Genomic DNA, 128,984 nt, shown 5'->3' with positions numbered 1-128,984 from the left:
ATTTTATAAGGCACTCTGGGGAAATGTTTACCGTTGTTACCTCTCTGTCATGTGGACGAGAACGGATGGATGTTTGGTACGGGGAAACATATCTCTGATCTGTGTTAACATCACACATTCTGGAATGTCACATAACTTTGTGTGAACTGTTATCCAAACACTTTCCTCGTCAATGTTAATGCGATTTGATGTTTATTGCAAGGAGAAATTGATGACAAAGCCCGCCATTACGTTAAACCAGGCGTGTATTTACTTTGGCATTGGATTTTAATTCTGCAGTATTGTGCTATACACTATCTAACTTTTTTTTACTTGATCCTGAAATGATGTTGGATGACCTCCATTAACATGCACGTGAGCTGAACCCTGCTATCGCGCAGCATGCGATCTAGCAAGAAAATTTGCATGCACCGTATATCCGAAAAACTAAAAATTATTTTGCGTAAAGTTTGCCGCAGTACCAGTATTTTCGTTCAAGTGCTAAGGAGAAAATAATGTTTACATTTATGTTTCTTTGGTATAGCATTTACACTCCTGTGTACTGGAAACAAGCTTCATAAAAACACTGGGAAAGATTGAGCAAATTTCGTTTGTGTTTTACATATTTAAAGCAGGACTAGATATCCACTACCGACCCAATGAACAGCTGGCACTACGCCTATAGTTATCATTGTTTTTCTTATCGTATTGGATATGATATCAACATAGTTTAGAATATAGATATAAAACATTAAACTTCCGTGTGTGAGACATGCAATTCTTCGGTAGAATATGTGAGATATGGAAATTAAAGATCTGTGCAAAACCACACTGAAAACGAAACCCACTCTGAATTGGATTAAGAGACAGCTTCGTCCCTGTTAGAGAAAAAAATAAGTCTTTTAGAAATAGATGAAAATGAAACGTGATATTTTACAAGATGACCCTGATGCTATCGAAGTATTATCGACACAGACATTTACTTTGGAAACACCAAATAACAATGTACACTCAAACGAAAATCTCATCGGGAAATCGTCTGCGAAAGGTGATCACCGGAAGTTAGTTGCCCGGATGGTAGCAATTGTATCGGGCCTGTTTATCATCCTGAGTTGTGTGTTGGTGGGGATCTCATTCAGTATGTCAAAGGATATTGACGAAATGGGTAAGATAAGACTATACCTACCGTAACAGCAATACTGGAGGTAGACTTTGCATTTATTTCATTTGTTTTTGGATATGTCGACACGTCACACTACAATGCAAAATTTTAGATTGCGATAGATTAAAACATCTAGCTGTAAAAAATGATGCTACAAGATAACATTTACGAAATGTTCATTTACCATGTATATATTCACAACCAATTGTAAGTGCGTTACCTTCTTGCCAGTCTATATTCTCACTTCTCAGTTTGAAGTGATAGTCTAAAATTCTGGACTTTGTCATTTATTGACACTGCAGTTAACGGTGTTGTTGTAGGGTGTAAGTCCGTGACCTTATGATTGGGCGTGTAAACTTGAGACCTTGTCGTTCAGTGTGTAAGCCTGTGACCTTTTTGTTGAGTATGTTATTATATGACCTTGATGTTGAGTATGTTAGAATATAACCTTGATGTTGAGTATGTTAGAATATGACCTTGATGTTGAGTATGTTAGTATATGACCTTGGTGTTGAGTATGTTAGAATATGACCTTGGTGTTGAGTATGTTAGTATATGACCTTGATGTTGAGTATGTTAGTATATGACCTTGATGTTGAGTATGTTAGTATATGACCTTGGTGTTGAGTTTGTTATTATATGACCTTGTTGTTGAGTATGTTAGTATATGACCTTGTCGTTGAGTATGTTAGAATATGACCTTGGTGTTGAGTATGTTAGTATATGACCTTGTCGTTGAGTATGTTAGAATATGACCTTGGTGTTGAGTATGTTAGTATATGACCTTGGTGTTGAGTATGTTAGTTTATGACCTTGTCGTTGAGTATGTTAGTATATGACCTTGATGTTGAGTATGTTAGAATATGACCTTGGTGTTGAGTATGTTAGTATATGACCTTTATGTTGAGTATGTTAGTATATGACCTTGTCGTTGAGTATGTTAGAATATGACCTTGGTTTTAAGTATGTTAGTATATGACCTTGCCGTTGAGTATGTTAGAATATGACCTTGGTGTTGAGTATGTTAGAATATGACCTTGGTGTTGAGTGTGTTAGTATATGACCTTGGTGTTGAGTATGTTAGTATATGACCTCGTTGTTGGGTACACTAGTCGCATTGTGTTTCTAGACTGACCAACACTAGTCACCTCCATACTGATTGTGTTTGTCTTGTGTTGGATTTTGTTGTTACATTTTTGACTCTGTAGTTAAGCGTTTGAAATCATGTTAAGTCTTTATTCGTTACAGTTGTTCTATAGAAGTACCTACACGAAAAGCTGTTAATTCATCATTCAGCTAAACGATGATTTAGTATAAGGGAGCTGGTATACGTCAGCAATTGTCGGTATACTTGTTTCAAAAGAGTCCAAATTGACACGCACAACGTTGGTGGTATTTCTAAAATATCATATTCATAAAATGTACAGAAATAGTTTAAAGTTCAAAATGTGAGATGTGTGATATAGACAGTTAACTGATAGGAAAGTGTTACTTATCATCTCGTGCAGTATACGTGTATCTTTATGATCCAAACAACCTGCTACAAACTTTACTCCCTGAAGATAACGTTATTTTAGCCCTGCCTTCAGAATCGGGCATTTATAAATATCTAAATCTATATCAAGCTATAGGATACTATAGGCTGAGGTTTCATCTCTTTGATGATGTGAATTGAGGTTCCTTCCAATTAACTGATATATTTTAACCAATAAATCAATCGATTTTGCTGTTTATTATTCCCTCGACATCCGGTTTTGTGGGTTTCCCTGAATCTTTCACTTTGCTATCGGTACATTTATCTCCTGTTAATATCAACAAATAATCCAGAGATACCTCAGCTATACACCTTTGATGAAAGTTGTCGAATTTTGGATATTTGGAAACTTGCCAAAGAATATGGCTTGAAACAATTCAGAGTACTTTGTTTCTAGATAAATAAAAACTCACATTAACATATAACATATCAAAATGTAAACGTTTCTTTATGTAAACGTTCACGCCAAGAAAACGGGTCATTTGGTTTCTAGCACCAGTTTAACAGGATTATGTGTTTACAGATCCCACGAGTACGCTGCATTGTCATGAAACTTGTAAGTAGTTGATGATTATTTGAGTCTTTGAAAGACGTACTTTTGCCGTATTATCTTTTTTGTCATCTTTAGTTGTTCCCGTCGATTTTTTTTACCAGATCTGGTGTTTACACATTTTGTTGAAACACATTATAGGCCCGAGGATGAGACAGAAAAAGAAACACAGCGATTATAAAATATCTAAAATATCTGTCCCGACACTTGCGCTGAGAATGTCTTTTCTCCCTTCCACTCAACAACACCTCTCTCTCTCTTTTCTCTCTCTCTCTCTCTCTCTCTCTCTCTCTCTCTCTCTCTCTCTCTCTCTCTCTCTCTCTCTCTCTTTTCTCTCTCTCTCTCTCTCTCTCTCTCTCTCTCTCTCTCTCTCTCTCTCTCTCTCTCTCTCTCTCTCTCTCTCTCTCTCTCTCTCTCTCTCTCTCTCTCTCTCTCTCTCTCTCTCTCTCTCTCTCTCTCTCTCTCTCTCTCTCTCTCTCTCTCTCCTCTCTCTCTCTCTCTCTCTCTCTCTCTCTCTCTCTCTCTCTCTCTCTCTCTCTCTCTCTCTCTCTCTCTCTCTCTCTCTCTCTCTCTCTCTCTCTCTCTCTCTCTCTCTCTCTCTCTCTCTCTCTCTCTCTCTCTCTCTCTCTCTCTCTCTCTCTCTCTCTCTCTCTCTCTCTCTCTCTCTCTCTCTCTCTCTCTCTCTCTCTCTCTCTCTCTCTCTCTCTCTCTCTCTCTCTCTCTCTCTCTCTCTCTCTCTCTCTCTCTCTCTCTCTCTCTCTCTCTCTCTCTCTCTCTCTCTCTCTCTCTCTCTCTCTCTCTCTCTCTCTCTAAATTTTGCGCGTAACTTTAATCACATCTACTTACTGAGTTAATTATAATCAGACGGTAATTGAGTACAACAAACAACGAATTGACAATCTAGAAATGGTATAAATAATATTTATCTTTACAAATGTCAACATGTCAACGTCTCCATTTAAGAAGCATTAAGCCAAGAGGATCATTTCAATATAATGTGAACGATCATGAGTAGTCCGTTCTAATTATCACGTGAGCGCGGTATCTTTGAGCTGTTCAGAAAAATCTACATTGTTCGATTTTACATTTGATCGCATTGTATCTTGCCTAGTCGATATAATTAACATACAAACACTTTATTATCTTGAAAAAATCGACTTCTGGTGAGAACTTCTATGAAATAATTATTTCACTTCCAGTTTTTGGTAGCACTGTATATCGATGATCGATTAATTGATTGATTCACTTAATTATTGATTGATTCTAAATTTTGTTGATTATTTAAATAATGACGACAGCTGGTGTCACGTGATATTTGCTGACGTCGACACTGCCAATACATACTTGTTTTTTGTCAAGCAATCACACTGCCAGTTTGTCTCGTCCTGATGCTAACTTCGGAAAGGTTATAACGTGGGCGGGATACCATGGTACTTAACGACGTACATTATAATGCCAACTGACTAATCCCAAATTAACACAAAGGTGGCAACTTCGCATAGAAACAAGAAGAGGATACTCAATATAACGAGTTCTATCTTCCATCATGCACAGAGCAAACAGCTTGTAATATCCCTGAACCCTTAATTGGCTAAACAGTTTACTGTAGCTTGAAGACACTGTGATATGTTTATTTTTTCTCATTACAGTACGGAATTCCAATGAACTTCTACGACGTCATTCCACAATGGGTACGCCGGTGGCCAAGGAACCTCGCATACCGGAATCAAACATTACCGGACGTTCCTCTTGACGAACGCTACAAGTTAGCGTCTAATACGTCATTGTGATACTACATTTACCTAATTATACGTCATCACGACTGTACCTGACGTCATACAAATGGATGACTGAACTACCGACATCAATGGTTGTCGATTTTGACGTACACTTGTTGTTCTGAGAGTCGCAAGTTGATAAAATTAATGAAAATCGAAGCGATAATCATCTATATGTAAAATGACGTGTTGTTGCATACCATATCGTGTTCAGGGTATATGATATAGGACCTAAATGATTGCAAAATCAATGTGGTGATAAAGATAACAGAGTGAAATTGAACGCGACTTTGGTCTTCAAAAGTTATAAGATGGAGAAAAACAAAAACAAAACATTTAAATTTTTTTTCAAACATTTTATAAAATTAACATCATAGACTCGCGTTTATTAACATATCAAAAATGGCTATTATTCGTTCATGGACGTTCTCTATACAATAAATACTGTTGATTCTCTGTTGACGTCCTCTGTATATGACAGACTTGTTTCTCTATTGACGACCTCTGTATATGACAGACTGTTGTTTCTCTATTGGCACCCTCTGTATATGACAGACTGTTGTTTCTCTATTGACACCCTCTGTACTTGACAAACTGTTTTTTCTCTATTGACGTCCTCTGTATATGACAGACTGTTGTTTCTCTATTGACACCCTCTGTACATGACAGACTGTTGTTTCTCTATTGACACCCTCTGTACATGACAGACTGTTGTTTCTCTATTGACGTCCTCTGTATATGACAGACTGTTGTATCTCTAATGACACCCACTGTACATGACAGACTGTTGTTTCTCTATTGACACCCTCTATACATGACAGACTGTTGTTTCTCTATTGACGTCCTCTGTATATGACAGACTATTGACACCCTCTGTACATGACAGACTGTTGTTTCTCTATTGACACCCTCTGTATATGACAGACTGTTGTTTCTCTATTGACGTCCTCCGTACATGACAGACTGTTGTTTCTCTATTGACGTCCTCTGTATATGACAGACTATTGACACCCTCTGTATATGACAGACTGTTGTTTCTGTATTGACGTCCTCCGTACATGACAGACTGTTGTTTCTCTATTGACACCCTCTGTATATGACAGACTATTGACACCCTCTGTACATGACAGACTGTTGTTTCTCTATTGACACCCTCTGTATATGACAGACTGTTGTTTCTCTATTGACGTCCTCCGTACATGACAGACTGTTGTTTCTGTATTGACGTCCTCTGTACATGACAGACTGTTGTTTCTCTATTTACGTCCTCTGTATATGACAGACTATTGAGACCCTCTGTATATGACAGACTGTTGTTTCTGTATTGACGTCCTCCGTACATGACAGACTGTTGTTTCTCTATTGATGTCCTCTGTATATGACAGACTATTGACACCCTCTGTATATGACAGACTGTTGTTTCTCTATTGATGTCCTCTGTACATGACAGACTGTTGTTTCTCTATTGATGTCCTCTGTATATGACAGACTATTGACACCCTCTGTACATGACAGACTGTTGTTTCTCTATTGACACCCTCTGTATATGACAGACTGTTGTTTCTGTATTGACGTCCTCCGTACATGACAGACTGTTGTTTCTCTATTGACGTCCTCTGTACATGACAGACTTGTTTCTCTATTGACACCCTCTGTATATGACAGACTGTTGTTTCTCTATTGACACCCTCTGTACATGACAGACTTGTTTCTCTATTGACACATTCTGTACATGACAGACTGTTGTTTCTCTATTTACGTCCTCTGTATATGACAGACTATTGACACCCTCTGTACATGACAGACTGTTGTTTCTCTATTGACACCCTCTGTATATGACAGACTGTTGTTTCTGTATTGACGTCCTCTGTACATGACAGACTGTTTTTCTCTATTGACACCCTCTATACATGACAGACTGTTGTTTCTCTATTGACGTCCTCTGTATATGACAGACTATTGACACCATCTGTACATGACAGACTGTTGTTTCTCTATTGACACCCTCTGTATATGACAGACTGTTGTTTCTGTATTGACGTCCTCCGTACATGACAGACTGTTGTTTCTCTATTGACGTCCTCTGTATATGACAGACTATTGACACCCTCTGTATATGACAGACTGTTGTTTCTGTATTGACATCCTCCGTACATGACAGACTGTTGTTTCTCTATTGACACCCTCTGTATATGACAGACTATTGACACCCTCTGTACATGACAGACTGTTGTTTCTCTATTGACACCCTCTGTATATGACAGACTGTTGTTTCTCTATTGACGTCCTCTGTACATGACAGACTGTTGTTTCTGTATTGACGTCCTCTGTACATGACAGACTGTTGTTTCTCTATTGACACCCTCTGTATATGACTCACCCTCTGTATATGACAGACTGTTGTTTCTCTAGACACCCTCTGTATATGACAGACTGTTGTTTCTATATTGACGTCCTCCGTACATGACAGACTGTTGTTTCTCTATTGACACCCTCTGTATATGACAGACTATTGACACCCTCTCTATATGACAGACTGTTGTTTCTCTATTGATGTCCTCTGTACATGACAGACTGTTGTTTCTCTATTGATGTCCTCTGTATATGACAGGCTATTGACACCCTCTGTACATGACAGACTGTTGTTTCTCTATTTGATTGACACCCTCTGTATATGACAGACTGTTGTTTCTGTATTGACGTCCTCTGTACATGACAGACTGTTTTTCTCTATTGACACCCTCTCTATATGACAGACTGTTGTTTCTCTATTGACACCCTCTGTACATGACAGACTGTTGTTTCTCTATTGACGTCCTCTGTATATGACAGACTGTTGTTTCTCTATTGACACCCTCTGTATATGACAGACTGTTGTTTCTGTATTTGACGTCCTCCGTACATGACAGACTATTGTTTCTCTAATGACACCCTCTGTATATGACAGACTGTTGTTTCTGTATTGACGTCCTCTGTACATGACAGACTGTTTTTCTCTATTGACACCCTCTCTATATGACAGACTGTTGTTTCTCTATTGACACCCTCTGTACATGACAGACTGTTGTTTCTCTATTGACGTCCTCTGTATATGACAGACTGTTGTTTCTCTATTGACACCCTCTGTATATGACAGACTGTTGTTTCTGTATTTGACGTCCTCCGTACATGACAGACTATTGTTTCTCTAATGACACCCTCTGTATATGACAGACTGTTGTTTCTGTATTGACGTCCTCTGTACATGACATACTGTTTTTCTCTATTGACACCCTCTCTATATGACAGACTGTTGTTTCTCTATTGACACCCTCTGTACATGACAGACTGTTGTTTCTCTATTTACGTCCTCTGTATATGACAGACTATTGTTTCTCTAATGACACCCTCTGTATATGACAGACTGTTGTTTCTCTATTGACACCCTCTGTATATGACAGACTGTTTTTCTCTATTGACGTCCTCTGTACATGACAGACTTGTTTCTCTATTGACACACTCTGTACATGACAGACTGTTGTTTCTCTATTTACGTCCTCTGTATATGACAGACTATTGTTTCTCTAATGACACCCTCTGTATATGACAGACTGTTGTTTCTCTATTGACACCCTCTGTATATGACAGACTGTTGTTTCTGTATTGACGTCCTCTGTATATGACAGACTATTGACACCCTCTGTATATGACAGACTGTTGTTTCTCTATTGACGTCCTCTGTACATGACAGACTTGTTTCTCTATTGACACCCTCTGTACATGACAGACTGTTGTTTCTCTATTTACGTCCTCTGTATATGACAGACTTTTGTTTCTCTATTGACGTCCTCTGTCGACGTCTCCCGTGCATAATCTCTTTTTCCTTCAACTTTCTAACTATATCTAAATAGCCGTGTCGTTTGGTGGAACAACTTCCTTCATTGAGTGATGAATAGCCATCATAATTTGCCTCAAATGATCAACTGTCTCCAATGATTTAGTATAAAATTGTGGTAAACTCTAACGTAACTTTCTGAGCTATTCTGATCATCAGTGTTTCTATCAGAGTAACATCTGCAGGCTTTATATCCCATATTTGGTATTTAAACACATAAATGCCATAATTTTATGAAATATACGTTAAGAAACACACTTTTTGGAACATACAATTACACTATATATTTAAACACGTTTCGTCACATTGGTGTGTTAACTAGTAATCGTTGATGACAAATATGCACTTTGTATTGATGTAAATAAATGTATAATTAAATATGTGTATATATAGATGTAATAATTTCTGTAATCTTCTCACGTTAAAAACAATTGTTATTTAATGCATCGTGAACGGTTTATGTTATTTTGCGTATCGCGAGAGACCGTTATTGTCGTGCATTATTAGAGACTCCTTACTTCGTGCATCATAAGGGACTCTTATTTTCGTGGATCACGTGCTTAATCCGTTTAATTCGCGTTTAGTTAATTAAAAAGGTTTATTTAATCAATGGGTTATCGGTTAGCGCACTGGTAACGCACTTGCTTTTCACCTAGCCGTCCGGGTTCGATTCCCGGAACGGACTTGCCCAACTACGTGGGATTTTCCCCGGGTACTCCGGTTTCCTTCTGCAGTAAGATTCTTCACGGTTGTTGTAAAATAAATAAAGTTTGTATTAAAAGTTAATGAAGAGACGGCTTATTCGTGTTTGGTGAGTAACGTCCGTTTATTTAAGATATTGTAACAGACTACTTACCTGTATTCCGTGTACCGTGAAAAAACGCTAATTTTCACGTGTCGCAGTATTGTGTAATTTCAAATATCGTTAAGACTATTTATTGCGAATACACTAAGAGGTCCTTATTTCTCACTTGTCGCGATAGGTTGCTTATTTAATTCTTGGAGACGGCTTATTCCGTGTACCCTGAGAGGCCCTTATTTTTTCTTATGTCGCGAGAGATTGCTTGTTTTGTTTATATTTTTATCGTGTATCGTGAGAGACGGCTTAATCCGTGTATACAAAGGACCTTCATTTTCGTATGTCGCGAGAGATTAGTTCGTGCATCGTGAATGTATAATAATGTTGATCTTGTGTCTAGTACATGTATATTAATGAGTATATATAGCTATGGAAAATATTAACAACGAGCACATTGAAATTTTAACACAACCATAAGTCGTACGTATCATCAGGTATCATTATATAAGAGGCGGTCTTGTGTGGTTTACCACACTAAAGTGATATTGTAAAGTCTTGTGACTGTGCATGGTTTAACAGCGTGATTTACAATCTTGTATAGAACTTGTTCTGAAATTTATTCAAAATCATTAAACAAATTCAATTTATTTTTTACACCATCCAAAGTTATGCCTGGTGCTTTGTCTTATGCATTTGTTTAATCAGATATGGATTTAAACTTTACTAGCCATTCATGTGAGTATGAACGCTACACGCAGCTGTATTGAACACGTATATTTACTTGTTAAATAAGGAACTATTTGTATAGATAATGAGTTTCTGAACAGCCCGCCGTATATACAGACCTACGTATTCCTGTAGATGATCTCACACCATTAAAATGTACAGGATACAAGAATTAACGTTGCTGCAATTGTGCTCATAGCCCACTGGTATATACATTACTACAAACGGCTTCACATCATTCGAATGTGGAGGCAAACACTTGAATTCACATTAATACAGTTTTACTCATATACAGTCTTGCATTTACAAATTTAATTTGTCAGTTCGTATCAAGTATAAACCGTAACCACGGAAACGGTACACCGGTAAAATCAAGAACTTTTCAAAAGTAGAAAACTGTGTAGGGAACATAATACAAGAACTGCCTTGGTATGTCCTTTATAGCCGTTATCATACACATTTGGAGGCGTATTGCGCGATGATATACTATAAAATACATAACTATTATGACAATCTAAATGACATCAAAAGAATTGTACATAAAATGAAATGATAGAAAATACGATTTAAAACGTTGTTTCTAACTTGTGTCGTATCAGCAACTTCATTTTCACAAGGAGCTGAGAAAGGGACTAATCTATGCTGAAGTGGTTGTGACCTTGGACAAGACACTTTGTCATAATTACTCTGGGTGGCCAGCAACGGGCCTTCCGTATGTTGTTAAGTAAAATCACCACCAGCTATAACATGAAGATCCGGGTCCATCTCAAAATGACCCTGTTGTTCACGCGGTGATAAACTCAGCGAACTAACTTCAATACCCGGAATAGCTGGATGGGTACTATAATAGTGATCCTGGTGTTTCATTTACATGTATATTGGTGTTGCACAATTCAGTATCATTGCTATGATTAATGTTTATATGTAATTAAAGTAGGAATTTATAGACAATAATTTGTTTTTGTTGTTGTTGCTTTCTGTTGGACTAACAAAAAGAGATGTGCTTACCATTTACTTCACTTAGCATACAACATAAAAATTACCTGTAAAAACGAGATGAATCGTTGTCAGTTAAGGACTTAAACTGCAGTGTACAGCGTTTTCAGATATATAACAGCTAGATAGCTGACAAAAACTACATACATGTCACAAGACGGGTCGTTATCAAATACAGCATATAACGGTAGAAAATAAGGTACGTAAGAGGTCAGTCATTTGAAAATACACGACAGAAATCAGCCTCTGTGAATAAAATACAAATGTTCAATTCACATTTATTTTCAAACGATTGATAAGCGTTAATACATGGTATACAATACGCTAACTATAGAATTTGTAAATGATGACACATGCGGACGTAAATAAACATATCGTCAGTCATTGATCCACGGTAGTCTGGTTATGCTCTTTAAAGTGATCACTGACGACGATAAATAATTACACGTTGTGGAACCGCAAGTGTAGTCATGAAGTGTGCTAAAAATATAGATTTGGTACATGTACATCATCGGGATTCTATCAATAGATTAGGTATAGATACACGATTGGGAATTTATTTATAGATTTGGTACAGATACATTAAGATTCTATTTATAGGATTTGGTACAGATACACTATTGGGATTTTATAAATAGACTAGTACAGATACACTTTTGGGATTCTATAAATAGATTTGGTACAGATACACTATTGGGATTTTATAAATAGATTTGGTACAGATACACTTTTGGGATTCTATAAATAGAATTGATACAGAAACCTCAGTGGGGTTATATTATGTATAATTTTGCTGAATTACTGGATTATGGAACAATATATTGGAGGCGAATGAGTAATTAAGTCTAGGACGTGCTTTATTGATGGACTCAATAAAGAGGCAGAAGGATGAGACCAATGGAATCTATGAAAAGATAGAGGGTTGGGCCAAATCAAAGAAGAGGTAGAGGGTGGGATCAATGGAATCAATGAAGAGGTAGATGGGTGGGCCGATGGAATAAAGGAGAGGTTGAGGGGTGGGGTCAGTGGCATCAATGAAGAGGTAGAGGGTTGGGGTCAGTGGAATCAATGAAGAGATAGAGGGGTAGGGTCAGTGGGACCTATGAAGAGATAGTGGGGTGGGGTCAGTGGGATCTATGAAGAGGTAGAGGGGTGGGGTCAGTAGAATCAATGAAGAGGTAGAGGGTTGGGGTCAGTGAAATCAATGAAGAGGAAGAGGGGTGGGGTCAGTAGAATCAATGAAGAGGTAGATGGGTGGGGTCAATCCATCGTTGTGTTATGTATAAATTTTTGTAGCAAATGATGAGAGATAACTCTAATTGCTCTGATTTCTGCATCTGAGTATGTATCAGTGTACTATGTAAAACGTGCTACAAGAATTGTAACACAATGTAGTAAAATAACTACAAGACAAGTGTCGTTTAATCCTTTATTATAAGCCATATGAGCTGTTGGATTTGATGCTTAAATATCAACAACAATAATAACATGAATTTATAAATAGAATGACGAAGATATATATGGGGATGAGATTCTGTATATGGTATTGAGCATGAAAAAGGAAAGATGTCACTTTACCATTTAACCTTGACCAACAAGACTTCATAACCTTGATAATTCCTTGCAGACACAAACATTGACATTATTTCTTTTTAAATAGATGTTTATCAAGGATTCAAATATCATGTTGAGCTGAAATGATTTTGTTCACATGTTCAAACCCTATATGTTGAGCTGAAATGATTTTGTTCACATGTTCAAACCCTATATGTTGAGCTGAAATGATTTTGTTTACATGTTCAAACCCTATAATTTGACATGTCGGTAGCTTCATTAGGTTTTGTACCTTTAACTTAATAGTATATGTACTGACAAGGAATCATCAATGTTATAAAGAGGCTTTAACTCCAAATTTTTCCTTCCCCAAAATATTTCTACCTCTTATGACAAACACCAATTGTTTTGATTATCTAGATAATTGGGGTCTTTCCTACAAATTTGGTACGTCTTGACATAGACATAATTATACTAAAACTTCAAGAGATGAAATTAAAAGAATACTATTTTTAAGACACAAATTTTGCTATAAAATATGTATCAATATAAATAGAATAGACTGTAAGATGTTAGATAATTTAAAATTCTATTAATAATTTAAACACATAGTAATATCATGCCTTCTTTAGATAGGGAAATGGATCAGCAACATCTAAGATAAAATCAGTAATTGTTGTAATAAATCCCAAGGGACCTGGTTCATTGTCCTTTCATAAGTTGTCTTGACAAGATGACTTTGGCAAGTATTTTCCAAGTAGGAAGATAAAAAACCTTACAACAAAGTATGACAGAATTTGGCTAAGAACATATCTGTAAACAATGATGTGTGTATGGTTTATAAAATTTGAAATTATTCCAATGGAGTGCAAAGCCAAACAAGTTCTACTGATACATCCTTTTGTTAATTAAGGATATTGATAAGATATATATTTATATGTGTATATATAGTTATGTTACCCTCTTCCAGCTAAAAATAAAATGAAGTGATTCCATCTAAGACAACCAGGTATAAATACCAATTCTCAAGTATGTCCTATCATTACAATCAGATTTTCATATGTATAGTATAAGGTTCAACAGCCAGAAAGTCTTTGAAATAGAAAAACAAATTATCTTTTAAAAGATCAATGTATAAAAATGTTTGTAGCTTGAACAAAAACATCAATTTGGTTGGTAGGTTGGTTGGTTACAGATTTTCTGCCTCCTGACATTTACTATAAGGTACCTGGCATTGTGTCACCAATATCGAAGGCATTAACAGATTTACAATTTAACAACCACTTTGTTTACCAAAAGTTTTTCTCTTAAAGTTAAGAGCTATAGATTGGGGTTTTTTTGAAGAATGATTAATTTAACAAAAGAAAAATTGAAACTTTAAAATACAATGTAGAGAAATTCAAAAAATTGAAACTACATGCAAACAAAGAAATTCGTTGAAAAATTGTTAAGGAGCCATAGTAGTGGACTTTCAATAACTTGAACTATACAAAAGATTTCTGTAATGGATAAGATGACTTTCATATCACAAGTATAGTGGAAAGAGTTATGTCCCTTCACTACAACACCAACATATATATACATTATATATGTCTATGAAAACTTCCTACATGTATCAGGTAAAAAAATCCTGACTTACAACAGATACGTTAAATCTTTGGATATATATAAATCCTTGTCTGAATTATATAAATAAACAGTGGAGGTTCTCATTCTTGAATATGTAAATCTTAGTAAAATGGTACGCCGGAATAAAAAGTAATCCAACACTCCAGATTAATTTATAAATAACTTTAGTGTATCTTTTTTCTAACCAATTTATAAACTAATGAAATTTGGCAACACTTAACCTGATGGTTGACATTTTGAATCAAAGAATTTACATTTCCATGTTGAACATTTTAAATTTGTAAAATGTGTCTTTAACAAGTAACTTTTTAATTCTTACTTTCTACAGATTGCAATGTTTTAGATACTTTTACCTTCTTACTGATTTTCAACATATAAAATTACATTTTTATAAAAGTACTGTTACAAACTGTTTACACAAAAAACAATATCACATCACATGACATATGTTTAAAAGTTTTTTTTTTTTTTTTTTTTACAAAATAGAGCTCAACTTTTTTTATGATTCATATATTACATCAAGATGTTCATAATATTGAGAGAAAAAAAAATGCACCATTTTTTTTGCTTCTCTTTTGACTTACAATATAGTAATGCATTATAGTAAATTTTGTTTGTTTACACATATACCAAAAATTGATTGAAACAAGTGAGATGAGATGCGTGATGTGATAAACCAAGACTAAAAACAAACTTTAAATGTTCGCAAACCTACATAGAGAAAGAGAAAAAAGGAAAGCCTGAATCCGTTCAAAGTTTTGTAAATAAAATCATAAAGTAAGAAAGTTCTTCTCAAATTATTGTTTAACAGTACACAGTTAAAAACATCTTGCAAGCATTGCTGATAAGCTCAGGTTGAAAATTGTATTACACTTAATTCAATATATCATCTAAAGAAAAAAAAATACCAGAAAGCTTAGTTATTCAACATAGGAGGAAAATTGTATCATACAAAGACACTGCTTATATAAAGTTAAAATTAATCAGAGTGTACAATGCATAATAATAATTATATCATCGGGCAGTAAGCCTTATGCTTGGTAATAAGCTCACTCCTATTTAATGCTGGTCAGAAGAACTACCAATAATGGTATTTTACTGTCCTGTTATAAGTCCTCCTCAGTTTGAGAAAGAGGTAATAATGTATTGGCCCCTTGGGCTTACCACAGGATAAATACAGGTATATCTTTAATTTACGATACATGTATTCAGACTTGTATCATTATAATGCGAAACAAATACGAAGTCTAGAATATTAAGTTATAATATTATAAATCCAGGTAAATCATGGCATCCTTCAAGAAGCGTATTTCTTGAGGAGCACCTATAAAGTGTGAAACGGATTTTCATATTTTGGCATTTTGAGACAATTCACTGTCTGACCTTCTTAATTCATTTCTATGGAAATAGAAGTTGAAGGACTCAATGAATGCGGATTTTCCACAATACCCTGTCTCTCTCAGTCAATATCATATACCCTTCCACAATCACATCAGAAGGGTAATGATTTAGGGTAACTACTCTTAAATATTCAAGAATTGTTGGGTTATGTCCCTTGATAAGTTCTACGAAAGTCTAATTAATGTTATATTTACTTAATTATGGCAAACATTCTTCTTTCTCCATTCATTATATATATAAGTATATTTTTCAAGCTTATAGTGGTGTAGAAGGTTTTTTGATTTAATGATTTGATTAATTTTAGATCTAAATTCCATTTCAGATTAATTAAACATATCCATAATTATTGTTTGGTTTTGTATGAATGTAAACTTATTGCACAACCCAGTAACATTTGATTTTATATTAAAAGTCATTCTTTACTGGATTAATAACTACATCTGTATCACATATCCATGTGTTTTTTTAGAGATACAAAGAAATTTTAAAAAAAAGGGGGGAAGAAAGTAACAATAGTTTATTGGTCCAAAAAAAAAAGTCTTTTAAATCTACTTTTCAATTGGACTTAAAAGAAGAAATTTAAATACTGATAATAACCAGTTAATAAACTGCTGATCTGCTAAACACACCAGCTGTGTCAAATACAGGTTACAATACTTGTATACAAAGAACACACAAATAAATTAGTCAAAGATATAATGAATGGTTTGTTCAATTATAAAATACCACAATGAAGCTAGATGAAGCAATGGCCATGAGAATATCACAATTACCTGGAGAATGAGACATCGGGTATAACAGTGCGAAACAACATCAGTCCATTTACAAAACAAACACACGAAAAATTGTTTCTATCATCATCATAATGATATCAAACAAAGCAAAATACTGGCATGCGAAATATGAAATGGACATGTAAGCGCAAGACAACTTCTGGAGTCTTTAACATGGAAATTTACCAAACAAAAACTTAGCAACACTGAACAAAACAAAAATTCCTGCATAAATGGAATTGATGAAATGTTACATCCATGTCATGTCTTGGTCAAATTAAGGCAAAATTTTGCAGACACTCCAGGATAGCACCACATATGGGTACAGCATATCACCTGGTGTGGTTCCTGGTTACCAGTACATGTGGTCCCTGGTCATTAGGATTTGTCTGTTCATTATCAAATGAATTGGTCCAGTTTCACAAACATCATAAAGAGCTCACAGACATCACCTATCGTCTAACCACATGTGAACCAGATATAGACCCCATTCAGAGTCAGGGTTTATACAGAAATCAATCTCTGAGACTAGGACCATAATAATACTTCACTAATCACCCTTAAGTAGCTAGACCTCTTGGAGAGTATCAGAACATCAGTGACAAGCATGACAAGAAACTCTGTTATCTTGAGGAAAACATGTCCTTCACCTGCACAGGTAAATCTGTCTTGAAGAAAACTTGTCCTACACCTGCACAGGTAAATCTGTCTTGAAGAAAACTTGTCCTACACCTGCACAGGTAAATCTGTCTTGAAGAAAACTTGTCCTACACCTGCACAGGTAAGTCTGTCTTGAAGAAAGCTTGTCATTCACCTGCACAGGTAAGTCTGTCTTGAAGAAAACTTGTCCTACACCTGCACAGGTAAGATTGTCACATGTTTACATCTTGTTAATCGTCTACCCATATGGGTATTAGTGTTCATCAGAACCACATCATTACTATACACAATCAAGACAGATTGAACTGTTCCATACCTCAAACGTTTGGCTGGACATGTGTTAGTTCTTTTACTTAAACTCTCCTTCATTAAATAGGAAAATTGTTGAACATGTCTTTCCTTGACTTTGGCCAGGTGGGCCTCGTTACTGACAGCTGTCAGAACACAACAAAAGAATGATAAACACCACACTCTGGTAAGCTTTCCAGCAGTTACATCCAAAAGTAAGAATATGGTTTGTGTCAACACATTTCATTGTGGTCACAGTAAATATAAAAACTCTGACCAAAGATCTATATTCCACGTGTTTATCTTACCATGATGACGAATGATAAATCCTTATCAATTTCTGATTGCCACTAAATTCCACACCATGTGGCATGAAATGTGTAAGCAAGTGCTTTCCATTTTAGCTCAAAACTTAAATAGAGAGTTTGACTCTCCAACATACTCTTGGGATTCATCACAAAGTGGTATGATAATCACATCTTTATGGTGTTTCAGGTCAAGAACTTTCTCTTCCCATTCTTTTAACATCCAAATGTCCATCTTGTTAACAACTTGTGTCAAACAAGAACCATTCACTTTCAATAAAATATGTTAATGATGTTTCATGAACTTGTTTGTCATGCATTCAAATGTGATTGTGTTTCTCTCCATCTCCAGTCGAAAAAAATATCAGTTCTAAAAAAAATATTGGTTCTGAAATGTGAGGTCAAGATGGCAGGCGCAGATCACCCATTTTCACCTCTTCTCTGTACTCTCATTCACACAAACAACTTCAATTTGAACTATCAGTTGCCACAAATATCTCCACCTCTTTCTGTTGCTGTTTTTGTCGCATGGCAGCACGTTTTTCTGCAAGCATTCGTTTCCTTGCCTCTTCTCTAGCCCGTGCTGCTGCTCTCATCTTCTCTGTCCTTTCTGGAGAGGACTCTGGGGTATCCTTCACCTTCATTGCACGTCTACGTGAACCTGGTTCCAAACAAAAATATTTATCAACACTGTGCTTCTTAACAACAGATTACCATTTAATTTATGTGTGATTATCTCCCTTACATCAGTAAGTCCTTGTAAAGTCTTCACAATATCAGTGGACTTGAAAAAACTATATTATTGCTATTCCATTCTGATAACAAGTGATCTTGGACTTTAAATATGAACATAGATCTGAGTACATGTACTGTATTACCGTTTGAAACATTTACACTTTAGTCTTTTGACACTAAATAATCACTTTAAACAATGATAGACGTGTAAAGTGTTTGAATACTCTCACTGTAAGACTTTTCATATAATGAAAAACAAAATTCAGTTTAACCGTATCTCATAAAGACTGCCTTACATTGTTTCTATCAATAAAAGTCTAAATCTAGAAATTTCAGCTGGAAAGTTCTGTCAGTACCTAGAATGGTAAAACTTACATACGACACTGTCTGGGATACTAGAAGAGGTATCTTGTTACTACTAACTGCCCTTACCTGAAGTACCAAACAGGGTATTTTATTACAAAAGCCCTTGTCTAGGGTACCAGAAGGGGTATCTTTTTACTTAGAACTTACTTGGAGTACAAGAAGGTTGTTTTATTATTATAACATTTACCTGGGGTACCAGAAGGGGTGCTAGCATTGCTCAGGGACAGACTTCCAGACTTTGGACTTGAGTTGACCGAGCTATTCTGTGACTGTTAATGAAAAAAGGAAATGTTAATAAAGAGAATCAGAAATAAGACTGCAGCAGCCACATACTCCAATCCGGCTGTAGCAACCATATAACTAGTCACTTCTCATATTTCTAGGATATCTATTTGATAACAGTTAATGCAGATTGGTTAATATCTCTGAAATATTGACAGAATGTTTTAAATTAAAGAAATCAAGAATTATTCCTTGTCAACATGTGATTTATGTTTTTCAAATTGATCAACAAGATGTCATAATTAGCAATAAAATATTCAATGTTTCTATTGAAACACGAAAGTCTGTTATACACCAAGATAATTGGAAGCATATCTTATATGAGTTTCACATCAACAGCAGTGGAGAAGCTATCACAAAACACTGGATAGCAGGATAACTTCATCAGTAGTAGCTAGATTAAAAATGAATATAAAAAAGTTCTAACAATAGGAGGGACTGCCATAGAGGTATCAATAACGAAACAACAAGACAGATCACGAATGAACTATCACACACCTACACCAGAGGTTGTCTCTTAAATACGAGATGTAAAAACGGCAAAAAAGAACAAATATCATTTAAAGTACATGTCATCATGGTGTCTCCCAAAATAAAACTTAGCCTAATATCATATTCCTCACATTATGAGAATATCTATTGAATACTGCAGAGTGTCCATCCAATAACATTTCCATTATTTAAAACATGAAGAGTGCTGGTTCTGCTGTTTTTCTATTTCAAAACACAAAATTTTAAGTTTTCAAAGAATAAATTTGCAAAAAAATCCTTATTTCTACAATAATCATATAATGCACACTGTCCCTATATAATTACATGGGCATTCAGCTCCTTCCAGCCATTTTGTCTTGATAATTCAATTTCAGCAAACATCCGGTACACACTGTCAATTTGGAGTTTTATCATATCCCAGAATCCCTGGAGGTCCTCCACTTTTAGAAGTTTCCTATCTGCAGATGGCTCCTGTTGAACAAAAAAAAATTGAATTTAACAAAAAATTCACGGTTTGATCTTTAATTGTGATTATCACAGACTCTTTCAGTGTATTGCCAACAAAACAAAGTCCCTCAGTTCAAAACAATCAAATATCATTTACAAAACGAAATAATAAGTAGTGTATAATATTGGGCAAGTGACCAAATCTGAGACAGCAAAACCCTGTTGATGAGTTTATGAAGATATGGCCAGGACAAGGCGACATAAGAACCGTAGGAATGACAGAGTAAACTTCTACCTCTGTGTAATACCTGTATAACACCTTTCACTGGGAGAATACAATTTAGGAATTTATTTTGAATGACTTAAAGAAATTAAATAACTATTATGAAAATGTTCTAGCTTGATCACCTTTTTTTAATGATAAGAAAAGAACAAGGTTTACTGACTATCTTTATTTTGAATTGAGAAATCTGATCTCAATAATATCCTGTTTCAAATTAATACATGTAGGAATTCAGTGAATTAGTATACATTCACTATATGTTCACTACAACACACTTACTATGTGTTCACTACAAAGTTCCTGGAACTGTTTACATTTCTGGTCAACAAGCAGGTTAGCTTTCCCTATGGCTGCCCGGATCTTGCCTCTTACTGAAAATTGAACAGAGGAAAATTAGCATAGGGTTTACTTACATGAACAATGACATCTAAATTTGTAGCATCAATACAGGCGAAACAAATTCTGTTGAATTACAGATACCACTGAGAATTATCAAGTACAGGCTCCTGATAGATTGCAGTCTAATGATAGGATATCATTTAAAAAATACAATGATTAAATTTCAATCTGTCAAGAACACCCATCAGCCTGAGAAACAAATTAAAAAGGTTGACTTTACTTGTAGTACATAGGACAGGGATGTAAACCAGGTTATCAATTTTCTTATTCAAGGTTATTGACATCTAGGCGGAGGTGCTGGACCTCCTATACGACATTTAACTTTTCACCTAAGGATCATTTACATTTTTAAGATCTGTATCATAAAACCTATAGTGTTCATATTAACTTCACATAAGGAAAAGCTATCAGATTCAATGTTAAGTAGCATCATTTTTCATAAAATCACTTAGCTGTGTGAATCCTGTATATAAAATTACAGCTTGGAAAATCACAGATTTTATCACAACAGGATGAAACTGAAAGGTTAACTAGAGAGGTTGAAGTGCATTTTTCCTGGAAAAGATTTCAATGTGACATTTTGATGACAAAACAGTCACCTTCATCAGACATATGACCAGCGTGAAGCATACCAGCACTTAAGTACATAGTGTATGAGATTGTAACTTAACAATCAAATCTTCTACTTGTTGTTTTATAAGAACTTTTATTCTATTGAAAAATGATTTTACATTGTCCTGTAATGAAGCCTGTCCCTTGATTTCAAGTTGCAGGTTAAATGTTTTCCCCCTGGGTTTTCCCTGAGTCAGAGGTGATGTATCAGGCCCCTGATCTTCTCCAGGACTCTAAGCCAGAGGACATGTGTTTACCCCTTGGGTTTTCACCTGACTTTGAGTCAGAGGTGATGTATCAGGCCCCTGATCTTCTCCAGGACTCTAAGCCAGAGGACATGTGTTTTCCCCCTGGGTTTTCCCCTGAGTCAGAGGTGATGTATCAGGCCCCTGATCTTCTCCAGGACTCTAAGCCAGAGGACATGTGTTTGCCCCTTGGGTTTTCCCCTGAGTCAGAGGTGATGTATCAGGCCCCTGATCTTCTCCAGGACTCTAAGCCAGAGGACATGTGTTTACCCCTTGGGTTTTCACTTGACTTTGAGTCAGAGGTGATGTATCAGGCCCCTGATCTTCTCCAGGACTCTAAGCCAGAGGACATGTGTTTACCCCTTGGGTTTTCCCCTGAGTCAGAGGTGATGTATCAGGCCCCTGATCTTCTCCAGGACTCTAAGCCAGAGGACATGTGTTTACCCCTTGGGTTTTTCCCCTGAGTCAGAGGTGATGTATCAGGCCCCTGATCTTCTCCAGGACTCTAAGCCAGAGGACATGTGTTTACCCCTTGGGTTTTTCCCCTGAGTCAGAGGTGATGTATCAGGCCCCTGATCTTCTCCAGGACTCTAAGCCAGAGGACATGTGTTTACCCCTTGGGTTTTCACCTGACTTTGAGTCAGAGGTGATGTATCAGGCCCCTGATCTTCTCCAGGACTCTAAGCCAGAGGACATGTGTTTACCCCTTGGGTTTTCACCTGACTTTGAGTCAGAGGTGATGTATCAGGCCCCTGATCTTCTCCAGGACTCTAAGCCAGAGGACATGTGTTTACCCCTGGGACCTTTCCCTGACTTAAGATCAGAATTTCCAATGACTTTAAGTAAGCTGAGTTTATGTGGAAGTTTGTTTCTTTGATTTTCCTCTGGTGTCAAGTCATGAGTTTGGCCCCTGAACTTCTCCCTGACTTGAAGTAACACCCTGAGCTCCCCAACTCTATGTCAGAAGTAATATGTAAAAAGATAAGGCATTTAAAAAAGAGCTAACTTGTGTATAACATAACATTTAAGAGAAACACTCAAGTACTATATTATGGTAGAGTTATCTCCCATATTTGAACGAACCTCAAACATTGCTGTGATGTGAAGGTTTATCACATCGACAAACCACTATGTTCCGAGATACAAGTATGTATTTCTCAGCAATTTAAAGAAAAATTACCTTTGAATAGAGAACACTTCACAGATGTATACTGATAAGAATTTAAATCCTTGGGCTAGGAAGGACTAAGATACACATGCTTTTATCTCGATTTGTTACTTAATGCCTTTCCTTATTACAAAATGTATATTGAAAATTTATTCTTAAATTTCTGATAATCAAGTTATTATTTATATAAGCCAAACAATATCTTTTTGCTGCTGTTCCTTCTCTTGCTTTGAACTCTGATCTGGGTAAATGGACTCCCTGGGCTTATTACAGGATAACTATGATATTAGTCAGTATTTATAAGGTCTATACACCACTCATTACCTTCCTCTGGAACCTCATCACATTGCAGATCCACCTCCACATGTGCACAGTGGGATGAAAGACTGTTCTTTTCCAATTCTGTCAATCGCAGGAAATATGCCCCATCCTGTAAGTGAAAAAAAATTAAACAAATGTTGAAAAGTAGTAGCAATGCAGATCTACACTATAAGGAATGATACTCAATACTGTAACACACTCTACAGTATAAGGAATGATACTCAGCACTGTAACACACTCTACACTATAAGGAATGATACTCAGTACTGTAACCCACTCTACACTATAAGGAATGATACTCAGCACTGTAACCAACTCTACACTATAAGGAATGATACTCAGTACTGTAACACACTTTACAGTATAAGGAATGATACTCAATACTGTAACACACTCTACACTATAAGGAATGATACTCAGTACTATAACCAACTCTACACTATAAGGAATGATACTCAGCACTGTAACCCACTCAACAATATAAGGAATGATACTCAGTACTGTAACACACTCTACACTATAAGGAATGATACTCAGCACTGTAACCCACTCTACACTATAAGGAATGATACTCAGTACTGTAACCCACTCTACACTATAAGGAATGATACTCATACTGTAACACACTCTACACTATAAGGAATGATACTCAGCACTGTAACCCACTCTACACTATAAGGAATGATACTCAGTACTGTAACACACTTTACACTATAAGGAATGATACTCAATACTCTACACTATAAGTAACTCACACTGTAACACACTCTACACTATAAGGAATGATACTCAGTACTATAACCCACTCTACACTATAAGGAATGATACTCACACTGTAACCCACTCTACACTATAAGGAATGATACTCAGTACTGTAACCCACTCTACACTATAAGGAATGATACTCAGTACTGTAACCCACTCTACACTATAAGGAATGATACTCAGTACTGTAACACACTCTACACTATAAGGAATGATACTCAGTACTATAACCCACTCTACACTATAAGGAATGATACTCAGCACTATAACCCACTCTACACTATAAGGAATGATACTCAGCACTATAACCCACTCTACACTATAAGGAATGATACTCAGTACTATAACCCACTCTACACTATAAGGAATGATACTCAGTACTGTAACCCACTCTACACTATAAGGAATGATACTCAGTATGTACATATACTTCTGTATATGATTTTCAACTTCTAACAGTTGTGCTTTAAAAATGTATACCAGTTTTCAATTTGATTTAACCCATTTGTAGAAGTTTTCATCATTATTCCAAATTAATCAGTACTTAATAAATTCTGATTACAAAAAAAAAAAAAATTTGAAACATATTATGCTATCATCTTTATCAAGGAATAATATAGAGCTAACTGATCATTTCAATGTTGTAGAGGCCATACTGTATAACAACAGTCTATATTACCCTACTAACATATGGTCAGTCAATGCTTTGTTGCCACGGAAAATCAATAATAACCATCACAATAGAGTTTATTGGTACATGACAATGTATACACATGGCTGGAGATGTTGAATTCCATAGAGAAGAATTCCCTAGAGAGGAAGATGAAACAGGAAAAAGCTTTCTGTCAAAATTGATTATACTTGTTACAAACTATACGAATTCTCTACACATGTTGAGGATGCTTTTTATGCCTATCTTTTAATAATGGTCAGAAAATCAATCTATAAACCAAAAAAACGATCTGGAATGTTTAGTATGGATGTATATCATTGTAAAAATACCATCACTGTATAATTTCCTTACAGAATAAACATGTGTTGGTAATTATACACAAAAGCTTAATCATGTAGTCAAAAATCACATGAACTAATATCATTTTCAATTATCAGACATAGCTTTTGATGCAAATGTATTTCAAGTTACAATATATGTATTTGTTTAATATATACAGGCACAGACTTGTGTTTTGTTATTTTATTTATTCATCTGCAAAGAATTAATTTTTATTCTATATGTACATATATGTAAATACCAAAGGTGAGCTGGTGTAAAGGTTATATATCAGATCTAAACTTAAATGACTAAGTCCTGGCGTTTGTGCATTGTCTGATGAAGGTGTGTGAAAACTTCAACATAACAATACCTTTCCTGTTAAAGCCAACATATGTATAGGTATGAAATGGTCAGGTCAAATCACAATCGCAGAAAATCTACTTATGACTCAACCGAAACCTGAAAATTATGGCGATAAAGTATATATACCAGATGAGAATTACTCAAGGAAATTTTAGGTCCAACAATAGTATGTTTCATATTTTATGGTAACAGCACTTACTTGATGTCATATACACTTTTTGATGTGATTGATGAAATTCATCACAAATTTTTAATGATAGCTCACCAGAAACTCTTGAAATGAAAAAACTAATACTAAGTTTCATACACCTACACATACATCACAGTTGATAAAATGGAAATGATGTGAGGATCTTTTCTATAACATGATCAATTATTTTTCGGAATATAGAGAAAAACATGCTTTTTCATGGCATTCCTGATCACCCTGGCTCTTTACTAAAAGTTTCAATAATATGGTATGTCATCATTTCATTATCATGTGTTCATATGGCAATAATATGGACCAGGGGGTGTATATCACAAGGGTATTTGAGTGATGAAAAGTTTCACAATTGATACAACACTGGGATGCACATACTTGAGATTGACTAATGCAAACCCTGTAATTTGAAATTATCTGTAAACACCTGTATCCCAGAACAATGATCACAGTGAACAGAAGGTGTAACATAATATATATGGATAGTGTACTTGTGATTTTCAATTTATATTATAGGGATGGGTTTGTTGTTCTGTTTATAAAAAAACATGTTCAAAGCCAAGCAGAATGATAAAACAACACCCTAGTATATATCATATGGACATGTAATCTGTATGTACAATATACCTACAAAGTATTGGGAGTAAACAAGCATATTAAATCTGTTACACAAAGTCACACGAAAAATGTATACCATTCACATGCACTGCACACAGTCCCCAGATAATATCGTGCGACTTTATCTTACTGAATGTAGACCTGTAATCAACGCCCATTGCTCCCAAAGTGGGCCTCACACTAATTGAATGTACATTGCTGAAACCATTTGAACAATAAATACAGTGAATTCAAATTTTTTCCTGAAGAATACTTGAAAATTGGCTGAAGTGTCAGATCCCTGGTGCTAGAGTTAATTTCCCATACAACTATTTTTGGCTACACATCAAGAAATATAAGTGTGATTGAACTTTACAGTAAGGACTGAGTGGTTGAGCCCGGCTTCTATACATTGTGGTGTTTTGTAGGCGCTGGTCTGAATAATATCTACCTTGCAGGTAAACTAGTAGCTAGTACAATATGGTCGGTGCCAAATGTTCAGGGTCAAACAAATTATTTAAAAAATGGTTGTTTTAATTCCTTTTGTATTATATTACTTTTCCTGCTATCAGATCAGATTCTCTTGTTGTATGAGAATCAGTCCTTTTCAAACTTTTGTTTTATGTAAGGTGACAAATCCAGAAGAAAGGCTGAATATCAGAGTCGGAATGACTATTCTAAAATGTTTAATTATTCAATTTAGTTCAATATTTTACATATTACAAGGAGTTCCCAAACTTTTGAATGTTTGACAGAATTTATGAAGATCTAGGATTTGGCTGCTTGTGTATGATGTAGGTCTGTGGTATACATACAAGACTGATTCAGTTACATAGTTGACATATTTGACCTTATCTGTGAAATGTGTCTAGTAGATCAATGTACCTACAGATAACACAGGGCAGATCAGGCTTCTTGTTATCATGGCTCATGATCAGCCATGTCAGCTTTGAAACACAATATCAGTCAAAAAATGATATTTGTAGTTTGATTCATTTGGGTTGTTTTTTCTTTTTTTCTTTCAGTATGAACATTATATGTAGATTTTGAAATGCAAAATGGTAAGACAACAGTGCATGATTTTAAGCTTGCAAATGCATATAAATCAGTATTGCTTTCATTTCCAGTAATAAAAGTCAGATTAAGCCTTGTTAGATTTCTAATAAAATCGTAAACCTATTGAAATTTTGACGAAAGTAAGAATCTCATGCACTGACTGTACTGATATAAATAAAATAAAACTGTGTTTGTCTTCATGTTAGCTGATGAAAAGGATTTATTTTAGTTACATTTTTCTGAGCATGAAGATGACTAGAAGCCCCTGATAAGTTACTAGTGTTGACAGGTCTGTGATCTCCTATATTGGCCAGCTAGCTGATATAGAAGACTATCTAATACCAAATTTTATGTCATTGACCATCAATATATATTCATAGAAGGACATTTAACACAGACTTCCATACAACAACGCCAACCAATGAACTGATCACCTTCTGTATAGGAGGTAAATTAATTATATATGTACCATGAAAATAGTCTACTGTAACAAAGTTGCTGACCTGTACATACCAGGGGTATTCTGACCTAAATAGCAGAGACATAACAATATAATAATGATTTGAGAGTGATAAATCATTCACAGGCCCTGAATCATTGATGTTATAAACACATCTATAAGGAGGCTTTCTCCTCTTGTCACTGAAAGTAAATCAGCTACACCCACAAGGGAATTACGTATATAGATGTACACACCGGTAGGATACTAAATTATATATTGGTAATTGTGATATATAATAATGTATTTTAGTTATCATTGCTAACATTAATATGCTGATGTATACATTGATTAAGAAAGATACCATCTCTACCTAGAGCTGCATATACCATTATCACGCTAAAGTTAAAAGCGAACTGTTTTTTATGACTCATCATTCTTGGAAAACTAGCCCATATATTTTTTAACTGATACATTGATTGCGAAAAATTTGGCCAATGGCCTCATTTATTTGCGTATCCTTGTGCATTTGAATTGAATCTAAAGCAATTACTCAGCTCAAATGAACTCCTATGGCTATCAAGATGAGAAATTAATTCAATTTGGAAGAGAAAAAAATTTTGATTTTGAAACAATCCAATAACATGGAGCACTGATTTAGAGTTGATCTGCTATTCCTGGCCATGGTTTATGTAATGAACGGAAGCCAGGAAATCACATTTGTCTGATGTCACATTTTTTTCTAAAACTACTGGGCTGTTAGATTCAACCTAAAAAAATCAGCAATAACTGACAGAGAAAGAGACCAAAAGCAAAACACAATGTTTTACCTAAGGCAGGATCCCTTCAATCTGTATGTGATGGACACAGACAGGGCAAAGTCTATAAATAATGCTCTCAGTCTCTTCATGACACAGGTATAACAGTCTCAAATTTTTAGTGAGCTTTAAATAACTCTATAAATAATGAAGATAGTCATACAATGATACTGGATCCTACAGCAGCTGACCTAGTTTGGGAACTGATTTTCATATGACCTACTTACAGAAGTCTGGCATGATATGTCCCATACATGTGTGTTGTCATGTGAGCCTTACCAGTTTGGGGTCTCCAGTTGGATAATTCTCATTTGATAAACCATGTCCATTTTCCATTCCATTGCAATCCCCGTTTGACACCCCATTACACAAATCCTCTCCGTTAGGTAGGTCACCATGGCTACCAAGTGATGATGTCACAGACAGAGGTTGTGGTGAAATTAATCCAAATTCATATCCACGCTCACTACTAGTCCTTCGCCCATCAGGGGAAGTAACTTTTGTCACAGGCATTGTGTCAGGCGACAGCAAGTCTGACCGTGACGAGGACACGCTAGAATATGGGGACCGTTTCTCAATGTCGCGGTAGGATGAGTATTGACTGTATTTACCGTATCCACTCACTGCACAACTCAGTTTTAAATATGAAGGTGATTTAGTACACTCCTGTAAGGGGAGATCACCACTGTCTGCAAGCTTCGGCATGCTGCTGATGTTAAGTCCATTGTCGTGTGTTGGCTCGCTCTGTGTGCGCCGTCCCGACTTTACTGCAGGAATTGCTGGCGTGCTGGCTGCTAGCGGACTTAGGGGTCTTTCTGAGGTCAAGGTCAAGAGATTATCTCCATGGTGTCCTATGTGGCCATCGACTGCATCAGTCGTACTAAGTGATGGTTCACTCACTAAAATGAAATGAAAAAAATATTAAATATTGACTTCACAAGTCCAGGTGGGAGAAATAAGCAAAGATGAAGATAACTGTAAACCAGATCATGGAATGAAGCACTCTTGTCATGCAATGTGCTCACAAACTGAGTATAAACCCACTAAGTCTATTCAACATCAGGAGCCAAGATTTTGGTTAGTAGCAGTCTGTAAGACATACTAGCTCACTATGCCAAATATTTCAGATAACTGTAACTTGAAGGAGAAAAATATGTATCTAACCCTACAGTGAGAAATATCAGAAAATCCAAGACATAAAATTTGATTCAGCCAAGACTAACTATCAACACATAAGTCTCACACTAAGTATACACTGTGTTTATCATAACAGTACTTTATCTGATTTTTTGTCACGACATCCAGTATTGAAACACAAATAAGATTGTCAGCAGAATGAATAATTAAAGTGGCTGCTGATGGAGGTTAATCTCCTTATCATGTTTAATGCTTCATGGTGCAGGTGGCTTCAGTTTTGCTTTCCAAGGCTGTTTTATTTCAGAAGTAACTTGTAGGAATACCTTAACATGTACTTATCTTCCTTGACAACATCTGATGTTGTACTTTTTCAAACAACTTATTACATCAAACAGCTTTAATATCTGGATACATATTTATGCACTATTTTATATTTTTTAACTGTTAAGGTTTTACAGGGTTATATAATTTATACAGCATCAAAAGAAGAGTTCCACTTCTTGGCAGTCTTTTTTTTTTTTTAGTTAATTCTTTCTTTTCATCCTCGAAATTTCAGAGGTTACAGTACAATCACTCACAACCTCTCCACACTTCCTTCTATGATTTGATCAAGACCAATTTTATTTCTGTCATTCTTGATAATGCTGTGTGTTTACAATACAGGGGTACATTTTTGTTATTAAAGACAAGGGATAGCTGTACAGATTTTGTTTATGTTTTCTGATCTGTAGCACCTATAGTGCCAACTATAATATATCCTGAAATGTAATATGTAAGTATTCCCTGATTGGGACTTACATTATTATTGTGTTTTTCTATAGAGATCACTAAAGTTTCAGTTGATCAAATTGCTACCAGCATTATTCCAATACATAGTTAACTTTGATCTGGGATGTTACATAATAAATCAAGATGAGAAGATAGTTGTATAGAGCTATTGAACCATTGATTACACCAGGTGAAGAAACTGGTAATTGTCAGTAAGTGGAGACAATGAGGATGAATTATGAGATGATATTAGGGCTGCAGTAAGTAATGAAGTAACAATGAGAGACACCCTGGCACCAGATCTTGTTTGATCCCAACAATTAACATAACCTGACTTATTTTATCACAACTCTAAAATCATGTAGAGTATGGCATATGTTAGATTTTATGTGTGTGGTGTTCTATCACACCTAGCCATCATCTGTTTGATTCATAAAAAACTGAAAGATCAAACAGATCAAATTCCAACAGGCAAACAGGAATCTGTGCTAATAACTATTGTGAAATACTGCTGATTAATTGATTTACAGATAGAATCACTAATACCTAGGACAGTACTTCTAACAGGTTTAGCTGGTTGCTTCAGGAGACATCCTTGACCAAAATAAAATCAACCCTCCCCATTCAACTTGGATCCACCTCACCCAACCCATCATGTCTGTTTCTCATCAGATACACCTCTTTTTAGCACATGTAAACATCATCCTATCATCTGTATATGTATCAGTCTAAAGTAAAAATATACAAACATACAACAATAATAGACTGACCATCACCCCACAAGTCACGAGTTGGCAGTAGTACAACAGTCCGTCATCATTATAGAGGCTGGATTCCTCCAACAAGCCTAAACATACACAGACCATATAATTAAATTATGAACCAGCATTATTTCTAGGAAGTTTTGCCAACTTTATAATCTCTCCCTTCTCTGTTGATATGATCCCTGTTTCACTCCTAAATGACAGCGGGGTAGTCTGATTTCACAACATGACCTTGAAAATTTGACCTTTTTAATTATAGAAACTGCTTGATGTAGTCAAATCAGAAACAAGAATACTTCTTTGAAAAATTATTTCAATTAGACTTTTTTATGAGATGGTTTAAATTGGAGTATTCTTGAGGAAGAACATACATTAACTGGTATTGAACATAACAGCATTGACCTATATAGCTTGGCTGCAGCTTATGTTTCCCATTATATGTCAGCAAACAACATCAACATCAAACATGACATTTTGATATAGAGCCAGGAATGGAAAAACTCTTGAATGTATGTCACAGCATCAACCATTCCTTCTTACCTTGCGAAGTACATTGTGCTTTTTAATACACCAAAGAGCTGTAAGTTATGTCCCTTTTTACCTATTGCTTCTGTCTAAATAACTTTAATTGCTTGCTCAGAATATTGATGGACAAAGTAAATGAAGACTACAAATGTCACTGCTGGTCAATAAATCTTTCCACAATAACAAATAAGGAAAATACTTTCTTAAAAAGTTTGTTTGCTTATTGCCTAATGTGAACAACCAGGGTCATTTGAAATGACATCTCCTTGTAATATCTGCAGGAGCTACCTCATTTGATATCACAATAGGACAGTCATCTGTCACATAATGTAGTGTTGCTTGGCCTCTCCACAATATGTCTGCTGTTGATCAGGTCAGAGAATTTAATCTTCAGGCATGTTGACACTATGGGATCCATACAAACACGGTACTTAGTCCCATTAATAAAAGATGTTGGGCCCTAAAAATTTCAATGAGCACCACAGGAAAATGAAGAGTCCAGGACTCAAATAAAACAAGTTTGACATTTTTCATATGTATGATAACTTAACATCCATCTTTACCTCTGCATCAATGGTGTAGGGAGGATGTAATCGAGAATAAGAGAAATGATGGACATTTAAAAGGATCACAAATCATCAATTTCAGTTTTTTTTTCATTGAATTTCCCTTAGATTTATGATCCATACTTCACTTAACAAGGGAAAACTACATAGCTTAGTGATAAATAGACCTGTTACAACTATACAAAATGTTAGTACGGCTTATTACAAATAATAAATTATCTACTAAAACAAGGCTTGCACAAAACCTTAACTGAAAACCAATGCCTTAATATGAACCAGTGACAAGTTATCTGTGATCTATTTATAGTGTAAAGATTTTTAACTCGTTGGCATGCTGGTTAGATGGACAGTTAACATGAATGGATACATAATATACCAGAAAAATATCAATATGTAATATTTATCATGACCAGTGAGTCTATTTTAGCATCAATGGATGAAGTTTACCAAATGTATATATATATATATATTGGTGAATCATCTTGTGAGATTTCTGCCACTTACTGTCGTACGCTACAGGGTGAATCATCTACAGCTAATCCTATAATCAATTTCCTGAAAACACACCTTGTAATGAAGCAAACAAACACCCACAGTATCATAATATACACATGCAGTCTAAGCATTATGTGGGGATTACACAAGGAATCTCGTCCATCTAGTAGTACAGTAAAAATGAAAGTTATATAGTCATTATTAGATATTTCTTGGCAAAGAGAAAGTCATGCTCACCAACAACCTCAAAATGTAATAGACGAATCTACAGATATTTCAATTAAATATATATGTAGATAGTGAGATAATGATATATCTAACAATCAGAGTAATCCTGTACACCTATAGGTATTTGTCTGAGCTAATTTCTACTATATTAAGAAAATGTACTAGGTATGTTCTTCACGAAACTTCCCTATAGGATAAATACTTCCGAGTGATATGCTACATTTATAGACCTGTTCATAGACAAAACAGTAAAAAGTGACTGTCTGCCTTTTTTACCCTGACTGTGTTTACAATACTGTCTTATAAAATTTTACAAAAAACTTACCATACTTACTGGTACATAATTTGTACCGGTATATTTCCAGCCAACAGCTCCACATGAGTGCTGGTTCAAATCTAGCAAGGCTTAGAACCACATGTGGTGCTGTACTGTCACACCACAACTATAGTTTACAACAAATACACATGGTAATCACCTTGCTACAGAATGTTATTTTACTGATGGTTTAAGTCTGGAGCATAATTCTCTCTCCTACAGTTTCCATCCTGTATTCACTGTGAAAGCTCATGATGACATAATTAACATTTAAATAGCATGTCTTTGACACTTTTTTCTATCCAAATGCTCCAGTAATGAATACCACACTTGAACCTGTCAAGGTTTTAGTCCACACCAGCATTTAAATTTTCATCACAAAATATCTGTTTTAAAGACATCTCATTAAACATTTAAGACTATGCACACATGTACCTACACATGTGTCAATTACAAATGTACCTAGCTACACACAATGGACAAGTGTACTGGCACTCCATACAAATGTGTACAGTACCATGGTCCAAAGAAACACATATGATGTGTGCTCATTATGATCAGTTGTGTGTGGATCCTGAGAATAAATTCATGGATTCCTCTACCAGATGGAAAAATGGTCATGACAGTTACATCACACTGACACACCAGACACCAGCCACACTTGTGTTGGGTATTATAACCGTCAGAGCAGTATATCTCACACAGCTTTGTAACTTGGGGGTCCTCACACTTATCTTAGGACCCCCAATATAGTTCCTTTATAGTCCCCTTACAACCCATCCACCAGTAGCTCTAGAGCTGGGGAAACCTGCTGCATGTAGACTCCTAGCTCTGCTCGGAGACAAGTTGTGTGGCTGGTTTCTCAGTACACACTACCAGATTCCACTTGTAAATCCATCACCAGACAATTCATGTGCTCTGACGATTTTTTCTCTCATTTTAATCAATAGTGTGCAGTATTTTTTCCCTGGTGACCTAATACAGTGAGTACATCGCAATATCAACATTGATCTGACCATCATTTTTTTCCATCCATTGGGAATTATCTCATCCCCTGAGGAGAGTAATGTCCCCTTATTTAGAATCAGCTGAGAACTTAGGGAGTTGACCAATCTAAGAAAAAATGAGTATAGTCGCTTCAGTCCAATGCAGCATGACAATGGATTACATCCACCGATAAACCTTGCCCTGAGCATAGTCCCAATTGTCAATTTTTCCGAAGAATAATCTCCCCTTTTGCTACACTATCCAAAGTTCCAGAATATATGGATTATCACCTGTTAGGTTGCATAGCTATAGGCCAACACAATACAGACTGAGCTATCACAGCCCCTTAAAAACTGATGGATGGACTGAAATTTTGACATATAAGACTTAGATTGCTGGATCAAATTTCTTTGTGTCCTGAAAAAGTGTACTTAAGAAATCAAATCAGTTTGATTTACGAGCTAATGATACAAAATCATTACATAAAAGCTATTATGGGTTCAAATGAACTAGGTAATTCAGGTACAGGATTGCAAATACAAAAGATCCAAATAAAGCATTAGTGCATTGATAAAATATGTTCTTCATCTTCTCAATATATTAATGTGATTCTCTACGATTAATCTGAATTACCACAAAGTAAGATTACCTCCCTTGGTGTCTGTTCAATATGGAAATAGTTACTGTAACCAAACCTGTATGTAGACAAACACTGGACTCAATACACAACCAGCCATACATCAATACCAGTACTGGTCAACAGGGGCAAACCTTCACAAGTGTTATTGTAAGTAATTGTGACATGTTTACACAGGTTAAATGAGGGTCTCTTGAGAGATCAATCCATCACACATACAAGCACAGCCATATAACCATACTTCTACTTGAATGTATTAAGGTCTAAACTTGTTTTTCTTCAAAACAAACCTGGAGAAAACTTTCAATATCACAACTTACTGTATAAAGTTTCCATTTCTTTAGTTTACAGAAAACTACAGAGTATTCATAATGGACTTGAACATTTTTTGGGCTGTTTTAGAGATCTATCATGGTGACATATAACATCTGGAACAAGAACAGACTTTGTTTTCAGAGACTGGACAAATGAAAAAAGTACAGTAAAGTCTTAGGCTTCAGTTGGTGTGTAAAACATATACTGAGAAAAAGACTTGATGTCAGCGAGGCAGTGATTCTGTTTGCCTAAATCCCCAGGCTATGATATGAATAATCACGAATACATCTTCAAGCATCATCAGGATTTTGATTTCAGATTTTTATATAAAACTGATTGATAAAATAGAAATCTTTCTATCTAACACTGATTGATGAAAGAACAAATATTTAAGACAACTCACACAAAATCCATTAATGCAGACACCTTTGGAGCTTAACCTCACACCACATAAGTAGGAGGTTGCTGAAGGAGCTTGCAAATCAACATTTGGTGCATGCCAAGACAGATAATATGAGATATATTGTATTGACCCCAAATTCCTGTGAATTACCACTGTGAAACAAGTATATGCACTTTCGCAAATGAGATTGGTCCTCTGATAAAATCGTAATTAACGTGGCCAATCAACTACCAATTTGATGCTTTGCCAGGGCATCTGAAGCAGTTATTGTCTGTCGCTATTACAATAGTGCCACCGTGGCCATCAAAGGAAGTTGGGTGGCGACTATGGACATCAAAAGATGTGGCTTTCTAGTTAACAGGGTGGCGGCTATGGACATCAAAAATGTGGCTTTCTAGTTAACAGGGTAAGTTTTTACATTCACATCATTACACTGGTTCTTTTTTTCCATTTAGAAGCCCAGCACTGATAAAAATAATCTTCACAAGTTAAGGTATCAACTATTTCATTCACTTGGAATGATGAAATATATCTCCAAAGTAAGTCTTCCTAATTAAGTTATTTCAATGTAGCAAAACAATTATTATAGAAATTGTCCATGCAATTTGATAAGCCCTTGATTAATAAAACTCCAGTCACCAATTTATTGCTCTCTGAAATATCTAAAATCGAATGAAGTAATTGATCTGAAATGTAGAAGAAAGGGCAACACCTCCATTGGGATCTCCTCATTAATTTGTATTTAAACATGCTGTTCCTGTCCTTTCATTTACTTTGGACTCCTGTGACCTCTATGTGTGTCATGCATGATCAGTATTAAACAGCACAGGAATTCAATTGGTGTTGTCTTCAGACCTTTTTGAGAAGGTATTTCAAACTTTTTTTGTAAATTCAGATGCTAAAACCTGGTGGGATTTCTTTAATTGATTTTCATACCATATACAATAGTAACAACTTCAACATTTCCCAGTGACTTACTGATTTTCTTATACACCAGTACATTACTGAATGATAAAATCCATGATTCTGCCATTCTATGAGCACAAATCAGTAGAGACATTTCATAAACATATTTTCACCTATCAATTTTTAATTTTGTTCTACAACCAAGGCAAATATGGGATGTGTATGAAAATACACAACATGAAATTGTAAAGACCTTGGTTTATATAATTAGGGGGAAATGAATCCTAACCACATTTCCTGGTCTTTGCTTATGAAAAATTACCTAATATTTTGCTCACTTGACTGACATAATAACAATCTGCTACGTAATATGTAATACCGCAGGTATCTGTCTACATAGCACACATATTAGCTAGAGAACAAATTACTCCCAGCTCATGACTTCGTCATCATAGCTATATATCAAAACTTAGAATGTACTACAAAAAATGCATGAAATTAAATACTTTGATCTGAAAGCTCATTGTTATATATTGAATTTTAAAACTACTTTACAGATGATATGTTTCATCAGAGTGCAGACCTCTACACAACACAATGAGACAATTTTCTTACAGACTTTTTGAACACAATACTTTTGTTGTCTCACTTTTCATGACCCAAATTTAAGCCTATTTACAAAATCCTCTTATACAATTGTCCACATAATCATTAATAATAAACAAAGTTTTAGAAAACACAGCTGATTATTATAGTTTTGGAAGTGCATTGAATGTTCAAAGACAAAAATATTAATATGGACTCCTGCATCAACACAGTTCAGAGTAAACTTTCATCAATATCTTTCAACAGATCATGTTTGGGTCAATTACAGTACAAAAATTAATTGAATATGGAAAAAATAAAACATAAGCAGGGGAGGGGGGGGGAATATTATAATCATAATTACTTCTAAAATTTAATGTTTTAATGAAACTCAAACTGATAGGCCTTTAGTAATTACAAGAGATATCAAACCAGATTTAATATAAAACAAGATTTTTGTTTTTACCCATATTTCCACGTAACAAGAAAATTATCACAAAACATAATCTGTGAGAAGGCAAACACAAAATATATTTATTATCTACATTAGGTACCATATGTGATGGCTGACAATCCCTAACAAAAAAATTCCCCACCTCCCACAAAGTCTACATTCCAGCATTGACCCTGTAACTCACACTGACAGCCACCATATACTGCTCCAGTTCCTGTACTCTGTGTTACAGAACTATACAGCTGGTCCTATACAACTTACAAACATGAGTGGCACATATCTTTATTTTAATGAAACTGAAATAAATCTGACCTTTCCAAAACAATGTACTGACTCCTTTACAAACACATTGGTCTCTGATTACATTTTGGAAACAAAGACAAAGCTTAAAACAACATTCTAATTACTTTGAATCTTTGAATTAATTTGATATCATTTAATTTTATCAAAATTTACAAAACAGTTTGAAAATAGTTTGATTCAAAGTGTATATGATAATATTTTGTACACAAGGATTGGATGAACAACTTAATGTTAAATATTGTTTAAACATTAACTAATAAACTACTGCGAAAACTATAATTTCTCATAATTAGTACATGTGATGTTTCCCACTTAACATACTGGTAATAGCAGGACATTGTAATTCACTGGAATACTGACCTGTCACTCTAAATATGAGCTTAAATGTATATCATCTCCTTGTTCCTTGTGTAGTATCTTAAACACAATACACTGTATAAACCTGCCTTATAAGAATGCAGACTGATTGTAAGAGTGGCTACAATCCTGACACCCCCTCATCACCCTGCCTGTGTTGATACAACCTCATCAGCTGGTCAAACCACTAGTACTGCAGCTGCAAAAACATTTTTAGCAGGAGCTACACATCTGAGGAAGATGATGAGATGGGCAGACAGAGGGTAGAGTGCAGTCTTATGAGTGAGCATCAGTGGCATGGAAGGTGGTTACAGACTGAAACAGTCGGGAGATGATGTTGGTCAAGAATGGCCAACAGAGACTTATGTTGGTCAAGGATTTCTAGCAGACTAATGGAGCATAGTTTGGCATTGCTGGAGGAGATTAACGGAGGATTGCTGGACGTTGCTGGAGGATATTAATGGAGGATTGCTGGACATTGTTGGGGGAGATTAATGGAGGATTGCTGGAAATTGCTGGAGGATATTAATGGCGGATTGCTGGACATTGCTGGAGGATATTAATGGAGGATTGCTGGACATTGCTGGATCAGACTAATGGAGGATTGCTGGACGTTCTTTCGGAGTTAAACGGAGGATTGCTGGACATTTCTGGATCAGACTAATGGAGCATCCCATGAGATTCTGGTGGAGTTTTATGGAGAATTGCTGGACTTTACTGACATTACATTGCCAGATGGTACAATGTCTATATGAAACATAAAGCACATTGACAGATATGTTAATAAGGAAAACAAATAATGGACAGTATTTATGTTTATAGGTATGAAACTTAAATTGACAGCTGTGCATAGCCCTCACAGTGAACTCTGTGACATGTAACAGGAAAAAGTCACAAACAGTTTAGTATGATTCATATCATTTCAAACAGCTTGCATATCAAAACCATATGGATTGAAATCTAAATATCTACACAGCCAGGACCATTAGTCATACCGGTATATAAACAAACTTTCTTTAAAGTTATTGAATAATTCAACTTGGCTGTTTAAAGATTCGTCATAGATATCACTAATCTTATATGGGCTAGTAAAGTGTATAACTAATTCACTGTTAGTTTTTCTAAATCAACAGGGAAGTTTTCATGTGTGTCAGATAATATTGCAGTATTGTATCAATCAGCAAGATGTATATTAACATTATGATACTAAAGTTATACTTAATGATTTCTAGCAAACATTTCAGTAAAGCTTTGATTAAATAAGCCTTATTATATTGACACATACACAAAGGATTCCCTGCTCTATAAATAAAGACATTAACATAATGCCCCCTGAAAATTTCATATTTCACCAAAGTATGGGTTTATCCTGCTCAAGTCAATTACCTGAAGACATTTAGTAAAGTAGTAATAGTATTACATATACAGAACAGCAATTTAACCTCTCTGAGGTTGTTCAATGATCCTGGGCATGGTTATTAATGGAATCAGGCTCAATTTCCATGCTTACAACCATCACAATAGGTTACATCACAATAGGTTACATTTATCACTACTAAATTGGCAAAAATATAGTCATGATTTCATCTCTTAGCCTCCCTAATCAAAGTCTTAACTTAAAAATTCATCCCATAGTCCCCTCTTATCAAATTCTGAACTAAACTAAAACAGTCTGCTTGAGAGACATTTTAACACATCATGACAATGAATCAGAACTACATTAATACATGTACCATGTTCATCATTTTTATACTCACAGACCCAATAGAAGCATTTGGGTCTTTTGAATAGTATTGAGAAGTTGTTTGAACAGAAAATGCCAGGCAGAAGGACAAACACTGCACAACAGTAAAAGCCTCTCAATTCAGTGTCATTTGGTCTGGTGAGCTAATAATGACAAGTGATATAAGAGTATCAAGCTGAAGACAGAAGGTCTGACCCTGCAGCTCAAAGTACTAGTGACTTACACTTCACTTCAGCATACATGTATCTGAGTATACAAAGGTCTGGTCCATACAAATAATGGATTGACAAACTAATTACCCCAGGCACATATCTTGCTGGTGTCTTCATTTCTCAGGTGGTACTGTATAATGAGCTAACCTGGACACATGTCTTGCTGGTATCATCACTTCTCAGGTGATGCTGTATATAGAGCTAAGCGGGACATAAATCTTGCTGGTATCATCATTTCTCAGGTGGTACTATATAATCAGGAAGTGTTTGTGTATCCTTGATCAATACACCTGTACAGGAGCTTAGATAGGCATTGTCTACCTGTGTCCAGCATGACTCACACCACCAGGATAAATGACCTTTTTATCTACCTCATCAATACTCTAGGCATGCAAGCCTCCTGTGGACTGACCACCCTAACAATGTCATTACGGTCCCTGAGTGTAGATTAGTAATGAGGCAGACACATTGTATTATAAACCCCTAGGGAGGTACTGTTCCCCACAACTGATAATAACCTGGTTTGTAATTACATTACGGACAGAATTTCACACAGAACACTGCATTACACAGTATGTATACTGTAGACATTGACTAGCCTTGACCATATCAAGATGCCTTCAGATCAATACTCAAAAGATATTCTTTTAACCAATACCATGTGATATCAATGCATTCAGTGAAATATAATGTTGAAATTTCCATCTTCTTTTGACAATGAATCACCAAGCTTCTCTAGCACTTCTCTAATAGGCTATCACACTGTAAGAATAGTGTTTATGTTTACAGTACAGTTTATACATGTTATAAAACCTGTCCTAATTACTATTAATAAATGTAATAAGACCACCACTGCTACTAAACTCTGACTAAAAGTCACTATATTTACCTTACATAGTGTACAGTTTAGAATCATCTACCAATCACTAAACGAAGAATATATTTCATACCTTACTATAAGGTTGAAAATGTAACAAAGAAATATCATATATTCAGTCACATGTGAATTTATCTCCAAAATACATGCCACCCTGGTCTCTAAAATTGCCTGTCTCAGAATATGTCATTAATAGAAAAATTGGTCTCATAAATTTACTTTGACAGATCTGGTTTCAGAGGAAGGGGAGATAAACTAGTAGACAAATGGTGCGGGTATTTAACTTCGGGGCTGGTAGTCAGTTTACAATGGTAGAGTAAGGGGAACTTTTACACCACAGAAATAACCAATCACCAAGCACCGTATCTATGATGTCACTAGAACCTTATATTGGATGTACTATATACAAGACTGAGACTAATGTAGATAACAATCCAGTAATTCTTGATGAAATATTTAAATGATCAACTGAAATCTGAGAGAGGAGGTCTGCGATCAAGATTAAAATAATTAGCAAATAAAGGCTAGTAACTCTTCCAAATAGAACCAAAACATCATATCATGGTGAATATGCCTACAAAATTTAAAAACCAATTGGTCAAAAACAATGGGAAGTGATCTTCAACAAATCAACATTTCTGATAGAAGGACAGACAACACATACCATAATACTTAAATATTTTCGATAGACATATCAAAAATTGAATTTTTTTTAAATTCAGCACTTTATGCTGTAACAAATAAATGTATATGACGTAAAGACAGATCTTTGTTAAACTTCACTGTGTTTTACTTAGAAGTAAATCACTCTGCAATATTTGTACAGTGTGATTTCCATCATTTATTCAAGATATTGACTTAAGTTCTTCATCTACATTTCAGGAAACGGGAACTTCTAACCCACTTAATATGAAATACATTCTAGTACTGTGTCAGCACTTAAGGGCCACCACATATAGTTATCTAGGTCAATCTGTGGAAATGTTCCATTGCAATTTCTTGGCAAATGAAAAAAATTGGGTATGCCTCATAAAAAGTCAGCCAGCCATCAATAAAGTGCAGCTGTATCTATGCCTCCTTACCAAAGTCGAAAAGCACCAGATGCTCCGGAGTTTGTTAACTCTACAACCCTTACATGTTTGTATTAATTAATTTACATACAATCATATTCACTGAAACATCTGTCTGGGAACCCTCAAATCTCGTTGTGTAACCCTAGAATCTCATATATTTGTGTGTAATTTTATGAGTGTACAAACACATTCTGGATCCACCCCTTCCCATCTCACAATGGATAGTTATATGTATATGATCTTATTGACTGTAACCCCTCCATGTCACGAGTGTTGTAGTATTCAGCTGTAAGTTTCCCCATTCCAACATAAATCTGTATAATTTTATAGTTATAATCATATTTAAGTGGCATTACTCCCCTCCCCTATTATTTCTACGATTTTATGTATACAATTGTATAATCATATTAGTGGCATACTGCTCCTTAATATGTGTACTGCATATGCATGTAATTTTATGTAATCATATTAGTGGCATACTAGTCTACCTCCATCCTTCATATGCATGTGATTTACATACCAGGTATGTAATATTGTATAAGCTTTTGTAGGCTCCCGTATGTTTATACTAATGTAATTTATGTATTACTGTATTAACTGTCCTTTCCAACTTTATTCCAATTTTATACAATTATTATATTAGCTATAGAACCAATTTACCCAGCAGTACAAATGTGTGTGAACTGCACATGTGTCATTATCAAATTACCATCAACTCCAATCATTGTTCCTGGGTACTCTGCCGGCAGCGAAACCAACATCCCCTTCTGTCTGGGTTCTGGTAATCCTTCTACCAATGCACACAATCAGAGTATATCGCTGACTCAGTCAAAAAAATACCATCTCCAAAAAATCCAAGTTTTCCTGATCCAGGTATGACTAAGGAAACTCACAATTTGTTTTTAATTATATTTAAATTTGCAGGACCACTTGGTTTACAGATAACCTCCAGTACATTGTCGACTTTACGAAATAAAACTCTTAAGAATTAGGATTGTGACACATCAGTCTCCACACTATTATGTTGTGTATTAAAATATTGAAAATTTTTAACTATGAAATTTCTGTTGCCTATGTAATAGCAATCTCTAGTAATGCTCCAGTAAGTCTTTTTCACAGCTGATATAGTGCTTCAGTCGAGGGACTTGCGAGGTTTCAGAATTGAACTGCTTTGTTTAAGAAATTGGAGGACACGCTTGCATTGATCGATGACACAACATTACAAGTCAGATTTATCCCTCGCCTGTGCACAACTACAGGAATAAGGTCGCACCAAACTATATCTCTGTTAGATATCCTGGATCCTTCTATTATGGTCTTTTTACACCTTTTAATGTCTTAACTAATACTGCAGCCCAGATGCAGTGTAGGTCCATGTACAGGTTATCTGCAGACAGTCATTGAGTTGATTTTGACAAATCTTAGCACTGATCATGTGTTAGTAGCTGTCAGAACACAATAATATGTCTGTGTAGATATCATAACTTGAAATACAATAGATGGAGTTATTGTGTTATCATTCTGGTTTAAATCCCTTCCACAGTATGTCAATACAAGGTATATAGAACACTTAAATCACATTACACTGCAGTATTTTTACTGTCACTTTGGCACATCGGAAAGAGATCAGGCCACAGATTCCAGTCCAACAAACATTCTTTGTGGGTTAATTGCATTCAAAGAAATCAAAAACTCCAATCTGGTATTTTAACAACTCAATAGAATTGGTTTTATAGAGAACTCCTCATGTTATAATAGTCCACTGTTTGCTGACTGTTGTGTTCCCACACACTGTCACTTGACACTAAGTTCCAATGTTATTGACAGAGCACAATCAGCTGGTTGGCCTCACTTAAAATGGTTCGGACATGTAGTGACACGGCAGTACCTAATCCACAGGTACTTTAATTTTTTCACTGGTCAAACATTTAAAACTTCCAATATAATCAGGGTACTATACGTGTGTTTTAAATACAATCAAAGTCACCAATTAAATATTCATTCCATAGATATTGTCAATGACATACTGATGTTTTACAGGTGCACTGTCTAATTCTATACCTGGAACTTGTACTCATTAACCCTTCCTTTGTTTTCTTCCCCTGAAGTACACCTGTAAGGTGCTACTTCAGTACTGACCAGCAAGATAAGTGACAGTACACAAACTTTGTCCAGGATATAAAGCACTCCTGTTATTTAAAGCCGGTTGAGTCATTAAAACGTCACTGAATAATAAGACTGCCTCCTAGCACAACTTCAAATTCATTCATAGGTTAAGTTTAGATTTCTTCTGGTGTATGCACATACGAATGTGTGTCTCCCAGCTGGTACCAATGTAGGTCTGCTAGCCTGCTCTCTAATACATGTCAGTCCTTAGACATTACCAGTAGCTTTGCTGTCCTCTGACAGACTAAACCTACTGCCATACTATGGCCATACTATTACCAGCCTGGCTAAATATAGCACAAATTCCTCCATATTGATATCTGTCACACATGGTACAGCTTTGAATATTGAGGTTCCTGAGGGGAAGCAATCAGGTTCTGACATAATATACCCTTAAGCTATATATATGCAGTTCATTTATTTTCTTTGAAGCAAAATTCACATCTAGACTGATCTCCTAAAAAGCCTCAGGGAATGTTGCACATCTATGACAAAATATACAGGTATCATAACAGTGCTATACCCTAACTTATTGTTCAAAATGAAACAGATAATTTTTTTCATTTCATTGCCTTAATTTTTATATATAAAGATTTCAATTGCACTTCAACATGAAGATCTTTTCAAACGATATTTGAAATGAAAAAAATGACATCTTGGTCATGTATGCATAGTTAGAAAATATACAAATCCATCATACTGAACGAATATAAAACCATAAAAAAAACTATAATCATTTTATAGTCATAACATGCCAGTCTCTCTCATTCTCTCCCTATTTGTATTGGTAAGATAACCACATTAGATGTAAAATTTCATCAGAAAATAAGTGGATACCATGCAAGTCAGAAATGTCAACACGCTGTAATCAATGTTGTCTGTAAAATGACAAATATCTGATATTCTTAAGATAAAACAAGTCAGATCACAATTTTGATTAATCACATATAACCTGAGGAAGTCCCCACAGCATAGGCAGACAATTTTATATATCTATGTTCCTTTATTAAATTCACATTTAAATAAAAACTTGACCCATTTTCATTTAAAAACATTAAATGTCCATGTCAATGGCATGAATAAATTTTTGCAAGCATTTGCAAAATAAGTAATATATACATTAAGGAAAATAATTTATAAATTTTTGGAAGTATTTAAGAATTAAATCATCAATTATGATAGACAGCCTGATTAAAGCTAAACTAAATTATCAGGAGTTAGACTTAAAAACATCATTTGTGGAAATTGTATGTGAAAACTAAACAGGATTTCAATAAGCTCATTATAAATACAACTTCATTACAAGAACACCACCTTCAGGTAAAATTTTTTCATGAAAACAAATTCCTGAGTAATCTGAAAATGAGTAAATTACCCTGGTAATGATTTTTACTGTCAATTCATGTATAGTCAAACTAATTGTATTGATTACCAATGATTAGAAAAAATTATAAATAAAATCTATTAAGATAACAAAGCTTTTTACATCAAGTTACTGTTTTAAGAGTTTTTAACTTAACAAACACATGTAACCTGAACTTCACCTGTATCATTGTTTACAACTTTTTCACATGTACATTTCATCTTTTTTTATCTTTTCTGTCAGTATCATATTTCTTCAGGAGACATGTACAGCAGCTTTTATGTGAATAATGAAAGAATTAATCAGCTGAAAAGTGTCCTGTCCCTGACCTGATGATTAATTATATCCTATACCTGTACATACTTCTTTAATTGATTATTCTGGGATGTATATATGAGTAATCTGGCTATGACATGAGCAATATTACTCACAATTGTACTCAGTGAAAACGTTTATACTTTAATCCAGTTAAAGACGATCCCATACATTCGTAAACAATTTTTTGAATACTGAGGGGGCAGACTTTTACGCTGTGAACATTTTGTGAATAAGTACGCTTCAGTAATTATGAATGGTGGACCACAGTATCTACGTAAGTATCTGTGATCTACGTTTGAGCTGACACCATCCCCTTCCAGGAACACCTGTCATCTTCTGTCAGAACTACTACCAAAGTAACACCAGGACACATAACATCGAAGTTTACTATCATGTGCATTAAGTAACAGAAAATTCACCAATAAATATGGAAGGATTTTATTTGAATAACGTTATGTTTACCTTTAAATTTCCAGCACACCTTTGGAACAGTTAAACGTTTAATGGCATACATAATGTATGCATGTAATTATAAATGAATTAGTTACACACATGAATTGGGAAAGTCTACATCCTTTAAGAAACATGTTGATACCTGTGTATCCTTTACATTTTACCTAGAGTATCAATACCACTATATTGATCTTATCATATTAGTACTATCACATCATCTTAATGATAATATTGATTGTCAGAACTGATTGTATACACATCAGGAAGCATTCGTATTCTGTTATAACTAAGACTGCCTATATAAATATCCCTATTTCTTACAAATCAGTTTTTAACACAGATTTATATTCCCTGGACGGCTATGCTTTAAATCAAACCTATATCAAAATCATTTAGAAAATACCAAACTTTTCAAAGAAATGAAAATATATCTAATAAAAACCAAAAGAATTGTAGATGAATTTATACTTCCGCTGCAAGTTGGTAACCTTTCCAAAGAAAGATAGTCCTACCAAACTATTGATTTGTGATTATTCATGTTCAGTCCCTTTCTTCATATCACACACATTGGTAATAAGTTTGATTAACAGATAGACGATTATTGTTTAGGGAACTATAATGAAATACATTGTATATGTAAGAATGTGGAAAAAGTCACCTACAGTTTAAACAAGCTAACAAAATTACAGGATGATCAAATATTTGTCCATTTTATAACAATACAGACAAATCTACTTACCTATAAATATATAATCCCAGATAACAATTAATCCTGTGACTATAATCAAGAGCAATCTACACTGATGTTATATACTACAGGTAAACACTACATGTACACCACACCTCCTGTACGACTTGTGTCTACCTGTACAATGTACCTACATGACCTAATTATTTACCTAGATCAGCATACCAGGTGTCTCTTCTGACAGCCACCTGACCATCATCTGACAATTTTATTACCAGGCTAACTGGCCCATGTAAAATAACTGGGGTCAATTTAATAATTCTTCCATCAAATATCACCGGTACTGGTCATCTCAAACATTAAATAAGATTTGGCAAATTTGCCATCCAGAGTACCTTACAATAGAACCTTTACATTGATGTTCTGGAGTCTACCACGATGATAGTACTTTTGCAGTGATTTATATTCCTTTTGATACTAAGAACATCAAGTTTTGTATCTGTCTATTACCAGTTTTCATTAAAAAAAGGTCTTATAGCCACTATGTACTTTGATTAGTTTTGAATATCAAAAATGTGTCAACAAACATAAAACTTGACGAGAGTTATCTCCCCTTCTCCATGAATAACCAAAACATGTGTAAAATATATGCATCAACTATATCTTGATCCAAGATTTGAAATCACATTCAAAAATTTTATAAACCAAATTTGATGACAACAACTGCTGTATAAAAAAGTTACAAAATTGTATGATTACTGCCATAATATTGGCATTTCATAAATATTTTTGTTATAATAAAAGAATAATTTTCATATTTCCCAAAAACAGTTTAAGATCCACATTAATCTGCAAAGATTTTAAATTTGCATGACCTTGTCTTAATTCAGCACGAAAATTTACTAAAAACTTCATGAATAAATACATTTTGTTCATAGCATCTACCATAATTCAACTAAATTTCATCAAAACTGATTTGGCTTTAATAATGACAAGTAAAAACATTGACCTACCTGTAAGATCTACACCGAGTGAGATGTTGCCTTCTATTTTTTCCTGACAGGCTTTCAGTTCAGGGTCAGTGGAAGGTGAAAGATCAGAGGTTGCCATGTTGTTGGTAGACCTTGGGGCAGCATGGGTCACATCCATCACAATATCAGGAATAGCTGTCAGCTGACAGTCTGGAGAAGATGGTGAATGGTTGTAATCACCAGTGCCAGTTTGCTGTGAGGGGTTGGGAGTATCCTCCCCTGAAACCCGTACAGGCTGCTGCTTGTGCTGCAACCGTGCATCTATTGGACGATTTGGAGATTGCTTTTCTTTAAATTTTTGATATACATCTCTATCCCTGTCAGAGTTCTGTTTAATTGACTCCATCATTCTATTGGATGATGAAGGAATATGTCGTGATCTCGGTTCATGGTCTAATGATTCTACTTCCGACTTTGAAAGTGAAGAAGTGGATCCATCTTTACGATACGATTTGCCTTTCGATTTTGGTGAACCACGGCCAAGAAATTTCTTAAAAGACTGTCTGAATTTGCTTCTTGACAAATTTTCATCTGATGCACAGCCCCCATGTCCACTATCTGACAATGTTGACATGGATTCATTACTGCGATCTTTTTTACTTTTCCTACCAAGTCTCGGGGACAGTCTACGGAAGAAGTTTCCTATGCTGCCACTTACAGTCTTCTTTGGGGGAGAGAGGCGATTTGTTTCCTCCTTTGGTTGTAATGGCATGGAGCTGGATCGTTCCATTCTAGGTTGTATGTCGGCGGGATGGTTCATTCTTTGCTCATGACCAACAGGATGATCCTTATTAGACCTAGTAGAATGATCTGCTTTGTCTCCTTGCGGGATCCTGTGAGGTTCTATTGCAAATTTTTTGTCTTCTGTGTAGTGATTTGACATTGCTTTCCTGTAATTTACTGTACGGTCATGTTCATATTCCCATGCTACTATATTTCGAGGTCCAACATCTGAGGGATGGAGAGGAGGCCTTCCATTTGGCGTACCACGTCCCCTGCCCTTCCCTGGGAGAGGGGGTTTAGTACGATACACCTTTGGTGCTGGAGTGGAGGTGGTATTCGCTTCATTCTCACTTTTTGGCATGTCTTTAGAATATTCATTTACAATCATCTGAGTCACTTCATGTATTTGAGAGGAATAATCCTCTTTATTTCCTTCCTTTTTCAGCATTACATTTCTGTCTTGCTCATTCTGTGTAGGAGAAGAATCAGCCATATTGTCTGAATATGATTTTTTCTCTGAAACTTCTTGATCACTTCCCACAAATTCTACCCTACTTTGTAAAAAATCCTGATTTTCAAAAGAGTCTGAATGTCTGACAGTCACATTAGCATTGTATGTCACATGTTTTGCACCTCTATTTGACTTAGACGATTTCTCTGATTTCATACTAGAAGCACCTGGACTAGTTGATCGACTTCTCTGTCGTTTACTTTTGATTGGAGTTGTTACAGCACTGAAACTTGTCCGATAGGGTTGATCAATTCTTGATAATAAAACTTCTTCTAGGTCCTCATTTGACGGACGCTTTGTCAAGCGGCCTGGACTTGCAGCTCTGGTGAGACGGTCAGGAGTTACCCGCCACGAGACGGGGGGGCGTTCAGTGTTTCTACTATCTAATACTGACTGAGGAGCAAGTGTATCCATTTTCAACCAGTTGGCCAAATTATCAATGTGTAGTGTCTATTTTCCATGAGATCCATGATGGCCTTTCAGTAATCTTCAAAAAACAGAAAACAAAAATGGAATGAAAACATAAACTGCAAAATAATAATTATAAGCAACAGTAGAAAATAAAAACAAGAAATTCAATTCCATGTAATGAAATCAAAGCCAAAATCCTAGATGAATGTTTAACAGCCATCTTGTACTTCAAACAAGTTTCCATATTAAAGATTAGGAACCAGTGACAGGTTACATATGAAATTTAAGTTAGACACCGAAGTATAATTCTTTAAAGGTAATTTGATGATCTGTATGTGAGAATCATGTGAAAATGTGACAATACAGAAAGGTGATTATAAAAACCTGCAGCCTTTATATTATTCTGCATGGTTAAGAATTCTTTAACAGCATTCTCTTTAGAACAAGATGTTACAAAGAGAACATGTGTGCAGTATATAGATATTGGCAAGAGTAACATGTGTAGAAGTATGTGACTGGACACACTAGAGAAAAAAAACGCATAAAAGTACATGTATATGTAAAGCTATAGGTATGTGGATTCGTGTGGAATTTTGAGGCAGACTTGATTGGTATCTCTCCAATATACAAATATAACTATAAAAATAGGCTATTCTTGTACCAGCTGGATTATATGTGTATATTGCGAGACACCTCATCCAAAATAGATGCAGATAGCATTAGAGAATTACATCAGAACACAATAATATATATACATGTATATGATTAAAAATGTAATGTAACTGAAAATTACCAGAAATACATTGATCATGTTAAAGGTGATTTATTGATTCAGAAACAAGGTAATAATAAAGGCTTTATAAAATAAATGTTTCAAATTATCTACAATTTTAGAAAAAGTTAATTAAATAAATCGAACTTCTACAACATCACATGCCCAATGTACACTCTCGAAATATATCCTCTGGTTCACAGTGCTTTGATTGGTTCCATTGTGCACTATGACTTTAAAATACCATATGTCAATAATGACACTAATTCCAGTGTCATTTTCAGAAAAATAGAAATACAGCGAATTCTAGCTAGTCTGTAATGTCAAATGGTTTTGTGAAGTTCAAAGATCCTAACGGATTCTGTAAGTTAACATTCACTTCATGTATTCTATCATTTTAATGATGTCCACTGAAAGTGCATTGAATTTCGAAAATATAACCACAAGTTTGATATTTTGTGGTTGATAGAAACCCTAACTTTAGTAATCTTACTACAAGTCCCTCATGCTTATATATTTTTACCTCATGATAAATTATGTAAAGTTAAATATCAAGCTTTACTTCTTATTCAAATTTCTTTAATTACAATCCAATGTATCTTGACCGCATGGAGACAGAGTTCCTTTTAAGCAACTACATCTGTAAATTGCTTAGGATGCCATTAAAACATTTTTGTTTACCAGACAATGAATCTAGCTTAAACTTACCATAGGCATCCTATTGATCAAAGTCAGCTAGCTATATATGATAAATTGAGTTGTGCTGCGTGAAGCTATCTGGATAAAACATTCACGAATGCATTCACTTTTTTCACTCTAAAAAGAGACAGGATATTTTTGCAAATGTATTCTTCCAAAATAACAGTAAAACTGTACACTATTTGATTCACATCTAGGTTTGTTTTTTATTCACCATTGTGATCAGCATTGTCTCCTAATATTTTCCCTATATATCTGTATCAAATATTACAAGAATATATTTTTAACTTACCACTGTACAATGGTGGTGTAATATGTAGTAAATTACACATGGAAACTTACATAGGGATAGGAATATGGTACATCTTACAGTGATATCTGTACATGTAGTACAGATTACAGCTGGCTTCAAAGTACATCAACAATGAAATTGATGTATTAATTTTTGTAATTTACATAATATCAAAGTGTTCATTTAAAGGGGTGGGGTAGGTTTACTTCACAAATAACAAGTACAATAAATGTCACACACCAGGAGCATAGGAATATATATATACCTGACGTTGGCTCCTTCGTTTTGAAGTTTCTATACCAGGAGCATGTTACAAAAGAACAGGATGACTTACTCATACCTATATGGCTCCTGTGATTCACTTCACAGATAAACTAATCAAACATAAATTATATATAATCACAGGTAAACTAATTACATGTCATGTGAAACCAATCAAATTAAAACCAACTGTTTTCAAAAAGACAATGATACCTGCTGTCCATTATCTTCCATGTTCCCATCATTAAGACTGCTCCATTTTAACCATCCCCTGATCAACCTGTACATGTTGATGTCAAACTCCAGGAATAATCAAGATTACTTAATCAAATTACTTGTTTACTTTGATGTCTATTCAGGCCAGTCTTGTATTTCTACACAATACATATCTCACTGTAAGTCACAAACACACATCCATCAGTACATTGTACACTGTAATGGCTATCTTATGATCTACATAACCAGAGTTCCATGTGGAACATCTAAGAAGTGTATGTCAGTTATTAATTGAATTGATCATTTGTCAACTTATACACACTTCGAAGTACATATGTACATAGATATACATATATATGTAAACATTTAAGAATCAATGCAGCAAATAAAACTAATTATCACTAATATTTTCGAGTCGTGTACTGGGTATCTTCAGGCAATGAAGATAATATAGATACATATTGATTGTACATCACATCAGGGTTATCTCACACATCTATTTACTAAATACCTAACACAGGTACACAATATTTCAATATATTGCACATGCTGTAAAATCATTTTTGAAAATCTTCCTTTTACATTCCAAAGTGTCTAATCCGCCATTAGAATCTGTAACACACAACAAGACTTTGAAGATCTGTATCTCACACAGGTAAATCTAGTCCAAGGACAAACAGCACTCCTTTCCCTGGAAATCCACTGGAATAACTTAAGCTGTTGTAAAGGTACTTGGTATCTTCCCAAATCATCGGCTGTCTACTATTCCACTCATCTCACTAATTTTATGAAATGACTGATGAGAATATACAGAGGTAAGGATGTGGATAGCTACAGAGGTAATTTTCCAGTATATTCATGTATGTATACATCCTATAGGCACTTAGCACCAGGGCTGATGTTTCCAAGCTCAGCAACCAGTTATAGTCTGTTTCAGGAGAAGTGCCACACAAACATTTATAGGGTGTAACTTTCTGGCATTTAGAACTAAAGTCAGTTTTAGAAAAGGGCTCAAACTAAACCTCATTAACTTTCAAACCAACAGCTTATTATCACAGAGGGATACCAGCAAAGTGCTTCAGTCTAATCTGTTACATACCAGACTTAGAACCAATACATATCCTCTACTTACTGTACATAGACATCTACTGTCTTGTGTATTAGCTGTCTGGCGTACTTGGCCTAGATCAATATTAAAGTGCTGCATAAACAAAAATTATAAACCAAACTGAATTCTGGTCATCCTTATTCATTATGATATTTCATAAAACTAATTGTGTGCGTTTTTAGATAAGAGAAAAAAAAGGGTGGTAGACTACAGTGCTGTGTCTTACCCGTGTGTTCCTGCCATAGCTTGTCCTAATGTTAGAAGATAACTTTCCACCAGACTATAATCAATAACAAGAAATAACAGTATAGCTGGTGAACTAACAGTTAAATTTTAACCATATAATATATATATATATTATTAATGATCTTCTATTTACGATACAAATAAGTTAGTAACACATGGCCTGTACGCAATAAAATTATAACACATTCTGCAAATAAATACCATATATTTATACACTTAGTCCCTAACATATTAGTGCTATGATATGTATATGTTATTTTCATATGTATATATTAGTAAATATATTGTTTACAACTAGATATGACAATTTTACAAATCTGTATCTGTAAAAAGTTATCCATTCATCAAATACATTTACCAATAAATATAATCCCTTCAAAAATATAGACTTTTATATATAAACACAAAGTATAAATACTTTAGATCAGATATGTACTGTATAAATATATACTTCACTGGAAAAATCTTAATGTTTTAAGTAGTTCTGTCGTCTCGAATACCTGTCAAGTTAAATCCATACAGGTACAGGACTTCATCACAATGCAGAGCCATGATCAACATAGGATCTGACTTATGTGTAAGTAAAATCGTTGTATAGGTGAGAAAAGATCAATAATTCTCACAAACCGGTTATCCACACACCAGGTAGGAAAATATCTGCCCAGGTTCCCCACAGGGAAAACACAGAAAAGAGTTCATACATCAGCTTCACTGTACAAGGGAATTCTGACTCATCATTAAATACCTGTTTATGATTTATTGATATCATTGGATAAAAATTATGTTAATGGACAATGGATGAAAACTAAGAAATATTTATGAGTAGGAAATTATATTTGAGATCTAGATCTTCTATATCATCATTATAATTAATCTTATTCCAATGAAAATCACATGTTTATATATAGAGGTCCTTAAAAGAGTTCTTCAAAATGCAAAGAAATCACTCAAAATAAAAAAGAACAATACACAAATATTCCAGCTAGAGTAGCTGCTTTGCTTACTTATACATCAGGCTTCTTTTCCCATTTGCAATATAGTATTACAAATATTTGTCCATATGTTTGCCTCTCAGTAAAAAGGGGAGCAAATTTAAGTAGAGCATTTGAGTTGAGCATTTGACTTCAATAGGATCCGATGAATATTTCATAGATAATTCATTTCCTCTTTTGGGCTCTACCAACAAGGGAAACCAGTTTAGAAATGATCCTTTCAGCCCAGTATTAGAACTTAACTGAATTTGTTATGAATAGGTTTAACCCTATTATCCCCCTGATCATGTGGGGTCAACATATATGCAACCAATTTAAACAATATTGGGTCCTTTAAATTTACTCTTGACCAAATCTGGGTAACCAAAACAGTAAAACACATATAACATCATGCCAGAACTTCAGAGACCCATGGGCCTATCTCACTCACATGGATATTTCAGCTTTTACATCAAATCATTTTTATTCACGATTATATTGTTGACTTTTCCACAAACGATGATGGATCTTTAAACAATATTTTACCTCATCCAACATTCCCCTCCTCCTGTTAGGCATAACCATAATATTTGTGTAGTTTTCACAATACAAATGTCTGGCAAATGCAGCTATACAGCATTCAAGCACATGCTCATGTATGAAGTTTATTATTGAGCTGCTAGCACGCTACATGTATAATGATATTGAATTAATAACTTGTGACCACTTAGTAATCAGTTTTGAGAATCAAATATGATACAAGATTAAGACCTTGTTTTAAACATGAACCATTATCTGTATACTGGAAATAGTATTTATGACAGATAAAATTTTGTTGTCATTCCTTTTATGCTGTTTAATCAGGGATGTGTAGTAGAGGGGAAAGGAGATTGTCTCTATATCTTTGTAAAATTAAAACAAAGAAATCTGTGATGATTAGCCTTGCAAGGTTTATAGTCACAGATAACTGATCTTTTCATAAAAATATTAACAACAGAAGAAAGTTGGACTATTTTAAAAAATATTGGTGCAAACTTTTGTGAGAAATAATTTTGGTTAACTTTTTGGAATATCAAAGCAAAATGCAAGTTTAATCTATTTACAACTGACTTATCAACCTATATTTTATATCCTTCTCAACAAAAAATTGGAAGAAAATCATTCATGCCTTAAAAAACTCAGGAAATTTTCTATTTGACTGAAATATTTTTCATATACTGATGTCACTTTAATTTATTAGTATTATTTTTCTATACAATCTATAAAAATGAGTTTTATTTTTGACTGGCTGACAAAATGGCTTTGCTAAGACAGGTCAGTGTTAATTATGTATAAATCGAAGCCAACATAAACTAGAGAAATTAATGGAGCACAGGTAAATTAAATTAACTAATTAAAGGAGACAGGACTTTGATGAGGACGTCATAGCTCAGTAAACAAACACAAACTTATGCCTGTGATCAGCCTCCGGCGGCTTGGTTTCCTACTACTATATTATATGTCCTTGGTTTAATGTATCACTCTCAGGTATAGGTAGGTAAATGCATCATTGTGTGATATCATATGTAATTATCATTTTTTGACATCACAAAAAGCCATATGAGTTCATGCAAAAATACTTAATGGGTATTAATTGAATGACAAGGCATTCATGTCATAAAATACCAAATGTTAAAATTACAGTGTATCAGTATCAAACTTCTGTTTTGTTTCAACATTCACGTGTGTACAAACACTTCTAAACCTATATGTATGTGTAAGTAAATGTGTAAACAACAACTACAAGGTACTTACAAATTCAAATTCTGAAGATTTTAAACACCACAAACACCAGATATTGTTGATCAGTGAGGTGTAACCACCACTTCCTGCTGTCTGAATGGGATTGACAGGTATGGGTGGTATTATGTCTGCGGCCAGCTGTCAATTTCCACCTGTGGCTGCTTGTCAATTAATCTTCCTGGAGTATATTGCTATATACACTACAGAAAGCTTGTGGCTTCTAAGTTTTTTTAGATCTGTAGGATCTTACACTCAATGCTCTTGGTTGGCAAATCCTGAAAAAAAAACAGTAACTCTACGTAGTATAAATTTACAATCACACATTTACTGCAGCCTTACATAGAATACACCTAGTATTAATACAAACATGATTTATTGACATACATCAACATTTTCATTGTCATGGCAATTGCCAAATAATCATCTGATGAAAAATATGCATACTGGAACTTTGTTCTTGAAATAATGCATGTACAAAGTCTGATTTTGTACTGTAATTACTTACTTGAACAATTAAAATAATATTATACTAAATCTTAATAATACTTTCTATTGTGGACTGTAATCCTTGAAATTTACACTTCTACCTTTGCTGAAATCTGCAGTAAATGAAACATCTTTAAGTCTAAGGTTAAACTTATCAGTATCACTATGTACATTAATTATAAATGTAAGTCAATGTTTTCATTACAATCACACTGTACAATCAATTCATTGAGTAATAATTTGTAATCTATTTCTTCACTTTGGTAAAAAAAAAGGTGAGCTTTGTAAAGTTATGGTATTTAAAGACAATTTGTTGGACAACCATAGATGTATTCATGAAGCCAAAATTCACTTTGGTGATTAATTTGAAACCACAATAGTATATATACAGGTCTCAAATCTATTGAGTCAAGATATGTCTTTAACTTTTCTTAGAGAATTGATATTGGAATTTTGTCAGCTATATATCTATAGTAGTACTACTATGCCTACAGTTATGCCTGATGATTATTAAAACAATGACATAAAGCCAGAACAGTACTGTAACACGTTTGTTTAAAGTGAGAAACTTTTTACTTTTAATAATCTGGTGACAAACATTGCTTTACACTTGAAAGAGCTCCAGACAAGATTTATAGATAATTTTTGTTTTGTTCTTTTTTCAAAAACATTTTTTCTTACTATACCCTATTGATTTCGCTATTAATTTATAGGCAGTAAAGAATACATTTGCTATTCTGATCATATATGCTGACAGAACTAGTACCCAGGTAAATAGTCAACTGTTATTTAGCAGAAAATAAACTATTTACCTGCATTGAAATTATTGCTGGTTTTTTTTTTACACATGTCACTTTGATGTTATGTTATCAATTAAACCACATCAATTGCAAAGTAGATGTTTGTAGTTTGTAAACAAATTTGACAGCTGTAACAGCTGCTCAAAATTATGGAAATATATGAGTAGAACATTTGACAACAAGAAAGGTTGATGGAAATTTTTATTCTTTAAAGTAAAAATGTCCATGATTATAATCATCTAAATTAACTTGCATTGGCATTTTCAATTTTCATAACAGCATTGAAAATATCAATTGGTAAAATCAATTTCATGTCAGCTTGCCAATAAAATCTATTTCACTTCACTATCATTTGTTTTGTACTTTCTGCATACAGGGAAACATTGAACATGCTATGAGGTAGGTATACTAAAACAATTATTGTATGGGTATGAAAGAAATAGCAGTTTCATTGCCACAGTTGATGCAAACTATTTCAACTTCGCCTCAAGAAATTGTAAGTGTCTAAGTAAGAGACAATCAAAGCCCTTTTGATACCCTCATACCAATACATAAATGTATACTAAGTTGTGATGAATTGTTCATATCAACAAGAATTCATATTAAAAAAATTCAATCATCTTCTTGAATCATTTGATCAAACTGAAGCTACATTTTACATCACTTACATTTTTTACAAGATTACTTTCGAAGAGCTGGTATACAACATGACAACATATATACATCCCATCATTAGAAACAGCTGTTATAAAACATTAAAAGGTTACATTTACATTTCAACTTTATTCCATCTCAATGAAACTAGTTAAATCAGATCACTTAATATCCAGTTGAAGAAGTGAATTGCATGCTATTGTTAAGGATGAAAACTGTTCTTGCCCTAGATGTGTAGTTCAATGAAAAAAAAATACCAGTACAATACTGACAGTTTACAAAAACATGTTCTCACAAAATACAATCCTGGAACCATCATCAAATCCACAATAACCCTACCTGATATTTTTTTGTTTATATACTTTATGGTTGGTACAGTGAAATACTCTGTCGGTATATTTCCATCATTTTGATTTTAAATAATAATTGCAAGATGTCAAATAAATATAATATCTCATCAAACAGAAAAACGGTATTATTTGACAATGTAAATGCCACTTACTAGCGAAGTTATCACCAAGTGATTTTAATATCGCAGTGCCTTTTTGTTTCTATGATAAAAATGATGACCACACAATATATTTCAATCGGTTATTATGATTTTGGAAGCCACATAAAATTGTGATAAAATGTCGTAATTATATGCTTAGCCGATGGGGGACGGTTTTAGAGGGGAAGGGGGGAATGATGTTACCCTGCATTCCTAGCAAGTCCGATAATTCATAAACCCGTGTCCTATATTTCTTACAAAATTAAAGAATAAAGGGTTAGTTAATGATATCGTGTTTGGGAACATTGTATTCCTTAAATATAGAATCGCGGGTTATCCCGCTTTTGCACGGCTGCGTTGATTCATGACTCACAGTTTACTGTCAAGACTTACCAGCGATCGGTAGCAATCTTAGAGACTTAGCTTGCTAGTAACTAAAGTTACGACTGTTTCACGCATAAAGCTGGGTCGAGTAAAAATCTCTCCGATTTCTTATTATTTATATAATTCATAACTTACCCATTTATCTTCCATTCAAGTCTGTTACATCCACTATAAAGTAGTAAATATTCAAAGCATTTCTGCCTGCAGGACGACTAAGTCCATGACATTGATTACAAACGTTTACAAGAGACTGATCGCCATATTTTCAAAGTCGGGACATTTCGGTTAGAACCGGCAAATGACGGATTTTATTTTAGATCAGCAACAAATTCACAATTGATGAACAAATGAGATAATGATCTTAAAATATATATCAACCACGTATAGATAATTGAAATTATGGAAATAATTGAACATTTGTATTGTGTAAGATTGAACGGTCAAGGTCACTGACTCATGTGCTCCCAAACGTGTGTTCGAAGGAAGCAGCAAGGTCAATGTAACGGGGAAGTTGTTAGCTGCCGATGGTAATGTATACTATAAGTGATTGTAGTAGACCTACTTTCAATGATTTTTTTTTGTCATTGAAGAAATGGTATAGCTATATTTCGTAATTATTTGTACTGCAGATAGATTATAGCTAGGATCTGTAAGGCATGGCAATGCAATGTGAATGTCTGTAACAGGTTGTGTACCTTGCAAATTGGGACTAGATATACAGTGCCGCATATGAGTGATAGGTACTGCTTTTAATAATCAAATAGCTACACTCAAAGGTAGGCTCATTTGGAATATAAATCCATACAACTCTTTAAATTATTGCATCAAAAAGAAGAACCCGAGATGTTACAATGCCTGCACTCTCAGAGGAATGAAAATACTCTCGCAGTTCGTGATCATGCTGAAGCTTAGTTATTATCTGAATGTATGCAAATCTACAGAAACCAAAAGATCTATGCATTGCTAGTCCTTCTCCATCCCAGGCATCATTTATCTAGTAACTTAGTTATTTGTTTAACATGTTGTACATGTTCTGTTTTAAACCGACATATTCATGTTTAGTATGCCGTTATTGATATTTACATTTTCAATGACCATGCTTATTTTAGAGATGGGAACAAACATGTTCATAAAAGAGTTAGAAATGCATCCATGATGGATGCAGTGAATTAAACAATTATTCCTGCAATGTACCTAGAAATCACGGTTCATTTAAAAACAGAACAAGTTTATTTGCCTCACTTTTTTTCTTACCCCTCCACTTTGACCAATAAACTCTACTGCACCACCACTACCAGTGATACTAATAACAGTTTGTCACCACCAAGAATAGGCTGACAGAACAATATCGAGACTGTTTTTGGTAGGTAGATTGGCTGAAATATAGCATTATCCTTTCAGAAACAGAAATTTTTGGGCTACTACTATTATAGCCTTTCAGCAGATGAGTCAGGTATCAAAATGATGGTCATGGTACCGTTATTCAGTTTGTGACTTACCTGTGGAATGGTTGACAGTATGCTCTGTTCCTGGTGGACACTTTAGTGTGTTATTAACTTGCAAATAGAATTTTAGCAGTATTTTCCCCCGTGCTAGGTGCATTCCACTTTATACTTGTATGGTCATTTATTAGGAACTCTTTGGCTTCTTATACATATGATAGAAAATTATCTTGCTGCCATCCTGGAAACCTTTGGATTATTCAACATTTCAGCTCATTAGTGTAGCATCATGAAGTTTCTATGGAATGGGACAGTTATTGCTTAGATGATTCCCATGCGGTTGAAGATGTTTTTTCAACTATGCAAAAGATTTTGTTAACTTGCATTTTTTTATCCCTATTCTCAGACACTTGGGACTGAATATTAGCTGGAATAAAGTTGAAATGGCAGAGTTGATACCTTATCTTTCTTAGGATTAGCTACAATAACCCTTCCACTTCTAGAAAAAAAATGAAGGAATTTATAGGTTGACTTGCATACTTGTGTGTGACACCTCCAATCTGTATGCAGTAAACTTAATTAGGCATGTGCTGTAGTTGAAGTTAGGAGCGCATTCCTTCAGTATATATAAGATCAAGAGTGAAAGTACGGCTTGATTTGATGCAGGTCTCTTTCCTGATTCAAACAGGTGGATTTCATTCATGCCGATGTTTAATGGATGTGTATGCTTTCTCGGGTTAAGCACTGGGATACAGACAGATGCCAGCAGAAAAGGATGTGCTGGCTATTTTCAAGGAAATTTCTTCATTTGATATATATAGAGAGATGCCTGCTATGTCTTATTGGCTGTTACCATAGAAATCGTTCTTCCTTCCATGCTTTTTCAGAAATGTTTATTTATGTTCTATTTGTTAAAAATTTGACTTTCTTACTTACAGACACATTAGCCTAAATTAAAGGGGGATCACTGTGGCTTAAAATGGCAGCTTTCAGAACAGCGATAACAAGCACTCAGAGGGCCTTTTCTCGCTCTTGCAGCCCACTACTTCCATCCCAAGTAAGTTGTCTGCTGTTTATTATGAAAACCTAGTTTTTATTTCTGTTTAATATATTGGAAGAAGGGAAAGGAACTTCAACAAACCACTAACAAAACCTGGCTGGAAACTTGATTTAGGTGAGACGGCTCACATAGCGAGCTTGACATTAATGGTACATGTAGTATTAAACATCATGTTGAAGTAAAATAATAATTTTCAAAATTTGAACTGAATATATTGGCTGTGCACGTAGAATTTATTTCAAGATAATACCTGATAACATTCTTATGTAATTTTATTGTGTGAGTCACAACTGCTTTTAATACAATGGTACAGAACATATTCTCTCAATCTATGATGAATTATTTATTTTTCAATGATATATCATTGAAAAATATTACAAATAATAAGGATTTATCCTGGTTATATTGAAATCTACTACATTTTAAATGAAAATTAATTTCAAGATGGCCACCATTAATTGTCAATCTATACAATATGTGTATTTTACTCCAAAGGCAAACGACTCGTTCACCAAGACTACAGAAAGACGAATTATGAAGCTTGCTATATTAGCAGTAGTTTTGGGAATGTCCACTTCTTCCTTCTGCTCCATGAAACTCTCCAATGAAAAACAAAACTGTGATTCCCTTAAAAGGATTTTAATCACAATATCACATTCAAAAACAAATGGTCACAATACCAATGCTGATGAAGCAAATGGCAATCTTGTCTCTGTGGGGGTAAAGGATTAGAAAGTGAAGTGAAAACTGGTGATAATGAAGAGTTAGAAGGAACACCTTTCGATCACTGCCTGAACCAGTTCAGCTGATGGAACATATTGACTTCAATTTACATGACTGAGACAACAGTTGGATCAGGAACAGTTGATAGCAGATGAAGTCGTTGGCAACTTTTTATAGGAGTCTGTCCTTCAGCTTTTAAACTCCATGAAAGGATATGCTAATCTGTTGAAGCCTTTCAACTTGCCTTGCTATAGCTCCTTATATTTTGCAATAAGTAACCCAAGAAGTCTTGTAAACTTTCTCACTGTCTATTAATAAGCAATAGAATGCATAGTTACACTACTTCTGAAGCGTGTCATTTCAGGGAAGCCAGTGTGTTAAAGGTGTGATTTTTAACAGTGTTTTTTAAGCTCACAAAATTTGTAGAAATTTAATTCTTTCTGTGATACTTGATGATATGTGTTAAGAATGTCAATATAGATATACTTAGGCTGCAGATCTAAATGGCAATGAAGTAATAGAAGTTATGTGGTTAGAATCATGGTCATTGTGAACTGAAATAAGGTAAAATTTTAACTTTTATTTACTGATCAAATTTTAAATTTTGAAAAAGATACCCGTCAAATTTTGATCAGGTAACTTTTGATAATAGAAGACACCTTTTGAAAGAAGTATTGTAATCTTCAGAATAGTGATTGAAATCCAATTTCATCTCCATATTCTGATTAATATTTTTGTGTCATTTTGTGAATAAATTTATGGATTCAGAATTTTGGAGAAGTATGAATGTGAAAGGGTCAACATATGATTGTGATACTATTCCCTTGATCTATTTCTGTTCCTTGTTTATGATATAAAGTGTTTTCAGATTGAGGCATTATCTATAAAATGTTAAATAACATATTTTTGATCAGTAGTGGAAAAAATTACTGCCAGTTAATATATGTATTGTCTGAGAATCTTGCTTAGATCATTACACTAGAAGCAGAAAGTGGTCTCCTGTACAGATCTAGATAAACACAGATAACATAAAGTTATAGTCTGCTTAGTTTTTAAAAAACTTCGACTAGTGTTTGATAAAATGTATGAAGTTTGACTTCATATATTAGAAAATAGATGGATTGACATATCCTATTGATTTTACGTTTAATTAACAATTATACTTTAATAGATGTAGTGATAGGCCAGAATGACCTGTCACATAGAACTTTACATGAGATATTCATATTGGGTAGTTCCCTTGCATCATGTCTTCCACAGCTATTCATTGTTTATCAATTATAGCATCTACTCTCTCTTTGTTGAGTTACATATTTCACAATAAACTGGATATCTCTCTAAATGCCTGATTAAAGCTCCTTATACTATATTTGTATCACACACTGATTCCCCTGTGATCATAAGTGGCCACTATTTACCTGAAGTAAAGGTGCCACATGACAGGTCATTGTGCTGTTGTCATAGCTATCCTGCAATTGGGCCAGTGGCATAGGCCAACATACAGATTCTGACTCGAAGTTGGACAATGTATTTATATATATGTTGGTAATAATGTAATAATGGGTATGTGTGGGTATATTACTGTATAGATATATGATGCTGGTTTACAGACCTGAGTGATATGATGAAACGTCTGTTCTGTTTAAGTGTTTTGTATATTGAATCTGTTGTCTTTAATGTTTTTCTGTTCTGTCGTATATGTTTGTTTTTAGTTATAATAGACGTGTAGTGCCCTGCAAAAAGTAAACATCCAAGTGATATTTATTATAATATACTTTGTCCTAATATTTTTACCTATTGCTTTTATTATATTTATGATAACATTTCATCATTGCTTAAGAGTGAATCAGATACAGAAGTTATCTGAAAATAATTGCAAATCATTTCATTTCCATATATATTCTCTAATCATTTTTGTGTAAATGTTTTGAATGCCAAATTGAGGAGTTGAAATGTACCATAACAAATGTATACAAGTCGTATTTATTGTTTGTGAATAATAACTAAGCAAATAGTTGAATTTTATCTACTACCACTGATTTCTTTTAAATATTGCAAACAGTGAAATGTGATATAAATGTATATACATTTACAATGTCTAAATCGATTGGATTCTTCTTATGTTCCTGTCAATGTTGTCTGGTCTGCCAAATCTCAGCACATGTTTGGAAGCTGACACGAACAATGTTGCATTTAGTATATGATCTATCTCTAGAGAGTGGTAAATGTGGGACAGTAACCTCTGTGTCATGTGATTATTAAGTTGATGATGTAGTTAAAACATCCATTAAAGGGCTTTTTTAGTTCAACATCTACTTAACACCAGTGTATCCAAGTTAAATTACTGCCATCCATGTTTTGAACTTTCAAGCAAATATGAAGTAAATTCTCCCAGTGGTACCCCTAAACATGGAGTTCTGAAGTTGGATAGATGTTTTACATTGAATAGCCCTATTGATATGCTACTCTTTTAGATTTGTTTTGTTGTTGTTGAATAAAATTTAAACATTATTTTTCAATTTGAAACCAACTTTTTATTTCATATTCTTTGAAAACACCTGTATTTTTATGCCCCAAACCCCACCATAGAATGGTTGAAGATAAGGTGTTGCCCTGGACTTGTGGTCATTCCATCATGATTTGGTTTCAATTATTAACTCATTGATGAAGGATAAAGGGGAATTTGGTATTTTGTACCATAACGTGCATGTGAATGTCAACTTTCTGTGTGGTTCAATTTGGTTAACTTTTAATTTGAATTATGACTCTGAAACTGGATCAGTTTTTTGGATCATCTGACTCAAAGTTTCAAGATGACGTATTGCTATCGTGCATCAAACATTGTCATGTACCCTGTGCTGTTCTCCTTAAAATTTTCCTTTAAAACACTACGTCTGCTTGATGCCTCGGCGGAATTCAACCAAATTTGGTCTGAAACATCATTAGGGTTGGTGTTGATTCATCCCCTAGGCATCTGGGGATGGGGCCCCAAATGGGTAGTTGGACAATATTTTGTTTCAAAACACTAGCTACTCTTCCTTAACGTTTGAATGGATTTCAAACAAATTTGGTCTGAAACATCAATGAGGAGTGGAATCATTCCCTAAATTCAGGGATTTTGGGACAAGGTCCAAAGTGGGGAAGTTAAACAAAAACCAAAAAGGACCAAATTTGATCTGAAACATTATCAGGCAGTGGGAATGATATTGAACATGCATGAAATGGTCCTGAGATGGCCCAGACCAAATCTATATATATTTTCGCTTTGAACAAATAGTCTGAACTATTGATGTTTCATTCACACCACAAGAAAAAATATTTGGAGTTTGATTTGTTAAAGAAAAGAAAGAGATAACTTGTTATTTTTCAGGCTGATCAAAACTGCAACTGTTTTTCATGAACAGAGCCTAAAATTTATGAGTTTCTGATATTTTCAAGGAATGTTTAAATCTTGATTTGTCAGACAACCATCAACAGATTCTGTGGTTTTCCATCCATTCGTTGATTGTCAGGTAACCGTTAAAGGCCATGGACTTTTGTTTTGATGTACACGTAGTTTGATTTTTTCCACAAAGTCTGCCATTAATGACCTTTTGTCAACCAAGACATATAGCTGTGGTATATTATGAATGGTCTAAAACTATGGGATTAAATTTTAACCTTCTGTCTGATTGAAGAGGCCGTCATGTTGCAAGCAAACCGCCACTGCGTCCCTACTGCCTATCATACCGACACCAGAATGATCCGTGTTCGGTGTGAAGCAGAAAACACCAATTAGCAAGCGAAGGCCACCATTAGTAGGCTGTTTACATCGACCAGTATTCCGAAAATCCGTCATTCCAAAGGCCAGATTCCGCTGATTGGTCATCATTTATAGGAAGTTCGAAAATATAAGGAGTTGACATCAAGTTTATTAACGGTATGATAAACCCAGAAAATGATAAATTATTCAGTATCATTTGTGGTTGTCCCAATGTCGTGATAAAACATAGATTCAGTGTAACGTTGTGTATAGCCCTCTTATCGATTTCAGGATCGTAATACATGTATATGCAGTACATGTGAAACTTGTGATATTTTCATCTTTCCTAAGGTTATGTTTTACTTATTAGTTTTAATGACATTTAAAGTTAGCTATTTCGGATGATTGCCTGCGTGTGCATAATTTTAAAAAGATAGTTTTAAAGTTCATTTTAAAGAACAATTTCGGAATGGAAAACACCAACCGCTGAAAAAGAATTACGCTCATTTCTTGGACTACAAAATTTGTGTGGGTATTATCGTCGATATGTCGAAGGATATTCATGAATTGCTGAACCATTGCATGAACCATGTATTCAGACGACCACAACATAGTCTCAACAGTACTGTTAATGAGTGGCTTGATTTACATCACAGTCGTATGTCCGAATCTAGGAGACTGATAGCGGCACTACTAAAAAGGAAAGATGGGGAGTTGGGGTGGGGTTGGGTGGAGGAGGAAGGGGTTGGGAGAGAGAGGTCTGAGTACATGAACAGGTCAACAAAGGAACATTCTATAGCTATCGAATCTCTAGTGTTCCTTCGAAACAATTCAGGAAAAAGTAACACGTTACAGGATGTTTGGAAATCGATACCGTGCGAGGTTTTGTGTAAAATACAAAATAAGGTGGTTTTTTTCAGATACAGCTTGTCGATGTTGGCGAACCTGTGAAGTCTATGACACGCTGGGAAATTCTGCCGATAAAGAGCTTTTTGATGATGATGATGATGATGATGATGCTAATGGAAATGCTGGAAAAATCATTAAATCGGTTGGCGGAGGTGAGACAGTTTCTTCGTTGCAAAGGAACCCACAGGAAAGGAACGATGGATTTCAACGATAGTACCTGGACGTGTACAATGAACCCTTCCTGTAGAGGCAAGCTTCTGACTAAGAAGGAAAAGGAAGTGAAGAAAAGGACGATATAGACGGAGACAGTGATGAAAAGGCACCGAAACACGTAGAACCTGCTAAAGTGCAACTTCCCAATGCGGGTATCACGCAAGAACAGTTGCCGGCGTATACTTAATTTGAGAATGAGACAGAAGCGGAGAGAAAAACACCAAGGAGGAGGAAATCAGATGAAAGGACAGCAGCCTCTTCCTCGTCACCTTCCTAAGTCGGCGGTAAACCTTACCACAATGAAGGACGAGATGTCGGCGTTTGTCTTTCTCCTCAGGATTTCTGGCAAGCTTTTACTATGTGTCATATAGATCTGAGTTGTTCGTGAGGGCGAATATTTGTTTTTCACATTCATGTATACATGTACACGGTATAGCATTGTTATCACATGTACAATCACAAAATTTCCTTAAAAGGAAATATTGTTTTTATAGCATGTTAACTTCCGTGCAAATTATCAGTTGAACCGGAAATAATGAGTGTCAAATATATTTTGCTGATCTCTTATTTTGAAGTAGAAATGTCGGAAATGGGGTTTTAAATAGGACTTTTCGCGAAATGTACGGAAGTTAATATGGCAGCAACAGTATTGTTGTCTGGGTCACATGACAAAGACGAGGAAGTAGGTTAACACTATATATATATATATATATATATGTATGTTATTTTTTACTAGTTAGTATTAACAACATTTTAATTTAATTATTTAGAATGGTTGCCTAAACGTGCACAGTTTCAAAGTTCATTTATGAAATTTCATGTCGATAAATCGGATCAGAACCAATTATGATATGTAAAATGTTAATAATACATGAACTTATGATTTAGTATATAAAATACAGGAATTATTACGATAGTTTAATGTAGTATATTTAGTATAGATATCACCGCTATTTTTATCAAATGATAAAATTCTTTTAAAAACAAATGGACGATTGGAGGTCATTAATGCTCAGGACTTGTTTTTATTATCCCTGCCACCAATGGCAGATTGCCGACTGGCAAACATGTCAATAAGGCCATATTAAACGGTGAAGCTAAATTAAAACTTATCCATGAAAATCGGCAGTAATGACAATTTTGCCATTTCTTTGTTCACACGATCACTGAGCATGTTATGTCATGCTGGGAGTGGGGTCACTTGTGTTGAGGATTACAGTAAGTCAAAAAAATTATCATAGATAGTGAGTGTTTGGGTAAGAACGTAATTTTTAATTAGGCTATGAAGTTGTATGGATGTTTAATTTCAAATTTATAGCTATGGCAAAGTCATCTGATAACTAGACAAAACTAAAAAAACCCTGAAGAAACGTCGACATTTTTACAAATGCTAAATGGTGTGGTTTTCTTTATCCTCCTGATCATATAGGTCAAAAAATATTTTCAATCAAATTTGAATTTTTACGGTTATAACGTCTATGTCCACCATTTAAGACACAACAAAGTTGCAATTATGTCCCAATTATGACTTTTTGGAGTAAAATGACAGGGTTAAAAAAAAGGCAGAAAAAACAATTAATGTTGACAGTGTACCAAGTCGATTCTTTTACCAAGCATTTACGGATAATCACTGCGCCGCTCATATGCCTAATTCTATGTGGCTCGCTTGTTCGTTTGCTATGTTAAACTTAATTTTAAGATTTTGATATCAATAACCCTTAATACCAGAGGGTATTACGTCACACATGAATTATCACAAAAAGGCCAAGAATGAATACAACGATCGCATAAATCTTTTTTTTTTTTTTATTATTTTTATTTTTTTTAAAAGAAAACTTAGATATGTAAGACAGTAACACTTAATCATTTAAATCTGATTTTCCCTTAAAAAGGAGGGTGTGATTCATCACAGCAACGTCGTACGAATCCCATTGCACTAACATGGTTGGGCTTTAAGATTCTCGTTGATCTTTGCGATAGGCAAATATTTTAGCCAAACTCCTCTTCTATATCGTATATGATGTGCTGGGATCTGAAATGGTTGTAGATTTTTAGCGTTTCGTTTACACAAATATCACGTCACTCTCTGTGCTTCTGTCTCCCGGCGAGGGCGCCGTCATGTGCTGAAACACCGATCTCTTATAGCCTGCTTCTTCTAACTTATACTCCAAGGGCTGAGATACGTTGCACGTATTCATCACATGATAATTGTTGACTGCGTTGGTTTTTGAATTGTCAGATTTTTCCATATTTTTGTTTGACGGAGAACGCGTGAAAACCCGTTTCAAAGTAGCAAATATAGTGGACTTATTTTTGCCACTGTTTTGGGCCTTCATGCCGATTTTCTCGACGTTAACATCAGACATTTGGCTCATGCCGATGTTAAAATCTAACTGGGGACGAACACCATCAGGCGTCGCCTGTAACTGTCTTGTCACGTCATCACGTACGGGTGAAAGGTCATTATACCCTGGCCGACTTAAAATTCTTTCATTTGAACTGTTCATTGAATATGCAGAATAATTTTCTCTGCATACTTCAGACTGTCCATTTATATTCAAGGGAAGTGGATTAACGTTGAGTATTTTGGTGTGACACGATACACGCTCAAGATGTATCCCTGGCGACACCAAACTAGGATCCAGTGACGAATACAAAGAACTCCGATCGTTTGTTATTCGAGATTCATTCGATACCATAGATGCCAATGGAACATTTGAAATGTCTGCAGCTGAACATGACGTTTGGTTACAATCAGAAGATGGAACCATGGATGTTGTCACATCGGAAGATTTTCCAGGACATTCGACGGAACTTCTGAAAGACATGATTGAATTATTTCTGTTTTGGTGGGCAGAAGTTTTCGAGATTTCACTTCCATTGTTCGTTGGAGATTGGTATGAAAGTGAAACAATGATCTGAGCTAGGAATGACGTCATGGAAGTACACCTGTAGTGTTTGATAGTGCTGATACCACGTAAAATTCGCGGGAAAGTCACACCCTCCTGCGTCACAATTGGTATGATCCGCCGTCTACGAGCGTCTGAAAGGAAGAATGCCATTATTTGTATGAGAAATATTTCAGCTTCATAGCTATTGTCGACTTGATTGGTATTAATACCATAAAGATGAATATCTCTTACTTTTGGTTAAGTGCTTTGAATGAGAAAAAGAGAAATGGATAATTTGTAAACGTCACCGCAAACTTCTCTATAAATCAATGGACGGCCTATATATGTTCATATATTTCTAACTTGAGGATGTACTCCTCTGATGTTTTGACCGGAGGTAAGACATATTTCAATATAATTCCAACACAATACCTTGGACTTTGGTTGTCTTATACACTTTGATATTTAGGGTTGTACTTGCAGACTTAAAAAGATCGATTTTTATGACAATTTGAAGAAATTGCGCTTGCGGACTATTATCTTTGACGACGTAGTTGACGGCGTGGTTCGGTTAATAGTGTCAACAATTTTAACGTTTTCTGGTTGCTAAGGTATTTCTCTTGAGTATAAATCTGGAAGTCTTGGATAGATTTTAACAAAATTTTGCATGAATTATCACCACAAATCACAGAATTTCGTCTTGGTGGATCACTTTCTCGGATTTTACGATACGAAAATAAAAAGTTAGGTTTTTTTTTGTATCTTGGAAAAACTGTCTATTTGGATGGAAATTGCAAAAAATAAAGCACAATGACCGCCTCCTTTTTAATCATGAAAAAAAGTATCATAGACAATTTCTCTATCCAAACATAAAGTATTTAAACAAGGTTATTATTAGAATAAAGTCAAATAAAGGATTTAGGTCATTTTGGAACATTTTCATTTTTTGGTTGCTATATAGTTTAAAGCTTGTTGAAAACGCAATATTTTTTCTTAATATCCAAGTAGCATACCCTTTTATTGTAATGAAAGACATAAAATATTTGAAAAAATGTTGCCGCGAAAATAACTGGAAATTTCTATTATTCAGGAACAAAATAAGGATAATATGTGAAAATAAATTATTTTCTGCTATTTCTGTTATTTTGACCCATACACCAGATTAAGTTGTGCAGCAACATATAGATTTTTGCTTTTAATATACTTTCTAAGTTCAAACCTTTCACAAGATCATCACAAGAAAATTTTAGACGAAAGGACTTATCATGTATCTTTGTTTACACATTTTATAAAGCAGACGAAACATCACAATAACAATGTACTAAATTGACTATTTGTGACCCTGGTGTAGCACTGAAAAAACAGGGTTATGTTACTTACCGGGATCCAGCGTCTTGGCGAACTGAGTAGCGAAGTAACAGGCCGGCGAATTGGTATAATGATTGGATAATAGCACCACCAGGCGACCATCGCATCTACAAAACAAAGCATTCCAATTTTAACGTTTAGAACTGACGTCGAGTCTTTGCCAGAGCTCATCTCAATGACGGGGAATTTACAGGTATCATGAACATATTACTGAACAGAAGGGGAATATTTCGAGTGGAGGCTGATTAATCATCAACACGGATTAGCATAGATAGAAAAGTTACAACGGGAGATTAATTAGAGTATGTTTCTTACAAACATTTAAAAAAGATAAATAAATAAATAAATAAATAATCGTCTTCCTAGAAACGTCCTTAAGGAGGATCACTCTTGTTGACATGCGTCAAGGAGAGTTATCGTTCCTCGTGCACGCTGTTACAGTATAACACAATTATCGTTCACACGTAAAATGGTTTGACTGGCATTTATGTTGATGACATAGAAAGTTTGATAAAGACTGGGTACTTATTGAAAACGTCTGGCTCATACTTTAATTATCAAGAGATTGGCGCCATGTAGATAAATGGAAAGTTTGTGTCTTATTTCACCCAACCAGTAAAGGCAACGAGCATAACTTCAAACATGCCATTTCTAAAATCATTTCGAGTTTAAGAGGCCAATACCTTCATTTCATTTGGTTTGTGGGAGCACACGTTACGTTGATAAATCGTTGAAAACATCTAGTGACCAATGGTAAAAGTCCTGGATTGTGATTGTCTTACTGATATTTTTCTCAATCCCCAATCATGTCACAGCCGTTAATTCATGTTACTTAACGAAATGACATACACTTTTAGCTTAAATATTATGGTTGACAGCATTTTCAGTCAGTTCGACGGAGAACTATAGGTTTCCCTTTGTCCGTCAGTCTGTTCGTCCCAAGTTATCTGTTTCTCGTTTTTGTTTTCGATATTCCATTAACTGAAATTGCGGTATATGGCTGTGTAATAATGTATCACAGATCAGGATTAAATTAGATATTGAAAAATGCTACCAAGTGGTTTGCCAACATATTTCCCTAACTTAAATGATGTTAGTGTGATATCCGCTGGTGATGTATGATACTTGTTATATTAGTAACCAAAACCTAGCTACAAGCTTTGGTTTTACAATTTATTGTGAAGAGAGGTGACACCTGTCAGGCATTCATATTCATTACAATAGCTACACAAGCAGCGACCGTGATATTGAAGTTTCAATCACTGATAACTAACGATTTAAATTTGCGAAGTAATGCTAATATTTTTATTTAAGTAGAATATAACGTTTCATTACACGAGTTTCAGAAGTTTAATTGACGAAAAAATATAAATTAGCATATGATGATATCTTGTCAAGGTAAATTGGATCTTTGTAAACAAGACGTTACCTGTCCTCTATCACTTCCGCTGTTGCCTCGAATTCGTATGCCCCGCCTACTAGATGATCTTGAGGGACAAACAGTTTAGTAGTTTTCGACAACTCCCTGACTATGTCACGTGCAAGGCCTATGTCGCCGTCAGCACAACAGACACATGCGGAATACTTTTGGACTTGCCCTGCGTTCACTTTAGAAAATAAAATGGATATTAATTTATTATTTTACAATATTGACAACTTTTGGCACTGTCGTTCTCCATGTATACTCGTGAGATGGAGGCAAATAGATTCGATTATATTTGGAGATAAAATATGCCTTTAAAATATACATTGTTATTTTGATTACTGGTGAATGACATTACCAAAAACAAACGAACGTAGAATAATTATTTCATTAGGGGCTTAAGCATTCTTTGTAGTGCCATGCTAGAGAGTTCTGAGATCCCTTACCATCGTCGACAGTCAAGAAGTTAGAGCTGCTGTCTGAGTCGACCGACGCGCTGACGTCATCAAGGGATGATGCAGTCGATGTGCCGCTTCCGGTCATACTCTCCACAGAGCCTGGTAAATATTTATACTTTTTTGAAAAAATAACAATTTTTCGTGTACTTCTGCATTATCTTATCTATTTCGTAGTAAGTAAGTTATCATGAGCGGTAATCCACTAAATTGACTCAATACCACCTACATATTCTCTATATATTTGTGTAGTAAATATGTATTCATTGATCTCAGTTTACCTAAAGTTGTAATACACAAGTATACACGTTACGTTCCTTACAATGGATTCAGACTTGGTGACTATAAATACATGGTATTAAGTGAGTTTTGCAAAAATTACCGAGTTATTTCATATTTATTATCAATTCTGATGACAAGCATTGTGTTTCTACATTTAGCAACATGATTTTTGATCATTATAAATACTTACACGAGGAGTCACGAGCACGTGACCGGTTTGCCCACTTGTTACCGTCAGACACTAAAACAAAAATACACACTTTTGCTAATGTCTTTCATTTGATTGATGAGTCACCGACAACTTGTAGAAGTCTTAAACAGACATTAATCGTATCTGTTATAAGGACTGTAGCCATAGCGAGGGTGAACCATTAGTGGAAACATCCGGATGTTTGTGCCCTTATACAGAATAACAAGTCACGACATACAAATAGCATTAGGGAACTTATTATAAGTAATGTTACTTACAGAGTTTGTGCCAGATATCTGTCAGACAATCGAATCTCTCGAGCTGCAGGAGATATCCTACGAGATTACCCAGAGTTCCGTTTTGTCGGTACCGCCACATGTTCAACAGTTCGATGGTTTTACTCGTTTTGGATTCAAAATATCGTATAGTCGGATAATCGAAGCCGGCAAGTTCTGCTAAGCCAGATGCATCGTTAGTGATGCCATCATTGTTTGTGGTACAAGATGGCGGGTCGAGGTAAATGGCAAGAAGTTGTCGTGTTGATGACCCCAGAGCACGTAATGGTATAGCAGAAATACATTCCGGAAGATGGAAGCCCTCTACCATTTCCGGGTTTTAAATAGTCACTGGTTTGTTGAATGCAATAAGCTGGAAACACAATCAAAGATTAAGTGAAAATGAGACGAAAATATAAAGATGATAAAATGATTTGAAAATATTGATAAATTATTGTAGACTGCGTTTCCTTGTTGACACCCGCAGTTCTCTTGTGTGATTGCCAAAGTGTGTGTACATCTTGACCTGAATTGAAAACTAGATTAATTTTTTTCCATTGATCTACTTCAGTTATAAATATACATGTATCCACTTATATTATAAATCCAAACCCTAAGTTGTTTCACAGTCTATTAAGGTAAAAGTAATGTATTCTGGTACCGTATCTAATTTTCACTTTAAACGGAACTATTAGACACATACACCATATATCATTCCATCGCCCCAGGAGTCAATATATCCTACATCACACCAGGTGCCAATTCAGGAAAAGAGGCGACTAACGTCGTACTCCCTTGCACAATTTGTTATTTTCTTTGTGATTTCTGCATTTTATCAAACATCCTAAAACGACCAGTAATAATGACTTAATTTTAAACTCTTCTATATACACCGGTCATGCTGGATGTTACACGTGATGTGGCCAACCTCTCTATTGTGAACTTATTAAATATTGGTTTTGTTAAGGGTCTTTCTGCCGAAACCACAGATTCCGTCACAATAAACTTCAGGTGTCGACAGATACAAGAGCATAAAGACTGTTCCGAAAGATTTATGGTAATCATGGAGACATTAGCGGAGAAAATGAAGATATTTCCTTTAGCGATTACTGTGTGAGGCTGAATTATTTGATATTCTTCATAACGTCTACTGTTCTGACATGAATATGCACGCTGATTATCTGTTTGTGTTGTAATGTACCCAGGTTCTTACTTCAGAAACCTGACATTTATTTGATTTGACTTAGATTTCTGAGGAAGATGTAGACGATAAAAATACAACTTAAAGTTTTAAGTTCTCAAATATTAGTTTGCCCTCATCTTAAATATGTTATGTAAGAAAAAGGGTTTGTTTACAAGGCGATTCGCTCTTGTTGTTTTTCCTATCGACCACTTGAATTAAACCGACATGGTATTGTAGACTGGGAACACATCAGAAGAAGTTATGTTGCACCAAGGGCTCTGACTATTTATCTCTGATGTATCTTTGTGTCGTAAGCGATATAAGGACACAAACAGAAAGCCATACCTCTAATGATTTAATATCTGGTATAAATCATCTTATTTGCTGTCAGTCTGAAGGGCCGTGACTATTTATTCGCGATAAAGCTCTGTATCGCCGTCGATCAATAGAAAGAATGACATATCTCCTACTTTGGACTAATAGTAAACATGTCTTTATATGTTGTTAGAATTTCAGTTCTCGAAACACATTCACCTAGATGCAGTCGTTGTGTATATGAAGACAGAAGTCGTACAATAACGTTATAGACGAGAGGTGACATGTTTGACTTTGAGTTACAGTATATATAGTAATGTACTTCTGGCCAGTAATGAGAATTCATTTGTCAGCTCTGTTGCCTTTCTGGGCTGCCATTTAATTTGTTTATGTGTCGCGGTTGTATAACTGTTACTTATATAACTAATATACATTTGTAAATGCATATTCACTTAGTATGTACAGTTATGTGCGTTGTCTATTTATTTATTCATTTACTTACATATACAAAAAAGTCTCCACGGAAGATAGAGTTACAAAGGATCAATTTGTTATATGAAGGGAGCGGCACTGATCAGCCTTATGGAGCTAACTTTCGCTCTACAAGGATATCTGCCAGGGAAAGACGTGCTCAAAACCAAGGCAAAAGAACAGGTATTGTAGTTTGAATAGCCGGGGAAATCTTCATAATATCTAATTCAAAGGGTTCTACATATCCAAAATGGCGGATAGATAGCCAGAAGCCTTCGGACTAATAAAAAATAAGGAACTTATGTATAGCAATTAATACATGGCAGATTTATTTACCTCTAATGTTTTCGAAGAGTGAATATAATCATATTTAAAAATATTTTCCACTAGAGTTCATGAAGATGCATTTAATGTATTTACATTCAGGTACACAAACGTGAAAATAAATGTACAAAATGTATATGCTTGTACACAAACGTTAAGATATGTGTACATGTAGGTCACAAACACGTGAATATATGTACATGCTCGGGAGAGAAAAACAAAAGGCTCTTCTTTCTTCACCCTCGCCAAAATACAGCTGACTATGTATTTGCTATATATGTACATACAGGTACACAAACATTTAAATATACTTACATACAGGTACACAAACATTTAGATATACGTACATACGGGTACACAAACATTTAGATATACGTACATACGGGTACACAAACATTTAGATATACGTACATACGGGTACACAAACATTTAGATATACGCACATACGGGTACACAAACATTTAGATATACGTACATACGGGTACACAAACATTTAGATATACGTACATACGGGTACACAATCATTTAGATATACGTACATACGGGTACACAAACATTTAGATATACGTACATACGGGTACACAATCATTTAGATATACGTACATACGGGTACACAAACATTTAGATATACGCACATACGGGTACACAAACATTTAGATATACGCACATACGGGTACACAAACATTTAGATATACGTACATACAAGTACACATAACATGGAAATATATTAACATACTATCATAAAGGGTACCGCCTAGTTTGTTTTGTATCATAGTTTTTACCGATACGTAAAAAATTGAGGTGATTTAGAGAGGGGATCTTTTTTTAGAACTTGGTGTCTAACCACATAGAACAGCATGCTTGAAACCTATCGCATGCTATCGAAGGCGATGTGATTAAAGTGTTTTTGCTAATGAACGCAATGTCAACAAAGAGCGGTCAGCTAAGAAACACCAGCCTGTAACCTGGATAGGTTTCGAACCACACACTTTGATCCTGGCCCGAAGTTTCAAAGTTAGATGCTGTACCTACTGAGCTATTGCGTTCTCGGGTACATACACTAACAGGTACATGCAAATAATAGCATGCTGTAAGATGCACATACATTCAAAGGTGCATACATGTTAATGTACATGGAAATATGGATACCAATAGGCACGTGTATTTAATACAATGTGCATACAATTATACAGCATCATGTAAATGTATTGTACACACATACCGAATACAGTTACATACAAGGTTCATGTTGAACCGGTGTCTTTATATGTCTAGATATTTACATGTTTGGTGTGTATATATGTATGAAGTGTACACAGAACATACCCACATATCTAAACAGGTGCATACAAGGATCATACGTGAGTGTATAAACACATGTATTCGTGATACATATCATTTCATACAAGTTTTTTCCTCAGAAATACAATCCGGTCCGACTCGGTAATCAAACCCTTCACCTCGGGTCTTCACCCGAAGTGACATAGGTTCCCTTCAATGGAAAGCAACCCTATCTCTTTAGGTATGTGAGAAAAGAAAAATGTCTGCAGACAATTATCACGTTATTATATAATTCTTTACAAGAAAATTTTATACCTGTCACGTAAAGGACTAAGGAACACTGACATGTCTTTGGTTCTTATTTTAGATTTCAAGCTGCTAATTCGTTTGTGATAATGATAATATTCAAAACGGATTTAATTCATTCTGAAAGTAACACCAACTTCATGGAAAAGTTTTCAACAGATTCAATATGTATCTAGAAATTAATATTCCAGTTAATGGATGGTTTTACAGTCATCAGAATGCTCGAATATTTTAATTATTTGTGCGATATAAAGTTTCACGTGCGTATTGTTTGTTAGTATACATATGGATAGCGTGGTTGTTTATCTTGTTCTCATTTTGGGAATTTGACATTACTTACGTGGATTGACCAAGATTTACTTATCCTTCTGGAACGCTTTGTCCTGTCTTCATTGTACATTTTCAAGACTCTTTCTTTTGTTCACATTTTGCCATAATTTCATTTAATATGGGTTTGAATTAAGATTATGCTACATATAAGGTACACATATAGTGCATATCAAGATTGGTTAATATAAGCTGATACACTGTACAGATAACTGACGACTACATGTAGCCAGATCTTATTAACTACATCAGAATTTACATTCACTTAGCTAAACTATCAGCAAACAAAACATATAATGTCAACAACGTTCAGATGATAAAACCTACCTTTTCTTGATCATCACGCAATTTGTCGAATCTTCTGCCAGGGAAACGTGGACGCCAGCCGTAGGCAAGGAAAACCCTATGACTCACACAGGTAAATATATATATATTATAAGTGTACATACATTTCAGAAAACTTCCGGGAAAGAAATTTGTAACATAAATATCGCACTGTCGCAATCATACCAATCAATGTGTGAATATATTCACCGTTCTCCTGACTGATAATGATGTAGCCTAGATTTCTCCGTAAGGTTCAGCCGATTATAATGAGTGAAAGATGAATAATTATATTAACAATCAAAAATAAATATAGGCAGAGGTAGACGGGTTTCAAAGTTTGTAGTAGCTTATTCGCTTATGGAGAGTTCATTGTGAATGCATTGAAATTAAAACCCTTTTTACATTGATTTATACATTCTGAGAGTTGTTTATGTAATAAATAATTATACCAGAAGCTATTTGATTATAGATAAATTCATTTTAAGAATTCAAAAGGTACCGCACATGCTTACCACGGTTCTCTTTAGGCAGCATTGTACAATTTATCGGTTCAAGTTTTTGGGAAGCCGTGTAATAACATTTAAAGAAAAGAAATGGGCAAAAACTTATCGCACTTGTATCTATTAATGTAACAATAACCGTGAATCTTAACCCAATTTTGTCAGGAGGTAAATCCACCGTATTGAGTACAGAAAAAAAACTTCACCTGTAATGCTTACGGCACCAGCAGTCGAGGTACGTGAACCGATTGAAGTTGTCGCTTGCTCGCGGCCACATTTATAAGACCCTACATGAATATTTTCTCCACGTCATCCTCCTGATACCAGGTAAAGTAGTGCTGTGTTTCCAGCAAACGTTTCATACATAGTTCATATGTTATCAACGTCAACAGTAACATGTTATCCACAGCTTCTTGAGACATGGTTGAATAAACTCTAGCCAATGTCAACAGATATTTACCCTTGAACCAAAAAATATAGCTTCGTACATTCCTTATATAAGGCGTGTCTTATTGGGTTATAGTGTTAATTATACCAACATTTCACAATCATTTGTCGTGTCATTGTTCTATTTCGTTTTAAAGATACATTTATGTTATTCATTTTCCGGCATCACTAATTAACAAAGAATCACAAATGATCAGCTAATTTCATTACAAATAAAGAATTCGCCACAATATTGCGAAGTGATGGATCAAACTGCATCATACAACTGACACAAAACTGTGGCGCCAAGGAGGACCAATGCAAGGGGAAGGCAGTCGAATGAAATGTGAGAAAAACCTCGACTTAATCATGGCAGTGAATAAGTAACATTTTGTGACTTCGAAGAAACAAGGAAAATGATGTGTTTTCATTATTTTCATTGTAACAAACACTGTCAAAAAAGTTTTTTTTTATTCCAATGGTGAGAATTATAATATTCTTGGCGTGAATGATATTGCAAATTTTATATTTTCACTTCATTTTTATTCTTTTCCTTTGTCATGATCTTTTCTTTTGAAATGATAAAATTTCGGTTTCATGATGTAAATGCATTGCAAGGCGTGTCTGTTTTAATTCATGATGTGAAAAAGTACATTACATCTTAGCGTTATTGCTGCAATTAACATATTTGAATAAATAAATGATGTCACCTTCATCACAAATGAGCAACGAACTGTAAAGAACACGGGATAGAAGAAAATGTTTTCTCTTCTGATATATACACAGAATTATCACATTGAATGATAAGTGTATTATATAAGCCAGAAGGACAAATGGTGACATTTCCATGGAACATGTCGCATACCTGTTTCTAAAATGACTAATGTGTCATTTAAGACATGTGAGATAACGATCCTGTTGTGTGGTATTTTTGCTAGTGTTATTTTGCGTTATTTTTTAAATATACGATCATTTTTATGTTTTATGTTGTGATTTTGACATATACAAACGGTCTTTTTGACATCATGTTGCGTTTTTTTTATACAAACGTATTATTTAGCCATATATAGCCCCTTGTAACTTCAGGTATTTGAATCTATACATAAACATTATGATTTATGAATGTATTCTGACATGTGACAATTTGATCAACATAAACAGCACATTTGAATTAATTGAAAGTAATTGATTGCAAATGTATACCGCATAGTCCACATTTTCTACAACAAACTAGCTGCAGTCAGTTCGTTGGATATCATTTGGATTGTATGCAATTCAAAATAAAACACCTCGGTAGACAAGGGGTCCACATTTGCATAAACTGATGCATTGTATATTGAATATATTAGTATTTCATGACGCTGTGTATAATTTCACTCGAATAAAAGTAAGAATAATTCATCATTGAACTGCCTTGTAACGGTATTTTTCTTGTCGTTACTAATGTCATAGCGTAATACAGCATGTTTGCCAGCTAAATTCTGAAATTCAATATGACCGTAAATACCTGTGCATGGGAGTTCAAAACTTGTATTTACATTCCTTACCAATGTTGCTGTCTAAGGCCAATTACAATTTAATTCAATAAAATGATTTTTTTCATTATCGTCAGATTAATCCGTCAAATGGATTATTAACGTTTTTGACGACTATGCTCACAATACCAATCTTATAATGACCACACTCTAGGTAGCATTTTACAACTAACGAGTTTTATAAAATATTTACTTATTAAATCCCTATTGAAAAACCGTTCACTGACCAAACGTAACTTTTAATGAATAAGTCGGAATGTTTCCGTCATACACAAAGTATTCATGTTGAAATAAATTAAAAAAAAAAAACCTGTAAATTTGTATGTTTGGTTAAACGTATAAGATTTATTTATATGCAATTACTTAATGGACATGAAGTAATGTAGACATTCACATATAGCTAACATAATTACATTCAGTTTATACTATAAACACACATCTTATATTTGTAATATAATATGTCGTAATTGTTTTATCCTCCGTAAATTGGTAACGCTGTTCTGCTACACTGTTTCCAGTCCATATTCGGTATTTCATGTTTTTGTCCCTTAATATTACTTGACAATATCAACATCGCCCATTATATCCAGACAACATCCTCTTCCGGCCCCAGTTGCTCAATATTAGTTAAAAAGATAAAAGATACATATTGTGTCATAATTTTACACATTAAGTCGTTTTCCATCGCTCTAAGTATAAAACTTAGGTAAGTCAATCAAAATACCGTTTTCGTTTATAAAATTCACCCCTCCGGCAAAACAAAATCAGCATTCATATACCCTTCTGTGATATAAACCACCCTTAGTTTACTTCCGGTAGCAAGAGCTGTCTGCTATGTAAAACATTTCAACATTATTTGTATTTATTAAAATAATAATTGTTATATCAATATGAACTTAATTCTTACAAGCATATGAAATAATGCTATTTATATATTCGGTAATATATTTTAAGCTACAGGTAAACCATCGTCCCTTCTTTTATTTGTAAATGTGTGGTGAATGCACACATATGTAAAGTCTGTAAGTTATCGACCGTAAGGACACAAATATGCAATTGTGTAAAGAATTCGCTTTAACTTGTCTCGGCACTTACACGTATACACTGTAAATTAAACAACGTATAGCGGGGACATCGTGTAGTATCAAAAGGGGTATATACGCAATCATTGTTACACATGTGAGGTCATCATATATGTGGTACATGTTGATTGAAGGCGGAAGGTTTAATATACCGAAGGCGCAGGAAATGGGACGGGGAATATTCGGGAAGAAGTTTTGGAAGTGTCATTGACAATGGCCTCTATGCTAGAAGATCAATTGACTGTTGGCATACAGGACATTGTCACTGATTGATCTGTTTGATAAGTGGTTTCTGGTTACTGAAAATTTAAAACTCGATATAGGTTTCCTAGTTCAATATTTTGAATGAATGTACATATGTAATCCTTGAAATATATCAGAGAGGCCGTCAATATTACTGTTTGGGCCTACGGAATGGCAACAAGATTTTGCTGTGTGTGATAAGAAGCAGACCACCTCTGTCACCTCTTTGAGTATTTTTTTGCATCCCAAGGACCAGACCTATTTTATGTACCGGCATGGTATGTCGTATTAACTGCCCCATCAATGAGTAAAAGTTTTGTAGCAAACATGTTACGATAATCATTACTAAATCATCATTTGAATATTACCTGACTTCGAATTTCTTTCATTATCCTGTCTTACTCGCAAAATGTCTGATATATGTAATCTTTACCAAAGAATTGTTTACTGTGTTTACCGACATAGAGATAACGAGCCGTGTGAGAAATTACAGCTGACAGTTGGATATGTGTCAACTAAATGTGTTACAAGGTAGTATCTCCTCCAATATACATAGATTTTCATACCTCGTGTTTTGTATTTCGACACATTTCCCCTCAGTCTTACAAGCAACACACTTTATCAATCCATATACTTACTCAGTATGATGTGTTCGTTAAGAAAAAAAAATATTTGTGCCCCCTAGTGAAATCGAAAAAGGGAAAAAAGTTAATTGACACGGAAGTCAGCCATTTAATGATTTTAGTGAATTTTCCGGAAAACCATTTTAAACCTTATGTACTTTAGAGACATAGCGTAATTTGAAATGCTTATGTGATTTCTACATGAAAGTTTGCCATATTATCAGGGGAGTGTCTCCTTAGATCCGGAATGTTGTGTACCTGGCCCAGAGCTGATAAGGCTAATAATAGAGTATCGATATGTACTGTAGTGTCACTTGATACTACACACATATACAAGGAGGAAGTACATGATTATACTTGTATACAGAGACACATAACTATTATTTGTCACTTTAGGTATTATTTAGATTTTCAGTTCCGTTACACTTCTATTGAAATTTATATATGGTGCTACTTCAGTTAAAATGTCACATGACGTCGTCATTTCTTCCATGCTTTGATTTTGTTCCTTTTTGGAATACATAAGGTTGTTACTTCTCCTATCTACATATATTTCCTCTTATTATCATTCATCAACATTTTGCGACATTTCGTTTACGAAATCATCTGAAACAGAGTAACCAATATTTTTCTTTACAATTATTCTCTCAATGATTATCAAAAATCGATAAAAACACAAAAGAATATCCTTAACATATTCAAAGGTAATTAGGTATTGAATCTAAATTCCAATATGGCATATTATACGTTCAGGTAGCCACAAATGCAATTCTGTAGTAAGTTACATTGTATTATGAATCTATCTTACTGTTATCCTTTCGTGATCAAGGTTTACATGGCGGGTGTTTTCGATGAAGCGGAAAAACACCTGGTCTTATTCTCCTTGTACTTTTTCAGAAGTCTCCGTGTAAATATTTCGTTTGTTCATACATTTCCCTAATTTTTGAATTTAAGTTTGGGTTATGATTAAGTTGACATATTGATATATATATATATATATATACTTATATGTATATACATGTATTTGTTCTTCAGAAAATCCTACTTTTCGACCTCCCCTACAAGAAGAAACACAGACTGTAGCAGATGGTGAGCAGAAAACCTTACCTTATACATTATAGCTCAAATGGATGGCAAGCAACACGCCTCATCCCTATAACAGTAATATGGTAAAGTCAATGAGATATTACGTGTACTGTCAATACAAGGACAATATTTACGTAAACCCCGCTACATTCTTATTAAGTATTAATCCTTATTATCCTCATTAGTACTGATTCAAATCTGATTAATTCTACTAATTAGCTGTTCCTTATTTTTTATAAGTTACAAAATTATTCAAAGTCACATATTGTCCTTTTATATCGCAGTGAGTAGTCAACACGAGATCTATTACGATTGTTTCGTCATCTACAATCCTGAAGCAAGGGACCAGCTTGATTTTGTTAAGGAGATGAGTAATATCCTGGAGGGGCCGGAACACAACCTTCGTTTGTTCATCCCCTGGAGAGACGATTTAGTGGGGAACAGCAGCGCATTCAGTATCGGCAGCCATTATAGAAAGAAAGTAAGGTTGTCATTCAAAATTGAATGAACAAGTCATAAATATATAACCTTCATCTTATCGGTTGCGATATCGTCTTCATAACAAAGGCAACACGCTGGATGTACGAAGAAGTGCCGAAACACCAACGTTATCATTTTGTTATGTCGCCTATTTTCACTTGCAGTCGTAGACTTTCGTAACATGGTTGTATCCACAAGTATAAGATCCAAGCTTGCTCCAATACGAAAGTCATCTATGTACTTGTATCATTGAAGTATTGAATAAAAATATTTTCAATATTTAAAATACTTAAACCAAATCCTGATAAATGCACATTGTACAAAATATCGTCATTATTGCCTCGTGCTATTGTAGCCTGAAGAAGTGTTTGGCATATACAATCATATCTATGGTGTACGCTCTAAAAAGGTAATATCCTCATATGATTTGTAACGGGATTGTCTCTTTCGAGAATGTTTTTTTCACATTCGTCCCTTTTTGCAGATGTCGTCGATGTGCTGTGATTTTATCTAAATCATTCTACAACAGTCCAGCAGCAGACTTCCAGCTTAAATTTGCGCATGCTCTGTCTCCAGGTAACAACACATCTATCTCTATAACAAAGTATCAAAATATAAAGACAATGCAAAAGATATCACATTATACACCTTTAATTTATTGTTCATGATCTTTAATTAATTCATCAATTTATTAAGAACTTAATTCATACATAATAAACACAAGTTAATTGTAAGAAATAAAATATAAAAGAGTCTGTCAAACAAAATGTAATATTAATACAGACCAATATATATGGCCATAACTGAACCACAGGTGAAAATCACGAAAGTCACACTACAGAGGAAAGTGGACAAACAATTTCCCCCTTGCAGCTTACTGACAGTTTAGAGTATATAATTAGCATCACATGTTTTGAATTATTATAGATACGTGTCACAAATACATAATCTCATGCTTTATCAAAGGATGTGTCTCTAAGTACACTTCCCTTTTTTCCTCCTAGCCCATCACAGTTATATTAAAAGCTACCATCAAGGTTTTCTACATTGAATAGACACTATAGACGCCATGCTTTTGGATATATATATTAATTCACAACATTGTGTTGGTAATACAAACTGTATATATTCTATGATATAGACAGGGGAAACAAGTTGTCTGATCCATATGTGTTATGACATTATGTGTTAATAAATCAGTTATAGTATATATATACAATTTAATTTTGTTTTACAGGAGCTCGTGAGAAGAGAGTGATTCCAATTGTGATAGAAGATATAAAGCCTCCCGATATATTAAAATTTGTCGCTTCGGCGCCATTTAACAACCAGGGAATAAGACAGTGGCAATGGCCCCGCGTTGTTGCTACCATCAAATCGAAACTTCGACCAGATCGACAAACATGGCTCCCGGAAGTCGATGCCTGGAATATCGCGTTAGATACTTCTGATATGACAAAGCGAGAACTTTGGACACTCACCATTACTACACAAGTTTATCCAGATGAGAAAAGACATATTCCAGACGTTGACGCACAAAAGAAAAAACTGAAAAATAAAAAGAAAGAATTGAAGGCAAAGCCTTGATTTAGAAAACCCGTTCCCCGATTTGAAGACAATGTTTTAAGAAACATCAGACAGGTTGAAAAAGGAAGGAAGATTGCAAATTTAATCCTTGCTGCCACATAATTCAATATCTATATTACCCTGAAGATAACGTAATGCAAAAACACAATCATTCAACAGACGTCAAAGTCACTCCTGTGACAGCGTGTGACTGGACAGGATTAGAAATAATGGTACAATTACAGCGTGTAATTGAACAGGTTTAGAAATAATGGTACAAATACAGCTTGTGACTGGACAGGATTAGAAATAATGGTACAATTACAGCGTGTGACTGGACAGGTTTAGAAATAATGGTAGACTTACAGCGTGTGACTGGGCAGGATTAGAAATAATGGTAGACTTACAGCGTGTGACTGGGCAGGATTAGAAATAATGCTGTCATCACAAGATGTAATTTTACAGATTTGAATTAATTTTAGCAGAAAGACTGTTCTTCTGGTATGGTGCCGAACAGCATTGAGCTACATACATGAAATAGTTTAGGATTTTACATATTGATTATTATTGCATATATTATTGAAGTTCGTCAATGATTTAATGACCGATTGTTTTCGAAAGGGAAAAAGAAAACAAAAAAGAAAAAAATATACGAAATCCATCATAGGTTTGTTGCCAAAAGTATCATTACATGATCTTTGTTACATATTCTGTATATAATATTATTTATGATTAACATTTGCCTTGTTATAAATGTAAAACCATATATATACTAAATGTTTGTTATCAAGTATATGAAATATTTGTGATAACGAAACTTTTTCGTTTCCATACGTGCTTTATGTTTTATTAAGATTGTTGAGAAATCCGCACAATGATTGACATTAATTTTACTGTCTCGTTTTGGTATTGTTCAGATTATTAAAATGTCAAATCATCAGTATGACTTGTTGTAAATAACGTGAAAAAGTTTCTGATGATCTACCCATGTGAGTAGGTCACCACTTAAATCAAAATGTCGAACACAAGTAGTTCTATATAGTGTAATCTTTGGAAAACAAACGTTTATTGTATCAATCAGATAAAACAGAGAACTTGGAATCGAAGGCACTAGAGACGTTAGCTGTTTAATTTGATATTTACTTACACCCTAGCTGAACGATAAACATGGCACATTAAAACTCTTTATTAGTCAATTTAACAATAAATTGCTTTACGAAGCTATACAAATATAAACAATTTTATTGCAAAAATTAAAAAAAGAAGAACCAAACAAAAAAAAAACAAAAACAAAAACAAAAACAAAAATCACCCACAATTCTTTATTACAAACAGAATTTAAAGGTTTGTCGACTTCATAAGCCAGAGACTGATCTGCCATCCATACATGAAATCCGCTACTCGTGAATAGCACCATCCAATACATATTTAAGGTTAGATTCAGTAGAACCAAACAATGAAGTAAACTGCATCATACAGCTATTTCGGCCAAAAGTTATCGAAAGAAAAGACAAAATCTAGAAGAGCTGTAGTCCCTTAATTCAATCAAATGTAGTAATTTTCATCTATCTGATAATTTTAGAACAATGTCAGGTTCATGTGTATATTCTGCACTATTCGAACGAATTAAAACGACAGTATCTACCACCCGCAATGTCACGTGGTTGTATTTCAGAATCGCCTGATAGATTTCCAAGAATGCTGAATAGATTCCAAAAAGTTTATACCAGTGTATAAACTTACGCTGGACACAGAAAAAAAAAAAGTTTTAGAATTGGCGGTGGTATCAGAAATAATGACAAATAGTACTATATTAATTTAGAACTTGAAATTGTGACCCAATGTAATTATTTTGTTATGCTTTTCATCTTTAATGGAAAATTTCATATCACCCAAAATCGCGCTGGATAAAGGAAAAGGGCATTATTATCTCCAAAGTAAGATTTTAAAAAAATCACAAATTTAATATTCAGACATGGATATTTGTTTTTGACACATTTGTAAATAATATTTTAAGTTTCGGCACGGGAAATAGGGATTTGAACGAAGCTGTAGATGTAGAAAAAGTGCATATATATAATGTTTTGCAAACGACTTCTTTGTATAAACAAAAGAAGTTTCGTATATTGTATATTGTGAGTTAGGACAACAACCATTTTAACCTTTATAGAGCTAATATTATTTAAATTTTGGTTAAAGGTGAAGGCTACAAATAATTGTAGTCTATGTTTTGATGAAACGGTAGCATCTGATAACAGCTGGCTATTGAATATTCAAGCCGAGCTAAATATAAAATTGTAAAATGTAAATATCCTCGAAAAAACACTGGACATGTTGCTCAGTTTCAAGACGGGCAAAGAAATGGCAAGACATTTGGATTTATACTGCTTTATCTTCCCGTGTAGTCCCCTTCCAACTTCACACACTTGCTTCATCAGTTTTCCAGACATTTGCAACCAATCGGCAGGTCTCAACGTCTTGGTCCATTACCAGCTTTTCATGACAACACTCAGCTCATCATCTTCCTCAGTTCTCCGGCCCGGATGGTGTTCCTTATCCCATCATTGAAAAGTTGCAGAAGAAGAGGAAACATTCCAATAAATGGCTTTCACTCGCTCTTCAAGCTTCACCGCTCTAGATTCAGCCAGTGATATGTACATATTTTCAGTAACTAAGACAATTGCGTGCGTATATCAAACCTGGTACATTGTATCTATACTACAGAAATTATGTGTGATTGTTTGGTCTGTTCTCGGCTTTGAAATTACTGACATCAACACTGTGTTTGGTTAAGTGGGAAATTTAAACGCAAATTCTGTTTCAGATTACGTAAACTATATATAAATATTAATATATGTATTAAATGTTACAAGATGATAGTCATTATGAATACAAAAAAGGGCGTTAGATAAATAGGATGTGCTTCATATAATGCAATAATTCTCTCACAATTGTTTCGGGGTATCTAACTATGATATCAAAAACGGAAACTAGTTGATAAATATCAACTCTACCAAAAGGAAATTGACAATGAATAGCAAGTTTCATGTGCCAGTCGGTACACTATTTTATGTTGTGCGTATTAATCTGGATAAAGATAGTGAATGTAAGGAAATTTCCATCAACAATGTAACATGTGTGATTTGTTTAAGCAAGAAATCTGTCCTATTTGCAAAGATGCAAATCTCTGCACATCTATTCATATATCATAGTTATGAAAATTCAAATATAGAAACAAAGAATTATTACGGTGATTCTCAAGTAGTCTTCTCTAAACAACTATATTTGGGCACGGACTAGTGTCAACAGATGACCTTTTTGACAAGATATTTCTATCACATTTTGCTGCACAGGTACTGACAACAGAACGCATAAGTGCTCCGTAAGATATCTACATACGGACATGAACAATTACCTTGAGTCCCGATACGATTAGATGATAAGATAATACAGGTTTTGAGGACGCACGTGTCGTATTCCCATTGTCCACTCCCAGGGGTCTACATTTTACATGGTCTTTGCTGTAGCATGAATGATATTGCAAATTTTATATTTTCACTTCATTTTTATTCTTTTCCTTTGTCATGATCTTTTCTTTTGAAATGATAAAATTTCGGTTTCATGATGTAAATGCATTGCAAGGTGTGTCTATCTTAATTCATGATGTGAAAAAGTACATTACATCTTAGCGTTATTGCTGCAATTAACATATTTGAATAAATAAATGATATCACCTTCATCACAAATGAACAACGAACTGTAAAGAACACGGGATAGAAGAAAATGTTTTCTCTTCTGATACATACACAGAATTATCACATTGAATGATAAGTGTATCATATAAGCCAGAAGGACAAATGGTGACATTTCCATGGAACATGTCGCATATCTGTCTCTAAAATGACTAATGTGTCATTTAAGACATGTGAGATAACGATCCTGTTGTGTGGTATTTTTGCTAGTGTTATTTTGGGTCACTTTTAAAATATACGATCATTTTTATGTTTTATGTTGTGATTTTGACATATACAAACGGTCTTTTTGACATCATGTTGCGTTTTTTTATACACACGTATTATTTAGCCATATATAAGCGGCCTCTTGTAACTTCAGGTGTTTGAATCTATACATAAACATTATGATTTATGAATGTATTCTGACATGTGACAAGTTGATCAACATAAACAGCACATTTGAATTAATTGAAAGTAATTGATTGCAAATTTATACCGCATAGTCCACATTTTCTACAACAAACTAGCTGCAGTCAGTTCGTTGGATATCATTTGGATTGTATGCAATTCAAAATAAAACACCTCGGTAGACAAGGGGTCCACATTTGCATAAACTGATGCATTGTAGTATATTAGTATTTCGTGACGTTGTGTATAATTTCACTCGAATAAAGTAAGAATAATTCATCACTGAACTGCCTTGTAACGGTATTTTTCTTGTCGTTACTAATGTCATAGCGTAATACAGCATGTTTGCCAGCTAAATTCTGAAATTCAATATGACCGTAAATACCAGTGCATGGGAGTTCAAAACTTGTATTTACATTCCTTACCAATGTTGCTGTCTAATGCCAATTACAAGTAAAATGATTTTTTTCATTATCGTCAGATTAATCCGTCAAATGGATTATTAACGTTTTTGACGACTATGCTTACAATACCAATCTTATAATGACCACACTCCAGGTAGCATTTTACTACTAACGAGTTTTATAAGATATTTACTTATTAAATCCCTATTAAAAAATCGTTCACTGACCAAACGTAACTTTTAATGAATAAGTCGGAATGTTTCCATCATACACCAAGTCCAACAGTCCTTACAAAGTATTCATGTTGAAATAAATTTTAAAAAACCCTGTAAATTTGCAACATGACATAGATTTATTAAGAATCCCTTTATGTTTGGTTAAACGTATAAGATTTATTTATATGCAATTACTTAATGGACATGAAGTAATGTAGACATTCACATATAGCTAACATAATTACATTCAGTTTATACTATAAACACACATCTTATATTTGTAATATAATATGTCGTAATTGTTTTATCCTCCGTAAATTGGTAACGCTGTTCTGCTACACTGTTTCCAGTCCATATTCGGTATTTCATGTTTTTGTCCCTTAATATTACTTGACAATATCAACATCGCCCATTACATCCAGACAACACCCCCTTCCGGCCCCAGTTGCTCAATATTAATTAAAAAGATAAAAGATACATATTGTGTCATAATTTTACACATTTAGTCGTTTACCATCGCTCTAAGTATAAAACTTAGGTAAGTCAATCAAAATACCGTTTTCGTTTATAAAATTCATCCCTCCGGCAAAACAAAATCAGCATTCATATACCCTTCTGTGATATAAGCCACCCTTAGTTTACTTCCGTTAGCAAGAGCTGTCTGCTATGTAAAACATTTCAACATTATTTGTATTTATTAAAATAATAACTGTTATATCAATATGAACTTAATTGTTACAAGTAAATGAAATAATGCTATTTATATATTCGGTAATATATTTTTAAGCTACAGGTAAACCATCGTCCCTTCTTTTATTTGTAAGTGTGTGGTGAATGCACACATATGTAAAGTCTGTAAGTTATCGACCGTAAGGACACAAATATGCAATTGTGTAAAGAATTCGCTTTAACTTGTCTCGGCACTTACACGTATACACTGTAAATTAAACAACGTATAGCGGGGACATCGTGTAGTATCAATAGGGGTATACACTCAATCATTGTTACACATGTGAGGTCATCATATATGTGGTACTTCTTGATTGAATGCGGAAGGTTTAATATACCGAAAGCGCAGGAAATGGGACGGGGAATATTCGGGAAGAAGTTTCGGAAGTGTCATTGACAATGGCCTCTATGCTAGAAGATCAATTGACTGTTGACATACAGGACATTGTCACTGATTGATCTGTTTGATTGGAGGCTCAGAAGTAAGTTACAGTGAAGGGTATACGACAGTGGTCCTCATCGGGTATATGAATCAAGATAGATGTTTAGGGACAACAGGAAACAAAGGAGTGGACAAAAGGCATATACTTTTATAGCTGAAACACAATTTTTGTTTTAAGTTCTATGATGATTATTTAATATTTTTGTTCTCAACGAAAGAAAAGAAATTGTAAAAGCTCAAAATGGCAGAAACGGAAGATATACAAAAATTAATTGATTTAATGACAAATGTGCCTTTGACATCGTTGAACAATGGATGTAGAAGAAAAATTGGCATGTTCATGGACCTAGAAGGAAGCTTGATTCCAGATTCGGACATGTTTAACGATTGGTGTGGTTGTGCTGAACTTTTGAATTTCGAATTAAACGAAATCGAAAATATGAAACGTCAGAGGTATCCCACTCAGGAAATGCTCCAATTATGGAGTACCCGAGATAAACCCAAACCGACAGTTGGAAATCTTATTAACTTCCTGTGTCAGCTGAAAAGGTTTGATGTAATTCGAGAGTGTCGAAACATCATAGGTAAGATATTACCACTAATCTTATTCTGTATTGTTATCTAGAAATATAAATTAGACATAGTAATAGTTTAATAATCCAGCTTAGAAAATGTCTAGGATAATCCTATATAGGCAATTACTTAACTAAATATAGGTAAGTATATAAATTAAAATGTTCCTTCTGCGGTAGGAGAAAACAGGTACGCATTGGGCAAGATTGAGGGAGAAAATGATTACACGATAAAAGTTTGTATCAGATACAAACGATTTCATTGGTCGTATATATACTATATAAGACGAGAAGTTATGTTATGTACTGACATGTAAATTTACTTGTGATATTAGTAAATGTGGAAATACGTCCCTCTTTGTGTAACAGGTGATATACATAGTAAATATCAAATATACAAGATGTTTAAAAACTGGTTCATGGTACACGACTTTGCCTAGTCATTACTGATATATACACTGCTAAGTGGTAATGTAATTAAGATATATAACATGTTCTAGTAGTACATGTAGTACACATGAAGTGATATGAATTATTTACTAATCATTTCATAGATTAAACTCATGTAGTCGACCACTCAGAGGAATTGAAAACATCGATTTTCTCATGAGCTTTTCAAGTGTCTTATACTCGAAAAGCTCATGACCGAACACGCAGCGTAGATGTTTTCCGAAAATCTGGATTAGGTATCTTGTATCACTGTGCTATTTTAAGAACTCTGACGTGATAGGGCAAAGCAATGGGGATTTCCCACATAATTATTAATTCGGGGATTTTGGAAAGCTTGGCAAGTAGCTAAAAGTCAGAAACAGATTTTGTTTGGCTCATTGTGTGCATAGATAGAAATTGAGAACTTGATGAACTGGTCAAATTTAAACAAGTTATTTCACGTACTAAACACTACCAGGTTAAATTATGTCATCGATAAAGAAAATTAGAGAAATCTTAATCAGACTTCATAAAATTGAAAAAAATACTTAATGTCCATTTGACATCCCTTTTGGATGTTGAATAATATCAAACAAGTGTCCATGTGTATGATCGTAATATAAAATGCCAGATGAAAGTAATTGTCCACGTCTAAAAGCAAAGCTAACCAGCAATCCAATAAAATGACTCCAGCAGAGATAATCAGCAATCCAATAAAAGAACCCCAGCAGAGATAACCAGCAATCCAATAAAGGACCCCAGCAGAGATAACCAGCAATCCAATAAAAGGACCCCAGCAGAGCTAACCAGCAATCCAATAAAAGGACCCCAGCAGAGATAACCATCAATCCAATAAAAGGACTCCAGCAGAGATAACCAGCAATCCAATCATACCCGAACATTAAATATAAAGAACCTTCATATCTAGATACCATTTAAACATTTTAAACATTCAGATTTTACAGTTTTCATAGGTAAATGTTATATTTATATGAAGCCCTAATAAAAAAACCTTACAATTTCTTACATTATTAAGCACATTACAATGCAAGCTTGTCCGTCAGAAGCGGATATATATCACGAAATAGCAAAGTAATTGAGCAAAAACAAACATTGTGACAGGCAAAGCAGTGTTGTTTCGGTCAAGAATGAAAATTGTTTAAAATCATTTCCCTTACCATAAAGGTCAATGATAGGAGGCTAACCATGTCGTAATTACGGATCAATGATGAAGAGTCTATATTATCTTTGTGTCTTTGCAAGATCTGCTGTATCATCCATTGTATAAATATAGATAAATTGTATGCAGTCTTTCGAATCTTGCAAAATACCAGTTCAAGCTCTTATTTATAGATTGATCTGATTCTAGTTCTCACAGGTAGGAGGGATAGATACATAAGCGTATTTCTTAGGGTCTGGTAACCAGGCTAACTGCTTGTCAATGCCTTTGTTTACTTGCTGATTGCATGAAGACCAAACCGTTATCTCAACATTGGTCACTTCAGATGACGGTATAATATTTTACACCCGATCTATATAAAGATCTATTTTAAGGATTAAATTCATTGAAAAATATCATAAAATGTATCTTTTCATGCTAATTTTTTGTTACAGAAAGAGACGTTCAAAGGTGGTGGGAAAATGAACGAAATCTACAGGAAATCTGTGGTATGTTCACGAGATACATTTGTCGTAACTTTTATTCAATCATATTTAGTTAAAAGAGTACATGGTTAAAGCCGTCTATGTTAAATTACTAAATGAGGAGAAGGTCCTTACAAATAGGTGGTTTCTGGTTACTGAAAATTTAAAACTCGATATAGGTTTCCTAGTTCAATATTTTGAATTAATGTACATATGTAATCCTTGCAATATATCAGAGAGGCCGTCAATATTACTGTTTAGGCCTACGGAATGGTAGCAGGTTTTGCTGTGTGTGATAAGAAACAGACCAGTGCAACAACTAGGTTTCTGTCACCTCAGTGAGTGTATTAACCACATTTGCAAGAGGAAAACTATGAGTATTTTGCATCCCAAGGACCAGACCTATTTTATGTACAGGCATGGTATGTCGTATTAACTGCCCCAGCAGTGAGTAAAAGTTTTGTAGCAAACATGTTACGATAATCATTACTAAATCATCATTTGAATATCACCTGACTTCGAATTTCTTTCATTATCCTGTCTTACCCGCAAAATATATGATATATGATACATGTAACCTTTACCAAAGAATTGTTTACTGTGTTTACCGACATAGAGATAACGAGCCGTGTGAGAAATTACAGCTGACAGTTGGATATGTGTCAACTAAATGTGTTACAAGGTAGTATCTCCTCCAATATACATTGGTTTAGATATTCGTACATAGTGTTTTGTATTTCGACACATTTTACCTAAGTCTTACAAGCAACACACTTTATCAATCCATATACTTACTCAGTATGATGTGTTAGTTTAGAAAAAAATATTTGTGCCCCCTAGTGAAATCGAAAAAGGGAAAAAAGTTGACACAAAAGTAAGCCATTTTAAACCTTACGTACTTTAGAGACAGCGTAATTTGAAATGTTTATGTGATTTCTACATGAAAGTTTGCCATATTATCAGGGGAGTGTCTCCTTAGATCCGGAATGTTGTGTACCTGGCCCAGAGCTGATAAGGCTAATAACAGAGTATCGATATGTACTGTAGTGTCACTTGATACTACACACATATACAAGGAGGAAGTACATGATTATACTTGTATACAGAGACACATAACTATTATTTGTCACTTTAGGTATTATTTAGATTTTCAGTTCCGTTACACTTCTATTGAAATTTACATATGGTGCTACTTCAGTTAAAATGTCACATGGCATCGTCATTTCTTCCATGCTTTGATTTTGTTCCTTTTTGGAATACATAAGGTTATTACTTCTCCTATCTACATATATTTCCTTTTATTATCATTCATCAACATTTTGCGACATTTCGTTTACGAAATCATCTGAAACAGAGTAACCAATATTTTTCTTTACAATTATTCTCTCAATGATTATCAAAAATCGATAAAAACACAAAAGAATATCCTTAACATATTCAATGGTAATTAGGTATTGAATCTAATTTCCAATATGGCATATTATACGTTCAGGTAGCCACAAATGCAATTCTGTAGTAAGTTACATTGTATTATGAATCTATCTTACTGTTATCCTTTCGTGATCAAGGTTTACATGGCGGGTGTTTTCGATGAAGCGGAAAAACACCTGGTCTTATTCTCCTTGTACTTTTTCAGAAGTCTCCGTGTAAATATTTCGTTTGTTCATACATTTCCCTAACTTTTGAATTTAAGTTTGGGTTATGATTAAGTTGACATATTGATATATATACATATATATATACTTATATGTATATACATGTATTTGTTCTTCAGAAAATCCTACTTTTCGATCCCCCCTACAAGAAGAAACACAGACTGTAGCAGATGGTGAGCAGAAAACCTTACCTTATACATTATAGCTCAAATGGATGGCAAGCAACACGCCTCATCCCTATAACAGTAATATGATAAAGTCAATGAGATATTACGTGTAATGTCAATACAAGGACAATATTTACGTAAACCCCGCTACATTCTTATTAATTATTAATCCTTATTATCCTCATTAGTACTGATTCAAATCTGATTAATTCTACTAATTAGCTGTTCCTTATTTTTTATAAGTTACAAAATTATTCAAAGTCACATATTGTCCTTTTATATCGCAGTGAGTAGTCAACACGAGATCTATTACGATTGTTTCGTCATCTACAATCCTGAAGCAAGGGACCAGCTTGATTTTGTTAAGGAGATGAGTAATATCCTGGAGGGGCCGGAACACAACCTTCGTTTGTTCATCCCCTGGAGAGACGATTTAGTGGGAACAGCAGCGCATTCAGTATCGGCAGCCATTATAGAAAGAAAGTAAGGTTGTCATTCAAAATTGAATGAACAAGTCATAAATATATAACCTTCATCTTATCGGTTGCGATATCGTCTTCATAACAAAGGCAACACGCTGGATGTACGAAGAAGTGCCGAAACACCAACGTTATCATTTTGTTATGTCGCCTATTTTCACTTGCAGTCGTAGACTTTCGTAACATGGTTGTATCCACAAGTATAAGATCCAAGCTTGCTCCAATACGAAAGTCATCTATGTACTTGTATCATTGAAGTATTGAATAAAAATATTTTCAATATTTAAAATACTTAAACCAAATCCTGATAAATGCACATTGTACAAAATATCGTCATTATTGTCTCGTGCTATTGTAGCCTGAAGAAGTGTTTGGCATATACAATCATATCTATGGTGTACGCTCTAAAAAGGTAATATCCTCATATGATTTGTAACGGGATTGTCTCTTTCGAGAATGTTTTTTTCACATTCGTCCCTTTTTGCAGATGTCGTCGATGTGCTGTGATTTTATCTAAATCATTCTACAACAGTCCAGCAGCAGACTTCCAGCTTAAATTTGCGCATGCTCTGTCTCCAGGTAACAACACATATATCTCTATAACAAAGTATCAAAATATAAAGACAATGCAAAAGATATCACATTATACACCTTTAATTTATTGTTCATGTTCTTTAATTAATTCATCAATTTATTAAGAACTTAATTCATACACAATAAACACAAGTTAATTGTAAGAAATAAAATATAAAAGAGTCTGTCAAACAAAATGTAATATTAATACAGATCAATATATATGGCCATAACTGAACCACAGGTGAAAATCACGAAAGTCACACTACAGAGGAAAGTGGACAAACAATTTCCCCCTTGCAGCTTACTGACAGTTTAGAGTGTATAATTAGCATCACATGTTTCGAATTGTTATAGATACGTGTCATAAATACATAATATCATGCTGTATCAAAGGATGTGTCTCTGAGTACCTTCCCTATTTTCCTCCTAGCCCATCACAGTTATATTAATAGCTACCATCAAGGTTTTCTACATTGAATAGACACTGTAGACGCCATGGTTTTGGATATATATCTTAATTCACAACATTGTGTGGTAATACAAACTGTATATATTGTATGATATAGACAAGGGAAACAAGTTGTCTGATCCATATGTCTGATTATGTGTTAATAAATCAGTTATAGTATATATATACTGTGTAATTTTGTTTTACAGGAGCTCGTCAAAAGAGAGTGATTCCAATTTTGATAGAGAAGATAAAGCCTCCCGATATATTAAACTTTGTCGCTTCGGCGCCATTTTACAACCAGGGAATAAGACAGTGGCAATGGCCCCGCGTTGTTGCTACCATCAAATCGGAACTTCGGCCAGATCGACAAACATGGCTCCCGGAAGTCGATGCCTGGAATATCGCGTTAGATACTTCTGATGTGACAAAGCGAGAACTTTGGACACTCACCATTGCTACACAAGTTTATCCAGATGAGAAAAGACATATTCCAGACGTTGACGCACAAAAGAAAAAACTGAAAAATAAAAAGAAAGAATTGAAAGCAAAGCCTTGATTTAGAAAACCCGTTCCCCGATTTGAAGACAATGTTTTAAGATACATCAGACTGGATGAAAAAGGAAGGATGATTGCAAATTTAATCCATACTGCCACATAATTCAATATCTATATTACCCTGAAGTTAACGTAATGCAAAAACGCGATCATTCAACAGACGTCAAAGTCACTCCTGTGACAGCTTCGGACTAGACAAGATTAGAAATAATGGTACAATTACAGCGTGTCACTGGACAGGATTATAATTAATGGTACAATTACAGCTTGTGACTGGACAGGTTTAGAAATAATGGTACAATTACAGATTGTGACTGGACAGGATTATAAATAATGGTACAATTACAGCTTGTGACTGGGCAGGATTAGAAATAATGGTACAATTACAGATTGGGACTGGAAAGGATTAGAAATAATGGTACAATTACAGCGTGTGACTGGGCAGGATTAGAAATAATGGCACTATTACAGCTTGTGACTGGGCAGGATTAGAAATAATGGTACAATTACAGCTTGTGACTGGGCAGGATTAGAAATAATGGTACAATTATAGCGTGTGACTGGGCAGGATTAGAAATAATGCTGTCATCACAAGATGTAATTTTACAGATTTAAATTAATTTTAGCAGAAAGACTGTTCTTCTGGTATGGTGAGGAACAGCATTGAGCTACATACATGAAATAGTTCAGGATTTTACATATTGATTATTATTGCATATATTATTGAAGTTCGTCAATGATTTAATGACCGATTGTTTTCGAAAGGGGAAAAGAAAACAAAAAAGAAAAATTATACGAAATCCATCATAGGTTTGTTGCCAAAAGTATCATTACATGATCTTTGTTACATATTCTGTATATAATATCATTTATGATTAACACTTGCCTTGTTATAAATGTAAAACCATATATATACTAAATGTTTGTTATCAAGTATATGAAATATTTGTGATAACGAAACTTTTTCGTTTCCATACGTGCTTTATGTTTTATTAAGATTGTTGAGAAATCCGCACAATGATTGACATTAATTTTACTGTCTCGTTTTGGTATTGTTCAGATTATTAAAATGTCAAATCATCAGTATGACTTGTTGTAAATAACGTGAAAAAGTTTCTGATGATCTACCCATGTTAGTAAGTCACCACTTAAATCAAAATGTCGAACACAAGTAGTTCTATATAGTGTAATCTTTGGAAAACAAACGTTTATTGTATCAATCAGATAAAACAGAGAACTTGGAATCGAAGGCACTAGAGACGTTAGCTGTTTAATTTGATATTTACTTACACCATAGCTGAACGATATTATTTTATGAAGCTATACAAATAAGAAGAGGAAACATTCCAATAAATAGCTTTCACTCGCTCTTATCAAGCAAAATCTAGAGGAGCTGTAGTCCCTTAATTCAATCAAATGTAGTAATTTTCATCTATCTGATAATTTTAGAACACCATGTGTATATTCTGCACTATTCGAACGAATTAAAACGACAGTATCTAGTGGTTGTATTTCAGAATCGCCTGATAGATTTCCAAGAATGCTGAATATTCAGCTTGCAGTGATTTTAGAAATGGCGGTGGTATCAGAAATAATGTACAAATAGTATATTGATTTTCTTTAATGGAAAATTTCATGTCATGGATAAAGGAAAGGGGCATTATTATCTCCAAAGTAAGTTTTAAAAAATCACAAATTTAATATTCAGACATGGATATTTAAGACAATGGATAAAAAAAAGGAAAGGGGACACAGAAAAAAAAAACAGTTATTGGTATCAGAAATAATGACAAATAGTACTATATTGATTTAGAACTTGAAATTGTGACCCAATGTAATTATTTTGTTATGTTTTTTCATCTTTAATGGAAAATTTCATGTCATGGATAAAGGAAAGGGGCATTATTATCTCCAAAGTAAGTTTTAAAAAATCACAAATTTAATATTCAGCTTGCTAACAATACTCAAATATTGTGTATATTTTGATGAAACGGTGTATAACAGCTGGCTATTGAATATTCAAGCTGAGCTAAATGTAAAATTGTAAAATGTAAATATCCTCGAAAAAACACCGGACATGTTGCTCAGTTTCAAGACGGGCAAAGAAATGGCAAGACATATTTATACTATCTTCCCGTGTAGAACTTCACACACTTGCTTCATCAGTTTTCCAGCCATTGGCAACCAATCAGCAGGTATATTATGACAACACTCAGCCTAGTTCATTGTATCTATACTACAGAAATTGTTTGTGATTGTTTGGTCTGTTCTCGGCTTTGGAATTGCTGACATCAACACTGTGTTAGGTTAAGTGGGAAATTGAAACGCAAATTCTGTTTCAGATTACGTAAACTATACATAAATATTAATATATGTATTGAAGTGTCAAAAAAGTATCAAAAACGGAAACTAATTAATAAATATCAACTCTACCAAAAGGAAATTGACAATGAATAGCAAGTGTCATGTGCCAGTCGGTGCACTATTTTATGTTGTGCGCATTAATCTGGATACAGATAGGGAATGTTGTAAGGAAATTTCCATCAACAATGTAACATTCTGTGACATAAGTAAAGCCTTTGACAGAGTGTGGCACAAGGGTTTGCTGTTTAAGCTAAAACAAAATGGAATATCTGGTAATCTTTTAGCATGGTTTGGGAGCTACCTCCAGGATCGAAGCCAGCAGGTAATTATTGAAGGAAGTTCTTCAACTACTAAGGAGCTACATGCTGGGTTCCACAGGGTTCAATATTAGGTCCACTTCTTTTTATTGTTTTTATAAATGACATGATAAATGATATTGATGCTCATATTCGGCTTTTTGCAGATAATACATCACTTTTCATGAAAGTTGAAAATCCTGAGAGTGCAGGGACTATTTTAAATTCTGACCTAAACAAAATTAGTACCTGGCCCAAGCAGTGGTTAGTTAATTTCAACCCCAACAAAACTGAAAGTATGGTCCTTACTAAAAAGAGAACTGCTACAGCTCACCCTCCCTTATTTATGAATAATACCCAAATACAAGAAGTCCAGCAACATACACATCTAGGTGTAACTACAGATGGAAATTGTTTTTGGCATGCCCACATTACTAATATACTTGCTAAGGCATGGAAAAGGCTAGATATTCTTAGAGGGTTAAGGTTTAAGTTAGATAGGAAATCTCTAGAAATTATGTATTTTTGTTACATACGTCCCATCTTGGAATATGCTGATATAATCTTGGGTAACTGTACCCAACAAGATTGCCAAGAATCGTGACTGGAGGAACCAAATCTGCTTCATCCAATTCCATTATGCTTGAAACAGGATGGGAAACTTTGGCACATAGGCGTTACAAACATAGAATGTTAACTTCATACAAAATATTTCATGGTGCTGCACCATTATACTTACAATATTTGCTTCCTCCTATTATAGGAAATGAACAAAAATTATAATTTAATGACCAATTCCAATATGCATCCGCCAGCAAGTAGGACAAATATCTATATGAACTCTTTTTTACCTACTGCTATCAGGGAATGGAATGGCATACCAAATAACATAAGAAACTCTCCAACTTTAAAAACTTTCAAAAAACACCTAGATAAACAAATTATTAAACCTCTATACTACTTTGTTGGTGAACGCTGGGCTCAGGTAATGCACACTCGTCTTCGTCTTGGATGTAGCTCTCTCAATTATCATCTCTATAATAATCATGTTTCAGATACAGATCTGTGTGTATGTGGGCAGGTTGAAACTCCCTATCATTATCTGATGCAGTGTGTACGCTTTAATCGAGCTACAGAAAATACCCTAGATACATTAAATTTCACTTTATCACTAGAATTACTCATTCATGGTGACCCAAACCTGTCTCAAGATGATAATATCATTATATTTGAAACGGTGCAAAGGTACATGGTAGAGTCGGGGAGATTCTAGGTGCCGTATGGAGTTTTTTTGTGCTCTCTTTACCTCTTCCTTTCTCCTATCTTATCAACTTATGTTACCTTCTTATGGTTTACATATTAGCGGTCAGTGTTCATCAGTGAATGTCAAGTTTAAAAAAAAGTCTTTTTCAATGTGTTTAATGTAAATTGTACTATTGTAACTGTTTTATATTGGAGATGGCTTAATATAAGATTTATAATCTTGTTGCCAGATCCATTTTCCAGTTTTATAAGTTGTGTATGTGTATATTGTAAAGGAAAATCTGAAAATAAAATAATGTTTATACCAACAATGTAACATATGTGTGATTTGTTTAAGCAAGAAATCTGTCCTATTTGCAGAGATGCAAATCTCTGCACATCTATTCATATATCATAGTTATGAAATTCAAGTATAGAAACTGTAACATTACACAGAATTATTACGGTGATTCTCAAGTAGTCTTCTCTAAACAACTATATTTGGGCACGGACTAGTGTCAACAGATAACCTTTTTGACAAGATATTTCTATCACATTTTGCTGCACAGGTACTGACAACAGAACGCATAAGTGCTCCGTAAGATGTCTACATACGGACATGAACAATTACCTTGAGTCCCGATACGATTAGATGATAAGATAATAAAGGTTTTGAGGACGCACGTGTCGTATTCCCATTGTCCACTCCCAGGGGTCTACATTTTACATGGTCTTTGCTTATCCTACTAGGGTCATTTGTCGTATATAATAATAAGAAAACAACGCTCCCTTTCATTCGTACAAAGAACACCATTATGCCGGGACAGAGCTCAGGTGGAGCCGCCGCACTGGCGGCTTTGCTTGGTCTTCTGTCTGCTGTGAGTGGACAGTCCGTGGTTTGCAACCAGCCGTCCAATAAATCCAGTACCGTGTATGATTTCTCCATCCGCGACCTCCACAAGGAGAAGACGATGCACATGTCCGACTACCGCGGCAAGGTCCTGCTGGTGGTCAACGTGGCAACGTACTGAGGCAAGACGCCACAGTACTTCGGTTTGAATGCACTACAAAACGACTATGGGTCCCGCGGACTTCAGGTCATCGGAGTCCCATGTAACCAGTTCCATGAGGTAAACAGAAACAAATAAACAACTACCAATGAAAATTTCGATCCTATAATCATAATTTCATCAATCCATTGCTGATCAGTGGTAATCATTGGTACGTTTCCAACTCATTTAGCAACTGTGTCAAATCCGTTCTACCTTTGACATCATAGAACATCACATTACGTTCACACCACCATGGACACTATTAATGGCATGCGAGCTCTCCACTAGATATAGTTTTGCCAATTATGTCTTTTTTTAAGAATAGTCAAATACAACGATATCTACATCTATGATAAATGTCGTGTATAGATTCTATAGCTGGTCTATAGTAAATAAAGCACCCATTGATACGTTTGTTTTAAATATATGAGGACCTCAAGATCCAACAAACCGTCGATCACTCCACTAGATTCTAGCAATCAACCATCCCTGTTAGTCATGCATCACTGATCATGAAATAACTTGCAACTTTAGCACTCCAAGGCAGATATGAAAAGAAACATGAAGCAACCAACTAAGGGATTCAAATCCCGTTCTATATTTCCATTGAGTAATCTGGCGTAACCTTGGTTCTAAGCTGTCAGCTGTGATGAATCTGTAAAGGAAATATATTCGCACATAGAAGCTTACAAAAGTAACGGGAAAAAAATCTTGATTTTGTTTGATGACACTAACGACAAAGATACTGGTGCCACATATCAGATGTAATATATCTATAAAAAGAACAGATGTGCAATCTTATTTTTGTTTCCCATACCAATATCACTAATAATTCCTATATTGTTAAGGAAGAGCCCGGATGGAACGGTACCGAAATCATGAACGGCATCATGTACGTCCGTCCTGGTAACGGTTTTCGCCCAGTCTTTCCTCTCACCGAGAAGGTTGATGTTAATGGAGCTGTTCAGCATCCTCTATACGTGTATCTCAAGGTACGTCACTTCCGGTCTTTTCTAAATTCTAAATCATCACAAATACATTATCGAACGAATATGAGTATTTGAGGCATACAGAAATAAATATAATAACGAAATTGTGCAAGTAAAGTTTCTACTAGCAATTTAACGTTATCTGTAGATATCCGTTCCTTTTTATAGGAGTTTTGTCCTCCAATAGACAGCTTCTTCCGAGTGTTTACCAATGGGGAGCCGCGTTCTATAAACGATGTTCACTGGAACTTCGAGAAGTTTCTGGTCGGCCGGGATGGTCGGATAGTTAGCAGGTACCATCCAAGAGTTCTCCCTATAGAAATCAGACCCGACATTGAAACAGAACTCAACAAATCTCCGCCAATGAGTTCCATTACTACACCAAGTAGCGTCATCATAGGATAGAGGGGCAGGGTCTATTCAGAGGAGTTTAAACTTTTTATATAACTTAAACACATCAATAACGTTTGAAACATTAAACATCATCATTGTTCGCTCTTATTGTCAAATAGTGTTTTTCAACACGTCATAATTAACTATGACGTAGTCGTTGTCAACAGCAACAAGCTGCCGGCGGCTACCGATGGATGTGGAAGTTAGGAGGTTATTTAGTGCATTCAACCTTTTATGAAAACATCCTTTGATTAGCGTGGATGACTAATCACTATTTATTATGTAAAACATAGACAATAAACATGTGTTCAATATATTTCAGTATTTGTTGTCTTCTATTTCACAGATTAATTACACATGTCAAAGATGATAGATCAAGTTGTAGGAGTAGAAACAGTGACGATTTACCGCCAAAACGTCAGTTCCAGCGGATTAATTTCAGTTTAATTCAAGCTATAATCGGCATATATAACAACAATATTGTCATTGAATCATCTTGTTATGACATTTATGATTGTAATAAATGACAGTCTAAACGTAAAGAACGCTAACTCCTTTAATTATATGCTGGTGTGAAGTATACCTTCACACAAGTCACTACAGGGGTATTTTATTTATCTCGATCACACACGAATACATTAGATTTTATAATAGTCACGGTTGTACCTTACATTTATTATCATTTTGGTGTGATAATATTTAGAAAAAATTCGGAAAATGTGTCAGGTCTCATTAATACGTAAGCGGACATATTGTCTGATTGTCTATACAATCGACAATTTACGGTAAAGGAAATAAACTCACTGTTGTACTGCTAAGGTCATAATCCTGATTATACAAAATGGTAGTATAATAATCATTTACGGTAATAACGTCACTTAACTATTTGATATACAACATGCACCTAACACCATCAGAATAACGGAAAAACAGTAATCTCTATACACAAATCATTTCTTAAAACGGAATATAATGAAAAAAAAAGTTCATGTATTCATAAAAGCAATAAATATCACTGTTGTTAAAACCAAAACGAGAACGCAAACTGGATGTACAACATAATCATCACTTAATAAAACTACAACTTGTATACAATGTTTGGTTTATACTAGATGAATTAACATCGTCACAGACCTACAATACCAGGTCTGGTTGGTGTTTGTGTTTCCCTGCTACCACACTATAGAGTAACATCACTGCCTTCGTTGTAATCATGATCTATGGTGACTGGGTTATCTTGTCTGCTTTGATCTCAAAATGACAGCCTTCATATGTCGGTTTGTGCATTTAAATGTCGTACACATACAACCTTATATGAATATGTATGACAACACCTTACATGATATACAATGGCTAACACGGTGACAAAGGGATATAAGACTCATTAACATTACTATATTATCAACATCCACACTGTATCTACATACAACCGCTTTTCCCCTAAACTTTAGATGAAACATGAAAGCGAGGAAACAAAACAATAGAAAAATTGGTAACTCTGGGAAGTTTTATGTGGTAATTTTGATATCATTGAGAAATATTGCATTTCTTTGTGCGGTATGGCGATGAACGTAATTTACTGCTCGGTATTATACACTGTTCTCATTTGGGAACGTGGCATTACGTATTTGAAGTGACCAGCGTTTAATTTTTCTTTTGTTCATATTTTGCCAATGTTTTATAAAATTTAAGGTTGGATTATGATTCTGTGTGAAATTAATATGTTCATGCTGTTTTTAAATCGTCTTACAATTGATATACACAAACTTGTTGACCTGGTGATTATATGATATAATTATTTGTGTAACAAATCGCTGGTCCCAATATTTATCTTTTTTTATATAGAAGGCACATATGTATACCATTCGTTTTAGTTTTCTCCGGAAACATTTGTGTTCGTGTAAATATCCAGTCTAAATGTATATATGTTATTTACAAACATGGACATACACAATAAATAACTGCGAATTTTGAGGCAACTCAAGTCTTTGTCAGATCTCCCACCGAGTTTTCGCCCCTGGACCCTCTCTTGAAAGGATACACTCCTAATAGCATTTGCTACGTCACTGTGCTAAAAACTTCGGGTAAGAGAGTGAAAAGGGCAGACACTATTGAAATGAAAAAGAGACGTTCTTAAAATATCCATCAGACGCAATAATCAAATACAGATTGAAAACAAAATCAATTTTTAAGACTGTGATAATGGCAACTAAGGCGTCGACATAGGTGTTAAACTCTTAAATGTTCTATCAAATACCAGTGCTGTCATCACAAAACCTGATATTTCATTCATCAAATTGTATTGACAAAATTGAAAAGTCCATTGTATCGAATAACAGACAAATCCTGCATAAACACTTTCCATCAAAAGGACGTATTAGGATAAACGATGAAATATTAGTAGGAAGGTAATGGTAGACAAGGCTAAGGGGAGATAACTCAAGATGAAAACAACTCGCACACTTAATGTGCTAGTACATTAATGTCAGCAAATGTATACACGATCATAGACAGATATTGGCTGACTTAATTCCAGGTGCTTATATCACACGGATCACTGCTACCACAGCTTTTTAATACACTGAATAATATGTATTCGTATTAGTAAGCATATGTTGCTCAACCAGAATGTCTTATGTAATTAACAAACAATTTGACAGGCACTGACATTGTCGGAATAAACCCGCAAATATGTTTTTGCTGTATTCGGCAATGACGGAAAATAGCTGTATTTTTTCACGTGTGTTTATTCGACAGCATCGATTTTTAAATCTACTGAAATATTACGTTAAACACTATAAAAAAATACTGAATTAAGCGATTTTATATATTATAATGAAAAGTTTATTTCCGAAAATTCATAAAATCGCTGACATATCCATTGACGTTTAGAGTTTGGCAAACGTCATCAGCCAAAATTCAGAGTAACGTTAACGTCAAGTATACAAAGATTGAACAACAACGCTGTTGAAATTTTCAATCAATGGTCAGTGTCTTCAAATATAAGCTTCATTTGTCTCTCTTCACCCTGATTGAGGGTTATACATCTTAGCACATGACTCATCGACGATTTTCACATACGGTAGATGATGAATTTAAACTTTGTTAATTAAAGATGCTGTGTTAAAGTTTGGGATTTAATAACTCAACATTGAGTTTATTTTTTTAAAGTATGTATACTATCATGACGAATCATGGTATACATGTATACCTGTATAAAACGATCCCACATTGCACTTTATGATTTTCACCTACAGTGAACCTTTTAAAATGATTGCGTCATGTTGAGGTATTGCGTTTAGCTGTACACGAAGTCTACCTACATTTTTACTTAACCTTGGTGATACGGAGAAGAGACGTGAGACATATCATTACATATAATTTATTCCAGTGCACAGGTGTATGCCGTCATGAAGTCACGCTTCATTTACATAATCAGTAGACTTATTATATAGGAATTTTCAAGTCAACAGGATCCCGGATAAATAATTTTGTTATGTTTTTGTGCATTGTGATCGATAACACTGAATAAATCAATGTCAATTGTTAGAAAGTTCTATCATATTGATGAAGAAATTATACTTGTGGCAAGACCGAATCGCATTGTAATGCTTGATGACATATTTTGTTCAATATAGCTCACAACTGCTGAATCCAATAGGAATTACTACAACCATTCTATGTTTTAGTCGTGAATAATATGTAGGCAGATAGAAGATCTGTAGAGGATTTTACTTGACAACAAACATAAATAAGGGTTTCTCGACACCTGCTTTATGTTTGTCCAAAAATAGATCAAGTTAGGAAAAATGTGAATAATAACCTGACCAATATAGTCGTATTCTTTCTGTCGTTGTATTGCCTAATAAATCGACTGCGTAAACTAACTATGTTTCGAACGTCCTTATTAACGATTCAACCTTCAGTCCAACCTATACGATAATATTGATTTTTCCAATGTCACAGGGTATACCATTATTTTACCTATTTTTGTAATATTACAGACCATAATACACACGACTTTGTAAAAGGAGCTGAAACAAATGCACACATGTACTTTTTTTTCAAGTTAGGATCCTTTATTTGGACTGGTGCAATTTTTCTTTTTGTTACATATACTGCTCACGTGTACATGGTGGTATATATGCGCAAGCAGACACGTGCAGATTCCAGTGAAACTACGAAACAGGTTTGTCGGCTGAATCACATTTCATCATCATCTTCATCTATATTGTACTTGAGAAGAATTAGCCCAAGGTAAGTTTTTGATTTGTAAAATTCCAAACATCCATATGTGAATCCTGGCGATATTTAATACATATTGGAAAAACTTTAAACTTTAAAGACGTTCATACTTCTTTGTAAGAAAAACACTGTATTTGTATTACCAGTCGATATCATCAAAGGTATTAGTTCTGGTTATTTTTCTCGGACGGTTAAAGACATTAAGCGGAAAACTGTTTACGTGTGCGTTTTTCGTTTTTTTCTCTTAATTTCAAAATATGTTGGAAAATATCTGCAGCCTAGTGTTTAATGTCGTGAATTATCTTAATCTGTCTTATTAATATAATTACCAGTGTTCATCCGGCATTAGGTGTTAAATCACAGATATTGTTAGTCTTTTAATGTCTATCTGGAATACACTGACGTATACATTATTTCGTGTTTATCTAGAATACACTGACGTATACATTATTTCGTGTTTATCTGGAATACACTGACGTATACATTATTCCGTGTCTATCTGGAATACACTGACGTATACATTATTTCGTGTTTATCTGGAATACACTGACGTATACATTATTTCGTGTTTATCTGGAATACACTGACGTATACATTATTCCGTGTCTATCTGGAATACACTGACGTATACATTATTTCGTGTTTATCTGGAATACACTGACGTATACATTATTTCGTGTTTATCTGGAATACACTGACGTATACATTATTCAATGTTTATCTGGAATACACTGACGTATACATTATTTCGTGTCTATCTGGAATACACTGACGTATACATTATTTCGTGTTTATCTGGAATACACTGACGTATATATTATTCAATGTTTATCTGGAATACACTGACGTATACATTATTCAATGTTCATCTGGAATACACTGACGTATACATTATTCAATGTTTATCTGGAATACACTGACGTATACATTATTTCGTGTTTATCTGGAATACACTGACGTATATATTATTCAATGTTTATCTGGAATACACTGACGTATACATTATTCAATGTTCATCTGGAATACACTGACGTATACATTATTCAATGTTTATCTGGAATACACAGACGTATACATTATTTCGTGTCTATCTAGAATACACTGACGTATACATTATTTCGTGTTTATCTGGAATACACTGACGTATACATAATTCGTGTCTATCTGGAATACACTGACGTATACATCATTTCGTGTCTATCTGGAATACACTGACGTTTACATTATTTCGTGTCTATCTGGAATACACTGACGTATACATTATTTCGTGTCTATCTGGAATACACTGACGTATACATTATTTCGTGTCTATCTGGAATACACTGACGTATACATTGTTTCGTGTCTATCTGGAATACACTGACGTATACATTGTTTCGTGTCTATCTGGAATACACTGACGTATACATTGTTTCGTGTCTATCTGGAATACACTGACGTATACATTGTTTCGTGTCTATCTGGAATACACTGACGTATACATTATTTCGTGTCTATCTGGAATACACTGACGTATACATTATTTCGTGTCTATCTGGAATACACTGACGTATACATTATTTCGTGTCTATCTGGAATACACTGACGTATACATTATTTCGTGTCTATCTGGAATACACTGACGTATACATTATTTCGTGTCTATCTGGAATACACTGACGTATACATTATTTCGTGTCTATCTGGAATACACTGACGTATACATTATTTCGTGTCTATCTGGAATACACTGACGTATACATTATTTCGTGTTTATCTGGAATACACTGGTCGTTAGATTTGATGTTTCTGATGACATGAGTTTAATCACGTACACTAAGGTGATTTCCCGTTGATGTGGTAAACACTCACTACTAAATCTAAATACGCGTGTTTGTTTGGAAGTCATTAACGATAACTTATGTGCATAGTGAAAATGCGGAATTTATATAAAAAAAAATCACGACTTCTATATTTATCACCTCGTTACGTAGTCAGTGTGCGTATTGTGGGAAACCGGTGTTTATTCTGAATAAAATAGCCGAATCTGCTTGTAAACTGTGAGAATTCAGTATTTACACGGAATGTCATCGACATAGATGGCGATCCGGTACCAGGTCCGAAGGATTGGCTGTATTACGCAATATCGTTATCTGAATTGATTGGACGGCAAGACTAAGGCGGAAGGTGGAGCAATAATTCTAATTCTTTCATAAGCCTGACTTTTGACATGTTTACAAGAATTCATGAATTTCAATTATCCATAATTCAGCACAAACCAAAATTTTGTACATTTCATCATTCAGTACAAACCGGAACCGTGTACATTCCACAATTCAGCACAGACCAGAATATCCTATAGTTTTCTATTGTTTTTCAAATGTATTTTGTCCGTCATTTCTTTGAACCAGGATAAAGTGTAGACAGTGACGAAATATAATGGAAACGACAAGGCATTTCAATACAATACAATATTACAATATTGAGCCGTGCTGGCATTGAATTATACTGATGATGTAATAGATTGTGGTATTTACAGCTGTGATAGGTGGGTCAGTATCTTTGTAATACTTATCATATTTCGAGCATTTAATCTTGTATAATGTTGGTTTAAGGTGTATTTGCCAAAACTTGATAGTGACGAGAGGATCTGACTCTTTTTATAACAACATGAACTAGACATTATCCTCTAAACAAGGTATTGGTTAAGGAAGTCGTGATTTGTGCGACAGAAAAAAAAATTTCAAATCTGTTTACGTAAATATACGACATGATGACAGTTTCGGCAGAATTACCATCTTTTCTGTCGTTTGTGTCCGAAGTTTTCCAGTAGATTGATTTTTAAATGTTCTGAGAATACGTTACTTGTGTTTTGTAACACGTCTTTTTTTTCTCACCGTTAGAACACATCTCCTGATACGAAATGACGACTGATTCACCTAACACCAGTACTAATGGTGAGATCACTAGACCACCAGTCAACAAACACATCCTCCAAAACCAGTTTAGTATAGAGTCTGTCCAAGGCGGAAGTGGCACCAGGCGTCGAAGAACTACTTCCGGTGGAGGTTTACACAGACAATCGAGTCTGAGTCTTCATCACTGGGACTCTTACAAAGTAATAAAGAAAGATGTCGATGAAGCCCTTGAGGAACATCCCGATGACGTCATTAAGACGAAGGGTATGCTACTTTAACTATTTTGTTGAATGACAATATTTCATTAAGCAGGTTCAAACTGTATCTGCTGCTACTAATTTATTTACAAAATTATCAGATATTGCCTAGTCTTTTGTGGTGTTGCTAAATTTGTTAACCTGATAACTTCACAGTCGTTTTTTATCGCCACTACAGACAAGGATTTCTCAGAAAAGAGTATGATAATTGTAGTATAATGAATATTGTTTTTATCATATTTACAGTACCATGGTGGACATCTCACAGAGTACGTCTGTCCTTTCTTTGTTTTATGGGATTTTTCTGTCTATATGCTAACCGAGTTAATTTAAGTGTGGCGATAATTTGTATGGTCAAGCAAGAACTGACCAATGACACAAGTGTAAACACACAGAGCTTCGTTAACGAAACTGCACAGGTGACTTTCCAAAGCAACAATTACGTTCCCGGATTAATCACACCAAACAGATCATTTGAGAACCATCATATCGAAGGTCCGGAAGTAAGTGTTTGTCCGACGTCTGCGTGGTCGAGTCGATCACAGGTAAGTCACTTCTGGAACGTATACGAGTCAATTTATCGCGGAAAGTTAAGATTTGTTTTAGAGTTATCGTCCTTGGAATTCAGTAATTACGCCGACGTATGAATACTGTACATTAATAACGACCGAATTGTAATTTATCGCTAATTTTCAAGTAATTACTCAAGTTTCGTGTTTTGAACATATCTATAAACCAATCAGTCAAACATTGATAATATTGCCAACATGTTACTATCAGTATTTTCTTATATCACAGCCAGGGGAATTCGAATGGGACAAGTTCCTCCGAGGATTTCTACTTGGGGGATTTTTCTGGGGTTACACCATCATGCAGATTCCTGCTGGCTGGATGGCGGAACGATACGGTCCGCGGGAAACTGTTTTTGGCGGGATGTTTTTGGTGTCGACACTCACACTACTTACACCGCTGCTCGCCAGGGGGAGCCCTTATCTCCTTCTGATTGGGAGAGTGCTGATAGGAGTTGGTGAGGTAGCTATGTATCATTATAAGTTGACTGTTATTTTATGTTCATATTTTTATTGCTTAATCAAATTGTGCAGAATGTCTGCAGTGGGGAAAAGAGTGAACATTAAATCACCACCGGTATTTGGAAGAAAATGACATGACCTATATATTGCTTGATCTAATTAAAATGCGTATATTACAGGCACGTAATTTCAAACCTATTCATACTCCTTGCTTCAATATTGGCGCTGATATCAAATTCATCACTTGACATGTCCATTTACAGCAATAATGTCATTTTTGCAACGAAAATGGAGTTTGTTTACGACGATGTTTTTCCGTACACAGGCGATGATGTACCCCGGAGCCCAGGTTTTGTGGGCTAAATGGGCCCCACCACAGGAAAGGAGTAGACTTGTCGGCTTCTCATTCGGAGGGTGCCAGCTAGGGAACGCTCTGGCGTTTCCAGTGGCGAGTCTCCTTTGTCAGTACGGATTCGATGGAGGCTGGCCCGCCATCTTCTATGTACTGGGTGCGTCAATCATATTCAGGTCGATAAATCTCTATTTGATTAATCTTTCGTAAAGGTAAACATTTGAGGATTTAGACTTAGAAAATTGCTAAAGATTTTGACAAATCATTTTTTTTTCAAATAATAACATTATCTGAGACCAACACTACTGGAATTTCCTCGGACAAATGAGGAATAGGTTTTTCTTTATCTCAAATGTCGTCAATTTCCATTGTATTAAAAAAAAATCTCATATAACTAACCATGACCACTTATAACTAACCATGACCACGACCACTTATAACTAACCATGACCACTTATAAGTAACTAGGATCACTTATAAGTAACTAGGATCACTTATAAGTAACTAGGATCACTTATACGTAGCTGTGATCACATGATTCCATAATGTTGATTGTAAGTGGTCGTGTGATTCAGTCCGTTGTATCTATAACAAAGGGACATCCCTATACCCTATACGTAGTCTAAGAAGAATTTATTTGCGTTTATAGGGGGACTGGCTCTGATTTGGACGTTTGTGTGGTTGATATGTGTTAGGAACACACCAGCAGAAAAACCAGGAATATCCGAACGAGAAGTGAGGTATATCGAGAGTTCGCTTGGATGTGTTTTCTCTACAAAGAACTCCGTCAAGAAGGTGAGGAACCGTGATTGTGTCTTGATATCGTCGTCATGACATACTTTTTTTTTTACCTAAATCTATATCATATTCACGGTTATATTTAATGAGTCGGAAGAGATCCTACCTTAAATTTGAATATTTATAACTATTCATTTTGTCCTGACGTGCTTACAATGGTTCCGATTTCATCACAAAAACGTTTGGCTTCAATTGTTCTCTTGTGGAAACACTTAATCTCATTCCAAACGTTTGGCTTGATCCGAAAAAAGATTTGTTCTAAGGAACGAACTACATGTACTATAGTTCCGAGTACAGTTTAGAAATTTAATATTCAGTATGGACAAAACACCCTTTCAGAAACATCTGATTCCATGGAAAGCTATGCTTACGTCACTTCCGGTGTGGTCTATACTGGTTGCAAACTTTTGTGGTAACTACGGAGCGTATATGCTGCTGACGCAAATGCCGACGTACATGAAGGAAGTCCTTCACTTCGATATCAAATCGGTAAGTGACCCGTTGTCGTCCCTGATCATCTTGGTGCTGATTAGTAGGATTAGTAGAGGACATTTCAGTCCTACCGTTTGAAAACATTGTGTTTACAACATGTTTACATAGTGTATTGTCTTTAGAGTAGCTACAGATTTCTACTGTAATTCGGGGGTCTAGACTCGTCACCCAATATCATTTCTTTTTGTCTTTTTGTACTTTTTGTCACTCGAATCAGTTGTATGTGTTGTGGATAACTTTGTATTCTATCATTTTACATTGTTACAATGTATTTATTGAAAACCAAAGTTTATCACTACAACCCTTACTTCTGTTTATCATCTGTCAAACATTTCGAGGCTCTAAATCTTGTTCTGAAAAGTTAGTTAATAACTCCCGATACTCACCATACACATGGTCACGTCGAAATGTTATTTTCGTTTTTGACAGAATGGAGTCTTTTCCATGATTCCTTATATCGTATTTTGGATTTTCGTCGTGATTGCTGCCCTGTTTGCCGATTTCTTCATATCTAGGAACATCTTGTCTATTGAATGGACCAGGAAGCTGTGCGGTTCTATAGGTAGGACAAGTTATCTACCCGAACAATAGACATTTCAGTCTTTAAAACGACAATTTGTTGATAAAAAGCGGTTTGCTATCTAACATACAGTTAAAACTCGTTTCGAAATCGCTTGCTTCGAAATTCCGTTTGAGTCGAAATAATTTTCAAGTCCCTTGAATTTCGAGATAACGAGTTTCGACTGTACATGTATTTACTCAAGGGACTGAAATGTGCTTGGTAAAACTAATTACCGATTTAAGAACAGCAAAGTTTCTTTTCTTCTTAAATTTGTTTTGTGAGGATAGTTGAACTACATTTGATTATGTAAAGCGTACATTACAATGCAAGTGTTTATTTATGGTACGACATTGAGGAACTACTATTGTTCGCTACAAACAATGAAATCACCATCATTGGTCCCCATTTCTGGCCCTTCTACTATGTGATTTCTGTATTAAGAATCTACATCGTATGATGTAGGTCGGACAAACTAGAGTACTCGTTCCTGGTATTATATTATCCTTCACTTGTTACACTAAATCCACGTTGTGTAAAATGACGGTGTCATATTTTGTTTTACAGGGATGTTTGTTCCGGCTGTTTTCCTGATTGCTGTAGGTTACATGGACTGTTTCCATCAGATCGAGGCTGTCGCCTTGTTAACGTTGTCGTTGGCGTTCTGTGGGTTTCAGTTCGCCTCATTTTTTGTCAACCACGCCGACATAGCACCGAAATACGCTGGAACTATTTTTGGAATAACAAACACTGGCGCAAGCGTACCAGGTATCCTGGCTCCGTACGTCGTTAGTGCGATCACACAAAATGTGAGTTAACCAAATTCATAATTATACACGAAAATATTCGTTTCAAAATAAACATGAATCGGAAATATACTTCTAAATAGATTGTAAATAGTAACCGACTCCAGCCAGTAATACTATTTCTATCACAATACCACTGAACACAATTATTAATTAAAACTTACAAATAAAATGGATTGTATATTATGACGTTATGTTACAAGTAATTAATAATTTGTAATTTTTAAACAGAAAACACCTGCAGAATGGAGGGTAGCTTTTTACATAGCCGCAGCCATTTATACGTTCGGTGGTATATTTTACATCGTGTTTGCCAAAGGAAGGATACAACCATGGGCTTCAGATGAAGAGGATGACGATGACGAGGATGTTAAGTTAAAGGATTTCTCTGAAAACACTAAGACATTGCTTAGTAATGAAGACAAGGCTGAAACTAACGGCAAGCGTAAAACATGAACTGGAGAATTAGCCGAGGCATGGTAAAACTGATTAGCTTAAACTCAGTGCAAACATGAACTGGAGAATTAGCCGAGGCATGGTAAAACAGATTAGCTTAAACTCAGTGCAAACATGAACTGGAGAATTAGCCGAGGCATGGTAAAACAGATTAGCTTAAACTCAGTGCAAACATGAACTGGAGAATTAGCCGAGACATGGTAAAACAGATTAGCTTAAACTCAGTGCAAACATGAACTGGAGAATTAGCCGAGGCATGGTAAAACTGATTAGCTTAAACTCAGTGTAAAGATGAACTGGAGTACAGGGACATGTTACTAATGTGGCATTATTTCCTAACTTGAATGCTTATATCTCAATAGACACAAAGACACATATTTACCAGCAGAGTGTTGGTGTCGACAGAGCGGACAAGGACTTTAAGGCTTTTTTGGCAACCCGCCCCTTTGTCGGTATTTTAATGTATCAAATTGTCTATGTCAACTACAATTTTATTTATTAGTATTGAATATTGATATTCATTTGCATGCATTGTTCATCATTACTTGGTCCGAGACCAGAGATACCTACTGAAAATCCTTCGCTAAATGGTTAATTTATTGTGAAAAGACAAGTATTTTTTATATGATTAAATTTGAAATTATTAGAAATATATTTAATGAGTGAATTTTCTAATTGCCAAAGAGATATATTTACATGTACACAGGTACATAAATACGTGATATTATTTCTGTGTGTGATATCGTTAATATTCGTGTAGATTTTATCATGTGAGTTTGTGATTTCTGTGTATCTTACATAATTAAGCGTAATGTTTGTTTTGTTATAGGACAAAGATTGTGTTGCAGACCCCAGAGCTTTGATATTTTGTACGAAAGGGCACTTACATATAGAATCACATTCCAGAAGTATTTACAGACCTGTATATATCACGTATGCTTGTTCGGTAGACTGTTATACAGGAGCTATAACGAAGTGTAGGAGAGAAATGAGGCTTTACGTGGGTGTGATCTAGGTAGTGAAAAAGATCGGCTGTGACGTTACCAATCTCTTTCCAGGGTTGTCTTTCTTACTACAAAGGTTTTTACTTTCAACACGACGCCTGCATTTTCACACCTATTACTGTTTTACCAAACACCAAATTATATAACAGGAAAAGTTCAAATGCTATCTACACAAAATTTGTGTATTTAAAAATCGTAGGAATAATTGTGAAAAATGACTGCGTTTACTAAGAATTACATTTTGGTACAGCACTTTGTAGTTTGAGAGTAAAGTAAATTTATGGAAGGAATGTTAACTCCGACAAGAGGTAATATGACCAAGAGGAACAACTCGGACTGAACAGATCTCGCGATATTTGGTGACGTCAAACCACCAAAGCCTGAAACAAAAGGGCCTCGTTTTAGTGTAAAATGATTAAATATAACGAGTTTATCATGATAATAACGAGGGTTCATGTTCGCGATCCCCGGGTCATATATTTACAATTTAGAACCCCGTCTATAAAATTTTGATTGCTTTAACTGATGAGAAACATTTTTGTCACATAATCCGGCTGTTGTCCCGTTAACACATAATCCGCCTGTTGTCCTATCAAGACATAATCCGCCTGTTGTCCCGTCAACACATAATCCGCCTGTTGTCCCGTCAACGCATAACCCGCCTGTTGTCCCGGGAACACATAATCCGCCTGTTGTCCCGGGAACACATAATATTTTACATATATTTTACCCTTGATGGTTTTAGATTGACTGTATTCGTCAGAAATTAAATGTGATGTCATGATCTTACTAATGAATGAAAATGGCACACGTTAATGACTCCCTCTGTTGAAAACTGTCAAAATGTAACTTTTCTGAATTTTGTGAGAAAAAGTATCTTAAATTTGTTTTCGTGTCTCATATGAGACTTGATGAAACTCGTCTCGAAATTTCAATTTTTACTCTCTCACGTGAAATGAAAACTCATTTAAGATCCTGTCTTCGTTAGACATGTGCATCTAAGTCTATATATACGTATTCCATGATTAGGTTTGTGAGTAATTATATATATACTAAGGGTAGTTACGGTACTTATCAATAACATATCATCACAACAGCCTCGATATTCCCAATCTAATAATTATATAAAATGGATCTGCTATGATTCACTACTCCACAGTGTTTAAAATATTATCTTGATCTCTGAATGCTTTCATATACATATGTATATCTAGATCTGTTCATGTTTTTATGTTTTTCTAGATCCGTGTGTGTTTTCATTTTTCTATAGATCTGTAAATGATTTGATATTTTCCATGTCTGTGGAATGTTTTTATATTTTTTCTAGATCGGCATATTTTCCTGTTTGTCTAGATCTGCGAAGTTGTTTTCATACCTCTAATATATCGCTGTATGTTTTGCTGACTTTACATTTCTTTTATAATAAAAAAGCAAATTACTGTGTGATCGTTCATCGCTCGATTATCTATGTATTTACACTGACAAGTCTTTTATTGTCAATAACAGGAACAAATAAACCCAATACACACGATAACACAAAGAACGGGCCAACATTCTATACACGTAATAACACAAAGAACGGGCCAACATTCCATACACGTAATAACACAAAGAACGGGCCAACATTCCATACACGTAATTACACAAAGAACGGGCCAACATTCCATACACGTAATAACACAAAGAACGGGCCAACATTCCATACACGTGATAACACAAAGAACGGACCAACATTCCATACACGTGATAACACAAAGAACGGGCCAACATTCCATACACGTGATAACACAAAGGACGGGCCAACATTCCATACACGTGATAACACAAAGGACGGGCCAACATTCCATACACGTGATAACACAAAGAACGGGCCAACATTCCATACACGTGATAACACAAAGAACGGGCCAACATTCCATACACGTAATAACACAAAGAACGGGCCAACATTCCATACACGTGATAACACAAAGAACGGGCCAACATTCCATACACGTGATAACACAAAGAACGGGCCAACATTCCATACACGTGATAACACAAAGAACGGGCCAACATTCCATACACGTGATAACACAAAGAACGGGCCAACATTCCATACACGTGATAACACAAAGAACGGGCCAACATTCCATACACGTGATAACACAAAGAACGGGCCAACATTCCATACACGTGATAACACAAAGAACGGGCCAACATTCCATACACATGATAATACGAATAAAACAATATAACACACAATACGTAAAAAGACCCAGTACACAGTATCACGTACAAACCATAATAACACTCTATAGATATACACGATAAAACAGCACATACATCACACACAACGTAATAACACACTACATACAACATACACAACGTGATAACATACTACATACAACATACACAATGTAATTACACACTACATACAACATATACAACGTAATAACACAGTACATACACAATGTAATTACACAGTACATACAACATACACAATGTAATTACACAGTACATACCACATATAAAACGTAATAACACACTATATACAGCATACACAACGTAATAACACAGTACATACAACATACACAACGTAACATCACAGTACATACAACATATACAATGTAATAACACATGGTACACACGACAACACCAAACCTGATAACACTTGGCACACACGACAACACCAAACCTGAAAACACTTGGCACACACGACAACATCAAACCTGATAACACTTGGCACACACGACAACACCAAACGTGATAACACTCGGCACACACGACAACACCAAACGTGATAACACTCGGTACACACGACAACACCAAACGTGATAACACTCGGTACACACGACAACACCAAACGTGATAACACTCGGTACACACGACAACACCAAACGTGATAACACACCACAACACCAAACGTGATAACACTCGGTACACACGACAACACCAAACGTGATAACACTCAGTACACACAACAACACCAAACGTGATAACACTCGGTACACACGACACCAAACGTGATAACACTCGGTACACACGACAACACCAAACGTGATAACACTCGGTACACACGACAACAACAAACATGATAACACTCGGTTCACACGACAACACCAAACGTGATAACATTCGGTACACACGACAACACCAAACGTGATAAAACTCGGTACACACGACAACACCAAACGTGATAACACTTGATACACACGACAACACCAAACGTGATAACACTTGATACACACGACAACACCAAACGTGATAACACTCGGTACACACGACAACACCAAACGTGATAACACTCGGTACACACGACAACACCAAACCTGATGACACTTGGTACACACGACAACAACAAACATGATAATACTCGGTTCACACGACAACACCAAACGTGATAACACTCAGTACACACAACAACACCAAACGTGATAACACTCGGTACACACGACAACACCAAACGTGATAACACTCGGTACACACGACAACACCAAACGTGATAACACTCGGTACACACGACAACACCAAACGTGATAACACTCGGTACACACGACAACACCAAACGTGATAACACTCGGTACACACGACAACACCAAACGTGATAACACTCGGTACACACGACAACACCAAACGTGATAATACTTAGCATACACGACAACACCAAACGTGATAACACTCGGTTCACACGACAACACCAAACCTGATGACACTTGGTACACACGACACCAAACGTGATAACACTCAGTACACACAACAACACCAAACGTGATAACACTCGGTACACACGACAACAACAAACATGATAACACTCGGTTCACACGACAACACCAAACGTGATAACACTCGGTACACACGACAACACCAAACGTGATAACACTCGGTACACACGACAACACCAAACGTGATAACACTCGGTACACACGACAACAACAAACATGATAACACTCGGTTCACACGACAACAACAAACATGATAACACTCGGTTCACACGACAACACCAAACGTGATAACACTCGGTACACACGACAACACCAAACGTGATAACACTCGGTACACACGACAACACCAAATGTGATAACACTTGATACACACGACAACACCAAACGTGATAACACTTGATACACACGACAACACCAAACGTGATAAAACTTAGCATACATGACAACACCAAACGTGATAACACTCGGTACACACGAGAACACCAAACGTGATAACACTCGGCACACACGACAACACCAAACGTGATAACACTTGATACACACGACAACACCAAACGTGATAACATGATAACACTCGGTACACACGACAACAACAAACATGATAACACTCGGTTCACACGACAACACCAAACGTGATAACATTCGGTACACACGACAACACCAAACGTGATAACATTCGGTACACACGACAACACCAAACGTGATAACACTCGGTACACACGACATCACCAAACGTGATAACACTCGGTACACACGACAGAACATACAAAGTTAATACACATCAGTACATGGTATCATGCACAAAGCAACTTCACACTCAATACACACAAGAACGTTTACAAAATGCTATGACATGCTTATGATATATATGTATGTGTTGTACAGAATATAGGATAATTAAACATGATAACACACAAGGTATGCACTATAATACATATATGATGCAATAATACATAGTGCATGATTATCATCATAAAACGACAGCTGTGACGTTTAAAGTGTTGCATTTAAAAATAGTTATCTCAGTTGAAGAGTAGAGGTGAACGGTTCAACACTCCCTTCCCGTGCCGGTTTGTATTTCTTAGAAACGGAACGGTCTGTGCTGTAACGGTTTTGTCCTTGGGCACTTTACCATGACTGCTCTGGATGAAATGCGACGATGAGGTTTCCGCCAAAACCAAACTGAATAAGGAGACTTCGACTCAAAGTGAGGTGAGCTGTTCACGGGGTGATCAAACCCAACACTCATATGGTACCACATCTGAGTGGAAGTCGAAAATTCGTTCAAATCCATCGATAACTCGATTGCTGTTATCAACACAAAACATCGATGACTCGTCTGGTGAAGAGGATAACATTTAGAAAAATCTATGTTGAGACGCCCAGCATGCTCAATTATCTAAAAATATTACAATGAAACAAAAAGTCATATCGAGTATAAAATGTAGCATGTCAAATACACAGGATATCATATCTAGTACACAGGATATCATATCTAGTACACAGGATATCATATCTAGTACACAGGATATAATATCTAGTACACAGGATATCATATCTAGTACACAGGATATCATATCTAGTACACAGGATATCATATCTAGTACACAGGATATCATATCTAGTACACAGGATGTCATATCTAGTACACAGGATATCATATCTAGTACACAGGATATCATATCTAGTACACAGGATGTCATATCTAGTACACAGGATATAATATCTAGTACACATGATACAGATATCATATCTAGTACACAGGATATAATATCTAGTACACAGGATATCATATCTAGTACACAGGACATACTATCTAGTACACATGATATCATATCTAGTACACAGGATGTCATATCTAGTACACAGGATATAATATCTAGTACACAGGATATCATATCTAGTACACAGGACATAATATCTAGTACACAGGATATCATATCTAGTACACAGGATATAATATCTAGTACACAGGATATCATATCTAGTACACAGGACATAATATCTAGTACACATGATATCATATCTAGTACACAGGATGTCATATCTAGTACACAGGATATCATATCTAGTACACAGGATGTCATATCTAGTACACAGGATATCATATCTAGTACACAGGATATCATACACAAAATATCATATCTAGTACACAGGATATGATATCTAGTACATAGGATATCATACACAAAATATCATATCTAGTACACAAAATATCATATCTAGTACACAGGATATCATACACAGGATGTCATATCTAGTACACAGGATATCATATCTAGTACACAGGATATCATATCTAGTACACAGGATATCATATCTAGTACACAGGATATCATATCTAGTACACAGGATGCCATATCTAGTACACAGGTATCATGTCTAGTACACAGGATATCATATCTAGTATCCAGGATATCATATCTAGTACACAGGATATCATATCTAGTACACAGGATGCCATATCTAGTACACAGGTATCATGTCTAGTACACAGGATGCCATATCTAGTATCCAGGATATCATATCTAGTACACAGGATATCTAGTACACAGGACATAATATCTAGTACACAGGATATCATATCTAGTACACAGGATGCCATGTCTAGTACACAGGATATCATGTCAAATACCAAGGTTATCATACACATGATATTATATCTAGTACATATGATATCGTATCTAGTACACAGGATATCATATCTAGTACACAGGATATCATGTCTAGTACACAGGTATCATGTCTAGTACTCATGACATCATATCTAGTACACAGGATACCATATCTAGTACACAGGATGTCATATCTAGTACACAGGTATCATGTCTAGTACACAGGATACCATATCTAGTACACAGGATATCATATCTAGTACACATGATATCATATCTATTACACAGGATATCATGTCAAATACAAAGGCTATCATACACATGATATTATATCTAGTACACAGGATATAATATCTAGTACACAGGATGTCATATCTAGTACACAGGGTATCATATCTAGTACACAGGATGTCATATCTAGTAAACAGACTATCATATCTAGTAAACAGGATGTCATATCTAGTACACAGGTATCATGTCTAGTACACAGGATACCATATCTAGTACCCAGGATATCATATCTAGTACACATGATATCATATCTAGTACACAGGATATCATATCTAGTACACATGATATCATATCTAGTACACAGGATATCATATATAGTACACATAATATCATATCTATTACACAGGATATCATGTCAAATACCAAGGTTATCATACACATGATATTATATCTAGTACATGTGATATCGTATCTAGTACACAGGATATCATATCTAGTACACAGGATATCATGTCTAGTACACAGGTATCATGTCTAGTACTCATGACATCATATCTAGTACACAGGATACCATATCTAGTACACAGGATGTCATATCTAGTACACAGGATATCATTTCTAGTACACAGGATATCATATCTAGTACACAGGATATCATATCTAGTACACAGTATATCATATCTAGTACACAGGATATGATATCTAGTACACAGGATATCATATCTAGTACACAGGATATCATATATAGTACACATGACATCATATCTAGTACACAGGACATCATATATAGTACACATGACATCATATCTAGTACACAGGACATCATATCTAGTACACAGGATATCACATCTAGTACACAGGTATCATGTCTAGTACACAGGATATCACATCTAGTACACAGGATATCATATCTAGTACACAGGATATCATACCTAGTACACAGGATATTGTGGTTAGTTCCCCGTTACATTGAATATAGGTCAAGATTAACTTCATTTTGGCTTAAAATACTGACCTAACAGGGAAGCATTGTGATATTTGACCCTCTGTGACCTTTAATTAATGATAAGGTTTTTGCCGTGTTCGCAAACGTGGTGACTGTTCATTCCATAAATGTCTCACACAAATTACAAGATTCTTTGTTCTTTTGTTAATCAAGAGCTATCATGTCCTTTGATTGTTTTAAGAAATTTGACATCTGTGACACCTAATATGAGTTAACGCCATTTCTTTTCGTAATTTGTCGTGCTTTTTGTTAACAAGAAAAAATTTACATATTTTAACAAAACGTTTGATCTTGAACATGACTAAGGTTTTTTTTTCAATTTTTCTTTTCTGTCAATTTTTTGGAGTTTATCCCAGGAACAAACCAGTCAAATACATTGTATCATGATTCCAGGACTTATCAATGAACATCGTCATCCAATTCCTTTTGCTAAATCGGAGTAATTTGCCTGACATTTGATCCCTGTGACCATTGTTATCAGTCAAGGTTATTTCTTTACGTATACTATGTCGGGCTTTATAACAAGAATCTAGCAGTCAAACGACGTAATTCTAGGCGTTTTGGTTAATCAGAAGATGTCGTTTAAAGGTTTTCAGCAGTCCTATCCCTGTTGACCTTGAATATGGATCAAGGTCGTTTCTTGGCTCAATTTTTGTAGGACTTCAAGTTCACTCCAGAAACTTGCCGATCAAATACCACGATTCTAGACGTTTGGTTTAATCAGAAGAGTTCGAATGCCTGTCATATGTGATACTTCATCCTCGGAACCTACCAGTCAAGTATCATGATTCTATATAATTTGATGAATGATGACTTTGCAGGGCACCATGACCTAGGTCCTTCGTGTCAGGTGAGTTAAGAAGTAATGATGGACTTTGCAGGGCACCATGACCTAGGCCCTTCGTGTCAGGTGAGTTAAGAAGTAATGATGGACTTTGCAGGGCACCATGACCTAGGCCCTTCGTGTCAGGTGAGTTAAGAAGTAATGATGGACTTTGCAGGGCACCATGACCTAGGCCCTTCGTGTCAGGTGAGTTAAGAAGTAATGATGGACTTTGCAGGGCACCATGACCTAGGCCCTTCGTGTCAGGTGAGTTAAGAAGTAATGATGGACTTTGCAGGGCACCATGACCTAGGCCCTTCGTGTCAGGTGAGTTAAGAAGTAATGATGGACTTTGCAGGGCACCATGACCTAGGCCCTTCGTGTCAGGTGAGTTAAGAAGTAATTATTATTTGGACTTTACCATTTTACTGTGACCAACAAATAATCATGGCGGTGATTGGATGAGATATTATCACGTGATTTTATTGGAAAAATTTTCAGATATGAAAACCGGACTAAGGAGTCCGGGAGCCCAGGAGTCGGGAATGCCAGGGACGCATAAAAGTTCTCGTCTTTGTGATCTTTCCAAAAAAGGAAACTACGACAGAAAAAAAATTACCAATGTGCTGAACAGCGCCAACTCGAACTGAAATAGAAAATGGGATGGATTTTTTATGTCAAGGTCAGAATCTATGGTCAAAGGGCAAATATTCACAAAAACAAAAGGGTATCGTGTTAGGATACAATATGATGAAGTAGGGATTGCACATGCTACTAGAGATGGTTCAAAGCCTTGAAGTTTGTCTCGATGTGTTTCGTTGTACTGCAACATTAATCGGAATTATCCAGTCTATAATTCGTTTTTTTCCGTTCTGTACTTTTCTAACAAATTCCGTATCATTTTTTCTTTCTTTTCCGTTGTCTTCTACCCATATGTACCAATGCCAAATTTAATTTTAAGCATTCTAGCAAAAAACTTTTTCGATAAAACCCGCCTGCAACACTTTGAGTGTGGCGGTTTAGTAACCTACCACCTTTCCCTCCCCGCTGATCTGTATGAACCATGCTTTGTGATAAGTTGTCGGTTGATCCGAGACGGTGAACTGCACTGTCTGAGCAGAGCAAAGATTGGCGCTATTGCATTGACATGGACGCTATATTCGTGTAGCAGCATCGCACTACAAAACCGTGTGGTAGAGTTTAACAGTTTCTCTTTATTTATGTATGACATTAAAAACAAAAACGTCTTTCTTTGCTGGCTAACTGGATGACGCGCCATTGATACAGCTTAATCTGTCTCTGGGCGTTCGTCGTGGCGACAGCGTCTGTCTCGCTTGCTCGGGAGCAATCATTTCCCCGCTGTTCATGTCTCCTCTCTGCTAGCCACAAAGTACACACGTACATTACGTGCATGAGAAGATTGTAGTCAAAAATCGCGTAACATTTCATTCGGTAATGTTTGATTCACCAGCACACCGAACTTAAACAAGTTATTACACAATGAAGCTTATGACTAATTAGTATTATACATCTCTCCCATCGGAAGACTTTCCTAACAACTGTGTAAACATTATCTTCCTATGTGGTGATGTAGCTAACAAATAATACATCCTCTTTTTATCCGTACGAGACAGAACCTGGTGATGTCTGTGTAGAGGATAACACTAGTATCTCACCGTAATTATAAGCAAAATTACATGTGATCCTCGCGCTGTTGACTATGTTCGGCGTATTCATCAAATGGACCGTCCTAGACAGTCAGCTACACTACCTAGATTCAGAGGCCCCACATAATATATATATATACGCTGGTATCTCCTTTCAAACTGCAGGGCACGTCTCGGGGCGCGCGGCAGACGTTCTGGCGCGACAGGCTGACACCGTGAGCGGGGAGAGCCTGTCGAGGTGGGCGCCGGGTCGAATTTTCTGTCTGGCGTACAGTCACCGGCTGACGCACAGTCGCATTGCCTTACCATTAATTTAAGCAGGCAGGCGCCAGGCACGGAACGAAAGGCCCAGTGCTTCGATTTTCTGTACTACTTATGATCAGATAAACACTCGATGTCGGCAGTGTCTGTCTGATGCTCACTTCACAATATTGGCTAACTTGGTTGTTGGCAGTTTATTAGTCTCAAATCTATTTGTCTGTATTAAAATTTTCATGTGGCAAACGCGAGAGTCTGGGCGACATCGGGATAGGCGTAAGTGTTTTTAGAGAAAGAGGTTGTGTATCGTGTTTGTATTGATTCTAAGCTCGTGCACTACACAAGTATCATTTTACTATATTTCCTTAGTATTTGGTGTACAGAGGACAAGCAACGATTACCTTCTCATCTTCATCACCGTTCTGACGTTACACACTATCCGCCCGAGGTATGTCGGTTACTATAACTTTAGGCAGTCATCTTTTACATCGTATATCTACAAATTTTGTTGTCTCGCTGTAATTATCTGATGTTAATTATCTTCAATTATTTATATATTTCATTTTCATGATGAAGATCGCGGTGTTATTTTAGAAACTACCAGGATTTTAATTTCCTCAACTGTTTCACGTCTCAACAGGTTTTCACACGGAACACACGAGGGCTGACGGTGGGGAAGCTTAGACAGCTTAACACAGCTTTCATAAGGTAAGTTCGTTACTCGTCAGTCAACAAAGTGTTTTAACTAATAGATGTACAGTGACGGACTAAAAGTTTTAGCACAGATTTTATTTTCATCAATCGATCCGTGATGAGTTATTTCACGCCTCAGATCACATGATCTGTTGGTGCAATCGTTTTGATTAATAA

At 35.1% G+C, this 128,984-nt stretch overlaps 5 protein-coding genes, 1 long non-coding RNA gene and 1 pseudogene across 7 annotated transcripts; 5 read left to right on the top strand and 2 right to left on the bottom strand.

Moving 5' to 3' along the window:
* Positions 1 to 12,813: 12,813 nt before the first annotated feature.
* Positions 12,814 to 56,330, bottom strand: LOC132548278 (uncharacterized). 2 transcript variants are annotated; one of them, XM_060212130.1, is made up of 8 exons: positions 56,268 to 56,330; positions 48,246 to 49,984; positions 28,872 to 29,491; positions 23,362 to 23,467; positions 20,893 to 20,984; positions 20,208 to 20,354; positions 19,297 to 19,378; positions 12,814 to 18,669 (listed from the first exon to the last, which is right to left on the bottom strand). In XM_060212130.1, the coding sequence occupies exons 2-8, from the start codon at positions 49,909 to 49,911 to the stop codon at positions 18,476 to 18,478; spliced, it is 2,907 nt and encodes a 968-aa protein (XP_060068113.1). In that variant the 5' UTR covers positions 49,912 to 49,984; positions 56,268 to 56,330; the 3' UTR covers positions 12,814 to 18,475. The 2 variants fall into 2 exon arrangements, with proteins under 2 accessions (XP_060068113.1, XP_060068114.1); XM_060212131.1 differs by lacking the exon at positions 56,268 to 56,330 and adding an exon at positions 52,146 to 53,039.
* A 3,110-nt stretch (positions 56,331 to 59,440) lies between these two features.
* LOC132548132 (uncharacterized) lies at positions 59,441 to 64,805 on the top strand. The gene is made up of 3 exons (XR_009554143.1): positions 59,441 to 59,596; positions 61,450 to 61,568; positions 62,067 to 64,805. It is a non-coding gene; the product is annotated as an uncharacterized LOC132548132 (long non-coding RNA).
* A 4,416-nt stretch (positions 64,806 to 69,221) lies between these two features.
* Positions 69,222 to 74,373, bottom strand: LOC132548211 (uncharacterized). The gene is made up of 6 exons (XM_060212031.1): positions 74,046 to 74,373; positions 73,768 to 73,818; positions 73,287 to 73,397; positions 72,847 to 73,024; positions 71,430 to 71,524; positions 69,222 to 70,201 (listed from the first exon to the last, which is right to left on the bottom strand). The coding sequence occupies exons 1-6, from the start codon at positions 74,371 to 74,373 to the stop codon at positions 69,222 to 69,224; spliced, it is 1,743 nt and encodes a 580-aa protein (XP_060068014.1).
* A 9,375-nt stretch (positions 74,374 to 83,748) lies between these two features.
* LOC132548210 (myeloid differentiation primary response protein MyD88-like) lies at positions 83,749 to 86,138 on the top strand (annotated as a pseudogene).
* A 6,152-nt stretch (positions 86,139 to 92,290) lies between these two features.
* Positions 92,291 to 98,578, top strand: LOC132548209 (myeloid differentiation primary response protein MyD88-like). The gene is made up of 6 exons (XM_060212030.1): positions 92,291 to 92,633; positions 94,665 to 94,718; positions 96,469 to 96,522; positions 96,804 to 96,999; positions 97,483 to 97,574; positions 98,229 to 98,578. The coding sequence occupies exons 1-6, from the start codon at positions 92,291 to 92,293 to the stop codon at positions 98,576 to 98,578; spliced, it is 1,089 nt and encodes a 362-aa protein (XP_060068013.1).
* Positions 98,579 to 103,294: 4,716 nt separating this feature from the next.
* Positions 103,295 to 104,925, top strand: LOC132548207 (glutathione peroxidase-like). The gene is made up of 3 exons (XM_060212029.1): positions 103,295 to 103,609; positions 104,380 to 104,523; positions 104,689 to 104,925. The coding sequence occupies exons 1-3, from the start codon at positions 103,295 to 103,297 to the stop codon at positions 104,923 to 104,925; spliced, it is 696 nt and encodes a 231-aa protein (XP_060068012.1).
* Positions 104,926 to 112,060: 7,135 nt separating this feature from the next.
* LOC132548206 (sialin-like) lies at positions 112,061 to 117,816 on the top strand. Its single transcript, XM_060212028.1, has 9 exons — positions 112,061 to 112,319; positions 112,559 to 112,857; positions 113,111 to 113,344; positions 113,669 to 113,852; positions 114,345 to 114,490; positions 114,833 to 114,982; positions 115,415 to 115,547; positions 116,112 to 116,353; positions 116,582 to 117,816. Exons 1-9 carry the CDS (start codon positions 112,061 to 112,063, stop codon positions 116,804 to 116,806), a joined length of 1,872 nt encoding a protein of 623 aa, XP_060068011.1. The 3' UTR covers positions 116,807 to 117,816.
* The last annotated feature ends 11,168 nt before the right edge of the window (positions 117,817 to 128,984 follow it).

Source organism: Ylistrum balloti, unplaced genomic scaffold (genome assembly GCF_031769215.1).
Source record: "Ylistrum balloti isolate Yb309-2 unplaced genomic scaffold, AGI_CSIRO_Ybal_v1 Utg370006, whole genome shotgun sequence".
NCBI classification, from domain to species: Eukaryota; Metazoa; Mollusca; class Bivalvia; order Pectinida; family Pectinidae; genus Ylistrum; species Ylistrum balloti.
The sequence above is the reverse complement of the archived record's forward strand: the minus strand, read 5'-3'. Positions and strand labels throughout refer to the sequence as shown.

Bases quoted from the DNA above. Each gene is read 5' to 3' on its own strand.
- LOC132548278 (XM_060212130.1), bottom strand. From the start codon at position 49,911: ATGGATACACTTGCTCCTCAGTCAGTATTAGATAGTAGAAACACTGAA. The intron at 23,468-28,871 runs GTAAGGCTCACA...TTTCACTTACAG, and splicing joins CAACTGGAGACCCCAAACTG to GATGGGGCATATTTCCTGCG. The intron at 18,670-19,296 runs GTAAATGTTATA...GTTTGGAACCAG, and splicing joins CACCCCTTCTGGTACCCCAG to GTTCACGTAGACGTGCAATG.
- LOC132548209 (XM_060212030.1), top strand. From the start codon at position 92,291: ATGGCAGAAACGGAAGATATACAAAAATTAATTGATTTAATGACAAAT. The intron at 92,634-94,664 runs GTAAGATATTAC...TTTTTGTTACAG, and splicing joins AGAGTGTCGAAACATCATAG to AAAGAGACGTTCAAAGGTGG. The intron at 97,000-97,482 runs GTAAGGTTGTCA...CCCTTTTTGCAG, and splicing joins GCAGCCATTATAGAAAGAAA to ATGTCGTCGATGTGCTGTGA.
- LOC132548206 (XM_060212028.1), top strand. From the start codon at position 112,061: ATGACGACTGATTCACCTAACACCAGTACTAATGGTGAGATCACTAGA. The intron at 112,320-112,558 runs GTATGCTACTTT...TCATATTTACAG, and splicing joins TGACGTCATTAAGACGAAGG to TACCATGGTGGACATCTCAC. The intron at 112,858-113,110 runs GTAAGTCACTTC...CTTATATCACAG, and splicing joins CGTGGTCGAGTCGATCACAG to CCAGGGGAATTCGAATGGGA.
- LOC132548211 (XM_060212031.1), bottom strand. From the start codon at position 74,373: ATGGTAGAGGGCTTCCATCTTCCGGAATGTATTTCTGCTATACCATTA. The intron at 73,398-73,767 runs GTAAGTATTTAT...AATATTTACCAG, and splicing joins ACGTGCTCGTGACTCCTCGT to GCTCTGTGGAGAGTATGACC. The intron at 70,202-71,429 runs GTAAGTAACATA...TCTTCCTTTCAG, and splicing joins CGCCAAGACGCTGGATCCCG to ACGCTCGTAGACGGCGGATC.